A 121,896-nucleotide genomic window follows, 5' to 3' on the forward strand; every position below is an offset into this window, starting at 1 on the left:
TACCCCAGTCTTACAATCGCTTCATTGGCTTCCCATCAAGAAACGTGCAGCTTACAAGATCTTGCTCATGACATACAAGGCTCTCAATCAACTCGCCCCCCAATACATCTCCGATATCGTCACTTACTACAAACCAGTTCGCAATCTTCGCTCATCAAACAAGTTATCTCTGACTGTCACAAGTCGACCATCAACCAAATTCTATGGTGAGCGTGCATTTGTGTATGCAGCTCCTTCACTCTGGAACAATCTACCGCTTCAAGTTCGCTCTTCTATTACGGTGTCGTCCTTCAAGAGTCGTCTGAAGACACATCTTTTAATATTTAATTAATTTTGTTTTCAACCCTGCCTGTTTTCCATCTCACAGGAGCGAGATGCTGATCATCTCGCTGAGAGTGATGTGCTGGTAACCTCTCCTCTCCAGGGTTATCATTTCTGCGTGTTTCTTCTGCTTTGTTTTATGGCCTGCTGCATTTGATTGAGCGACTTGCTGATGAAGCCGCTGAGAGTGAAGTGCTGGCAACCTCTCCTCTCCAGCAGGGCCCCCGCCGGTCGGGTTTGTTATTTTCGCGTTTTGATTCTGCGGGCCAAATCCACGCTTTTAAATCAAATGTTTCTATTATATATATATGTATCGATGTAAATTTGTTAATGATATTTAATTTGTATATTGTGAAATTGCTGTTTTTGAATTATTATGTCTTCACATTGGGACCTGGATCACTATTTGAGTCTCTGCCACTGGCGTGTTTTGCTCGGGGACAAATTTTTTGGCTGGCTCGGGTGGACGATTGTTTGTCATGTGCTGGTCAACGGTTGTCTACCTTGGTCTGTCTGGGTGATTTCTGTAGGCTTCAAATTTTCAGGGGATTCGGGTAGTGATTTGGATTTTAGTGTGTTGTTTATAATTATCATGCTTTTGTTCATTATGTGATATGCTATTATGTTTCTCTTATCAAGTGTAATTGCTTTATAATGTTTCTAATGTGTTTTCTATAATTAATTTGTATTGGTTGTATTATGCCTTATAGAATATGTCTTTTGTAGTTTTTGCATAATGTATTAGTAAGTTTAGTTCTCTGTTCAGCGCATTGAGGCCTGGCATAATGCGCTTTATAAATTTCTTTATTTATTTATTTAATTTATTTATTTCAATGTAATTTTAACTATTTTAACTTGTGTCTTTTTTCAGGAGCCACCTAATTTCTTTATAGCCCAGAGTGGATCATACATTAGTCATGCCGTAGTATTGAATTCAGACACTGATGGAGGAAGGGAGAGCCCCACAGTAAGTATGCCCAGTATGGTGTTTATTTTCCCGCTTTGATTGATTCATTTCTGAACCACAAATTTAAATGCCAGCAAAATTTTTTTTGTTCCATCGGCTTAATAGCTGTTTTAAACCGTGAATAAAAAGAAACTGCAAGCTGTTCAAAATAGATTGATGAAAGTGTACAATGCAGCTTTTATCCACCCATTTGGACAGTCACCAGGGTCGGATCCAGGAATTTTTGATAGAGGGGGCGCCTTTCGGTCGACGACGAAAAAATGGTGTTAAGGGGGTTACCCCCTCGAAAACTCAACGGTTTTGGCCCATTGTTTGCTGTTCATGGCCGAGTTTGTTCATTTTTTTTTAATTTCTTTCATTTTTGTCTCGCCTGATAAGGCAGGAGACTATATAATCACTTTTCCGTATGTATGTATGTGTGTATGTGTGTATGTGTGTGTGTGTGTATGTGACAAATTTGGTTAAAGTTTTGGTTAAAGTTTGCCTTCCGCCTATTTTCTCGGAGACTATGAGTCGCACGCCTCAAACTTGGTGGGTGGGTGCATCTTGACCGAGACAGAACCGGTTTGTATTGGTTAGTGCGCCAAGGTCACTGAGGTCATGTAGGGGTCATCTGAGGTCAAATTAGTAAAAACTGTCGTATGGGCATGAAACTTGGTTGGTACAGTCAACATTTAAAGCCAAATTTTTGGAAGGTCATTTCAAGGTCACCAGGGGTCATCTGAGGTCAAATGAGTAAAACTGTCGATGGGCATGAAACTTGGTGGGTACAGTCAACATTTAAAGCCAAATTTTTGGAAGGTCATTTCAAGGTCACCAGGGTCATCTGAGGTCAAATTAGTAAAAACTGTTGTACGGGCATGAAACTTGGTGGGTACAGTCAACATTTAAAGCCACATTTTTGGAAGGTCATTTCAAGGTCACCAGGGGTCATCTGAGGTCAAATGAGTAAAAACTGTTGTACGGGCATGAAACTTGGTGGGTACAGTCAACATTTAAAGCCAAATTTTTGGCAGGTCATTTCAAGGTCACCAGGGTCATCTGAGGTCAAATTAAGTAAAAACTTGTACGGGCATGAAACTTGGTGGGTACAGTCAACATTTAAAGCCAAATTTTTGGAAGGTCATTTCGAGGTCACTAGGGGTCATCTGAGGTCAAATGAGTAAAAACTTGTCTGGGCATGAAACTTGGTGGGTACAGTCAACATTTAAAGCCAAATTTTTGGAAGGTCATTTTGAGGCCACCAGGGGTCATCTGAGGTCAAATTAGTAAAAACTTTCAGATAGGAATGAAATTCGGTGGGTACAGTCAACATTTAAAGCCACATTTTTGGAAGGTCATTTCAGGGTCACCAGGGTCATCTGAGGTCAAATTAGTAAAACCTGTTGCATGGCCATGAGACTTGATGGGTACGGTCACCATCAGCCAGATAATCGTGCCCAGCCGATAACCACCAAATTCATTTACCTCGACCAAAAGTAATCGCGAAAGCAGGCGAGACTCGTGGTTCGAGAACCGCCTTGTTTGTATTTCAAGTTAGGCCAGCGCCCGTTGCTAGTCAAAAAATAGAGGGGGCGCGCCCCCCCCCCCCCAAATCCGCCCCTGGTCACTGCACCAGTTTGGTGGCGATGGACCCTAGTATATGGCCGAATGAATTCTAACCATCACTTGGCTTGTTGGATTCATCTGTACAGTATCGTTTACCCATGCCACTATAACATTCAAGTCATTGTCACAATGCACATTTCTACTTGTAGTATCCAAACGGCTGCATCGATTTGACTCCAAATTTAGAATCAGAATGTTTTGGGTGATAGGCCATCATGTAAGGTGGAATACATCATGCGATAAGATTGGAACACCAACCTTTAATCTTTCAAATTTTGTGTTCTCAACCCTGCAGTGGAGTGAGCCCATAATGGACGAGCCGAGAGAAGAACCATTCAGCAACTCATCATTGTTGGTAGACTTGACGTCATCCCCACACACTAATGGCGCATTCTCAGCATTCACACCACCTCCACAGCCTCCGCAACCAGACGACAGGTGAGCGATTAAGATTATACCCTATACTTGGAATTACATACAGGTGCCAGTCCACCAATTAGCTAATATAGACCCTATCAAATAATACGTCACTCGTCCTCATTTAAATAAAATTCTGCCCTCCGTAAAGTACCATGGGGCAATTCGCATGATAATACAATAAAATGGTATAAATGGTTGTGGAATCAAACTGGAGATCTGTTCCTCTGTCACTTAGAACTTGGAACCTAGAACCAACATGTCTGCCATTTCAATTGTTCTGCCATTTCAATTGCTCCGGTTGAGTTGATTAGATTTTGTTGAGCCAGTAAATTTTAACGGTTCTTGGACTTGCTGCTTTCCCAGGCTAATAAGGCGCAACTAGTCAGGGGTTTTGTGAATCTGATCCACTTCCAAGTTCAATTGACTTTCTCGACAGCGGTAATTACAATTGAGCATCTGCCAAACTCATTAATTTTGCGTGCTCTGAAGAGGAAACTGCCTGTCCAAAATTCTGGGAGGATGTGTGGCTAGCTAAGATACTGATGCCCACTGCGGCTCTATGAGGAATCATACCTGGGCAGCAGCAGTGTCAGTCTTCCCCAGCAAAAGACCCAATTCAGTAAGCTAATGATGATGTTGGCACACAAATAGCACAGGGTCTGTGCTGCACCGACATCGCCTGGCTAATAATTACTTTCTGCAGAGATACTAAAATCAATACCCGGGATCGATACACGTGAATGTCCTATGCACGAGTTTGATATGAGACGAAAATCTTTGGATACCGGGGTAGAAAATGATGAATATCTCCCGTAAATGAGCGAGGTCAGTAACCGGGCTAATCGGGGCTATTGTCAGTAGCCTTAGTCAGATGTCCTTCGGCCCATTATGGGACTCAAAACTATTAAACAGGTCGATACAAAATGGCCACGCGTGGCGGTGGATTCAACCTACCATGGCGATTTCTGCCATGAAGATATCGGGGCGATGACACTGTGTGCTGTACTCTGATACCAATGATGATCCAAGACGCTCGGTGCTCACTTTGCTCGCTATTCGAGTGGCATAGCGGTTTGTGAATGGGGCTAGTTCTAATATATACATAAATGCTTGCTTTTGTTTTTTATCCATACCAGAGATCAACTTATAGACCAACTGAGACTGGATGTAGAACAGCTGAAATTTGAGTAAAAAAAAAAAAAAAAAGAGGACCAGAGGATCATCAATGACCTGAAGAAGAGGCTGATAGAGATGGAAACGGAGCTTAATGAACAAAGACAACTCATCGAAACAACTTACCAGGTATGTTTTGCAGATTTCCTTTTACAAACTACACGTACTGCTAACCGTCCGGCGCATATTATTTTTCACATGGTCCTATGCACGCGCTTGACTTTGCACTCTTATAAAAAAAATCTTTTAAAGCAGTGATTTATAGCACGCTATGCACAGGCACAACGCCTAGACGTTGATCCACAAGCCTCAGCACACTTTACAGGTTATCGCTGACCACTACGGCCCCACATCATTCCATAAACCATTTAACAACAAATCAGGGATTTTCCACAAATAACCACCGCAACCAAGATCAGCTCCCCGAGTTTCGTACGGGTTACAACGAGACAATTAGCAGTAAGTTCCTTGTCCAGGGGAATTTCAAGCTAACTCAATATTTCTATGAGAGTATACTAGGCACCGCCAGGGTTCAAACCCGCAACCTCTCTCACCATAGTCGAAGGCCTTAACGATTGAGCTAACTTGACTGCTTTATACGTGCGGGTTAACACTTAAAAAGGATCTTGCAACAAAAATTTAGGTGGGGCATGGTGGCGCAGCAGTCTGAGACTTCGACCCATAAATCACAAGGGAGCTTGAGGTTGCGAGTCCAAATTCCTGTTGCATCAACGTGTTGTGCACTTAGGCAAGGCTCTTCACCTCTATTGCCTCTCCCCACTCAGGTGTTCAAATGGATCCCGGCTTTATTCAATGACTTGGTGTAGCGATTTCCTCACAGCAACATTTAACATGGAGGAGTCTGGCTCAGTTGCTAAGAAAGAGGTGGATACTCTGGCTTTTGAACACAAGCTCATCCCTTTTATTTCATTTATGTCTTTGATATTTTTCAGGAAAATGAGGATTTGAAGGTTCAATTGGATGAGGTAATGAGGGTCTCAGCAGCAACCGCAGCCATGACAGCTTCCAGTGAACAAGTGGATGAGGCTGAGAGTAAGTCTGATATGTCAAATAATACTAAAAATGGAGGCAGTGATGCCAATGCCGCGCCTTAGACACACAATTGGGCTACTTGGTGCTACTCAAAAAAAAGCATGCCGCTACTTGCCTAAAACCGTGGCAGCAATTTCAGGCTGTCGCCTAGGTACTTGCCTGGTACTTTCAGTACCAGTGGAGTACCCATTTGGTACCAGTGCAGTACCACTGGTGGGTCCTGTGCAGTAGCAGCATTGGTATTGTGTAGGTACTCTATGTGTACCAGTCAGGTACCTTGGTGGTGGTGTACCTGTGCAGGTGGCCGAAATAGGAATCTTGAAGTGTATAAGATAGCTATCTTGATTACTGTAATTCTTTGATGTAATTTGTTATATGTATTTACTGATTGTATTATTTACTGTTTCTATTTGATTATTTTTTCTGATTGCAGAGAAAGCCAGAGTAAATGAAGAGAAATTTAAGAAAATGAAAGAGGTTTATGCCAAACTGAGGGAGGAACATGTAGCCCTTATCAGAACAGTAAGTTATCTCCCAGCATATCTAACAGCATACTTATGGGAGGAACATGCATCCCTTTTCAGTAAATCTCCCAGCCAAGGTGACACAGTGATGTAGTAACTTTTGTGGAAAATTCTGGATTTTCAAAAAGGAACCATAAATATATTTCAATTGGTGATACATTATTTTGAATAGCATTTAAAGACTCCAAATGAAGTACGTTGTAATCAAAAATGAACAATGTGGCTTAAAGTCCCATTGTTGGGGTCCTCTCCCCCTTGGATTCGACCAAAGAACTGCCCCTAGACCCTGCTGGGGGCACTAGGCCTCCAGGTTGAGATTTGAGGAGCAGGGATGTAGCTACAGTTGGCAGTGGTGGGCTGCAATTTTAGCACTGGAGCCCACCACTCAGATTTTATTGGATTAGTCAAGAATTTGGTCCCTTTTGGCAAAAAATTGCGAAATATGCAAGATTTTCATTAAATGTCATCCACCACTAAAACTATTCTAGCTACAACCCTGTTGAGGAGATACATAAATGTATATATCGTTATGAATTTGTGCAGACGGTTAAATCCGGATTCATCTTTTTGATAAATCCATGTTACGCATACATTATTTTGAATCAGAGAACAAGGGATCAATCGCTTATAACTCATGGTAGCATATCAATTTTCCAACAGTGTTCAGCATGATAAGTAAGATAGAGAGGCAGCATTCAGGGTTAGCTGATGGTGCAGTGCAGTACGTGACGATTATCACCGCTAAAAAATTGATATGCCACCCTCTTGAGCTAAAGCGTTAATCCCTTTTTTGCTAATTCAAAAATAATTCATGCGTAACATGAATTTACCAAAAGTCAAATACGGATTCAGCCGTCTGCCGAATTCATAACTACATGTACATTCACACAGTCATGTGCCCTAACAGGTCATTATTTACTTGTTGTTATTATTTAATATAGAATGCAGACGTTAGCAAACAATTATCAACAGTTTCCAAGGTAACGGAAGAACAACAAAAAGCAAGGCACGATGCCGAGAAGTTTGTCCAGGAACTGCAGCGCTCGGTAGATGAAAAGAAAAGCGCTGAAGAACAAATGAAGAAAAAACTGGAAGAAGAACAACGCAAATTACTAGGTAGGATAACGCTTTGTGCAGGCATGAGAATTTTCAGTTTAAAAACTGAATTCAGTTTTTTTTATAGTCAAAATTTCCGCAACTTTATTTAATTTCAGCCTGTTTTTGGTACTTTTTGCCCAATTTCACGCACATTTTCAGTTTTTTCAGGTTTTTTTAGGAAAGTGCAGTCTCATGCCTGTTTGTGTCTGTGAGTGACTGAATATGTTTTGATGGTCACATTTGTTCTATATATATTTCATTAAATCCATCCGGAAAAGGTCTATAAAGTCATTGTATCGTATATATTGCATTATTAGGAGCTTTATGATCATGAGCTTTCTCATTTCTCCTCTATCCCACTCATTGTGGCCCGAAACGTGCAGACACCACAGTGGATGCATGGTATGCTGTGGTTTAAAAGAGTCGCATAAAATGGTGGTCCTGTGTACCAAACGAGCAATATCTGGACATGTAAAAGTTGTGCTGCCCGTTGGGGCTTGACAGCATATCGACCCGTGGCTGGCACGCTTTAAGGAATGTGACCATCCAGAACAATAATAATTATTGTTGTTGTTGTTGTTGTTGTTGTTGTTGTTGTTGTTGTTGTTGTTGTTGTCGTCGTCGTCGTCGTCGTCGTCGTTGTTAAAATTGGTTGTTTGTCTAATTATATTTGTTTCTTTCTCTAATAGTTTCTGCTATTGAAGAAGCTGAGGAAAGTTTGAAACAAATTATACAACAAATGGAAGACCCACAGTTTGCAACATCAACATGTACTGCAGGTAGGTTAATATGCATAATGTACAGAGTCATATTCTGTATTTTGTTTTTATAGGTGTACTTGGTCATTTCAAGATCATTGTCACTGTACTCTTCTCTAGAGACATAATTTGAAGTACATTAACATGTTAACTCTCTTCACGCTGGTGTCGACTGCAGACGACAAGTTTTTAAAAAAAAATTTAGAATTGTAAATTTTCATGACCATATTTGGAATCAGCATGGAAATTGCATTAAAATGAGTACAAACAAGCCTTGTATTTGTTCAGTGGTTCTTAAAATAATTCTTGATATTTTGAGAAAATATTTCAAAACTTGACTTTTTATAATATGGCTAGCACAAAGAGCATTAACAAACTTTTTTTTTTTTTCAGAGTACCTGTTGACAAGATCAGATGGTATTAACAACTCATTACAAAAGTTATCCCAGTGCTTCAATGGTTACAAGCAAAATCCGGCTGGTAAGTGACATTCAGCGTGTTTCTACTGGGGAACGGTTGGCGGGTAATGTGGTTTAGTTTAGTGTGTTACCGGTTAATGTGCTCAGTGGAAACGGATCGGTTCAGGGTGATGCGGTGTGGACACTCGGCAACCGTGATCCATCTCATGAGGTAGACCATGTGGTGTGGCACCCGGTATTTATGTCAGTGGAAACACAACGGTTAACGGTTGCTGGGTTCTTTTATGTACATTTTATGTAAAAGCAGCTTGGGGGTCAGGAAAATACTTTCAGTACTTCCGGTACACACCACAACCCTTATTTTAAGCATCAGTAGAATACGTGCTGGTTGTTGCCTGAATCGGATTGTGGGTTACCAGGTAATACCGAGTAAAAATACAGAGTGCTCAGTGTAAACACGCAGATTGATATTCAGAGAATAAAGGTATTGTTTTTAGCCACTGGAGTGCATCTTACGTCTCATATAACACGGGCGACGTCATTATTTTAAGTAAAACAACAAGGCAAAGCCGAGTTGTTTTACGCCTCGGCACACTTTACAGGTTGTCGCTGACCACTATGGCCCCACATCATTCCATAAACCATTAAACAGCAATTCAGGGACTTTGCTGCTGCTTCAAGAGCGCACACCTTACACATTCCACAAATAACCATCGCAACCAGGATCAGCTCCCCGAGTTTCGTACGGGTTACAACGAGACAAATTAGCAGTGAGTTCCTTGTCCAGGGGAATTTCAAGCCAACTCAATTTTTCCAGATTTATCCCATTATGCCAGGATATCAAAGGTTGGACTGTAGTCATGGTAGTATGAATATGTAAAAAATGTGATCAAAGTATGTCACTTGATATTAATATTTTATGTGAAGTATTCCTTTCTTGTCCGATTAACCAAGAAATTTTGTTTTAGATTAATGAATAGGCATTAAAAAAGTGAACGAAGAAATAACTTTTGCTGCATTATATTTGATGCATTATCATAGATTCTATCACACAATAATTATGATTGCATTTTTTTTTATATCTTTACAGATTTAAGTAATTACATGAAAAGTATCTGTTCGTTTTCACATCAGCTTGGTGATTATATACTGCAGGGTAAAGCGACATCTAATATGGCGCCCATACATCTAAGCGATGGTGAGTCAAAACAGTGGCATTACATCCACCATTTTAGGAACTGACTGTGAGGCCTTTGTCATTTTACCACAGCATCATTCTGCGGATGTTCGTTGTTTTTCATTATTCGCCCTGGGTGGATTATTCAGTAATCAGATGCTTCATGGCCATGATGCTGATGCAGGGTGTATGAGCAATCACACGTTAACCTGAGTGGAACTGACTGTGAGGCCTTTGTCATTTTACCACAGCATCATTCTGTGGATGTTCGTTGTTTTTATTATTTGTCCTGGGTTGATTATTCAGTAATCAGATGCTACATGCTCATGGCCATGATGCTCATGCAGGGTGTATGAGCAATCAGACGTTAACCTGAGTGGAACTGACTGTGAGGCCTTTGTCATTTTACCACAGCATAATTCTGTTGATGTTTGTTGTTTTTCATTATTTGCCCTGGGTTGATCATTCAGTAATCAAATGCTACATGCTCATGGCCATGATGCTCATGCAGAGTGTATGCGCAATCGGACGTTAACCTGAGTGGAACTGACTGTGAGGCCTTTGTCATTTTACCACAGCATCATTCTGTGGATGTTCGTTGTTTTCATTATTTGCCCTGGGCGGATCATTCAGTGTTCAGACGCTGCTCTCCCATGATGCTCAGGCAGGGTGATGAACAGTCGGGCATTGACCTGAGTGGAACTGACTTTGAGGCCGTTGTCATCCTCTGCAAATGTGATGCGATCAAGTTAAATGAGTCTGATATCGATCAAAATCAAAATTCAGTTATTGCCATTCTCAGAGCTTTATTTTGCTCAAATCCCCATCATAATTAGACCAGAGGATGATTTAAGGAAGCCCCATCATGCACTGCAAACGTGTTATCACCAGAGTTTCAACTGCCACTTTACTTTTCAAATCCCATTGAACTCTGTGCAAAAGATGTTGTTTAAGAATTGTGCGTGTGTCATTATTAGTTCGTCGATTTCAGATCTAAAGTGATGTATGCATGAAGGATAATTCACACCTTCTGTAGGTAACATAAAATGTGAAATCGACCAGCATTGTGAATGCGTTTTTATTGTAAATATATCAGTCCAAATTCAAATTTAACCATGGCCGTCAATGCTATGTGCGAGCAGTCGTGTCATGTTCACTCACACAGCTGTGCTAACCGCAAGTCAACACAGTGGCGTGGTGGGAAGTGCTTAAATCATCCTCTGTAATTAGACTTACAGTTCCAGAGATATGGCCATTTTAGTGCTGCTCAGAAGAATAAAATACAAAGGAAGTCAATTATTATTATTGGCTCTATCTTAAAATCATTTTATGACATCAAACTCTTTTTATTTTGCTTGATCACATCACATATGTCCCACAATTCAAATGCCGTAATGGGGAGAGCGAATCATTTATAGCAATTTTTTGTACTGGGAATCAAACGGGCACCAGAGTCAAAAGACTTTCACCATTCTACTATGCTGCTCCTAACTGTATGTTTCAGATTTATATAGGCAGTTAATAATATCACAGTTTGCTTGTTGTAAAGTTACTGAGTGGAGGGCACTTATAGGGGCAGTTAATGGAACGAATACTATAATTCTGAACTTTATTTTGACTTTTTGGTCGGAGCTTTGTTAGAATCTTATCGAAATTGGTAAACTTCAACATATGTGATGCGATCAAGCAAAATCAGTCATAACTCGGAAATATAAGATTTTCAGTTTCATAAAAGCATTTACAAAGCTGCATTTTGCAGAAAACCCCATTGAAATTGAACAATCAGTTCCAAAGATATAATTAATTAAAGAGAGTTACCAAAACAACAGGAAACAAAAGGAAATATTTCCTTCGTTTGGCTATATCTCAAATCAATATTTCTGAGTTCCGACTGATTTTGCTTGATCGCAGCACATAAGACCAACATAGCCTATACGTAATACAATGATTTTGAATATTAATAATACATTGTTATGCATTTTACTTGTATATGTGTCAGGTTTATCATCAGCGTGCAAGTCATCGGGTGAGAAGACCTTAGCTCTCCTTGGATCTCTCAAGAACAAGAGTCAGACAGCTAGTGTACCAGGAAATGTGCAAGTGGTAGAGTCAACATTAAAAGACATCGAAAAAATTGCAAAGGTATGGATGTACTTGTTTGTATTATGTGTTTGTAAATAAACAAACTAGTCTGATCGGCTTATAATCGGCGAAAAATATTAAGATTCAAATCGGTGTGTGTTGATATAGAATAACGTGCATGTACGCAGGGCCTCAGTTTCGTTCCAATTTGCAAGAATCAAAAACATCTGAGTCACTTTACTCACTGCATGATTCAATTAAAGAAGTTGATTCTCGCAACAAATTTTCCGAGAATCGTTACGAGAGTTGATTCTGTGATTCTCATCGAATCTGAGGCCCTGCGTACGGTACTTAACCCATTGCGTTATGCGTGACTGGCACACGCTTATGTGAATTTACGCTGGAGTAAGTTTGGACTTAATTGACTTGTGCAGTAACAAAAACCAAATAAGTTTCGCTAATTGTAACCCGAGCCAACTTTTGTATTAGGGCTAGATGTATCATAGTGAATGAACTAGATAGCTTGATTACAAGCAAAAAGCTTTAGGGGTCCAGACTCAAAATGGCCCATAGGGTATCACTATTGTAAATCGGCCATATTGCCTGGTTGCCCACCCCTGTCCATTTAGTTGTACCAAAATACCCACATTTTAGGCATCTAACTCAAACACATCAAAGTGCTATAAGTCAAGGGGGTCGTCATGATTTTAAAAATGAAATTGTGAAAAACAAATGCATCAGTCTGTAAATCATAAATAAACAACAATTTAATACTACAATGTCTGCATTATTTTCACCCATTTGTATACTTCATAATAACATTGTTTTCCAATGTATCTCTCAGGAATTACTGCCACAACAAGCTGACATCAAAGAAGACCTAGGGGATATGGTGGAGCAAGAAATGCAGTCAACAGTAGAAACAATAGACAAAGCTGCCATCAGGATACAAGTAAGTTGTTGTTTTTTGTAAAGAGCTATGGTCATTTTTTTGGTAATTTAATCGCAAACACAAAGCATGCATTACGAGAGCTACGTCCATGCACCATGTGTTTGGCACCTACACAAAGTGCCGCAAATTCCACAGATAGTTGTATAGGCTGTAGTTACTGGTAATGGCACATGCCCGGAGGATTTAAACCATAACGAGATCTGGGTGACCAATCACAAGCCAGATCCATTTAAAGATGCATTACATCATGGTCAATGTTAGTAGGCCAGAAATTCAACAGTCTTTCCATAGACACCTGTGTTAATCATGTTAACCGCAATCCAAAGTAAATAGTCCACTTTGAGAGCTAACAAACAGAGGGAGTATGGTGACTGGAAAGATCAGATGTGAAAATCTATCAATTGTACACAAATTAATACAAGTTTTAGGCTTTAATAGCAAGAGTATGCACAATGGGCACCAGGGCAAGTGAAATACAGAGGACTAAAATATCATTTTTTTGTATCATATCACAAATTTAAAGGAGTATTTCGTGATCCTAGCATCCTCTTTTTATGACATTTTTCAGTAGATATCCACGAAAAAGGCTTATTTCCAAAATTTCAGTTGATTCCGATTTTTGCGTTTATGAGTTATGCATGATTATGTGTATTACACTGCTCCATAGACAATGTGTTGTAATTTCGTTCTGGTGCACCAGAACGAAATTCAAATTTGGCGATATTTTTGCTAAACTAATTAATCTGCAAGAGATATTTGGTACATAAACATTATGTAGCCAGAGGTAACCAGTGATGTAAAAATCTCAACTTTTTTTGGGAAAAGTGGGGGGATGAGGCTGTGGCTCACGAAATACCCCTTTAAAAAAGAAATCAAAATTATTTGATATCAGAAGGATATTCCTCATATTCATAATACAATTCGGTGTATCTGATGTGCTCTGAGGTCCCACAAAACATACTGTGCAAACATCGCTATCCCAGCCCTTAACATTGCACTTCTTTTTGTCAATGCAGGAAATGTTGAAACAATCTCGAGAAGCTGACTCAGGTGTCAAGCTGGAAGTCAACGAAAAGATTCTAGACTCTTGCACAGACTTGATGAAGAACATCAGAGTATTAATAGAGAAATCAAAATCATTACAACGTGAAATTGTAGCTGAAGGAAGTGTAAGTATCATGTATCTAATTTTTTTTTACCAGTTTTGATAGATTTTTTCTTAAATATTTTTTTCTAAACATTATTTTGAAAGTGACAGTGATAATATGTGACATGAGTCGGATGTCACTAATATTGTTTTTGAGATATTTCGTAAAAAGAGTATTCTAATTCTTTTGTTTTATGCTGTTTTCAACCATTGATAAATTGCTCATAACACAGTAACCAGATGTCCGGTTTGCATTAAAATGTAGCATTCGTAAATTGCCAGAAAATGATGCTAATTAGCTAACTTTGAGTATGCTTACATTTGAGGCAAAATTATTTCACAGAATTCCAAGTAGAAAACGGAAAATGCAACAGTTGCCGAGTTTGCCAGGTCAACATGGGAATCACCATGTTGGATTTAGTATTTCTAGATATTGTTGACTTTTTTTCAGTGTTTTTTAATATGAAAAAAATCAGATTTCTCTAGAGTGTGTACATTTTTATGGTTATTTTGATAAAATAGAAAATAATACAGAATTTACCCTTTACAAAATGGGGAATTTCGGTCTCTTACATGAGGATATACCATTTCTATTTTATATAGGAACAGCACCTCCCACAGAATTCTATAAGCGAAATCACAGATGGACTGAGGGTCTTATTTCTGCTGCCAAACTTGTCGGTGTAGGAGCAAATCATCTAGTGTAAGTTTATAACTTGACATCAGGGTTTACTTTATCGCACAAAACACACATATTTACGCGTTCACGCACTTTGCAGACTCCTTCAAATCCTGGAGTTAGTCCAACGCGTGCAAAATCTTGAAAACGTACGCGTTCAAATATTACAAGATTTGAATATAGAAACACCAAATATTGTTAAAAACGGTTTTCCAAAATAAAAAAATACCCCTTGGGCAATGTTTTGGACCCTTTCAGAGTAAAAATTCACAATTGAAAGGGTCCAACAAATTTGAAAATACCCCTTCAGCAAAATGCTTAAAGAAAACCATGCTTGAGCTGTATACATATATTAGATAGCTGGTTATTGCATGAAAGCTTATCATGCAAGACTGCCAGAGATCATTTTCGTATTCAGCACCCGAACTGTGGAATCAACTCCCAATTCATGTCAGCAATACCAAGTCACTAAATCAGTTCAAAAGGTCACCAAAACCTCATCTTATCAATATTTGACTATGTATTTTGTTTCTGTGCAAATATTATATAAGGTTAAGGTGTAGTTTAAGATTCTGTTCAGCGCATTGGGGCATTTCAGTTTCAGTTTATTTACCATTAGACAAAAAGCAAAAATAAAGAAGTATACAATGGTGGGTTGACCAAAAAAGAGCAATGCTCTCACAAAGTTTGGTCGCTCCTTCATGTAATTATTTCCTGTAAGCTAATCCTAACCCTAATCGTAACCCTAACCCTAGGAGTAACCCAATGTTTGGCCACCCTAAAATAAGTTTCATGGGACTAAATAAGATCTTAACGCTACGTGCAGGACAGGGACATATTTAACATGACGTAACTACATGGTGTAAAGACAAGACTGGACGGGACAAGTAAGACAGACGGCATGTTGGCTATGGCGTTTTAACTCAGGAACTTATAGAAGTCAGATAAGAAAACATAATATAATATAATAAACTTACTAATTATAGTGAGATATGATGGTAATTGTGTTTAAAACTTTCAACCGAAGTATAACTGAAGCATTTGACAGAATGCGCTTTTTAAGCATATTAAAGTAGTTTTGTTGGATGCGTGCCGTTAGACCAATAGGCCTATAAAATAAACGCTGTGTCAGACAAAAGTCTTTGAACATGGCAAAAGTTCGAAGTCGACAAAATTATCTAAATCCAGCGATGCTGAGGTCTTCATCAGTGCGCGGGCCCCAGTACTATAAAATAGAATACTCGGAGACTCGTTTCTGATTAGAAAACATTAGCACGAACTTGTTTTTCCGAGCAGACGCGCCACTTCTGCGGTTGATGATGTTGTTTACTGCAGAGCTGCCAGATGGTAGAGGCATTCCAAGTAGTAGCAAGGATTCTCGAGTACTAATATACTATTAGTAGACTTTTGTCTGACACGGCGTTTATTTTATAGGCCTATTGGTCTAACGGCACGCATCCAACACTTTACTTGGAAAACTACTTTAATCACCTACTATGCGTGCTGATGTAGCAACCTTGTCTTCTAACGCTTTATAAGCATGCCATTCATTCGTATCTTATTCACACATTCTATCGTATATTGCAGAGATGGCGCGGACAAGTTAATTCGTGGAGAAGGCAAATTTGAGGAACTGGTTGTTTGCTCCCATGAGATTGCGGCGTGTACGGCACAGTTAACAGTCGCTAGTAAAGTGAAAGCCAGCAAGGACAGCACTAATCTGAAAGGATTAAAGGATGCATCCAGGGGAGTTTCCACGGCAACAGCGGGTGTGGTAGCATCGGCTAAAGCTGGAGCAGAGATGATTGATGAAGGAGGTAATAATGATATGCGATTTAGTTTATTTATTTTAGACCATCACATTTTAATTTGGATATTTTTTACTCAAATTGCTGACATAATATTTGTGAAACCTGATTTAAGCATCGGAGGTTGACATCTTTCAAGAAAACTATCGATGCAATGCAAGATTTTGTCACCTTTTTAATTAATTCTGTTTCAAATTGAATATTAATCTGAAATTGCAGAAGCTATGGACTTTACCAATCTGAGTCTGACCCAGACCAAACGACTTGAGATGGACAGCCAAGTGCTGGTGTTGGAGCTGGAGAGCAAACTGGAGAAGGAACGAGTGAAACTTGCCGAGTTGAGAAAGAAGCATTACAGTCTGGCAGGAGCATCGGAAGGCTGGGAGGATGAGGTAATATAAAGTCCTGATCTGTGATCATGGCATCATAGGTGTAGATCCCGGTGGGGCCGGGATACATATTTTGATAGGGGGGATAGTCCATACAAGCACCCCCAATGTTGATGCCTGTATGGGGGTTTCTGGCCAAATAAACATAAATTTGGCCATTTTAGCTTTAAAAATGCCGATTTTTGTGCACTTTGCGCAAATTTATTCCACTTTTGCCTCCATTTTACCAGTTTAGCTTCAATATGCAAAAATTTTTCACACATTTCACGCGCATTTGTATTATAAACTATTCTGTCGCCAAAAGGTGCTGCATTCACTATACTTCGAGACATTTTTTCCAACCCCATCCAGTGTTGCTGACTCAATTATTGAAGAAAAAGATGAAGAGTAGTATAGGCTCAATGGGTATCCATCTCTACCAACAATGATTGTTTTTCAAAGAAATGTGGATTCCTAGAAATAATGATTAGGCTTAAAAGATCCTACTGAAGAAATATATTGTGGTGTAAACCCCTGGGGGATCTTTGTGGGAACGGGAGAATCAGGGTTGTGCAGATTCAAGTAGCATTTCTAGGCTGTACGGTTCAGATTTGAGTTGCAAATTTAAGAAAATGGGGTGCCTGTTCAAAATTCTCTCAAAAAGTCCAGAAAAAGTATCAATTGGTCTTTTCTTTTTTTTTTGGCAACATTTGCTAAAAAATTCCCAAATTTGTCAGTTTGAACAGAAATAGTTTCAAACTTCAAAGTCCAGAAAGTTCATATACATTGGGTCTATATTTTTTTTTTTTTAATTTATTTACGGATACATTGGGTCTATTTATTTACGGATACATTGGGTCTGTTTGTCGTCAAATCTGGTATATTGCTGGGATAAGTTTTTGGCGCACATGCCCACTCTATATCCAAAATCACAACCCCCTCTTTTTCCCCCAAATTGGGGTCATATTTCCGTAATACATACTGTTTACATGCTTATATACTCTAATTTACAGGACCGGTGGTGAAGTGTTGTAATAGTAGTCCCAATGTGTGTGTGTACGTATATAACATGCATGCATGAAAAGATATTAACAGGAATAACAACATATGACATACTGATCAAGGATTTTGAGCATGATGTCCGCATTTTGAACAAGTCATATTTAACATATATTTTGATGCAGAATTTTCATATGAGACATGTACATAAATCATATTTATGTGCAATGATCAAATTGGAATGTCCAAAGATTGTTGACCTCAGTGTTATGCATACAATTAATTAATATGAATGATTTTTAACTTTATGTTTATGAAACGATATTAACTAATATGTTTCAACATGCAATCAGTGATTTTCTAAACCCAATGATACAAGTTTGTAGGATTTTAGGCATCTGACCATGTTTCAAGCAATTTCCTGCAATTGGGTCACTACATGGGTTGTGATGATTTCAAGCAATGGGCTATTCCATTTAAAATCCACACTACCCCTGTGGAAGATTTAGCTAAAGCCCTTCACAGAGGGAGTATGAGTTTCAAATAGAATAGACAATTGGGTAACTTCCATTTGAAATACTCACTCCAGTTGTGGCAGATATAGGTAAAATCATAATACAGGGGGAGTATGGGTTCCAAAATGATTAACCCTGACCAATTACATTTAAAAAACATACTCCCCCTGTGGAAGATATTTCCAAAATCTTCCACAGGGGTAGTGTGGATTTCAACTGGAATAGCCCAATTTACTCAAAAGCCACTTGTAATACATCCTTAACCCTAACCGTACCAAACATCAGAAAACCTCAATTCCAAAAGTATATGCACGGGCAGGTATGACACGTGATGCGATTGCATCATCATGCGAACAGTCATATGGTGACGGAAAGCTTGGCCGGCCAAGCTACACCCCCGTGGTAAGGTAGGCCTGTGCACGTTTCTGGCACTGGAGGGGTTGGTGGTTCAAAACCGCACCCGAGAAAAGTCTTTCTTCCTTCCTTCTTTCCTTCCCCTTCACCAAAAAGCAACTTGGGCGATAGGGTTAATACAGCCTAAAATTCTTGATTTTTTTTTTTTTTTTCATTCTTTCTTTTTTTTTTTCATTCTTGGCTGGAAGTAAGCATTATATGCGGAAATAACTGCGCAAGTGGTAAAATGAAAGCAATATCATGTATACAAAAGCTTACATTTAATGCAACGGTGGAGTGAAAATAATGTGCATCATCCATCTTCTTACAGTGAGGCTGCTGATTCAGAAACTATTTTATTTCGTAAAACATGATAACATTTTCTGAATTCCAAAAACTTTAAGTGCTGTATTTTTCTCGAATATTGAGTAGGACTAGCATACAAATGCAAGTATGTCAAGCAATCAACACTGGGACAGCCTTTAACACTTATTTGTTATTTGTAGCATTTATGGTATTATGATCAAAATTTTGTTGAGAAATTAATGGCTAAGGTGACAAAAAAACAAATATTCTGTTCTACGGGCGGACGGACCTTTGAAGTAGGATTGGGTGGGAATTTTTTTTTTGGTTTTGGTTTTTTGTTTTTCTGTAGGCTAAAATTACCTTAAAAAATTATGGAGGCTAAAATTACCCAAAAATTGCACCAGAGTCTGATTTTTTCCTGTCCCATAGAAACCAGTTGTTCATTTTTGCTCATTTGGAAACCATTTTATTTAGAGAATCACTGATTGGTGCTTTCAGTTCATGTAAAAGAATGTTCAGCGTAGTTGTTAATGAACTAAGTGTTAACCATTTGCATGCTGTTTGCTCCCTTTTTATTTGTTCATGCCTCCAGCAAACTGTTTGATGTAATGAGATATGCCAGGTATGTTGTTGCTATTATCATGGTGTAATGTACAGTGTACATTTTACTTGTGTCTTGCGGGATATTTGTGTGTTTTTGTGCTTTGTGTAGCCAGAACAGCCTGTGGTATATAGCAAGTATAGACATTGTCAGTATTGAAATATTCTCAAGTATATAGGGATTATCATCACAGTTCATTTCATAAAATGCAACCAAAAGCGAGTGCTACGTATGTGTTGTGTAGATAAAGTTACAACAAGACGCAGCATGAAGTTCAACAAGTCTTAGGTACTTTCTGAATTTTGTTCCAGAAGTTACAGAGTAATCATACTTAGGTAGATTTATATGCTTGTTTTCCAACTGCATACATAAAATGGGTTGTTCCATTTGAAATCTAGACACCCCTTGTGGAACACATGACCTTAATCTTCTACACATTTGGAATTCAGACTCCCTGTGTGAAAGATTAGGGTCATGTCTTCCATAGGGGTGTATGGATTTCAACTGGAATAGCACAGTCCTACATCTGCGTACATATGTGTTGTTGACAACTTTATCTGTCATAGCAGCCATTAGGCCCTAAAAAAAAACAAGTTTGTTTCCTGTAGCGCGCGCATTTCGTTTTTGACGGCTTTTTTGCGCAATACAAAACACTACTGGAGTAAACATTTACACATCACACAACAAACGAGCTTAGTGAAAAACATCACACATTTTTTAATACTTTTTTAATCTGCAGGTTGAAAGGGGATCATAAATATTCTTGAATATGAAGAAATATGATTTTTGTTTTTGTGTCGGAGAGACCCACTGTAAATTTTCATTCCAATTTGCAGCAAAAAAGGTTTTGTTTTTTTTTCATTTGAAGACATGGATTATAAAAAAAAATAAAAATAAAAAAACGCATTTCGCATTTGACTTTTTTGACCTGCTACAGGAAACAAACATGTTTTTTTTTTTTTTTTTTTTGCCTTAGGATTACCGGAAAATACCTCCTAAAGCTGAATTTATACTCAATCATCTTTTGCAGAAAAGATTCTCACACATGCTCAGTGTTTACTTCCATTTTTAGAGCATCAAGCCGATCAATCGATACAAATCTATGAGGCAAAAAAGGATGTTGCTTTTTTCAACTTCCGAGCAATGTTGCTTGACACATGAATGCATCAACCAATCATTTCCAACCAACTGGCTCTATTATTTGACATTCTTGATTATTCAAATCAATAATTACTTACATTAATGGATGTTCTAAAAATGTATTTTGTGGCATTTAGAACATTTTGATTGTCATCTGCAATTGCTAGCGCTGTGATAAGTATAATTGCAAAAGTGACAAGCGATGCATCGCAAAATTCTGCAATTGCCCATTGTTTTCCAAAAGCGGTGCAACGCAATAGCTCGGCAATCAAGTATAAATTCAGCTTTAAGCTGACAGTTTCAACAAAGTTAAGGTTGACTGGTTAATCTAAAGAATTATTTAATGGAATACATGTATCAGCTCATGGTATCTTGTTCATTACTTTTTCATTTGTCCTCTCTATTTCTTGACACATGCACTTTGCTTTGGCTTCTAGATAAAACATATTACATTTGGAATTGATGTACAGATGCTTTGTTGGTATTTTTAAGGCCAGATATCACTTATATTGATGTATTTGTGCGGACTGTTGAAAACACTGTCAATTTCTCACACTTGAGAAATCACAGTGTAACAGTTTTGACTAGAAAATAGCGTGCGTAAATAAAGGATACGGTATCACGTGCTTCGTTTTTTGTGAACAAACAAACAAGAAATAAAAATACAAATTGCCAACAAAACACCACCACAGCAATTCCAAATAGCTTTGCTCTATGAGATATCTTACACTTCCCACAATGCATTTCTTCCCTGTACTGATTTGCTATTTAGTGCAACATTTTGAAGAATTTCTTCTCGCCCCCATACACTGCTTAGCACGTGCAGATATAGGCAGTGTATGTGCTTCGTCCGTGATTCGGAAGTCACGTAAAGCCGTTGGTCCCGTGTACAGGAAGAGTCAAACCCTGTGCAAGTTTATAAATGTCAGAGCTAAATGTATTCGAAAAGAGAAGGGGGACCATCCCCGGTTCTGATATCTGCAATCAATCCTAGGTTCCAGGATCATGCATAGGGAAAAAACTGTGCACGTTAAGCCCATGCGACAATACTCAATTTGAGGTATGCACGTATATAGGAAGGAAGGAAGGAACATGGGTCACTAGTGACAAAAATACCTCAATTATCAGAACTCATCCAGATTTTGCAATTGAGGTATTTCTTGTCACTATTGTCATGTCACACTGAATAGCATATTGATTGGTACAGGGAAGAAATGCATTGTGGGAAGTGTTAGATATCTGCTGGCTTTGCTCTATCTCATATCAGTTGTCTTAAATTTTAGTATACAGTGCGAGTCAGAAAGAACTGCACTCATTAAAAATATGAGAACTAAGAGTTTTTTCTGCAGTACAATTCTTTCAGACTCGCCCTGTACCTGCTCAAAGTGCAGTGTAATACACATTTTCACTATGCAGATAATAACCTATAGCAGGAATTCAGGAATGATCTTATCTCCTGCAGTACTATTACAACTATACCATGTATCCCTCATGTGCTTTGTAACTCAAGTTTGTTTTGTTTATAATTGGCAAAAAATGAGACTCATAACACATTGATATAGAATGGAGTGCATGCAGTTGGGCGTAGCACTTAAAGCTAGTTGAGTGCTACGTAATGTGTAGCTGGCATGCGCTTATGTGAATTTGCACAAGCATAAGGTCGGACTTTATTGACACGCGCAGTAACTAAAATAATCCAAATCATTTTCGCCAATTATAACCCGATCAGACTCTATCAATCATCTGACTTTCAAATACATATTGCCTTTTCTTCAGTTACTTGTAAACATCTCAAAAAAAGTAACTAACCCCCCTTAAATAATGGCTATTACTCAAAAATGGGTTATTGTATTACAAATCTGTAAAATGAGTTGGAAACAGAATTTATAGCTGCGCATATTGACACCTCATTTGATACGATAGCCCAGAAAACAATAAAACACTGGTCAGATTTGAAAGTTGCACTTACATACAAATTTTTACAATATAAAAATACTCAGATATCATTACACAGATTTCCTTCCATTACACTGAGTACAAAATCAATACAATTTACTGCAACTTTCAAATCTTGGGTTACGTTGATTTAAATGTACGCTGTAACGTCAATATTTAGTCAATTGCTGCAAATGAGGTGTCAAAATGTGCAGAAATAAATTCTGCTTCCAACACATTTTACAGATTTGTAATACAATAACCCGTTTTTGAATAATGGCCATTATTTAAGGGGGGTTAGTTACTTTTTTTGAGATGTTTATAATAAAACGAAAGCAGCAGATTGAATGAATACAGTAACAGTTGGTCTCATGCGTCATCACAAGGATCATTTCATCCATTTCATTTCATTACCGTAAAAACTTGATAGTTAGCATATGTGCTTACTACCGAGCGCTTTTGAAAACATGCATGAAATTGTACCAAAGTCTTGCACTTTACCAACTGAGCTAATGGGGTTGAGACACAAATTTGCATGTTTACTTGTTCATTTATAACTATGTGTATCAATAATTTCCTCAAAACCTGTTCACTTTTGTGGATGGGGCACTTCATGTTTGCATGTTTTAAAAGCGTTTGATAGTAAGCACATATGAGTTTTTACGGTATATTCCTGATCGCAATTGTTACGAATACTGTGTTGACTTAGTGGAATTAATATGTGACATGATTTGGTCCATGGAGGCCAAAGGTGGCAAATTTGAAATGGTAATAAATGCAACAATATGGAGTAAAAAAAAGTGATAAAATACATAAGAAAAAAGACATCACAAAACTTCATAACTTTAGAACCAAGTATATGGTAGACCTTTGGTGTTTTCAGTTTATGATAGCCTAATGTTTGTGGTAATAATCATAGTAACTCAATTTTCAAAAATGCCTCCATTGGCTAGTCCGTAGAATAGGACCTGTTTTTTTCTCAGTTACCAACTATAGTACTCATGCAGACTCTGATCGAAGAAAAATTGACCCGCCCGGGCGGCGCAGTCATCGGACTTTCGCGATTCGTCTTTCTTGCGCCATATGAGCTGAACACAATCTTGTAAATAAGAAAAAACAGGTCCTATTCGTCAGACTACCTTTGGCCTCCATGGACCAGATTGTGCCACATATACATGTAGTAAAGAAGGTCACATAAAACCATGCCGAACCACACCATGCCATGATACACAATGCAAAAATCTGTTGTACCATGCTTGCTTCAGGGTTCACAATAGTGTTGTTGCTTGAACGTATGTTGCAAAAATGCACTACTCTACATTACTATTCAAGTTGCGGGAGAACGTCATTGGGCTATTCTTGAATACTTTTTGTATCATTAGGACATAATTATCTGGTAACTGGATCTCGCACCTTGCATGCGGTAGACTTAAGCATGATCCAGTCAACATAGTGATAATTGGATTACATGTAACACTTCAATGGTGAATAACAACTTTTGATATGTATGAGATGTGCTCAACATGGAAGGGGATATATGATAAATTGAAGATAGATTATTCTAGATGTTGTCACATAAAGGTAGTTTAATAATTCCCATCTGTCTTTTTTTCTGCTGTATCTGGCATCCACAGGATGAAGAGGAGAATGCAGGAGAATATGAAGGAGAATATGCAGGACAAATGGGAGATACAGGAGAATATAAAGGAGAATATGCAGGACAAATGGGAGATACGGGAGACTATAAAGGAGAATATGCAGGACAAATGGGATATACAGGTGAAGAAGACGAGAAAGCAGGGGGAGACGACACAGTCTCTCATGTGTAACATACTGGCTCCGTTTGTCCACCAGGATCCAGACGTCATTGTGTGTACGAAAATAACTTGGGACCAGCAAAATATGTGTGTTGCCAACATTTGTCTGTCAAAATGGTGACATTTTGTAGTTAACTTTGTGTATCATATATATTACTGTAAAAAAGTGGAAATTTTCACGCTACTTTTATTTTTCCCGCTTTCCGCGTTCCAAGCTATTTACCAGGAATATTACAACATACAAATATATTCCTCTTTGTGTATAGGTCAGTGTCAGGAGGCTTAGAATCACACATTTATGGCAAAAGCATGAAAAATTAATTGCATGAAAATTCCCACTTTACAGACCGTAAAAATGAAATGCATATATACCGATATAAGTAGCTGATGACGTGAAAATCTGTAGCAAAAAAAGTTGACCAGGTTTTTGAAATGCCATTGTAAAGTTCAATGTTTATGGCATTATAATCGACTGTTTTGTGCATGTAGCCAAAATTGGAATTCAAAATTTCATTCGTGTATAAATATTCAGTCATACAGGGTAATATTGATTCGATTCGTGTCCACAAACTTTTTAGAATCAGAACATATTTATTCTGTACACATTTTCCCCACATGGCCTCTTCTTCTTTCTGTCCAAAACTCTTGTAAAAATCTTTCCCAAGCTCTTGTACAAAAATCTCTCACCAATGCTACCGATATAAAGAGTCACTGCATTGTTTTGAACAAACCCTACTTTTACATGGATGTCGCTACAGTGGCTATATATTAGGAACAAGGTATGCAAGCAATAATATCCTTGTAAACATATTCAAAGCATTGGAAATAATATGAATAAATTTAGTCTTCTTGATCAATTATAGCGATTATGGTAATTATAATAGATAAGATATATTTTTATCAAAAACGAGCCATCTGTGTCGGTTTTTTTGTGTTGTGCCGTTTTCTGTACAGGTTTAATTATGCCACACTTAACTACAGCTTATAATAGGGTCAAAGTTGAACTTAAAGTGTGTGCATGAATATGATATTGTAAAAGGAATGTTTTCGTGTCATTGCTGAAGAATATAAATTTTGTAAATGTAAAGTGACAATCCATGGTTTTTAGTAATGTATTAAATATTGCAAATTATACAGTTCAAGCACTGCCACAAAAGTGGCTGAAAATTAAGTTGTACATGTACCTACATACAGGCTTGTTAGAAAGTAAGTCAACGCTAAGTGTCGTGAAGAACAGTAATTATCAGTAGCATAAGGAGCAGTCCAAAACAAAACTTGTTTAGTTCATTTTGATATACACACCCATTCCAGGATTAAGTTAAAAGTTTGAGTATGCACTAAATTGACTACCAGTTGAGAAGGGTTAAAATTGGTATTAAAAATGGAGAATTCATCTCAAAATGATTATACTATTTATCAACCTATTGTGGCTGTGACGTCAAATGCATTTAGGTAGCTTTTTGGTGTGGCATATAATATGCAGCGTTTTTAAGCGTGTGTGTAGGGCAGCATTTTAAGCGATTGCTAGTGATTTGATAGCTGCGCCCAAAGAAATGCGCACTGACGTCACTGCCACATCGGGGTAAATATGAAATTGGCGTTCAATGCCTAATTTTTGCATCTTTTTAAGATAGAAAGTTGGCAACGGTTGCTATATTGATCATATTGGTGGTCAAGTACATGTAAATGTCAAAATAATATGGAATTTGCCACTTGATGTGCGCATATTATTTCTGGGACACCTTGTAGCTTGCTAGTTCCCTAGTACAACAGAAAGTATTAGTTTATGAATAGCGTACTGCCCGTTTGAAAGTGATAGGAATTGATAGGCTTGCAATGTGATTTTGATATTTTATAGAGGGAAGTCACAATAATTATTATGACTGCTGAAATGGAAATTATTTCTGGTGCTTTCGATGTAGTTAGCAATTCTTTTGTTTGTTTATTTTTGCTTTTGTTTTTATGGAAATTTACTCTTAGCTGAAACTGAACCTCGGTAGACTGGTTGAAAATCCTGAGTGTAATTATAATTTGTACCAAAGTTGTAAATTTGTGTTTTTGTTGAGCAGCCTGATCTTCCATTTAAAAACCCACCAGTTTTTAGTGCTTTAAGTCGGGAGGACGGCTTAGTGTAGTGGTCTTCTCACTCGCTTCTCACCACTGCGGCCCAGGTTCAATTCCACACGTTGCCATTTGTGAGTTTGGTTGCCGATCCATGCTCATCCGCCAGGTGCTCCAGTTTTCCACCTGCTTCTAGAATTGGACCTCTTCCCATATTGCTGTCCTGTTATATTCGGTTAGCATCCCTTTAATTTAGAAGTCATTCCTTTAACCCCCTGAGCACTACCTGTCGATCTAACATTGCCTCTGATTGGTCAATTACATGATATATTCATTTTAATCACCAATCGGAATGGAGCTGTGCAAATAATTCACCCCAATTTTTTTGCGTGGTGAAATTGTTCTAACAATGTTGCTGATTGGTCCAATTGATAATGAAAACTTCTTTTTAGCCAATCGGCAGGTAGTTCTCATTGGGTCAATTTAAAGTCATAATTCGCTCATATTTTAATCTTGCTGTTCCAACACTGAAATAATATTAGTAACAACTCTCGGCAAGGTTTTCTGATGATTTTAAGGCAAAAAAATGATGTAAAATGAAAGAAACCCCACTTAATATCTTGGTCACTTAAAGGCATAATGTGTGATTTGCTTCACAGCGACGCCCTCGATTTTACCCGGATTTCTACTTTTTGCATAATTATAACGCCCAGTGGTGTACTAAAATACCACGTAAAAGACTAAGCCTGAAGTGCTTTAATAACAGTAAAATTTAACTTTTATATATTAAAACCGGGTCGACCCGGTTTTATTCAGAGTTCATCAATCGACTCCTTGCTAACATCTCCCATGGATGTCAACTTAAGTGTACACACGTTGAGCGCGATGCTCCATGCAGTATTACATGTTACGATCGGCGAGCGTAGTACACGCATTGTAGGCGCTGGAATGAAATCGCAATTTTCTTCGTTTGTTTGGCTCAAAATTAAAGGAGATAATGTGATCAGTGAAAACAAACATTTAAATAGCAATCTATTCTTTTGCAAATCACACATTATTGCTTTAACTGTGGTGTTCTATTGGGGATTTAATATCTTAATAAAAAAGACATTCAAAATTGCTCTGCTGTCCTACAAACATAACAAATTTGGCTGATTCCAATTAAATGAAGGTTGGACATGTAACATGTAAACATTACAAATGTTACAAATAAAAAAAAGTAACACAATTTGTTTAAAAAGATCGTATATTATGGCTTTAAGTGACGTAGAGGTTTTACACCTATTGGTATTGCTCAATATCATCTTGATAATTTCACAGGAAATATTGCGCAGTTAATAGATAAGCCTATATAATATATTATATACTTCATTAATATATTCTTGTTCATTGATTGGTTAAAAGTGGATCACATGACCAAAAATAGTTCTACCATCAGTGCTCCTATCCGTAAATAGTACCTCTAAGCCGTAAATAGTATTTTCAATGTCCCGGATGAGCCGTAAATAGTACCTCCAAGCCGTAAATAGTGCTTTTGACCATGCCTTCCGCGTGCGCGCATTTGATGCGGCGGAACAGTTCACGCACGCAAAACTGCCATAGCGTGATTTCTCGCTGCTGTAATTGGTTAGCCCGATTTTAGCCTATTCGATTTTTTTTGAAGGGCAAAATATAGGTTGTGCTTAAATTGGTTGTGCTGTTCACTCAGGATAGAAGCTGAGTCAAAACGTCAAATAATTTTCTTTTAACCAATCAATGAACAAAGAACATATTAATGAAGTATATAAAACAAATATATACTGCCTTTATTCGAAGTTCTGGTTAAAACTATGGTCCCTCGTTGAGATCAATTAATACTATTATATAAAATAGTATTATTGATCTCACCTCGGGGCCCATAGATTTAACCAGAACCTCTCATGGCAGTATATATTTGTATACTAGTGCAGGATCAGATTAAGTGGTGGCCCGCACCAGTTAATTTTGGGTTGGACTAGTAAATATTCAACAATGTTGGCCTGGCGGGCCAGTGGATTTTTAAGATGATACGAGACAAGACTATTCGCTACTTGCACGGTTCCGCCATTATGCACTATGTGCGGGGAGAGCCTCGAACTGGCAGCATACATGAAAGGAAGAATTATGTAACCTTACACAGAACGTTATGACTAGTTCAATTCCCATTCATGTATGCTGCCAGTTCGAGGCTCTCCCACACATAGTGCATAATGGCGGAACTGCAAGTAGCTTAATAATGAAACTAAGTGAAGGACAATTGGGACAGTTTCTAGGGGTGTGTCGATTTCAACTGGAAGAGCCCAAATTATGTACACAGAAAACATGTAACAGGGATATAGTTTTTGGTTTTTTTACGGATTTCCAGTTTTTTTTCCCCTTCCATTTTACTTTTATGGAATTGGATGATGATATTTGATCATAAAAAGAGCATAAAGGAGCACTGTTTCAGGTTTGTTTTTCCAATAACTACTTGCATCCCTGATGTAAGATTTGCTAAAAGACACACAACTTCTAGTTCCGTCAGAGGCAGATTGGGGGGGGCTAATTTTTGCAGAGCGGCGCTTGACTTTGTGTATTTTTGCAGAGCGGTGCCTGACTTTGTGTGGGCGGCAGCTTGGCACCCCCCCTATTGAAAATTCCTGGATCCACCCCTGGTTTTATACCTATAAAAGCAAATTTGATCAATATTTTCAGGTAAATATGTTTTATTTCTTTATGGCCAGTAAAAGGATATTTTCCCCTTTCCTTTAGGATTACATTGTAACTTAGTATTTATATCTTATGGTTAGGTGAACTCCGTTTGAGAATGTGAAGATTTGTTTTGATACATTGTCTACGATAACTGTCATTTTTTGTAATTTTGAGAACAAAGTACAAAATATGGTTCAAGCATGCATTTAAACATTTATTCACCAATCTTTGCACAAAAAACAAATGAGACAGATTAAATGGAATAATCCGTAATAATTAGGGTGATTCCGTAACTAATGCATGCTTGAACTACATTTTGTACTTTGTTCTCAAAATTACAAAAAATGACTTTGTCAATTATCGTAGCAGACTGGTGATATGTATGAGTCATTTGGTTCGATTGATTTTGAGATAGAGCTAATAATGGTCTTCAACTTATTTTATTGTTCTAAGCAACACTACTCTAACCATATATCTGAAACTGTAAGGCCAAAAAAAAAAAAAAAACTCTGAAAATGGTACATATAATGAAATTAAAAACTGAATTTTGATTTTGATCGACAGACAACTCATTGCGCTTGATCACATCGCACATTTAAATTAAATTAATTTCTATATAATGATACAATACCAAATTTGAGATATTCCTTTGTAGGATTAGGAGAATTAGATATAGCAACCATATTATCGGGTTAAAACATTTTGGCTGAAGTTGATTTGCAATGAGCACTGTTATGTATATGAATTCTTTTGCTCTATTAAAATATCTTGTTTAAAAAAATTTATCATGGGTAATCCTATTTTATTTTTATAAACCCTACTAAGGCAATAGAAACAAATCAGTTTGATCTTTCGATCGACCATCGATGCTTGGTCGATCCTTATTATTTATGAAATCAATTAATTTTCTATTGTTAATTGTGATAAAATAGTAATTTGTACCTGTAGTGATATTGACCAATATAAATTTAGCGTTAATTCTGATAAATTAGTTGATCATTCATTAATAACAAGCATCTAAGCAGCATCGACGGTCGATCCAAATATCAAACAAATTTGTGTCTGGTGCCTAATGTATACAGCCAAATTGGGGCTTCAGTAACTTTGACACTGTCTATGTTTATTGGCATGACTGTTATGTTATATGGGGCTGTGCCATTTGAAATCCATACACCCCCTATGGAAGACATGACCTTAATCTTCCACACAGGGAGTGTGAATTTCAAATGGGGTCACCTGAATGGATGACTCCATTTGAAATCTATACCTCCTGCATGGAAGATTAAGATCATGTCTTCCATAGGGTGTATGGATTTCAACTGGAATGCTCCATTGGAGATTATGATGATTTACATCCCATTTTTTGTTGTCATTGAAATTAATGATTTATCTTTAAATTTGTACAGATATTTAAAAAGGAACGAAACTAGATGAAATCGTGTATAGTGAATGTTTATAATTATTTATATATATTATATTATTCTCATTGCCTGCTGGGTTCCCATATTGGGAAATTGTCAAGTCTAAAAAATGCATGGAAGTAAAAGCTGCATCTTTCCACACACAACATATTTTCGAAAACAAAAGAGTCAAGCAATCAAAATTTTGCCATATTTTGTTGTTTTTGTTATCTGGAGATGCCATTCTAGGGACATTTAAAAACAGAATTTGTATTAATAAGACAAAAAACATGACTTCTTGATTGAAAAAGTCATTTTTAGTCTGTTCAGTGCTAGAAGTGGGATGTAGAATAGCTGCCCTGTGAACATTTGGCAATTTACACACAGTATATTGTAGCTTATCTACACATGGCAGCTATTGCACTTACTCACTTCTGGCACTGAGCAGTCGTAAGTGACATTATTTGATCATAAATTTCTAATTTTGTTACACTTTGTTCCAAGAAAAAAAACACCATGTTTTTGTGATTTCTCCCAACTGCTTTTTTTTTCACCATCTCCTGTGTTTACGGTATATGTATACTTTTTTACTTCGTACATGAATAATTAAGAAGTTACAGCACATTTTACTTCATACATTTTTGAGACTTGGCGGTCGCTCTAAGTGATATTGGGAAGCCCATACCGAGGTGTACCATGTGACTATGTATATAAGCCAGTAGGGGAGCAGTTCCTCCCTATTATTAAATGGATATACAGTAGAATCTCATTGTACATAAGTTCTGCCATTTTTGCCTAAAAAGTGGGATATTTTATGGGAATCTTTTTTATATTTGAGTTGTTAAATTACTGGAATTGTATTGTTTGGCGGTTCTAGAGCAAGTATCAGATTATTATAAATTTCTTGTTTTATTTTATTTTTCGTATATCAAAAACTTTTAGATAAATATTAGTTTACCAATTTTGAAGGAAAAATAAAGAAAAAATTATTGCAAATTATGTATTAAACAAACTTTTAGTTTTGCTGAAATGACAAAAATAATTATTGTTGATATTAATCGTGATCATGTGGGAACAAATTATGATTTGCTGACACCATTAGATTGATGTCGGATTATTTGGTAGTGTTGATCTTGAAGACCTATTTTAATTAATGCCTGGGTCATAGCTATTTCATAAACCTAATACCTGATAGTCGGTGACCTTTGAAATGTGGTGCATCATTGTTAGAATTGTAGATTTATTATGGCTTCCATATATATGTCAAGTCCTGCCGATTTTGTAGGGATTATTTCATCAGTTGTAGACCGGGGGAGGTGGGGGAAAAAAAGAAGATTTTGACCTTGTGAAAATCAAGGCTTTGTGATTTGTGCCATTTTTTATGCACTAATTTCAATCTATACTGTATAGTGGGGGATTTTGGGAGGTTTTTATTTTTCCGCTGTTTGGAATGGTGAATGAAGGAAACAAATTATACAGAACAAATAATCAGAAAAATGATCATCCGGCTAAAATAACCTGGTATACATTTATGTACCGTATTCATTCCATTAATCGCCAGTGTCCCTAAGCGCCCACCCTGTAACTTGACAACAAACAAACTGATATTATTAACTGCCCATGCAAATCTGAATCATGGTCCGAAACATATGCCACACTGAAGATGGGTGAATATTTTAGTCCATTTTTTGTGTATGTAGTTACGTACATGTATATAACGTAAAAAAATAAGCGCCCACCCAAAAAATGACTTTGATAAGCACCTGGGCAGACAGGGCAGTTAATGGAACGAATACGGTTATTGGGTACCTTATTAATTTTACCATTTTGCCCTCCTAGTCTGGATCTATGGAGATTCTCCCACCCTATTGTGATCTTTATGTAGGTAATGTGTACAGATTTGAAATACTAAAATGAATATACTAAAATAGATGCTGTTATTTGAAGCATAACTTTTATTGAATGAAATATGTATCAGGCATACCTGCATGAATGCTGCAGGTAATAAAGCTAGTCGTATATACCAGGGGCCACATTCTCTTAATAATATTTTAAGTTATATGTTAAATGGGCTGTATCAACTCCCCTCCTGCATGGCTGCTTGGCCTTTGTATAATACCATTAAAGCTATGACCACAACCACCTAGAGATGTGGTTTGTTTGGCTTATATAAGGTGGAAATTATTCGGCTTTTGTTACTGTGCGCATCAAAAACAGTGGCGTAACTAGGGTTGGTAGCGCCCGGGGCAAGAAACAAAATTGGCGCCTCTACCCCCCTCACCCGAGAATATCTTGGATGCGGGCAGTGGTGTAGCTAGGGGTTGTGGCGCTCCATGGCTAAGGATACATAATGCCCCACCCCAATTCTTGGCGCAAAATTTGGACAAATAAGGCCTGCCACTAATTAATTTTGGTTACTAGAAGTTGAATATCGGTCTTAAAATGTTCTTTCAATTGATTTTGTGCTGAAATGACTTTCATCACTTGGAAGGGCGCAGAATCGATGCTGAATTGGTCAATTTGGCGCCTCTCAAAGGGTGGTGCCCGGGGCACTTTGCCCCCTCTAGTTACGCCACTGATAAAAAAAGTCCCTACTCACCAGTCACGCATAATGCAACTCACAACTAGCGCAAGCATTGCGCCCAACAGCATGCACGCCATTCTATATCAATACAGGGTGTTATGAGTCTTATTTTTTAGTTTTGAGATATTTCTCAAAATATCAAAAGCTATCTCAAAAACCACTGAATCAATACAACGCTTGTTTGTACTTGGTTTGATGCATTTTTCATGCTGATTCCAAATATGGGCATGAAAATGTTTTGAAATTTTTGAATTTTTAAGAAAATTTGGGACTTATCGTCTGCAGTCGACACCTGCGTAAATCCGAGACACCTCTGTAGCTGTCTTAATTCTTTTTGAGTATTCATGGTCATAGCTAACCCCATAGGGTATACAGTTTAGTTCCATTTAATGGCCACACGGTACAGAGCTATACACGCCCTGTAAGATGTAGGATACTGTTACCAGAATTTGGCCCCTGGATTACAATCTTGCATAACCATGTTAAATGCATTTTTTTCTGTAACTATACATTATGAATTTGCAAGTATACAATATGAATTGCAAAATAAAATGTGCTAAAATGCCACTGTATAAATTTTGTAGTTTTGTGTTTGTGATTTTGTTAAGCTTGTTTGTCAAATGGTTGCTCGTAACTCAAGTTTGTCCTCACAATCAGGCCTGCCACATAGAAATCCATTTGCCCGACTTGATAGTTTACCTGCCCTGCTCTTACCCAAGTTTACACACATAAACCTTACAGATTTGTGATAGTCGATGCAATGATCAGTAGACAAGGCAGTCATAATAATTTTAGTGTCTGTAAGATTTTACTTTTGTTTCAAGTGTTGGGATACTTTCTGTGCGCAGTATACAATTGATGATTGACTTTTACCCTGCCCTGATGAGTTCATGTAGTATTTCTTATTACAGATAGATTTATAATAACAAAAATAAAAATTCAGAAAGCATTGTTGGTATTTTGTGTTACATACAATGTACCACACTAGTTTATTATATGCTCATCATTTACATTTAAAGCACATATTTACATTATAATGCTGAATATTAAATGTACAATGTGTTATTGCTTCATGTGCATTGGCATTGTACATGAAGCGATCATTTACATTTTTTTTTTCAAATTTGAAGTTTGGCTATAATAGAAAAAAAAAAAGTTTGTCTCAGAAACATTTGGTCAGAAAGTTGTTTTTTTATAATTTATTTATTATTTATTTGGGAAAAAAAGCTGTGTGCAACACAAAATTTCCTCTTTTTATTGCATTTTCAGCCCACTTTTTATTCTTGCAAATTCTTGATTTTTTTTTTGAATTGTGTTTTTTTCACGCCTACAATGTATGCACATGAGTCTCCCGAGACAAACCTTTTTTGGGGCTGTGTGCTCAATTGTGATCAATATCAGAGATCAATGAAGATTTAAATATCTTAAAATATTCAGTGGAAATGTCTGATAATTATAATAATTCATTACAAAATCACAAATTGTATTCACTTGGAATCCTACAAATGTGACATAATTTGATCCATGTTTATGCCAAAGCCTGGGGGTCACTCCCATTGTGGCCTGTACACCATCCGCGATAATGAAAACGCAAAAAGGGTAGTTTTTAGGTGGGTAGGCACGATATTTGAGCGTAACGTGTTTAGGGTGTCAAAAACATGAAATATTGGAAAAAGGGGTACCAAAAGTGCAATTGCTAATACGCGGAAATGAAATTTAGGGTATGAAATTTGATGCAAGGAAGAAAATCCGTGTTTAGGGTATCGTTTTAGCCAAGGGTTAAATCCTTGTTTAGGGTGCTTTTCAAAAGTTGATTATCGCGGATGGTGTACAGGCCACAATGGGAGTGACTTCGGTGCCAAAGCCATGTACAATAGAGCCGTAACAAGCGAGGTACCACAGCCACCCAAAAATGTGAGTAATTTGTTATGTATTTCGTTATAATATACTATCGCTTTGGATACAAAACCTGATTTTGGCCACCTCAATTCTTAATAGCGGCCCCAATTTGATCTTACTACGGCCCTGATATACACTGGCGTGTGCAGGTTTTCAAAAGTGGGGGGGGGGGGCACAGGTTTTGATCCCCCAGACTACTCAGAACTTTTTGGCTCACTTTCCTTGCACCAATTGGTTGCCACATAATTCCCCCCAACCAGGTGCATGGTCCCCGATTGATTGACAAAACTGGGGTTTGACATCACCCCCTCCCCCTCCCACCTGGCCCACGCCACTGGATACGTATGGTGATTTTGACAATCATATCAAACTAGCATTGGCCAAAATGTATAAACTTTACTTTGATCAAAGTGACCAAATCATGTCACATGATAAATCACATTCACTATTCAATATCATTAGCCTTCGAAGTATGGCGTATACACAAAAGGAGGGCAGTCTTCAATCTGGATAAAACCCGGCAAATTCAAAAGACTTTACCCATTTCGTGCAGCGCCATCCTATTGTGTCCGCTATATCTCGAAAAGGCTAATTGAATATGTAACAAACATTGAAAGGTTTCAGTCAATTCAGAATTGCACTTGTTTATTATTTCTATAGTATTTGATCCAACTATTACAAACATTTCATTACTTTGGGATTCATTCATAACTCTATATTCAGCATTTGTTGTCCATCTTTAAAATAATTACATACTATATCAAATTTATTTCTTCAACATATGTGATGCGATCAAGCAAAATCAGTCGGAACTCAGAAATAATAAATTTTCAGTTTCTTATAGGATAGTAACAAACATTTGCAAAGTTGCATTTTGCAGAAAACTCCATTGCAATTGAACAATCAGTTCCAAAGATATGAGCAATTAAAGAGTTTCCAAAACAATAGAAAACAAACTTTGTTTGGCTATATCTCAAAATCAATATTTCCGAGTTCCGACTGATTTTGCTTGATCGCATCACATATGTCAGAGATATGTTTCCATTACTTTCTATTGCAAATTAGTAGGCATGTTATAATACAATCAGGCCACAGCTAACAAACCAGGCCTTTAGATTTAAAAAAATCGGAGAACAGATGACCTGTGCTGCTTACTATAGTATTCAACAAATTCCTTCAGCGGTGTCCGTCTGCTCTTTCCAGGGCACAAACATACACAGTGCCAAATCGGCAGACTGCTGAAGAACCTTGCTGACAACTATAACCACATGAAAGCACCATTTTAAATACTGCGCATGTTAAACTCTTACACATTAATTTGTACAGAGCATACACAGCTGTCCAAAACACACTTCAGCTGTTAAAAACAGTTTAGTGCATTTACTTTTGGGCAGTGCAGTCACTGACAGACATGAATGATATTGATTTGAAATTACTTGGTACTCTAGGTCAGTAAACATGAGTAAGATTTAATCTTTCCCTAGAGAAGTCCTTTTCAGAGAGCTGAGCTTTCGGAACTCTAGCGAGTGCCATCTTCAGAGCCCTGAGAGTTCTGAAAGCGGATGGCACTCGCTGGAGTTCCGAAAGTTCAGCCCTCTGAAAAGGACTTCTCTAGGGAAAGATTAAATCTTACTTATGAATGACATTGTATACTTTTTATGCACTATAAACATTTGCCTTAAACATGGTGATGCAACACACTGCAGTAGCCTAAAAGCTCTACACCAATTGTAAACAAAAACATTACTTAAATGCAATAAACTATCCACTAACAAGCAATAACAAATATTTTTTTCAATTAAAATACAAAAACTCGGAAATAAAAACTAAATTTGCTTTACATCCTTCTCTGAGAGCTAGGATAACAAGATGCCAGCATGGGCTAAATGAGTCCAAATTTTGCTTGTAGCTTAACTGTAAGGACTTCTGTCAGTGCTCATCACTACTATACTTAACTTAAAGAGGAAGCCCTGCCAGAGCAGTTCTTCTGGGGTGAACCAAACCTGCCTGGTTATCAAATTAATCGGTTATTACATCAATTAGCACCTGTCAAATTCAAAAATAACCTTGTCACTGATTAATTTGATAACCAGGCAGGTTTGGTTTACCCCAGAAGAACTGCTCTGGTGGGGCTTCCTCTAACCAGTAAAGATATGTAAGTAATGCATTGTATGGTTCAACTAACCTGTCAACTTTTAAACATAAATTACTACATCTGCCCTCCTAAGATTAAAAACCCCAATTGATATCCATACATGTACACCCCGTGGAAGACATGACCTTAATCTCCCACACAGGGAGTGTAGATTTCAAAGAGTGACATGGAGTTCAACTGGAATAAATATTTAGGATAAGGCTCAAACTGGCTAAGATACTATGTTTTGCTTTGATTTGTAATGCATGTTTCATACTATTACTTCTGCCACTTGCTGCTGAGCGGGCGTGATGCTTCATCATGCCACTTGCACTTTTCAGCAAGCGGGGCGGCACGCCACCGAGCAGCATGACTAAGAAAGCCAATGTTGCCGCTCAGCCCCACCAAAAATTGTTTCCTGTTCTCATACGTCAGAGCGGCACCGCTCCTGAGTTGCCTTGAATTCAACTCCTAGCGATCTGCCGCTTTGGGCAAAGCAGTACATATGTAGTGATTGATATATCGGCTTGCTTCTGGTAGCTGCAAGAGTTTCTGGTGCAACTGCGCAGTGAAGCACAATCATTGTCCGAGTGGCAAAGTAGCAAGCGGCAGAAAAGTATGAAACCAGCATAACAAGCACAAAATTTCCCAGCAGCTTTCTCTGACTGCAATGTTGGGAATTGGAAAACCAGCAAAACAATATTGAAATACTTTGCTACAGAAATGTAATAATAATTTGTCAAGAAGTAACTAAAATATACAAGACAATAAAAATCAATACTGAAAATATTTTAGGAAACAACTTAGTGCTGTTTAACAGTACACAAATTATCAAGTGATGTGAAAGAACATAATGTGATGCGATCAAGATAAATACATTTGATGTCAATCAAAATCAAAATTCAGTTTCATTACATGAGCCATTCTCAAGAGCTTTATTTTGATGAAAACCCCATTATAATTTGGATTACAGTGCCAGAGATATGGCCATTTAGTGTTGTTCAAAACAATAAAATAGAAAGAAAGTTAAATTATATTATTGGCTATATATCTTAAAATCAAAATTTCCGACATCCGACTCAACTGATCACATCACACATTGAGTCCAATGTCAGCAAATTCAATTTCTTTTTTGTATTTTCATGGAACCATAAGCCCAATTTTGATAAAGTGGTATTTTCGCCAGTCTATGTTAACTGTAGAGTAGACCCTAATATCAAAAGAAAAACTGAAAATGAGTTATTTCAAATATGAGCAGTGCTTGAAATAAGGTGAGCCTAAGCAAAATTTTGTCACCAAAATACGGTCAAGACATGCTCAATGCTTACTTCAATTAACATTCAACAACTATTCCTATACCTTTGTACAGGAGCCAAGCATTGTTAATCGGTGGTGAATCCACAGTCCAGTAGCGTATACGCGAACGCAAGGTTATGCGTACGCGTAAAATTCGTCATCCCTGGAACGTATGCGTAAACACTGTCTTATATTGGAAGTAGCAGCTAATAAACATTACCGCTTTATTCTTTAGTTTTATTGCTGATATCTACAGAGAAAATTTGCCACTCTAAATTAGACGATCTTTAGCTTGTTTCTGTCATTGAAAGGGATTCAATCATGTTTCACCATTGTCCATCACCGAATAACAACTCGCGTCCGGAACGTCTGCATGGTTTACTTCGCTTGGGCAGCTAAACTGCCCATATGAAGTAAACCATGCAGATGATGCGGACGCATTGATGTTATTCGGTGATGAACAACGGAGAAACATGACTGAATCCCTGATTAATCTACGGCATTACCTGTTTGAGTCTGCAGACTTACAAAAGTGTCGCAAAATGTGGACCAGTGTAACATGAGATTATATGTTAACACATTTGAGTTTAGGCTTGGGAAAAGGGCTGTAGAATTCAAAACCAAGACCCCAAGAAGCCCTTCTGTGGCTCATTTGGATCACTGCTGACGACTTACTCCTTTTCTTGATCACAACACGTAAGTTATAAACGACAGGTTTCAGTTAAGAGAAAGAGTGGATGTACTACAGACTGTTATGTTCACCCCTGTATATCCTAAACAAAGACAGATATGTCACAATTAAAACAAGGAGCAAGTACATACACTCTATAGCGCTGATTTACATGTAAGACCTCATTTGTTGAAATTGGTTGAGAATTAAAGAAACAGTGATCTCAAACCTATGGAAGGAACATAATTAACCCCCTGAGCACTACCTGCTGATCTAGCATTGCCTCTGATTGGTCAATTACATGATATCTTCAATTTAATCACCAATCAGAATGAAGCTTTGCAAATAATTCACCCCAATTTTTGTGTGTGGTGAAATTATTCTGACAATGTTGCTGATTGGGCCAATGGATAATGAAAACTTCATTTTGACCAATCGGCAGGTAGTTCTCATGGGGTTAAGAGTTGCACTTTTATGTTCTAATCAATGAAAGCATGGCACTACAAGCTGTATCAAAATGATTGGTACCCATCAGTTTTGATGGTTATTGAAAAGCTTGCGTTTAGTGCACAAATCAATAAGGCATGCAATGTGGCAAACTGCAATTTTTGATTGTGCATCTTCCTTAGGTTTTTGGATCATTGTGTCTTGAACAATTTTAATGAATGAGGTCTTAAATCCGAGCTATAAGATACAGCGATTGGCTGCTGGTTCTAAATTATGACATATGTGTCCTTGTTTAGGATAGACAGTGGTAAAAATAACTGGTACCTGAATTGTTTTGTGGTATGTATGTGGATGACATCACAAGGAATTATCCCATAGATTAAAGTCATAATGTACGATCTTTTTTCAGAATTTACCTTTATTTTTTTCAAAACAGATTTTTTGGCATATTTGTAATACTTACACATGTTCTAACTTAAATCTATGAGCAAACTGTCAAATTCGTCCTATTTGTAGTAAAGCGAGCGATTTTCTGTTGGTCCGACATAAAGTCATAATTTTTAAGATTATGACTTTATGTCGGCCACGATCGCAAACCGTAGTCTCGTACAAAACTAGCTTGATTACGCTCCTCCACATGTGGAGGGCGTAACAAACTGGCAGCGTGAGGAGACTAACTCTGAGGCCGCACTCGCTGTCCTAATCCAAATAGTGCGAGATGTTTCGAGTGATAGAGGTGAAGTTTATGATGTTGTTTCTTTGCAAATTCCCAATGTTTTTCAAGGCGTCCAAATGTATTGGGAACTTTCATAATGATTGCATATTATCATTTTAGAAGAAAAAAGAAAAAATCTAAAAATTTAAAAAGATCGTACATTAAGACTTTAAGTGTACTTTGCCCGGGGCACTCATGTATAAAAGTTGTAAGCATCCACAGGAATTGATTTTCAAAAATAACCCTAAACTAGGATGTTGAAATGTTGTCAAACTAACCCTAAACTAGGATTTGACTCAAATAAAAACATCCGAAGCGAAGAATTGGCTTGAAATTTGCCCCTAAACAAGGATAGACATTAAGTGTGTCGGTATGAGTGTCATTCAGTGATGATGATCGGCTATTCCTGGCAATATTTAAGTCGACTCCAAATTTTTTAATCTGGTTTATAAAATCGCTCGAAACAACTCTTTTGTGCTGAATAACTTGATAAATATGTCACCACTAATGGTCGTTAATTGGGTAATTTAAAAAAAACTATTCTAAGCGAGGATCATTGTTAAAAAAAACACCCCTTCTTCCAGTAAAATGAGTGTTTTGAGACCCTAATCACGGATCCCTGCGGATCCTCATTTTGCTTTTCAAAACCACCCTAAATCCTTGTTTTCTTTCATGCGGATGCTTACAAATATAATGCTGAGTGGCCCCCTGGGGTACTTTGGACACACATACTGAATAGGGCAAGGCATTCATCAACATACTTCACCCACATCATCTCTCAACTGATATTAGTGATTATCATAAAGGCAATATATCTTCAATGTTCTACCATCTTTTGAAATACATTTTGCATAACGGCTTTGTCCTCTTTGTCTTTCTGCTTTTCCAAGTCGTCGATGATCTTGAGTTCTTTCTTGAGGGCGCCTCATGAGACTTGGGTCTAACTCTTGGCTTTCTTGAAATCTTTCCTCGCCTCATCCAGATTCCAACAAGCGACATGTGCTTTGCCCCTCCTAAAGTAGGCTTTCACTAAAGCTGTAAATAACAATTCAAATAACATGATACCAATTAATATCTCACAACAGATAATAAATACAATTGAATTAATGTTGGCCGATACCGATCTGTGAATCGGAGATTGGTGCCGATATGGACTGCATCGGCCTTGAATCTGAATCTGAACCATTACTTTCTTATGTAACTTTAATGCCAATATATTTCCAAAAAACGTTGTTACCACCGCAAGAATCATGTCCCGAATGTACAGTGCGTCCCTGGGAAAAATTTGTAAACACTTTAACACTCGACACGTGAAGTCCCTGCGCCCTTCAATGGCGGGTTTCTCAAGGTGAATTTGAGGGCATGTTATTTTTAGAATCGCGCACATTCTCGCAATTCCTCCTCACACGGACGATTTCATCTCTTAATCTCCGAACATGTGAATTCTTTCTGTAAACAACTCTGCACAACCAATCAGGATGGGAATTCCGCGGTATTCCCCAATACGTCATATGCATAAATTATTATAATATCGATGGAGCTGATTTAGCTGCAGGGTCATCGAATCAATTCGCGCAGTGATTCGCCTAACTTGGTACACCGCATAAATCAAAGTTGATTCAGCGGAGAAGAAAGAAGAATAAAACAATCAAGAGAAATGGATTAATGATTAAACTTCCGACAATCGGAGGCACTGAGTGAGTAACGCTGGGACTTGGGGTGTAAAATGGTATTTTATTTGGGTTGATATTGACATGAAAAACCTCTAAAAACGGTCATCATATTACATAGTTACAGGTTTGGGGAATTAAGCTTTGACCGTTAACATTACTGAGGCCCGACTTGAATGAACTTGTACTGGTTGTAGAATAACATTTAAGGAATCGGATCGGCCCGATCTGCTAATTTTCAGATCGGAGATCGGCAGATCCGATCTTGGGTTGGATCGGCCAACACTAAATTGAATATATGAATACAAAACCCACCCAAGTCCATACTTTGGCCAAATTGAGTTAAGCATGGGAAATTGTTGCTATACATATGCCTGTCAGTGTTCAGCTATTTATCTGATGATCGCCGTTTTAGGCGTGAAACTCCGAGTAATAAATCATGCTGTTATAACATAATTACGTTGTTTTATGTATTTTATTACACGCTCTACTATCTAATAGTATCGAGCACTATCTTCAGCTGTTTTGATTAACTATATATTATATGCCTGTCATATGTATGAAAGAACAACTCAAATTCATCCTCTGTGTCTATTGAGCATGTGAAAAATAGCATGTATGAAAGAACCACACAATTCCATGATTTGAGTCTTGTAACACATTGATTGAAATCCAGTAAGTATAAAAGTCCACTTGTAACACATTCATTGCTAGTGAGTGAGTTTTGAAAAAAAAGTGGGTTTAATAAAGGAAAGTGTGTGGTTTATATTACATGGCAGAATGCTAATCAACATGATACATACCTGTGTGCTTTATTTTGCATTATCTTACTAGTGGTAATCTCATTCTAACATTGTTGTCTTTGTATATGATTCAAAAAACCACCCAAGTCCAAAATTTAAAATGAACCCCACGAAGTCCCTGAAATGCTAATCGTCATATCTAATACAGGTTAATCCACTCATTTGCAGGTATATCTAACTGAAGGAATTAAAATGATACCCAGGTTTTTCTCTCAAAATCACTTCCCATGGACTTGGGTGGGTTTTGTATTCATGTATTCAATTATAAGTACATACTTTTACTTCCTCCTTGCTGTTGACCCCATAGGTACACTGCTGTCCAGCAACTTTGTGGCTACTCTGGAGTTCCAGTGCAGTACCAATCCAGTACCAGTGTGTGTACTGTACGTGTGACAACTCACACAGGTACAATGTACTCTGGCAGTTAATTGTTCAAGTTATGCACACAATAATTAGCAATCTAAAAACCATACAAAGAAGTTAATTTCTAAATTCAATCTACTAGAATGTCTATTGTACTATTGTTGGTCAAATTCAAATGCACAAACATGTTTCTACATGAATTCTCGCTATTCACAATAAGGGCGCCGCCAGCGGTTTGCGATGTAATCGTGATGTACATGTATCATGGGAAAAGGTCGACATCCAAGTCCAGCAATACTGAATATTACCATGCTATTACATAGGAACACGTGACAATATTTTTAGTTTGTCAAAATAAAGGTGTTACACGCGAATCGATATGCAATAATACTAAATAATGTGATTTGAAATGTGCACAATTAATTTTTTCTCTATCGATTTGCGTGTAATACCGTTATATTGACAAATTAAAAAATATTGTCACATGTTCCTATGTAATAGCATGGTAATATTCGTATTTCGCGGACTTGGATGTCGACCTTTTCCCATGATACATCACGATTACATCGCAAACCGCTGGCGGCGCTCTTATTGTGAATAGCTTAGAATTACTAAATTGCCACAAAATAATAATAATACTCACAATCGTCCTTCTCTATTACTGAAGAGCAGTGTTCAATCGCTTGGTAATATTCTCCCAAAAGCAGTTTACACTGAGCATAGTTCAACAAAAACGGGATCCTCAAATTGTCTAATTCAATATACTCGGACGAGTTTGGTTTTTCATGCAGCACCAAGTTTTCTAAGCACCCAAGTGCTTCAGCGTACTTCTCCGCAGCTTTCTCGTACTCTTTTTCTTGATACAGTTTATTTCCTTCCTCTTTTAATATGGGTAGTATAGCTCGCTTCTCCTCGTCGTTCATGGCCCATGCATCTTTTTTATACTGTCCGGGACTGTTGATGGATAGAATCTGAAAGGTAAACCGGAGTGGCTCCGGGTTTTTCATGAATTCGTCAAGGTCCGGGTAGCCTAGCCCGGCTTCAGACATCTGGGCCATGCCACAGCAATGCGATCCTTGGCTCTGTCCGGATTTGTCCAGCGCAAAGTCTCGTAATTTTTGTGCAACAGGTGCATATGAGACCAGATGCTGCAAATGAAAAGATCAATGTACATGTATGCACATATTAATTTTTTGACAAAGGTTGTCTCAAAGCTCACGTGCGCATTTGTAAATTCGTGAGATTTGGAAAAAAGAGAAATGCAGAATTTTTTTTTATTTCAAAATTTTTTTTTTTAGTTTTTCCGGAAAAATTCGGTGAAAATCAGATTTTTTCTCCAAATACCAGCAAAAAAGTCGGGAATAAAAAATTTAAAAAAATCGCATTTGTTTTGAGACAAACCATTATTTTTTTTTTGCCTTATATATATATCAAAAAATATAGCATTTCCCCTTCCCAAGAAAAGTCATTCACATGCAAAGGAAATGACACTGTTACATGTATTTTATAGCCTTTGGATCCCCTTAGAAAACCCATACAATTTCTCTTGTGCACCAGCTTTATTTGTCTCAAAATCTGTGTACAAACACCACTTTATCATTCTCCCCTCTTGACAAACCTTTCAATGATCATATTTTTTTTATTCAACACAACTTTTGGACAATATCATTACTCACCATTTTATCCACCGTAAATTCTGCTACTTCGTCTCTTCTCATGGTTTTCAAGCAGTCTTCCCAGACTTCCAATTTGAACTGTTTCCCTATTAAGAGTTCCATGGATTTCTTCTTCCCCAGTGTCCTTGAATCCTCCAACACTGTTTCTGCTTCATCAAGTTTACTTGTCTTGTAATGAAAGATGACCTGTATTAATATGAACATGTTTGACCAAATGAAAATAATAGACATTAAGGGTGTGATTTTTGGGTAATTTTGTGCCCGGAATGTTAATTATCAACTGATATTTTTTTATATAAGGGGGTATAAAATTATAATACCATCATTTTCATCAGTACCCTTCTTCTTGTTTTTGTTGCAAATTTATGAAGTACATAAATATGTTCATCACCTCATGTCCTGAACTTATAAATGTATACAAAGTGTTTTGTATTGCATGCATGAGCCACACATACCTCAGACCTTTGTTACGGAGAAGGCCAGTGGAAATCGTAGTGACGGAGGTGTGAGTACCTCGGGCTCAATAGAGTTCTTGAAAGTCAAAAGAATAAATAGCAATTTTCTTCGTTTTCATTTGTTTGGCTCGAAATTATTAAAGGGGTCAATGTGATCAGTGAAATCTAACATTTGAATAGAAATCTATTCTTTATGCAAATCACACATGCTCAACTTATACACATGCCTCTGTAGCCTAGTGCACCGTGTAGCTGATGATTGCATGAACGAATCATCACCTTTATGTCGCTTGTTCAAACTTTGTATACATGTTTATTATGAACTCACACTTGTGATTACTTAGCAATCTTGTACACATTGTCTCTTGTATCTGATTGCTTTACATTACGTTTTTTTTGTGTAGAATTTAGCTAATTGTAATGTATGTATCTTGCACTGAAGTACCAGTATTTATTTGTATTTTGATATGATATTTTAATATCTAATGGGTGCACCCTGCCATGTCCTTCCCTACATAAGCATGTTCTATAATAATGAACTAATACTTGTTACGCATCTTGTTTACTGCGAACTATTTTCTGCGAACTATATGGGCTATTTCATTATAAATGACAACATTGAGTCCCAAAAGGGGTCAAAATTCAAACTCATTTATTTCATGCAAATTCATTATCATTTCAAAGTTCAGATGGTGTGTCAATAATTCTCAAAATATTAGAGCGTCAAACCGTCAGGAACCATTAAAAAAATTAAATTGAATTTTTGCTGTGTAAAACATAGCTGCCGTCTGGAGGGGACATTTTTTTAAACAATTTAATACACAACTTTGAAAGAGTATATGTAACCAACATTGGGTTCATACATATTCATATTTAGTCTGTAATAATTGTTGTATGTTCCTTTACACTTCAGTGTCTTAAATATGCCAGTTTCAATATAAAACAATTAGTAAATTGATACTAATCCAGATAAATGGTGCAAAATTACTACATATTTTTAAGGATAAACTTTATCTTCACATGAAAAATTCATGAAATAGTCATTTTGTCCTGCCCAATAGCTACACTGATGCATAAGTGAGTATTCTGCGTCAATCTGTTGTACTAGTCATGGAAAACCTAAAATAAAAGACCCTCCTGTGTCATTTGTTCTGGATAGGACACATTTTTTAACACATAATAAAGCATACTTTAACTTTAGAAATAGCTGCATCAATAAATATTATTGCATAAAAGATCCCCAGCATTTAAAATCCACTACAAACAGGGTTAATATTCTGGTTAAATTAGGAATATTGCAATTTTTAGCTAACCGAGTTCAATGCAGAATAATATCATATGTGTTCTCAACAACTGGACAATAATTTGAACACTAAAGTGGTTTGTAAGCATAATTTGCAATAAAATGCAAAAATTTCTTGTAGGTTTGGCTCTTTGAAATTTTTATTTTTTAGTTTGTTTACCAATTCATGGAAATGACATAATTGTGCTGGAGAGGACATTTGTTAAATTGCAAACAGAATCGTGGATACAGGCTTGCAAAAATGCAACAAATACCAAATCATGTGCCACCTTGGTAGAAGGAAGACCACTCTTCCTCTACAAATTTCACATTCTATGATATAACCCTTCTTATTTCAACAATTAGTAATTAACTTCAGTTCTGGAGAGAGGACAAATTTTTAACGCGGAACTGTGGTATCAAGAACAAGTGGTCTACTGTATGTAAAATAAATGAATTCCTCAATCAGTGCCCTGTCCCATCAATTGGTAATATAACACAGATTATACAGGTAGGGTAAGGGTTTATATTTCCTCTTTAATGTTAACAAAAATCGAGGCATGAATTGGAGAGGACACTCATTTTTTATTTAACATAAAATGCCAATTTTGCAAGAATCTCTGAATTTTAACATTTTTGCACCAATTTTCACCATTCAACTTGCATGATGTTCCACACATATCATATTTTCATTGCAACAAGCACATTGCCATAGAATGTACCTAATTTTTCAAAGAATTAATTCAGAATACATGGGCAAAATGAAATGGGACTCCAAAATTGGGTTAAAATGTACCTTTTGGCAATTTTTTATACAAAAAATAGACAGAATTCTGTAAAAATGCTCATGTAGCTTGTAGTTTGTGGCATACTTAGAATTAAGTTAATAACACTGCATTATCACCCTAATTATATCAACCAGATATGATAAAAGCCATTTTTGTGAACGTGTCATTTATAATGAAATAGCCCATATGATGATTATTTTTTGGTATGGACCCTTCAACAGAGCATCTGTCATCGAAGGGGTGCGCCTGAAACAAGAGGCGGGAAGTCCAACCTACTACTACTACTACTATGGCAAAAAACAAGACAACTCATCGGCATGTCATCATCATGATCATTCATGGACGTGGATGGACATGCCTTTCAGCTTTTTTTTTCAGTAAGCTTACCTTGGTGCCATCTTCAAATAGTGGAAGTTCTCCTTTCCCGGGATATATAACTCGTTTGACTATCCCACGTCCAAGGCTAGTACCAAGGCCGCTTTCTGGTTCACCTTCAGGGAAATCCATCCTTTATTAACAAGTCGAAAAAGAAACAACAAAATGCGATCGAGATATGGTTGCCGAATTTGGATGTTTGGGTCTTTAAAACTTGTTTGTATGCGTTGAAGGCCTTTCCTTGTCTGAAAAATATATATATTTATTCCTATAACATGCAATATAGAAACTTTGAAGACTGAATAAAACATTATTTGTGCGATATCTGATTTAAAATACGTTGTAAAATCTAACATTTGGTGGAAAATGATAGTCTGGATCATTTGATCTGTTTTGAATGCAAAGTAGCAATCACAGAGGCTGACAAGCATGGCCACCATGATCACTGCGAGGTTGTGTAACGTGAACTTAGGTAAGTATTTTAAATATCATCCTTTAAAGCTGGGGCAAATCTATTGAGTAAGTTAGATGTAATATTTGAGTAGGTATAATTGAAATTGGAAAAAACTTAGGTTTAACAACTTCGATTATTGTAAAACGCCCTTCAGATTTTAAGCTTACTGATCATGTCTCATGATCTAGACTAGGTATGACAGGGAAACCTTGAAAGCTCTTGAAGGGGGTACTACACCCCTCGTCGATAAATTTGTGTCTATTTTTGCATTTTTCTCAAAAACTAATAACACAGTGGTAACAAAAGTTATGTATATTATAGGGGCAAGGAATGCAATTACTACACTGGAATTTCAGTGACCCAAGACAAGTGGTTTGTTATTTATGATAAGAAATAAGGTACCGCTAGCATGTACCTCGTTTCCTATCATATATACTGAACCGCTTGTCTCGAGTCACTGAAATTTCAGTGTAGTAATTGGATTCCTTGTCCCAATAATATACAATTTTTATTACCAGTGTGTTATTATTTTTTGAGAAAAATTCAAAAATAGTCACAAATTTACCACAGGGGTGTAGTACCCCCTTAACACATTTGCTAGTCAGTCAAAATTTTCTCAAATCGGACCTCAATTACAAAAATGACTGTAAAATTTTTATTTTACGCAAGAATGTCATCAGATTTGGAGGATATGTTCTCAATACATTAATGCTTCAAATGAACTATTTCAAATAATTGTACGTATGTTAATTACATTGTAAAGGTCAATGACCTTTTTACGAGTAATTAGCGCGATGGGTACTCTATTATTGAGGAAATGAATATCAAGAAGAGAAATGTACATTAGCATGTTGCTAAAAATACTGAAATTCAACTAGGATTTCATTTTTGACTATTTTTGCATTTTTCTCAAAAAATAATAACACATTGGTAACAAAAGTTATGTATATTATAGGGGCAAGGAATCCAGTTACTACACTCGATTTCAGTGACTTGAGCGGTACTTTATTTATGATAAGAAAAGAGGTACCGCTAGAATGTAACTCATTTCTTATATATAATGAACCCCTTGTCTTGAATCACTGAAATTTCGGTGAAGTATATTGGATTCCTTGCCCCAAAAATTATACATATAACCTTTCTTACCAGTGTGTACACAAAATGTAGTTACTTTTTGAGAAAAATGCAAAATTAGTTACAAAATTTATTAGGGGGTGTAGTACCACCTTAAGTAGTCAGTAATTGTTTTAGTTGTACAAATTCAACATTCAAAGCTGTCAATACATGGTCAATTCCAAGCAACCTCGCCCAAATTGTCAAAATTTAAAAATCAAGTCAATTATGTGATTTTGGTCTCATATTGTAGCTAAAAAGCGATATTTTCTGAAAACGTACTTTTTAGGAGGAAATGGTGTCCATTGTTAGAAAAACATCCTAATTCGCATAAATTTGCATATTCTTGACTGGTAAAAGCAGCAAAACTAAAAACACAGCAACTGCTCTGTACTGTAAAATTTTGGAAACAAATTATGCATGTGAATATAAAGTTTATAACTAGCTCAAAATATAAACACCAGAAATTTTCAAATTTTATAACATGTAGCTTCGTCAGCATTGTTTGAGTACCAATTTTACGATTAAAAGCATCATTCCATAGCATAAAAGTATCATTTATTACCACTGCAATTTTAAAATAAGGTTGATTTTCATTGAAACTAGAATGCAAAGCAAATTTATTCATCCCTATCCAATGAAACAAAAATAATTTTTAAAAAAGACTAATTTGCGGCGGTAACGACCAATTAAAGTTCATAATTCGCAACGTTGCGGAATGATGCATAATTCATAATGTGCCCGTTTGAAAAAAATATTCACAATTTTGGGTTAAAACTTTCTGAAATGCATTGCACAGAACTATCTTTACAGTAATTGATGTTTCAGCATTGCCTGAACCATTGTCAGTGACATTTCTCCACAAAACCCCTGCATCATTCCATAGCGCCATAAGGATTCATGGATTGCAAGGATTTTTTCTTTGAATTTACGATAAAATAAAAACAGTGATGATTATTTCTTGATAGATGGTGATAGTCGTTATGTTACATTCTATGGCTAACATCCAGTGCTAAATTTCACTTCCAAGAATTTTAGACTAGCAGAATGTTGACATAATTTTAGTTTCAAAATGTGACCATGCAACACAAGTTATCGGATTTAAAAAAAATTGGTGATAAATATTTTTGGATAAATATTGATATTTGTCAGCTAACATAAGTAGCTAAGTATATAAAACACAATTTACTCAAATTTATTGATATATTTATTTTATTTTCAAACATGGACTGCTTTTCATTTTCTATGGGATTTTACACACAGCATCATTCCATAGCAACGCTCCTTGCATCATTCATAGCGTGACCTAGTGTCGGCAAATTTTCGCATAAAGAGCGATGCCCAATTTTTTTTAAATCGATACTGACAATTGTCAGTTTACATCCTAAGCTTTACATTAAGTGGCAAATTTAATATCTCAGATTACTAAACTCACAGAGTTTGTTAAAAATGTTTTAGTGCAAAAAAGACTGCTACCGTGCGCATCATTCCATAGCGCTTGAACTTTGCATATGCAAATTAGGAAATTAGGGTGGTTTGGAAAAGTTTCTCCTACCTTAATCATTCACTTATCAAAAATACTTTAACATTATGCTATTCACCTTATACTGTTAATACATATTTGGCTGCTGCATCAAAAAGAAATTCGTACGAAGGCAGTTTGCATCATTCCGCAACGCTTGGAATTGCCCACATCATACCCTCGCTAGATTTGAAAAAGTAACCAAAAGTTTTGACTTGCTGACATGTGAATTTTCACATAGGCCCTATTGCACACTCCGCATCCGCCTGCTCCACATCCGCCTGCTCCTCCACCCCTGGCATTTTTCATTTCAACTGATGTGATTTTTTTACTGAATAATGTATAATTATATGCTTCAGAATATTGAAAGAGTATAAAATTAGGCTTAAAATGAGGTATGAACCACTGCTGTAGGATATGGGGTTACGGAAAGCCAATCAAATTTGTATCACAATTTTCAGAAAAGTGTAATCCCTCCACCCTTTTTGCTTACCCAACTTATGACATGCGACCATATATGATTTTTTTTGGTGATGAGAGACTCGCACATGGAATTTCAGAGAGATTTTGATAGCAGTTCCATTAAAAAAAGGTGCTATCGTCATGAGACTAAGATCTAGAAACACCCCCGTAATGCTGTTTTGGGGAATTTTGCTAGCAGAATCTTTTTGATGAAAGTCAATCTTTGACAAGATGTAACTTTGCTACAGAAAGTGCTATGACAAAAAGGTTTTCAGTGTTGGCTTTCTTTACTCGAGGGCTTTAATTTGATATATAAAATGATGCAGTTTGATGGCAAATTTGAATTCACCTGGCATACCTACATGATCATCACTCATGCACTGCACTGATCATTCATTCATTCACAATAGCATGATAGGCAAAATGATACATATGAGAGGCAAACCTTAGTTAAGGGTTCATACCACTAAATCCGCCTGTGAAGCGGTTTCCGGTTCAAGTTTATCATGCCTATAGTCCCAACTTTGCATAAAAATTGAAGAAAATCGGTACAATATTAACAATTTTAGTGTTAAAAATCATGTTTTACTAGATTTTGTGAATGTGATCTCTGCAAATTTGAAAAGAAAATGCGAACATTTGAGTGATGTTTACAATTAGTCAATTTGGGGAATTACTGAGCCAAAATTTGGGAAGAAAATGTCTGATTTGGCGCACCCAATTTCCATAGTTCGCAACACAAACTTAAAAAACGGGCAAAACAGACGCATCATTTATAGGTACATGTAAACATGTAGGAAAATGTAAACAATCCAAAAAATCTTTGGAGTATTTTGAAAGGCATGGGGGCTAGTGATAAAGGTTCCACAAAATCAGGCAGTATCGGCCTTGAGATAGAGGGAGAGGTCTGCTTTGACAAAGCAACTGTGGCTGAGAAGTTTAATGATTTCTTTGTTACAGTGGCCTCCACACTGGTCAGCAAACTCCCCACTGGCTCTGGCAGATATGGCCTGGATTCTGTTTTTGAATTTTACAAAAAGAGAAATGTCAAACAAAATAATTTTGATCTTTCCCAGGTAAATGAGGATAGTGTTTTAAAATTACTGATGAAAATAAATACTGGACTCATATGAAATGTCTGAAAAATGATTCCATGGGAATCCCCACACTGAAAAAGAATGGAAGGCTAGAAGCTGACAACATCACCAAAGCCAACATTCTCAATCATCAATTCAGTTCAGTATTCACACAGGAGAATGACAACATACCACATTTACCCCCAAGTTCAACCCCCACAGTCCCCGACTTTAAGATTTCTGTTAACGGCGTTTCCAAACTTCTTTCTGACCTCAAACCGAACAAAGCCTCAGGACCTGATGGTGTCTCGGCCAGAATTCTCAAGGTTGCTGCTGAGGAGATAGCCCGGCCCTGTCTGTTATTTTTCAGAAATCCTTAGAGACGGGCGAGATACCATCATCCTGGCTGCGTGCAAACATATCCCCCATTTTTAAAAAAGGTGACCGCTCAGACGCTTCCAACTACCGTCCCGTGTCCCTTACCTCCATCTGTAGCAAAACTTTAGAACACATCATTCATTCCCAAATTATGCAACATTTTGACAATCATTCCATACTAACAGACAGACAGCACGGCTTTAGACCAAATCACTCATGCGAGTCCCAACTTTTACTCACCGTTAATGACCTGGCTTCATCTTTAGATTCCAAATCCCAAACAGATATGGTTATCATGGATTTCAGTAAAGCCTTTGATACCGCCCCCACAACCGGCTTCTTTTAAAACTCCACAATTATGGCATCCGTAATAATTTACTCGCATGGATTTCAAATTTCCTCAAGCACCGTGAACAGAGGGTCGTTGTCGGTGGAGAACACTCGACTTGGACAGAGGTTGTTTCTGGCGTCCCTCAGGGCACGGTGCTTGGCCCATTATTATTTTTGGTTTATATAAACGATTTACCCAACAATCTCAACTCTGAAGTCAGGCTCTTCGCAGACGACTGCGTCGTCTACCGCCAAATTGTTAATGACTTTGATCACACACTTCTTCAAGATGACTTGAATACCCTTGAGAAGTGGCAAAACGATTGGCAAATGGCGTTCAATGTCAAAAAGTGTTTTATCATGAGAGTAACGCATGTTAGAAACCCCAAAATGTTCAACTACAAACTTGGAGAAGCGATACTGGAGAGACTAAGCAACATCCTTATCTTGGTGTAACAATATCAAATAATCTCTCATGGTCTACACATATCAACAAAGCAACATCCGCAGCGAATAGATCGCTCGGCTTCATCAGACATAACCTGTACTCATGCCCCAAACCATTGAAGCAGACAGCTTATATGTCGCTCGTTAGACCCTTATTGGAGTACTCAAACTCAGTATGGGATCCCCATCAAAAAGAATACATAAATAAACTAGAAAAGATCCAAAAAAGGGCAGCAAGATTCACAACCAACACGTATGACAAAACAACAAGCATCACAAAACTCATAAAAAGAACTGGAATGGGATACTCTCCAAAACAGGAGAACAGCGAACAGACTGGTCATCCTTCACAAAGCTAGGCAGGGCCTCCTAGCTCTGCCGGTGGTAAACTCACTTAAGCCAAACCTGCGTCAATCATGCATACCCACCCTGAAGCTTATCAAATTATAACCAGCAACAAGAACTGTCATAAATTCTCATATCTACCAAGAACTGTAACAGATTGGAACAAACTACCATACCCAATCACTCAAATCCAAGATTCAGCTAGCTTTAAAGCAGCAGTACTCCAACACCCACGGGAAGACTAAGAAGCAAACCGCATGCGCACATACCCTATACGTTTGGCTCCAACTTGGGAGTGTTGTGTAGTATCTCTACAGAAACAGAAACAGAAACTAGCAAATCAACTGGTCTTGACAATCTACCTGCAAAATTCATCAAGGATGCTGCACCGGTGATATGCGAGCCTCTTACTCACATTATTAACTTGTCAATAAAATCTGGTGTAATTCCCAATGACATGAAAAATGCTAGAGTGGTGCCTATACATAAGAAAAGCAGTAAGACAGAAACTGGCAATTACCGACCAGTTTCCATCCTTAGTGTTATTTCAAAATTTTTTGAAAGGGTTGTTTATGACCAGTTAGAAAAATATTTGAAGGACTATTCTTTTCTTTATGAATTTCAGTCAGGCTTTTCGGCCGTCATTTTCTCTGAGATACTTGCTTGATTCACCTGTCGGACTACATAAGAAAGGAATGGGATAAAGGTAATCTTACTGGTATGGTGGTTCTTGATTTACAAAAGGCGCTCGACACGGTGAATCATGCAATTCTTCTTGGAAAATTGGGGGCCCTTGGCGTGGCTGAAAGTTCAATTAAATGGTTTGACTCGTACCTTACAGGTCGGAAACAGGTCGTTGACATAGGCGGAGTGAAATCACAGCCCAAGGATATTACGTGCGGAGTTCCCCAGGGCTCAATATTGGGGCCTCTTTTGTTCTTAGTCTATGTCAACGACATGGCTTCTGCAGTGGGGTGTAAATTACTTTTGTATGCAGATGACTCAGCTCTGATGGTCTCGCATAGTGACGTCAATGTCATTCAGGAACAGCTCAGTTTGGAGCTCAAGGCTGTGAACAGTGGTTGATTGATAATAAATTATCCCTTCACTTAGGGAAGACTGAGTCGGTCCTGTTTGGCACTGCACGTAAACTTCATGAGACAATCAGAGCTCAGCATCAAATGTGGTAACACACTAATTACTCCCAAATCTGAAGTAAAGTATTTAGGCCTCAATATTCATCAAACTCTAAGTGGGCAAAATACAGCAGATAAAGTTCTAAAAAGGCTAATTCCAGACTCAAATTTATTCAAAGAAAAGGAAGGTTTTTGAATGTATACACAAAAAACTTCTTGTTTCGCTCTCATCCAGTGTCATTATGACTATGCTTGTAGTTCCTGGTATCCTGCTTTAACCAAACAAACAAAACAAAAACTCCAAATTGCCCAAAATAAAATCATCAGAAATGTGCTAAATCTGTCCCTAGGTCTCACATTGGTGCTAGTGAATTCAGGAGGTAAACTGGCTCCCGACCCAGTACAGGGTTTTCCAGATTATGACAAATCACATGTTTAGGATCCTGAATGGCAAAAGTCCTACTTATTTTTCTTGAAGGTATTTCTAAGTCTAAAACGCACACAAACATTCAACCAGGTCAGGAACATATGCTTTATTCAAGCCTCGTATGGGCACCCATGGGCAAAAAACCTTTGTTTATAATGCAATAAATGTGTGGAACTCGCTTCCAAAATCTGTGCAATCCCAGCTATGTCAAGACATTTTCAGGAAAGAGGTCAAACATCACTTTTTTTTAAGGAAATTTCAAAAAAATGAAGCGTGCAATTTATCTTTTAACTAAGGCTGGACCTGATGCATGTTTTTTCAACATTAATATATTGTGTGTGTTTAATATTATTTTTTTTTTGTTTTCAAAATTTGTAGGTAATGATAACAGTATTTGTAATATTTTATGTCTTATGCTTGCTGAACAGTTTAAATTTAGGGTGGTACTACACCCTTGATGGGTGTGTGACTATTTTGTAGTTTTCTCGGGGATAGTCGTGCATGGGTGGGAGGAGTTGTGTGTGTTGTGGGGGCGGGAGTCCGTTGCTGCGCTGGAATTTTCGGTGGCTCAGGAGGGGCGGTGCATTTGTTTTGTTTTAGGAAGGAGGTACCACTAGAATGTACCTCTTTTTCTTGACATATGAAATGGGCCGCTGGTCTTGAGTCGCTGGGTTTTCAGTGGGGAGATTGGGCTCCTTGCCCTTGTAGTGTGCATGGCTTTTTGTTGCCGTGTGTGGTTGTTTCTTGGGAGGAGTGAGAAACTGGTCACGGGAGTTGTCAGGGTGTGTGGTACCACCTTGATGTGTGTAATATCATATGTAAAGTGCAATCCAAATATTTCTTTACTTTTGTACCTTTAAGTCTTAGGCTCATCAAGGACCACAGTGGAAATAAGTGTGCTTTTAAATGTATTCTTTTCTGTGTTTTTTATCCTTGGTTTGAATCCTAAATAAAATGAAATGAAATGAAATGACATTTTCGTATTGGTGCTGCACTGAAGTTTGCACTGAAGTGGCATCTCAGTTTTGGTGCGCCGATGTGGATCATGTGTTAATGAATTTTTATTTATTCTGGATAAATAATGGAGTATTAATTACAATTTCAAGCATAGGAGTTTAGGCAAGAAGTACAAGAAGCTTCGTAATTAATATTATGACAAACATGCAACTATTTAAGCTATAGGAGCCTTGTATTTTTTAGTGCAACGTTGCACTAGCTTTTTGTATACACTTCATCCCATACCGTTGTGCAGAGCTACATGTACTACGGTATGGATTCCTCGTTGTGCAGAGCTACATGTACTACGGTATGGGTTCCTCGTACTACAATTTCCAGAGAGAGTAAACACTGAGTCCCACCCGTTTTTTAGGTGGAAATTTTTCAAAATTGGGGGTGGGATTATGCTCAAATTAAAAAAAAAAAATAAAGTTATTTATTTTTTCGGGTTTGGAGTGTTCTAGGTCACTCCAAAACCGAAAAAATAAATAACTTAAAAAAATAAATCAATAAATAATTTACAATTCCTGGAATTTTTCGAAAAATATGGGGGTGGGACTATACTTGGACGAATACGGTAATAGGAAAGAAAGAACAGTTTACCAACCCAAAGTGTTACAACTGTAGACAACAAATAAATACAAATCCTGACTGGCACACAACCCATCTTAGAAAAAGCAGGTAAGGGAATGTGCCGATACGAGATTCGAACTGAAATCACAAGACAGACGCCCTCACCATTGGGCCACCAGCTCTCATTTGATGACATTTAGCAATGATACTATTAATAGGGATGCCCACTGTCAATAAAGTTTACACTAGAACGATTCTTCATTTACTGTGTGCGTGCACTCACACACGTATTGTCTATGGAGAAACTGATCGATACAAGAAATCCCAGGCCTGTTAAACGGCGTACATACTTGTTTTGATCCAAATGTAGGCCAATATCAGGGTGTTTCAAGAAATTCCTGATTCCACCAGAAAACATTAACCAAACTTTTTCCTGTTTGGTCAGTAAATAGAGAGGACCTTCCTTCATGAAGAGATCAACTTTTTTAATGAAAAATTTAATGAGATGAGAACTACAACAGGTTGAAGTGACACCATTCCGTGCATCAGGTGTTCAAACGCAATTATCTCCGAATTTGGAGTGAATCAGACAAGCAAACTTACATACTCATAAAATTTAACTATTTTTGAAGACAAAATGTGTAGGATGTTAAGAAATTTAAGAATGTTTAAGCCTACCATGCCCATCTCAAATCATGCACTTCCCGTGCACTTCTCACTACCATGTCCATTTCATATGCTATCCACCGGGGCTATCCATCATGGCTTCCATGCACACACAGTGTATTGCTCATTGTAGTAAAGATAACCTTTGAGTTGGAGCAAATTTCTCAAAATTGGTAGTGATTAATGTTACCAAACTTATGCCATGATGAAATATAATAATTTTTGAAGATAAAATGTGCTGACCTTAAAAGATTGAACAATGTTTAAGACTACCGCTTTTCATTTGAAATAATGCACTTATTGTACTTGTACATCTCCTCTATGGAGATATTTTCCATGGCGGCCATTTATGATCATGCTTGAGGTTTCACCAAACAAACCATGGGTTTTGAGGTCTTATATTTTTTGTTGTATGTCAACAAAATCGATTACATTTTCAGGATGATCTTATTTTCATGTTTTTATAAGCAAATATAATGTTCCAGATAAGCTAGTTAATAAATACATTAAGAAAAAGTACCTTAAAGTTGCACTTTCTGTTAGTATTCCTTTTTGGACTTTAACTTTTTAGAATGTTCTAGCAGCCCTATATAAAACCGTGACACTCGAAAGGCCATATCTCTGGAATGAAACGTCCGATTAAGATTATTTAAACGCCAAAATGTTTCTTTCATTAATTCCCAGCCAATAAGTTAGGTCTGAATCAATTTAAAAGTACTTCAATTTTTAGTGGACATGCCTACTATTAAGTATCTTTGGTCTCACTCTGTCAAATACTTTACTGATATCAAGACAGACAATAATTCTCAATTCATCTTTGTATCATGAATGAAATTATTTAAAACAAATTTTTGAAAAAAATTTTACGTCATCCAAAAAATTTAGTGTAGTTGGTTAAGCTAATATCAAGCAAAATAAAACTAATTGATGTAACTATTAATAGCAGAGGTTGGAGCTGTCCAGTTTTGTCTTATTCAAGGGATCAAGCTTTGCATTTTCATGGATATGAAGGTTGCTGACTTGTCACCGGGACTTGTCAGATGTTGTGAAAACAGATTAATGATAATAGGTGTTATTTCACACTGAAATTCATTTCCATATCTTTTCAATAGGTCATCTATCAATGTATAACAGAATCATATTACAGCTTTGCCATCCCACATGAATAGGCCTTGGTTTTTGGATCAACAGTCCGGTTTTTTTATTTGTTTATTTGTTTCCTATATAATATAACTGCTGTTTAAATGTGTACGGTATATTGTATAACTTTCAAAATCGACAGTGTCTCAGTGAGTTTGAGGGAGTGAGACAAAGTCAAACTTATTTTTATAAGCGGGTTAATTATTTTTCTAATTTACTCACTAGGTGTTCGCAGCTGTCTGTCAAAAGTTTTAAGCGAAACATCAAGACAAAGGGTAAGTACTACTCATGTGTAACTTTAAGAATGTGATCATTATATGCCTACACAATACGACTGGTCAGTGCAAGAAGTAAGTGCAATAGCTGCCATGTGCAGATGTTTGATGAAAAACAATCACTGATTGTTTGGAAATGTATGAACGGGGTTCATTCATAGAGTTGAGGGCATGATCGTTGTTTATGCTCTCAATTCTATGAATGAACCCCTAATTCATTCACATATTTTCATGAACAAAAAATTACAAGTAATATTATTTAAAAATATGATACTCCAACAGTTTACCCTACACTGAAGAACTCTCAGACTGTTAATCATTTTAAAATGTCACTTATGCTTACTGATGTATTGACCAGCGAATGAGGTGACGATGCGATAATGATGTGATTCAATTAGCCAATCAGAACCCCACTTCTGTATACATGTATGCCATAAACTGTGCCAAATTTGCAGACTGCTGAAGTTCTCTGCTGAAAACTATAAAGGGACCATTATGATCATGGTCTTTTTCCAGCAAGAGCTCAAATTATCAGTACTGTCAACTCAACAGGCCTGTGATGCGACCAAATAGAATGAATCGCTTAATGTTTTCAATTTCATTGTATCAGGGTCAGAAATTCGCAACCAAGTGCGAGAATCCTTTTGGATTCTCCCAGTGGAATTTTGCATGAATCCATGGATTCTCGAGAATCCATTTTGATTCTTGCAATTTTGTTGACGCGAATCTTTGCGAGAATGGATTCTCGCCAAATTTCTAACCCTGTGTCATTTCCATAGCTTTGTATTGATGAAAATTCCATTCACAATTTGACTTGTGGTTCCAAAGATGGTCGTTTACTTTAAGTGTTGATGTGTTCAGAAAAAATTGTAAGATTGATCCAGGGTCAGGGATTCATTTTAAGAATCATACATGCTGAACTGAAGAAAATTGTTCTGATGGAGTGTTATTTATGTTTTGTCACCAACAGCGATGCTTTCCACATCAGCAGAGGTTACTAAGAACCGCTGCACCACTTAGCGCAGCAGACCCGACCAAAAAGGCAGTGTACGCAAGAACTAAACCCCATGTGAATGTTGGGACCATTGGCCATGTTGACCATGGCAAAACTACACTGACAGCAGCTATCACAAAAAGTAAGCATTTGACTCATCTTTCGTAAGTAACCGCCCCATATCCCTAAAAGCTCCCACCTGGCAACTTTACTGCACATAATCCTCTATCATTATGTGCAGGATCCAACTATATAATGATCCTCCATCATTGTGGGCAAGATCCAACTACACATTAGGGTGCATCAAACGCCCCTATGTCGACCAATTTTCTTCTTATTTGGTCAAAGTGTGCCATTTGCTAAAATATTAATCTACACCAAATTTAAATTCAATCGGATGCCATCTTCTGGGTCCACCGGGAGCTCAAAGTTTGGACGGAATCTTTGCAGCAAATATCACAATTACAGATGAGGCAGCTTTTTATTTCTCCATTTAATATGCACATAATTACATTTAAAGAGTGGAAATGGAATGTTTAAATGGCTTCACATCATTTTTTAGTGATTGACAAGTGTTGTACAATAACTATTCCTAAAAGATATTAATAGCTGCCATATACCAACATGTTATGTTATTAATACATTTGCGGTTATTTGCACATAGTCATGGCTCCCATATGCATTTTGTACCTTATTGCATGAATGGAATGTTATATGGTTTCACATCATGTTTTAGTGATTGACAAGTGTTGTACAATAACTAGCCTATTCCTTTAAAAGAAAAATTAATAGCTGCCATGTACCAACATGTTATTTTAATATATTTTCTGTTAATTCCATGCAATTTACCTGTTTAGTTTTACAAGTCTATAAAAGCTACATCAATGTTCATTAAAAAGCTTTTTTGGAAACATGAACATGACTGTCTTCATAAATGACGCAAGTCACCTTGTCATTGTTAATGAAAATCCAGTCTTATGGCAACCAGGTGACAGGTCCTACAAAATCAAGTTGCCAGTTCCATAAAAGTTGCAGTTCGCGCATTCGCAGATTTAGCTTCTTTCTTCTGTCTTCATGGTCTTGTTCCACAAGACCATGAGACATATAAATAAATAAATAAACCTGTAACTTGAGAATCATCCTAAGATCAATTGGGCTCCTGAAGTCTGAGCTGAGCTTGGCACCACACTCTGCAGCATCTTTTACCACATTGATGGCACAAACACTGACTACCGAGGTCTGGAAAGCTTGAGATTGAGACCAAGTGTCAATGTTGTCTGCAAGAAAATCCATGGTCAAGCTGCAGAATGTGCATGGTGAACCACAGGTCCTTACCTGCTACAAATGTAAGTCAGCTAGTGTTGTTGCTTCAGTTATGTTACCTGGAAACATGAGTTTTTCAAAACCTGTGCCATAGCGATATACTCGGTGTGTTCATTTCCACATCTGGTTTGACTGCTAGGAGCTTAGTAGCCAGGGCTTGTTTCTCTGTTATTGGTACTTTTCTAATGAAGAGCGCAAGTCTAGCAACACTAGCTGACTTAGCAGGCAAGGAATGTTCATTCATGTTCCCAAAAAACCTTTTTAATGAACATCAGAGTACTAGAAACGTAAAATTTTAAAGTAACATGTTGGTATATGGCAGCTATTAATTTCTTAAGCAATAGTTATTGTACAACACTTGCCAATCACAAAAAATATGTGAAACCATATATAACATTCTATTTCCACTCTTTTAAAGTGTTTTTAGATACAAAATGCATATGGGAGCCATGACTTTTATGTGCAAATAACCGCAAATGTATTAAAATAACATGTTGGTATATGGCAGCTATTAATATCTTAAGGAAAAGTTATTGTACAACATTTGTCAATGACTAAAAAATTATGTGAAGCCAAAAAACATTCCATTTCCACTCTTTAAGTGTAATTAGATACAAAATGCATATGGGAGCCATTGTTTTTATGTGCATAATAATGGAAATATAAAAAGCTGCCTTATGTGTAACTGTGATACTTGTTGCAAAGATCCCATCCAAACTTTGAGCTCCCGGTGGACCCAGAAGATGGCATCCGATTGAATTTAAATTTGGTGTAGATCAATATTTTATCAAGTGGTACACTTTGACCAAATAAGAAGAAAATTGGTTGACATAGGGGGCGTTTGATGCACCCTACTACATGTATCAAACACAGAAACATTATACACATAGAATCCATATTTTGGGCCATTTTGTACGTATGCAATTAGGTAAACAATATCAAACAATAAGCGCCCACCCAGAATGGCTGGGCGATTAATGGAACAATTTATGGTAATTACGATCAACTCCTGAGACACGAGACATGAAACTGACAGGGGCGGATGCGATTCCTTTCTCTTACACGGTCAGCATCCATTCATCACAGATTTAAACATGAACTTTCTTGTTCAGAGACGTTTACTGGATACTACATGTATGATGTACACCTGCTTGAAGAGTGCAGAGTTACTGTTATAAAATGTGGCCTTTTCTCACATAATGAGCATAGTTAACAAAATAACTTTCTGAGATTCCAGATTTGAAATCCTTATTTTATACTCATTAAAATCATACCAAACATTTTAGGATGGCTCCTTGCTTTGGTTGTCAAAAATCAATATATCCTCCAGAATGTCTTTGTTTTTCTATTGAATCTTGTTTAACCCTAACACTCGAAATTATCACAGAATACCACGAGGATAACCACTGCGCTTGCATGAATCCCAAGTGATGCGATGACGCAATCACCCTATAAGTGCTATATGCTCAGGGAATCACTGGCCGGGGCAGCAAAACCCCTGTGGCTTCCGGTCCATGATCTTGTGCTTGGCCTGTAAGTGCGCCACGCACACGATCACCGACCTCATGCCACGGGGAGTCGCTTGCCCGGCCAGCTGGTTTTTGCTCCCGTGTACGAGACTGGCTGGGCGGGACTTGAATTCCCATCCCTCGCTCACATCCTTAGTCCTGTATTAGGGTTAATGGACTCTATCATCTATAGTGCAGGGATTGAGTTTTAAGGCGCGTAAGTGCTATCGCATCGCCTACAGGTCCGAGTGCGATTTATAGCACACCTTAATTCCTAAACTTTTATTTATCTGTGTAGTTTTGGCGGCAGCAGGAGCAGCCAAATTCTGCAGATATGATGAAATAGACAATGCACCGCAGGAGAAGGCCAGGGGGATTACTATCAATTCAGCACATATAGAATATGAAACAGAGAGTAGACATTATGGCCATACAGATTGTCCTGGGCACGCTGATTACATTAAGGTAACATTTAGGCCTATATTGCAGCAAGATTTTTGCCGATTTGAACATTAATAATTTTGGACAGCAAAAATATTTTTAGTTTTTGGGTAGAGGCAGGCCCCCAGAGTATGGTTCAAATGAAATTTTCCCCCATTTTGGGGGCCCTATAACTTTGTTTGGAAGCAAGGTATGGATTTGAAAAAAAAACCAGAGTAGAGCATTTGAATGGTCTAGGGGGTGTAGTTTGGGAGAAATGGCCTCTTAAAGTTAGACTTTCGCACGATGGCACACTTTTCATGCCGAGTCCCCCTACATTTCAAATTGACACTCTGCGAAAACAAAATAGAGTTAGAGGCTCAAATTTTCAGGTTTTTCATTTCTCATTGATATCTATCAGTACCCAAACTTAAAAATATATTCATGAGGTATGGTGTACAACCCTTGTTGAGTTGGCATGGAATGATCCATATGTCTATGGGTATAAATAAAATGTCTGAGGACTTGTATCAAGTCAACAACTATAATACGGTACTAGCATGTTTTATTTTAATATTATACATATAGAAACAAGTTTATTGTTTTGACATTCTCTATAATTTGTTGCATTTTATCAGAACATGATTACAGGTGCCGCACAGATGGAGGGCGCTATACTTGTTGTAGCAGCTACTGACGGTCAGATGCCTCAAACAAGGGAACATCTTATACTTGCAAGACAGGTAGGGAGAATATGTGATACGATCGTATCCATTCCCACAAAAATAATAGTTTATTTTGAAATTGCTACATTACTACTTACACCGTGTCTAAGCTTACTGATGTTGAATCCTAAGTCCCTGGCATACTTGGTTACGAAGTTCCAAACTTTTTTAAAATGTCAATTTTCAGACGCTTTTTTGTTGTGTTTTGTTTCTTATTCAGTGGCGTAACTAGGGTTAGTAGAGCCTGGGGCAAGAAACAAATTTGGTGCCCCTACCCTCCTCCTTCCCCGAGAATATCTTAGACGCAGTGGTGTAGCTAGGGGTTGTGGCGCCCAGGGCTAAGGATAATGCCCCCCCCCCCCCCCATTTTCAACAAATAAGGCCTACCATTAATTATTTTTGTTTACTAGAAGTTGAATATCGGTCTTAAAATGTTCTTTCAATTGATTTTGTGCTGAAATGCGAGCGAAGCGCTCGAAAATTTTGACTTTCATCGCTTGGAGGGCCGCAGAATCGATTGGTCAATTTGGCGCCGTAGTTACGGCACTGTTCTTATTTTTGCCTATAACCCAATTTCATTTCTGACTTTGGGTGTGAATGGATGAGATTGTATCACATATGTCTAGGTGCATGTGAGTGTTGTTGTACTACTGTTGTGTTGTAGCTTGTGGGTGTGTGTGGGCATTCAGAATCTTGATCTACAAAAAAACATTTAATCATCCTATTAACCCAGAGAACTAAGTATGATATTTTCATATTTTTTATTTGTTTATTTGAACAGATTGGAATGAAGAAGATAGTTGTGTTTATCAACAAGGCCGATTTGGTTGACGATGAGGTGTTAGAGCTGGTCGAGATGGAGATGCGGGAGATTCTGTACGAGTATGGATTTGACGGAGACAACACACCGGTTATCATTGGGTCTGCGCTCCATGCTCTGGAGGTAAAGTCAGGGAATAACAAAATGGGAAATGACAGCGGGCTTCTGCAGTACTACAGTTATGCAGGCCGCCATTACAGCACCATTGCGCATCCTAGAATAACCTGTAGCATATGTTGCACGAGAACGCGTACTGCACGGTCTGCTGATAACAGAGGCGCTGTTAGCACCCCATTATCACCCGATGGCAGCTACCATATATGTGTGTCAAATTTTGTGATTCGCAGCCATTTTTTTTTTGGGCTCTGTAGCGTGCAACTTGGCTGGTCCACTTTTCACAGACAATGCAAATTCTTAAAGACCTCTGGTCAGTGCAATGTCTTAAATAGTTCATGGCTATGAGTAAATTTAGATGTTTATATTCCATTGTTGACACACAGATAAATGCAAGGAATCCCTCCTCGTTTTCCACTGAGTATGTGCTGAATGGAAGATAGCTGTCTTTGTCCAGTGTCAGGATTTACACTAAGAGCCCTATATCAATGCAATGTATTGTTTTTCCCCATACAGGATACCAAACCCGAAATAGGTGAAGCCAAGGTGCGAGAACTCCTCACAGCGGTTGATACATGGATCCCTCAGCCAGTTAGAGAGTTGGAAAGACCCTTTATGCTACCAATAGAACATGTCTATCAAATTCCAGGTAAATTAAATTGATCGTGGTGAGAAAAATGTTTGGAATCAAAAGATGTGAAACAAAATCTTGAGTCAAGTACTGCAACATGTGACCTATCTCGGCACGACCAAGCAAAAGCTGAGACGAATATAACTAATGGCAATTCAAATATTTTACAGATAAATTTTGCTAAAATGCTTAAAGGGGAATATTGGAATACCATCTTTCCCTGTTAAAGATCTTACAGCAGGCCAGACCATGGCCAGAGGGAAACATGAGTAAGTTTCTTTCACCTTGAAGGCAAGGATAGTCTTGCAAATATGTGATGCAATCAAGAAAAATCAGCCGGAACTCGGAAATATTGACTTTGAGATATAGCCAAACAAAGGAAATATTTCCTTTTGTTTTCTCTTGTTTTGGAAACTCTTTAATTGCTCATATCTTTTGAACTGGTTGTTCAATTTCAATGGGGTTTTCTGCAATATACAGCTTTGTAAATGCTTTTTATTATCATATAAGAAACTGAAAATTTAATTTTTCTGAGTTCCGACTGATGCTTGATCGCATCACATATGTGTACATCCATATCAAAACGATGCGCTTGTCGGCTGCTACATGTGCCTCATTTAAAAAAATAGCTAGGAACAAATACCAGATTCATCCCAAGTGGAGGTCACTTCAAATCATCCCAAGTCACATGGTTTAGGAATACAGAGATACACTCCTTAACCATGTGGCTTAGGGGTTATTTGAAGTGACCTCCACTTGAGATGAGTGTGGTATTTGTTCCTAGCTATTATGTGAAATGAGACACATGTAGCAGCCGACAAGTGCATCGTTTTGATATGGGATGTACACATATGGGCCAACTTTCCCATAGGCCATCCAATATGCTATGAATTAGTAGGACTACAACTGGTATCTGTTGGTCAGTTTATACTCCCAATTTCCACATCTGTTATTTTTATGTGGGCCTTAAATGTATAAGGTTTAAGTTGATGTATCACATGCCATGTTTTATTTTAGTGTGTTGTTTTCCCTTGAAAATGTGTATTTTTCATCGCAGCATGTAGACTACGCAACAACCAATCAACTTCTAACTTGGTACGGTGATGGGATTTGCTGGCCTGATGCTGGGGGCCTGATGTGCTGTATAGTTTTGTATCATGTCATTTAACAAACCTTTGTTATTTACACACCTTTGTGTGGGGGCCACCTTAATTATGAGCCACGTAATTCTAGTTTTAAATTTTGAAAAACTGGGCTGTCTCATTCCATTATATGCAGGTCGCGGTGTGGTCTGCACAGGAAGAGTGGAGCGTGGACAAATCAAGAAAGGCGACAATATAGATATCTTGGGATACGGTGCAAAGTTTGGGAAAACAGTGGTAACAGGTAAGGGAAATACAGAAAGTAATATTGAGATATCTTACCCTTCCCAGAATCCTTTGCATTATGATGTATCATCTCATTTCATCAAATGACACTCCCTTTGCTTTTATGTTGAGAATAGACTGGTTAAACATGGGTCGATAGTGAAGAAATAAACATAATTTGGTAAGATGTGCTCATTGCGGTACATTTTGTGACTATCGAGTCATGTTGCACTAGATAGCAAATCAGTAGAGGAATTAAAATGGGAGAAATGCATTATGGGAGATATGTACGATAAATTCTAGACATCTCATTGGTTAGTTGGTTTCTTTAAACAGTCACCCTGCATTAAGTCCAAACCCCATCACAACACATCAAATAATTTATATGTCTACCTGCCCTCTAATTTGCATTTTTGCATAAATGATAAGCTAATTTGCATATATATTCATTAGAAATATAAGACAATATAAAACATTAGAACACATTAGAAACACTTTGACCAAGTTTGAGGGGAAACTTCTGCTAAATAAAAGTACCCTAAACATTTTTGCATTGATTTTGGCAAAATTGAAAATATTGGCAACAATTCATGAGCCTTGTAAAAGTCATATTATCTACATTGATTATTGTTAGTGTAAACAACAGTGTTGTGAGTCGGTAAATTACCGGTTAATTTACATGGTAAATTACCGGTAATTTACCACCATCTTAATTTACCGTGGTAAAATATGGTAAAATAAGTAAATTAAGTAAATTATGAAAAAAAAAGGATTTTTTTATTAAAAATTCTAATGATATTGTTTTTGTTTGTTTGTTTTATAGTAGATGCCATTTTTGTTTGCAATATTTGCACTACTTACTTGAAATAATGATTTTGTAGACCCCTGCTACCTATATAACTGCCCATATAGTGTACAATATACTGTGCATTCAGCTGATCAGCATGTTCTTGTGACTTGCATATATACTTGTATATTTATTGCATTAGCACTCATGATCATAAGAAAGAAATGAAACAATAACACCTCAAAACTTTCACATATTAAATCTTATAATTTAAACCTGGCTAATGAAATTATGAAAGCACTGAAAGCAGCACCATCCCATGCCCCCTCAATGGTGCTCCCAAATTGTGAGGGGTTGATCATGGCTTGACAATCTCACAAGCTTTCTATGTTTTAAAAACATTTAAAACTGTACAACTCAAGGTAAAATGTCCCATATTTTTTTGTCACAAATATGAGTGAGCTTTTGACTGAAGATTTTGATTTCACATCATTCAGAATATAAATGCTCTGTCTCTGTTTTACCAAAGTGTTCCCTGTGTACATGTATTTTGGGCAAAACATCATCATTCTACATAAGTTGAAGTTAGCATCCTGGAAGTATACATTTGACAAGTTTACTTTTAACTAGATCCAAATACGTGTAGGCCCCTATGAATAGGATCATTATTACCATCAGTCATGAGTGCAAATTTCAATTGAATGAACACAGCCTGACACAAGCGTGACAATTTGTTTGCGTATACAGTGTACACTACATGATGTATGCCAGCGTATGCAACTGTGTGTCTGTAAGTTAACTCGGTATTGGTTTAGTATTGTATCCAAGGTTGTGGGTTCGTGTTGCTGTTTGAAATATGCGAAATAAGATAACGGCCGTTGGATCAAATACAAGCTTTGTGTTCATTCAATTGAAATTCCTAGTATTATAACTATTCTACCACAAAAATTATGAAAACATGCAATGTGATTGTATAATACTGAATGTAGTTGTCTCAGATGGTATAGTCCAGTGCCGAGTGGCTAGACAGGCTCTGTATCCATGTATTGTTATGAGAGAAAACATTGAAACACTTGCTAGAAATGTACGTTAATACTACACAACTTTTGTTTCACTTCTTACAACTTCAGCTTTATTCATGAAGCTAATTTTCATCTGGAAAGGTATATTCAACTAAACAGGACTGTGTTCAAGTATCTATGTAGCTCTTAATATGAAAAGAGTTGAATTTTTATCGTCCATTTTAACTCTTTTTTATAATTTACTTAATTTACTTATTTTACCATTTTTTACCGGTAATTTACCGTAATTTACCGGTAATTTACCGCCATTTTTAATTTACCGGTAAATTAACAACACTGGTAAACAATCACTCCATGTAGAGACACACTTGGGTCCTGATGGGTCCAGGCTCAAACAAAATGCTCAAGCCAAGATAATGTCTCATAACCCACCTTAATTAATACATTTTCCCTCCATAAACTTTTACAGGTGTTGAAATGTTTCATAAAACCCTGGAGAGCGGGGAAGCTGGGGATCAACTGGGGGCGCTACTTAGAGGCTTGAAGCGTGAAGAATTGCGGCGTGGCATGGTCTTAGCTGCACCGGGGTCATACTCTGCTAATAATCATTGTAAAGCACAGGTAAGGTGACATCTATGATTGTTTGGCTTATGAAAGGCAAAATTGAAAACTTCTCCTGTTATATATAATATGTGACACGATCTGGACCATGGAGGAAGGGTCAGAAATTCGGTGAGAATCCGAGAATCCATTCTCGCAAAGATTCTCGTCAACAAAATTGCAAGAATCTAAATAGATTCTCGTAAATATTTTAATTTATCATACAAAGTTATATGGCGAGAATCCATGGATTCTTGCAAAATTCCACTGGGAGAATCCAAAAGGATTCTCGCACTTGGTTGCGGATTTCTGACCCTGGGAGGCCAAAGGAGGCATTTTTGAAAATTAAGTTATTATAATTATTACCTTATGCAAACATTAGGCTATCATATACTGCAAACACGAAAGGTCTAGTATACTTGGTTCTAAAGTTATAAAGTTTGGTGATGTCTATTTTCTTAAGTATTTTATATTTTTTACTCCATATTTTTGCCTTTATCTCAATTTCAAATTTGCTGCCTTTGGCCTCAACTTTATGGACCAGATTGTGTCACATATTGAAATTGATTAAATGTCTCACACTAATTTGATTTGATTTGTTCGGGTTTTGACAACCCTGGATAACCCAAGAAAGCCTCTATTGAAGCTTATTTCCATTGGGGTCCATTTGAACACCCGGACGGGTTAGGAACAGTCAGGGGTTAACACCCTATTCTTTTCGAAACTGGCTGCGAAATACATGTACAGGTATGACTCTCTGCACACGGGACCGACGGCTTAACGTCCCCTCCGAAGGGCGGAGTACTTTCATGATTCATTTACCCGATTCTAAATGAACCATGGGGAGAGCGGAAGTCTTAATTTAATCTACAGAAGTTGCCAATTAATTTCACGATTGTGTAATGGCACAATCGTGAACAATTTCAGTTTAGCAAAATCGCATTATGCTTTCATAAAAATTTGCGCTCGGAGCTGTATAGTCCTGCCAACAAGGAATGTACAGTGTGTCTTTCTGCACACTCTTAAGTATTTTATATTTTTTACTCCATATTTCTGCCTTTATCTCAATTTCAAATTTGCTGCCTTTGGCCTCAACTTTATGGACCAGATTGTGTCAAATATTGAAATTGATTAAATGTCTCACACAAATTTGATTTGATTTCTTCGGGTTTTGACAACCCTGGATAACCCAAGAAAGCCTCTATTGAAGCTTATTTCCATTGGGGTCCATTTGAACACCCGGATGGGTTGGGAACAGTCAGGGGTTAACACCCTACTCTTTTCGAAACTGGCTGCGAAATACATGTTCAGGTATGACTCTCTGCACACGGGACCGACGGCTTAACGTCCCCTCTGAAGGGCGGAGTACTTTCATGATTCATTTACCCAATTCTAAAATGAACCATGGGGAGAGCGGAAGTCTTAATTTAATCTACAGAAGTTTGAGACAAAGCCGTGTGTAATGGCACAATCGTGAACAATTTCAGTTTAGCAAAATTGCATTATGCTTTCATAAAAATTTGCGTTCGGAGCTGTATAGTCCTGCCAACAAGGAATGTACAGTGTGTCTTTCTGCACACTCTTAAGTATTTTATATTTTTTACTCCATATTTTTGCCTTTATCTCAATTTCAAATTTGCTGCCTTTGGCCTCAACTTTAGGCCTGAAAAAAAAAAAAAAAATTGTTTGTTTGTCCACGTCCGACCGACCGTGTACCCTGGTCCCGACCGTGTCTTTTTTTGGATTTTTTTTTTTTTTTTTGATTTTGGATTTTTTTTTTTTTTTTTTGGGATTTTGGATTTTTTTTTTTGGCATCGATGGGACATCGTATAAAACAGTGGTTAGTATAATTTAAAGAAAGAAAATGTAAAGAAAATGAACAATATAACATGCAGAATGGATAATGAATGTGCTGTTCTCTTTATTGATTTTCAAAAAGCTTTCGATTCGTTAGAAATTAACTTCTTGTTAACATGTCTTAAAAAGTTTGGTTTTGGGGTACAATTTTTAAATTGGGTTAAAACCATATATGCCAATATAAATAGTTGCATTTCTATGAATGGGTGGCTATCAAAGTCGTTTAAACTACACAGAGGTATTCGTCAAGGATGTCCTCTTTCAGCCTTGTTATTTATTATGGCTGCTGAATACATGTCAACATGTATTAGAAATAACGATAATATAAAAGGTGTCACGTTTAATAATGATCAAGAATTGCAAATTAAAATTGTCCAATTAGCTGACGACACTACGGTTTTTGTTAATGACATGGTTTCTGCAAACAATGTCATGAAAGAAATAGACAGATTTAGTTCTGTATCTGGTGTTATAATGAACAAGAAAAAAACAGAAGCTATATGGCTGGGCAAAAACAAACCATCTGGTTTAAATAAAGAGATCAAATGGACGGAAGATCCAGTAAAATGCCTTGGAATATATTTTGGTAAAAAATTAAAAAAAAGTCGAGGAACTCAATTGGGAACCAAAATTGAAAAAATTAGAAAAATTACTAAATTGTTGGAAAGCCAGAAAGTTGACATATTACGGTAAAGTCAATATTATTAAATCAGTAGGTATTTCACAAATATTGTACAATGCTAGTTGTTTACATGTCCCTGATTACGTTTTTAAAACTGTTAATAAACACATATTTACCTTCCTTTGGGGTTCAGGTACAGAAAAAGTAAAGAGAAAAACTATTACTGGTTGCATGGAGCAAGGAGGGTTGAAAATGATCAATCTTGAACATCAAGTATATGCACTTAAAATAAAATGGGTATCTAGAATGTTAGATGAAAATGACAATGCGATTTGGAAAAGAATATCAAAATATTGGTTTGAACCACTTGGTGGGCTATCTCTAGTACTTGAATTTAATTGTAAGATTGCTGATGTAAAAAACATGGTGTACAAGGATTTTCCACCTTTCTACAAAGATGTATTGGAAGCTTGGTATTAATGTTAATACAAGCACAATTTTGTGGGGAAATAGCTATGTGAAATGTAAAGGTAAAATATTACTATACAAAGAGTGGATCAATGCCGGTATTATTTATTTGAAAGATATTATAGTAGAAGACAGACTTATAGATTTAAAAGAGTTATCACGAATGGTAGTAAGCCCTATGAATATATTTAACCTTCACAAAATAATTGAGGCAATCCCAAGAACTTGGAAGTCACAAATTAAGGAAAAAAGATTACATTCTTGTGAGAGAAATCCCAGTACATTAGTTGAGTTAAAAAACAAGAAAGTTAAACATATTTCCTTAGTCAAAACAAAGGAAATATATAATATTTTAAGTACATGTGTCGAGAAACCAGTTTGCATCCAATACTGGGATAAACAATTAAATGTTGCAGATAAGCCATGGAATAAAATCTTTTATTTAAAATCCGAAATAGATTGATTTAATAAATTAGGGCATTTTCAATTCAATGTTCTTTATAATCTCATTCCATGTAGAAGAAATCTCCACAAATGGAAACTTAGTGACATTGATACTTGTGACTTTTGTAATTGTACTGACAACTATGAACATTTCTTTATTACATGTTCAAAAAATAAATCTTTTTGGAAGCAATTTTCCACCTTTATATGCCACATTCAAAATATTAGAGTGTTTAATATATGTTTAGAAAAAGTTATTTGTGGATGGCATATTGACAAATCTGAATACAATTTATCAAATATTTTGATTATTTTAGGCTCTTATTCAATTTATAAATCAAAAATCATATATAATGATACGAAAAAAATTATTCCAATTTCGAGTTTATTTATTCAAGAAATTAACAAAATTGACCAAATAATTTCAATCACGAAAAGAAAGTTAAGAATCGACATGGATTCAAATGGTTGGCAGTACGGTAAAGTGTACTGGAATGTTATGTAATCTTGTCTTAAATTATGAGGTTCTAATACAATGTATGTATAGGCCTGTAAAATGATAACATGATGTATTGAACACGAAATCCCAATCAAAAAATATTGTATGATAATAATACATGTAGGCCTATGTATGATACTATAATAAGATGTATGATATGACATATGAATTAATATGAGTAATGTCAAATCAAGTGAAACATGATATGTAATAATTATGAGAAAATAATGATATGGAAGAGAGATAACAAAAAAGAAATAAAGGCATTTTGCCTCACCTCTTTGAGGTTAAAGATAAAAAACAAAACATGCAGAACCATCTCAAGACCCACCGACCCAACTGTTTCATAAGCCTCTATGGACAAACAAACAAACAATTTTTTTTTGGCCTTATGGACCAGATTGTGTCACATATTGAAATTGATTAAATGTCTCACACAAAGCAGTGTGTGATGGCACAATCGTGAACAATTTCAGTTTAGCAAAATCGCATTATGCTTTCATAAAAATTTGCGCTCTGAGCTCTGTAGTCCTGCCAACAAGGAATGTACAGTGTCTTTCTGCACACTCTCTTGAAACTTAAGTGAAGCATGGCACACTTGCAATTTTCAGATGCCAAACAGCTAATTAAGTAAACAAATTTTGAAGGGATCAATTTTGAGTCGAGGAAGCCAAGTCAATCATTGAATTTATATTTCCATAGGTCTTGCGGTTCTTGAGTTAGGCCAATAATATATCACGCCGGAAATTTTGCGCTTTTTCTCCATCCCAAGATAAATCGTGCATGTGGAGCGGAAATTATATCAAGCCATAGGATCTTGGGACCATTTCTCTTGTGTGTCAGCTTTTTAGTGCAAAAACCGCAAGGTCGTGCTCCCCTCTGACCGACCTTGATGACTCAAATACCGTATTTCGTCGAATAAACGCCCCCGGGGGCGTTACATTTTCCCAAGGGGGGGCGTTTATTAGAGGTCATTTGTAGCACGACAATTCCCGTTAAAATCATTAGGTAAGCTTAAAAGTCACGCTAAAATGACAAACTATGAACTTTTGACACCGACTTTTGGTTCACTTCCGGTGTTACGATGCAGATTTTCGCCAATTATTGACGCTATTATTGACCATGTGGGGAACTTCGTAAGCTTACTACACAAGATAGCATGGAAATATCGGAATTTTTGAAACATCTTGATTGAAAAAAGTGGTGGGGGCGTTTATTTGAGGGGGGGGCGACTATTTGACGAAATACGGTAGATACTGTTTGGTTTACAGGCACAGCAGTACACTATTGTGGTTTTCATGCATGGCAATATATATGGTACACCATAAACAACAAAAAAGATTGTATGCAAAGACATTGATATAATGCTTCATTCTTACAGGTTTATATGTTGAAAAAGGAGGAAGGCGGAAGACAGAAGCCATGCACCAACAGATTCTGTCCCGTCATGTTTACGTACACAGCGGATACATCAGTCAAGGTCGAATTACCAGAAGGAAAGGAATTTATTTTGCCAGGTATGATTATTACTTACCGTAAATTTAATAAAGCCCTGGGGAGCCACTCGAGTATGGTAGTGTACACTTGCGTGACCAAATTTTATCACAGCACCCCGTAAACGAGTTGCACCCTACAAGGAAAAAAATCCCAATCAAGAAAAGCTTCCCAAAATTTGTTCATGTAGCAAGTTTTTGGCCAAAGGTGTCCTTTTTAGATACAATTTACAATGTTTTTGAAAAGCTATCTTGAATAAGTTCACCACGTTCAGAAAAACCAATTTTGCAGTTTATATCGATTTTACATTGACGGTTTTTCGGTTTTTACAACACCGATTATGCCTGAATTGAAAGACAAATTGACTTGGGAGTTGAGCTGATAGCGATTTGACCCTGGGCATGCTGCTCTTTGGTTCACCTCAAGTCTGGTCATAACATCAATGCTTTTTTTGCGCTTGCTATGGTTGAGGGAGCCAGAAAAAGAGCCCATGTAAGTGTGAGATTTGATACTGCGACCAACAAAATATGCACCTATGACATACCTGATCAGTATTTTGGCTAGTTAATTTCCAATAAAGCAACCGGATGTGGATGCAAAATAAATACCGTAAAGATACAACAAGTTACTGTAATTTTAGGCAAGAACTTAAAGTGCCCTCCCGTAAAAAAACACCAGCATTAAGGGCATGGACCCTTAATTCTTACTGGTATTTTTGGAGGAGAGAGCACTCTATTTGTATGTGAAATTTGCTGTAAGGCAAAGGAGCCCATGTGCGCCATTAGGCGAATCTTTATGGCATGTCACCAAATGTGATGCTTGTTTCGATTGTTTAGTATGATATCATTATTAGCACGGTAAACCCTGATTAGGCCAAAAAAAAAGATTTTTTGCTTGTCCCCCACCGACCGACCCTAATCTGGAAAAAAGGGTGTTTTTTTTCTTTTCTGTGCAAATGAATACCGACCCTAATTTTGGAATTTCCAGAAAAACTTTTTTTATTTCAACATTTTTAACATCCTGAAAAGTTTTTTTTTACAGTTTCAACACACTTCTAAACTATTTTAAAGACATAAATGAAGTGGTATACAGTAGAGAAATATCCAAATACACAACTATTTAGCCTATTTATTAAACTAATTAAAGGCATACAGTCTTGTTTTGACTATGACCTTTAAAAAAAATTCTGCCCGACCGACCGACCCAATTCTGAAAAAGTTGTGGAGGACAAGCAAACAATCTTTTTTTGGGGGCCTTATTATAGATGACCTATCATAGACCCCCCCCCCCCTCTCCTTTAGGTAATCCGAAAGGGGAGGGTTTCGATTATGGGCCTAGTGCATGCCTCTTGTAATGTACATGTAATACAGTCATGCTGATTCTTTTCTTTTGTCTTAACCTTACAGGCGAGGATGCCACAATTACATTGAAATCACTCAAATCAGTCATCATGGAGAAAGGTCAAAGGTTTACGCTGCGTGAAGGACGTGCCACTATCGGCACAGGGGTGATAACAGAAATACTGCCTGATTATGCTGGTGATTGGGACAAAGATTAAGACTGCCATTAGGGAGGGATATCAATTCCCTCTTGGACTATTTTTGAACTAGACAGGAGACTTGTGGATGTATGGATGTGTGATATATTACTGCTGTAAGGGCTCATATTGAAATACCCTACCACGCTTTCACACAGAAAGAAGGCAGGATTCCCCTCGCTAAGCGCGCGCCTCAGGAAAGCTCGGTCATAAAACAGGATGGATTATATGCATCAGTGATACACCCTGCCTTTTGAAGTGGTCTGGTGACAAGGATTATAATAAAAGTTTATCAAAGACTGGCAATTTTATTGATTGTTGAACTAAATTGAACTAATCGGCTCATCGCACAACCCAGGAAAGCGCGCTCCTAATGTAAGTGGCTAATTGCAGTGTTATAATCACACAGGATTTTAACAAAAGAAGGCTAGCACAGGAAAGCTGCAGGATGGCGCACACCTTCCTGTGTAAGGGAATTTCAATATGAGCCCTAAGATGAAGCATGGTTTTTCAACCAGCCTGCGTAGATCTCGAAGAGAAACTTGTCAACTTGGCACTACTTGATCAAAAACAGTTTCAAATAATAACAAAAACATGAAAAATTATAATTATAATTATCCTCTAAAGAACTATTGTGTCTTTTATTATTGTTGATATAGTCATATACATTCAAGTCAGCAAGTGTAATTTCGTGGGTGAAAGAGCACTATGTAGTTAGTCGATCATTTGATCAGATAGCTGATCAATTTGATTTGATACTGTATGCTTTCTGCTTTTTCATTCAGATTTGGTAGGCAATAGAAACAAATTAGTTTGATCTTTCGATCGACCACCGATGCTTGGTCGATCCTTATTATTTATGACATCAATTAAATGACTATTGTTAATTGTGTTTTTGACGGGTTATTTTGCGCATTTGACTTTTTTTTTCATTTACAAAAAACCCCGGAAAATCACAAAAAAATAATGTAACACACTACTGGAGTAAACATTTACACATTACACAACAAACGAGCATAGTGAAAAACTACTGTAGGTTGAAAGGGGGTCATAAATATTCTTGAATATGAAGAAATATGATTTTGTGTGTGTGTCAGAGAGACCCACTGTAACTTCCCATTCCAATTTGCTGCAAAAAAGGTATTTTTTTTAAATTTGAAGACATGGATGATAAAAAAAAACAACTAAAAAACCGCATTTCGCATTTGACCTGCTACAGGAAACAAACATGGTTTTTTTTGGCCTAACATATGAATCTTTGCCTGGATTGACAATGATCAATATAAATTTTAATAGTGTTAATTCCGACTAATTAGTTGTTAGCTCGTTAATAACATGCATCGAAGCAGCATCGACCGTCGATCCAAAGATCAAACACATTTGTTTCTAGTGCCTTATGATTTCATTTCATTTTGATAAGAGAAAGTTTGATGGTATGAAAAAAGTGATTTCCTTGGACAGATTAGGATCATGGTTCATCTTTCGCAGCAGGTTAACAGCTTCATCTTACGTCAGGGAAGTTTTTGTAAACTCAATTTGTATTTGTGAATTGTTTAGAAGAGAAGATGATTTTGCATGATGTGGACTGACCAAAATAATGGGTTATTCCAGTTGAAATCCACATATGCCCTTATAGAAGACATGACCATAATATCTCGTACAGTGTGTGTAGACTTCAAAATGGAGTCACCCATTCAGGTAACCTCACTTGAAATTCACACTCCCTGTGTGGAAGATTAAGGGGGTACTACACCCCTTGCCAATTCTGTGCCTATTTTTGCATTTTTCTCAGAAATTATAGCACATTGGGGACAAGTAAGATGTATATATTATAGGGGCAAGTACTACTGTACTGAAAATTCAGCAACTCACAGCAAGTAGTTATTGATTTATTGATCAAATATTGGTTTTCCTCATTTTTGACTGTAACTCCACAACTGTTGTCTGTGTTGAAATAAAATTTCCAGTGCAGTAGTTGTAGTCCTTGCCCCTATAATATACATATCTTACTTGTCCCTAATGCGCTATAATTTTTGAGAAAAATGCAAAAATAGGCACAAAATTGGGCAGGGCTGTAATACCCCCTAAGGTCATGTCTTCCATGGATTTCAACTAGTATAGCCCAAATAGTGGAAAACCTGGGTACTTTACTGCAGTACAAACCATCATAATTTGTACTTCAAAATGGTGTGACATAGTAGGTTATTCTCAATTGTAAAAGTATTAGAAAATAAATTAATCCTTTGTGCTCCCTAACAACTGAGGTGTACCATATAACACCAGGATCAAAATAACTATTTAATGTCTATAAAAAAATTGTATTTGGATGCGAGTGCAGAAATTGTGGCAAACAGGGTTTCTTTCTTCAGTTGGATAGCATCTGAGCTGAGTAAAGAAGTTGCTTGAGTACTACAACAATATTAGTTAAAAGTTTAGCCAAGTTTCAGATCCCCCTCCCTCAAATTCACATGATCTCCCATGTCTCCCCCACCACTGACAACAGTTTAAAGGTCTCATATGGAGGGTTTTTTCACCGACGGAAAATTAAAGAATTTGCTTCCGAAATTAATGATGAACAGACTGGAGTATGATTTATAATCTTATGATTTATAATCATTTTTACTGTTTAAAATATCATTTTTTGCAATAAAATACATGCCCTTCTGAGGCCGACTTTTGAACGATCGAAGTCTGCTGGCAAGAGAGCCAACATGACCCGTGGACGTCATAATGGGTACTCGTCAGATCAGGGTCAGATCAACAATAAACAACAACACCGATCGCACGCAGCTTTTTGACAACAGAATGGGATAGCGCAAAATGTTAGCCCATGTCACAAAATGTATAATAAATTAGTATAATTATTTAGTAGTTTATTTGGGCATTTAAAAAAATGGTCGGGGACTTTGTGTGTGCTTTATTTATGGAAATCTTTTCTGGTTTGTCAGACCGCCAGGTCCGTCATTCAGCCGGCGAGCGGGTCACACAGCTGACAGCGGGGCTGACAGTGACAGGTTTTTTTTATTTCATCTATTCTCTGAAATGCCTGGTTCTTTCAAACACACCATAGAAAACTTAAAATGGCTTGCTTTTATATAAATAAAGTATAAAGAATAAACTGTAGTCATTTCTGGTTAATTCAATTGTGCATTTGGAGAAGGCAGACTTTTCAAAAACACCAAAAAAAGAAAAAAATGGACAGAGAACAATCATTTTTATATAACCTGTATTATCACCATTAGAACCAAATAATAGTTACTGCAGAAGTAAAATATTGTGCTGGTTCATCCATACATTACTTGAACTCATCACATAAGCAAAAGAAAATGCCCAGTTCAATTCCTGGTAGACCTTGAGATTGTCTCGGTCTTGAACAGAATATAAATGTATATTATCTCAAGGAGTGGCCCTGCATGATATAGCCTTCCAGGGTTCTTATCTTTGTCAAGAAATATTTTCTCTAGTTTTTGGTTTTTTATGGGGATGAATTTCAGGTATTTGTCACTGTATTTCCTTCAAGTTAGCATTTCATATGCCATCACATAAAAAAAACATCAACTGATAAAAAAATTATTACAATTTATATTTAAAAAGGTGGAACCACTGAACCAGGTGGGCAGACAAACAAAAACATACCAACCAGTGACAACAATGAGCACCCTGGCAGGGACAGGCCAAATAGTGAAAAACACTCACTTAAAGGAGTATTTCATGATCCTAGCATCCTCTTTTTATGACATTTGTCAGTGAGCTCAAGGTCATATCTTTAAATCATGTCCATCAAAATCAACCAAAATTACACACATGCTTACTTCAATACTCATGTCAGTAACCAAGCAGTTATCCAACTGACACAACAGCAAAATGCACTGACATGGAACAGCTTCCTGGACCACATTCACAGTCCAATAATTGGCACCCAGCAAAAGAAATCTGTGGGCATGAGTATAAAATCCTTGCACTTGTAATAATTCCCAAAGAGTAAGTGGAATAGTGTGGAACAAGACCTGTTTCTTGAAGAAAGTGTGTGAAAAGAAAAAAGAAGCTGTTCTGTATCAGTGCTTTTTGCTGTTGCGTCGGTTGGACAACTGCTTAGTTACGGACATAAGTATTGAAGTAATCCTGGGTGTAATTTTGGTTCATTTTGATTGACATGATTTTGAGATATGACCTTGTGTTTCACAAGTTGTGAAAAATTTTCTCAGTTTATATTTGAATCAAATGAAACAAAGTAACAAATAATCCCAGCACTGTTGAAGAAACCGTTCTATATGTTCGTTTTGCATTTACAAAAATGTGTACATGAAGGGATAATACCGGGGGATAATACTAGTATTTAAAAAAGAACAAAAAACAAAAACAGAATTTGTATTCTTTTCTGATTTTTTTTTGTCCTGGGTGGGGGGTGCAACCACTGGTCCTTGTAACCATATACTATACTTATTGTGGGGTTAGGATATAAAATGCCTTGTCAGGAAAATGCCCCCAAATTCTCTACACTAATAATTATCTACATATTTTCTATTATTTCAAATTTATTGTCTTGTCAAGCTGGAATGTAAAATAAATGCAGTATGTGCTAATAATGTAACAATCGAGTAATAGTCATTCTTCTTTTCAAATCTATCAGGCTGAATCGTCCAGCATTGTCCTGTTAATCTACTATTTATCCCAGTAAATACCTTCATTTTAGGCTAAATAGTGTCAAATTGACCCATTTTGCATGCTTAGTGCTTTTGTCCTAATAATATCAGACCAAAATGATGCCAAGTGCTAATTTTGTTATGCGATTCATTTCCTTTCCTTTTTTTTCCTGAAATTATAAAATTTTTGTAAACACTGGTATAGCATGCACTTCTGCTCATAAACTCATCTAAATTAATCTCCTCTGTTGACAAGGGGTAGTCTTTAGTGAACAGCTCTTTTCAGAGGCACCAAACAAGTTTTTAGTAGATATGCAATGCCAGCTTGTTCTTTGTTGACGAAGGACAGTCTTCGGTGAACGGCTTTTTTTTTTCAGAGCCATTAGTAGGCACCAACATGTCTCGTTCTTAGGTACTTTGTCATGAAGAAGTTGGATTTATTAAAGCTTGACGGTTCCAAACTTGTGTGACGGCAAACCTAAAACTAGCAATGGATATGTAACGTATGTTTCATGATTTTTAAAATTTGAAAGCCATACTTTACGATCTTATGAGAAATGGGGTTTTTTTTTCGAACCTGATTTTTTGGCATATAATTAGGCCTAGGGGGCCTACATGTATGTCTTTTTGTATTACAATGTTTACACAAGTAGGTCCCATGCCACATGGGGGAAAATGGTAAATCACACATATTTAGCAGAATTCAGCATTCAAATCTTGTCGTTATTTTAGGAAATCTGGCTGTATTTGTGTGATCTCCCATTTCCCCCCATGTGACATAGGGCCTATTATCCTACTGAATCTTACTATTTTTATGGAGTTGACCTACGGCGCGGTAGAGAGACTGACAATGAGAGCGGGTGCTTAAAATCTCAGGCATTTTCAAGTAGCAATTCCTCCTTTATCACAAAATAGAGTAATAAGACACATTTCTTTTGGTAAAATAAAGGCGTAAAAAGGTGACACAGTAAAATCTCAGTGTCTTCACAACTCTTGCTAGAAGCTGAACAGAACAAGTGCAGTAATTTAAAAACACGTATCATCAAACTGCTATCTGCGACTGTTTTGATTGTTGTTAGGTGACAATATTGTCAATGAAACGCGTATCACGTGTGTAATGCGTACGCGTAAACTTAAACCATTTTTTCACGCGCATACCGCGCCCTGACATCGACGCGCTTGATGTTGGTTCACTACAGCATTGCTATCCCTATGATTGCTATTCAGGTGCAAACAAAAAACCGTAGATCGCATGTTGACATTTGTGTTATCTGTGCTTCTGCAAAATGTAAAATGACGATTTTGTTTGTTTGTTTATTTGTTTGTTTGAGTGTATGCCCTATATCAAGGGGGTGTTGGTTTTATGAGTTGTTTAGATGGTAGATGTTTCCCGGCTTTTTCGTCTTTTGGTATATTAAATTTGATGTTACATTCCAATTTCCAATTGTCCAGTAGGCCTAGAACCTGATCAGAACGCGCTAATAGATACGATTATTTTCTTTTTTCGGCATGTCCATCATATACGAATGCTTTTGTCAAAATGAACATTATCAACATTTATTTATTTTATTTTATTTTATTTTATTTTATGTTATTTTATTTTATTTTATTTTATTTTACTTATACATGTATATATCGATTTATTTGATTATATATCATTCATTCATCCATTCATTCATTCATTCATTCATTCATTTATGTATCAGTAATTAATTGTTACTTAATTATTTGCCTTCCACACAAGAGAAACTTGAAACTATTGGTTAACCCACTTTTGGTAAGTAGCCATCCCCCCTGACGAGTTGCACATTTTTGGCCCTGTGGGCTCCACTCTTTTCATAAAGGGTACATTGTTGACATTAAAATATTCACATCAATTGAGGCTTTGTTACTTGCCCATCTTCCAGTACACTTCAGATGGATTAATATAATGAAAGTAGAACACTAGAATAGATTATCCTTGTAGAAGTTGAACAGTATAAAGCATGTTGACAACACCTGTCTGCATTAAAGACATTTCGTGTGTGCACTGAGTTAGCAGAGGTATATGTATGAGCTCTCCTGACAAGAAACACACAACTTACCAGGGGAACAGCTACAAATGTTACGGTGGGACATTCTATATAATATGTTGTCTACTGCATTTTATTCCCGTTTTTATTATTAGTAGTAAATGGTTAATTAACAAGTTTATTTTAAATATCAAATAACATATTATTTCACACATAGACCTACAAGAGCACTCTAGCTACTTCATCAATGATCAATACACATCTACAGTAGACGCGTGCAAGTAATATACCACTAGGCCTACACGTATGCCTACACGTCATGCGGGTAGCTAAGCCGTTGGATGAACGTAACTTGAATTAAAATTAGATTGCACCTGTATTTCAATGGTATGGCCGTTCATATAATAACCAATACTTGAGGTGTGTGAGACCAACCGGCTGATTTTTGATGTAATCTGATGTTAATTTGTGCTATCTACTGAAGATAGCTCGAGACAAATGGTACGGAACCGAGGTGCCGTAATAAGCCTATATACATCTAGTATCAGCGAGTTGAATTGCTAGTGAGTGCACACCAGTAAATAGGAATCTCCTATAATCCTTCTTTGAAAAGTCACAGTGATTCAAACGAGAAAACGTGCAAAACGACAGAATATAATACATTAGGAAAGGCTTAAAAACAAATAATTAGGCCCTGATTCATATTTAATCCTCATTTATGCCTGGGAAATAAGATTGTCTGTAACAAAATGAGCAGGATCCGACTTTTTATGAAGATTTGGCTAAGCTTTCAAAATGTGTTACATTTCAGAAACACCAAGCTATTTGTGAGCCGGCGTAAGCTGTATATTATATAGGGTGAACTAGTCAGCAATTTTCTGAAAAACAACGCTGGACTCCGTAAGATTTCTCTGGACTGGATGTCTTCAGCTGACCTTCAACATGCAGAAAGTGAAAGTTTTGAAGAGCTGAGTCGCTCTGAAGTCAAGAAAATTACGTTTACCGTACCTTATTTGTACAGAAAGTCAATGGCGGCTATTTAGGCCTACTGGTGTGCACCCTAGTGGTACTAGTATTATATGAATCGGTTACCTGTATTAAATCGGTTGCATCTTGCCAAAGACGACCAGTTTACCTTGTAAAAGTGGCACTGAATTTGTAAACTTGCGCTAACCGGACGTGCAACCCGTGATTTATTATAGTTCCTAAAATGAAAAAACTGGGATGTTACAGGAACAATTTGATTAGAGTTTACTAAGTTGTAAGTTTCATGAGGAGCAATAAATTATTGCACAATTAATATAGAAATGATTGGGGGAAAAGGGTGAGCAACTAAGCTAAAATCGCAGCCTCAGATGTCTACGGCCAAGTCACACGTTGAATACATCGGTTCTCGTCCGATCACCGAAGTATAAGCATGCAACCTACTAACCGGGCCCGACGACGCGTCGTCGGGCCCGGTTAGTAGGCCAACTTGGATGGGAGACCGCCTTTGAATACCGGGTGCTGTAGACCTTTGCATTCTAATCCTTCATTTTTATTTTTACTCGTGTTGACGTTTGTTTCCTCTATCTCCTGTGATGTAATTTTTCTATCTACAAAGCAGCTTTGTTCAATGATATGATTTTGTTCTCACTATTTAAGTTTCTGGAGCACACCGGTATAACAACTCGAAATTAATTGCTACCAGGGGGCCACCACATAGCACCAACATCAGTGACGTAGCCAAGGGGGACTTCTGTGAGAAATCTTGCCCCCTCTTCCCCCCCCCCCACCCCCGCGTGGGATGATGGCTGCCCTGATATTTACGATTTTTAGGCTTTTTGTACATTTTAGCCCATTTTCGTTCAAGTTTTCCCACTTTAAAACTGGCCTCCCCCTTTCGCCCACCCTCTGAAAAAGTGCTGGCTACGCCACTGACCAACATTGAGCATGTTGAGTCGATCGTGCATGGTCAGCTGCTGGATGGATGTGCAACCAACAACTTTTTGTATATTAAATAAATGATCTCACGGAGCAAAAATACGACAGGGACTGTTCCTATTGTTTTTCAAAATAAAAATATCGATGTGAATTGCTCAATTCAACACACCTAGCATATTCACATCTGAATTTCTGTGTTAATTTGCAATTTTATCAATAAAAACAAATCAACAAATTATCAGGCCCCATGGCACAATGGGGAAAATGGTAAATCACACATATTTAGCATTATTTCTCCTCATTTATCACAATATTTTGCAGAATTCAGCAGCCTGTTTTAAACAGATTTTGTCGTTATTTTAGGAAATCTGGCTGTTTTTGTGTGATCTCCCATTTCCCCCCATGTGACATGTGGCCTATTATCCTACTGAAACTTACTATTTTTATGGAGTTGACCTACGGCGCGGTAGAGAGACTGACAATGAGAGCGGGTGCTTAAAATCTCAGGCATTTTCAAGTAGCAATTCCTCCTTTATCACAAAATAGAGTAATAAGACACATTTCTTTTGGTAAAATAAAGGCGTAAATAGCTGACACGGTAAAATCTCAGTGTCTTCACAACTGTTGCTAGAAGCTGAACAGAACAAGTGCAGTAATTTAAAAACACGTACGTATCATCAAACTGCTATCTGCGACTGTTTTGATTGTTGTTATGCGACAATATTGTCAATGAAACGCGTATCACGTGTGTAATGCGTACGCGTAAACTTTAACCATTTTTTCACGCGCATACCGCGCCCTGACATCGACGCGCTTGATGTTGGTTCACTACAGCATTGCTATCCCTATGATTGCTATTCAGGTGCAAACAAAAAACTGTATTCGCATGTTGACATTTGTGTTATCTGTGCTTCTGCAAAATGTAAAATGAGAATTTTGTTTGTTTGTTTATTTGTTTGTTTGAGTGTATGCCCTATATCAAGGGGGTGTTGGTTTTATGAGTTGTTTAAATGGTAGATGTTTCCCGGCTTTTTCGTCTTTTGGTATATTAAATTTGATGTTACATTCCAATTGTCCATAGGCCTAGAACCTGATCAGAACACGCTGTTAGATACGATTATTTCCTTTTTCGGCATGTCCATCATATACGAATGCTTTTGTCAAAATGAACATTATCAACATTTATTTATTTTATTTCATTTTACTTTATTTTATTTATATAGATCGATTTATTTCATTCATCCATTCATTCATTCATTCATTCATTCATTCATTCATTCATTCATTTATGTATCAGAAATTAATTGTTACTTAATTATTTGCCTTCCACACAAGAGAAACTTGAAACTATTGGTTAACCCACTTTTGGTAAGTAGCCATCCCCCCTGACAAGTTGCACCTTTTTGGCCCTGTGGGCTCCACTCTTTTAATAAAGGGTACATTGTTGACATTAAAATATTCACATCAATTGAGGCTTTGTTACTTGTTCATCTTCCAGTACACTTCAGATGGATTAATATAATTAAAGTAGAACACTAGAATAGATTATCCTTGTAGAAGTTGAACAGTATAAAGCATGTTGACAACACCTGTCTGCATTAAAGACATTTCGTGTGTGCACTGAGTTAGCAGAGGTATATGTATGAGCTCTCCCTGACAAGAAACACACAACTTACCAGGGGGAACAGCTACAAATGTTACGGTGGGACATTCTATATAATATGTTGTCTACTGCATTTTATTCCCGTTTTTATTATTAGTAGTAAATGGTTAATTAACAAGTTTATTTTAAATATCAAATAACATATTATTTCACACATAGACCTACAAGAGCACACTACTTCATCAATGATCAATACACATCTACAGTAGACGCGTGCAAGTATAATATACCACTAGGCCTACACGTACACGTCATGCGCGTAGCTAAGCCGTTGGATGAACGTAAATTAAAATTAGATTGCACCTGTATTTCAATGGTATGGCCGTTCATATAATAACCAATACTTGAGGTGTGTGAGACCAACCGGTTGATTTTTGATGTAATCTGATGTTAATTTGTGCTATCTACTGAAGATAGCTCGAGACAAATGGTACGGAACCGAGGTGCCGTATAAGCCTATATACATCTCGGCGAGTTGAATTGCTAGTGAGTGCACACCAGTAAATAGGAATCTCCTATAATCCTTCTTTGAAAAGTCACAGTGATTCAAACGAGAAAACCTGCAAAACGACTGAATATAATACATTAGGAAAGGCTTAAAAACAAATAATTAGGCCCTGATTCATATTTAATCCTCATTTAGGCCTGGGAAATAAGATTGTCTGTAACAAAATGAGCAGGATCCGACTTTTTATGAAGATTTGGCTAAGCTTTCAAAATGTGTTACATTTCAGAAACACCAAGCTATTTGTGAGCCGGCGTAAGCTGTATATTATATAGGGTGATCTAGTCATCAATTTTCTGGAAAAAAACGCTGGACTCCGTAAGATTTCTCTGGACTGGATGTCTTCAGCTGACCTTCAACATGCAGAAAGTGAAAGTTTTGAAGAGCTGAGAAAGACAGAAATATATATTAAGGACTAAGCACAGCAAGCACACGCGCACACCATATTTCCTGCTCGCGTAGTTCCATAAGGGACGTTGTGCAGTACTACAAAGAAAGAAAGAAAGAAAGCAGTAGATAGCGCATTGATGAACTGCTTGCTATCAGCAGTAGATAGCGCATTGATGAACTGCTTGCTATAGGGCATTGATGAACCACTTGCTATCAGCAGTAGATAGCACATTGATGAACTGCTTGCTATCAGCAGCAGACAGCGCATTGATGAACTGCTTGCTATCAGCAGTAGATAGCGCATATGATGAACTGCTTGCTATCAGCAGTAGATAGCGCATTGATGAACTACTTGCTATCAGCAGTAGATAGCGCATTGATGAACTGCTTGCTATAGGGCATTGATGAACCACTTGCTATCAGCAGTAGATAGCACATTGATGAACTGCTTGCTATCAGCAGTAGATAGCGCATATGATGAACTGCTTGCTATCAGCAGTAGATAGCGCATTGATGAACTGCTTGCTATCAGCACAGTAGATAGCAGTAGATAGCGCATTGATGAACCGCTTGCTATCAGCAGTAGATAGCGCATTGATGAACTGCTTGCTATCAGCAGTGGATAGCGCATTGATGAACTGCTTGCTATCAGCATTAGATAGCGCATTGATGAACCACTTGCTATCAGCAGTAGATAGCGCATTAATAAACTGCTTGCTATCAGCAGTAGATAGGGCATTGATAAACTACTTGCTATCAGCAGTAGATAGAGCATTGGTGAACTGCTTGCTATCAGCAATAGATAGAGCATTGGCAAACCACTTACTATCAGCAGTAGCTGTAGATAGCGCATTGATGAACTGCTTGCTATCAGCAGTAGATAGCACATTGATGAACTGCTTGCTATCAGCAGTAGATAGCGTATTGATGAACTACTTTATATCAGCAGTAGATAGCGCATTGATGAACTGCGTGCTATCAGCAGTAGATATAAACTACTTGCTATCAGCAGTAGATAGCTTATTGATGACCTGCTTGCTATCAGCAGTAGATAGGGCATTGATAAACTACTTGCTATCAGCAGTAGATAGGGCATTGATGAACTGCTTGCTGTCAGCAATAGATAGGGCATTGATAAACCACTTGCTATCAGCAGTAGATAGCGCATTGATGAACCACTTGCTATCAGCAGTAGATAGCGCATTGATAAACTGCTTGCTATCAGCAGCAGACAGCGCATTGATGAACGTCTTGCTATCAGCAGTAGATAGCGCATATTTGATGAACTGCTTGTTATCAGCAGTAGATAGCGCATTGATGAACTGCTTGCTATCAGCAGTAGATAGCGCATTGATGAACTGCTTGCTATCAGCAGTAGATAGCGCATTGATGAACTACTTGCTATCAGCAGTAGATAGCGCATTGATGAACTGCTTGCTATCAGCAGTAGATAGGGCATTGATAAACTACTTACTATCAGCAGTAGATAAGGCATTAATGAACTGCTTGCTATCAGCAGTAGATAGCGCATTGATGAACCACTTGCTATCAGCAGTAGATAGCGCATTGATGAACTGCGTGCTATCAGCAGTAGATAGGGCATTGATAAACTACTTGCTATCAGCAGTAGATAGAGCATTGGCACACCACTTACAGCAGTAGATAGCGCATTGATGAACTGCGTGCTATCAGCAGTAGATAGGGCACTGATAAACCACTTGCTATCAGCAGTAGATAGCGCATTGATGAACTGCTTGCTGTCAGCAATAGATAGGGCATTGATAAACCACTTGCTATCAGCAGTAGATAGCGCATTGATGAACTGCTTGCTATCAGCAGTAGATAGCGCATTAATGAACTGCTTGCTATCAGCAGTAGATAGGGCATTGATAAACTACTTGCTATCAGCAGTAGATAGCGCATTGAGGAACATGCTTGCTATCAGGAGTAGATAGCGCATTGATGAACTGCTTGCTATCAGCAGTAGATAGCGTATTGATGAACTACTTTCTATCAGCAGTAGATAAGGCATTGATGAACTACTTGCTATCAGCAATAGATAGGGCATTGATGACCTATTTGCTATCAGCAGTAGATACCGCATTGATGAACTACTTGATATCAGCAGTAGGTAGGGCATTGATGAACAACTTGTTATCAGAAGCAGATAGCGCATTGATGATCTACTTGCTATCAACTGTAGATACTAGATAGGGCATTGATGAACTACATGCTACCAGTAGTAGATGTCACAGTGAATAGGCTGTATACCGGTATCTATTATCAACAGTAGATAGTGCATTGATGAACTGCGTGCTATGTAAGCAGTAGATGGCGTAGTGAAATCTACTTGCTATAAGCAGTATAGATAGCTTATTCACGAACTACTTGCTACCAACAGTAGATGGCGATTGGTGAAGTACTTGCTATCAGGACATTGATGAAGTAGGCCTATTTGCTCTCAGCATCATAAAGCTTCATAACGCATTGATGAATTATTTGCTGTTAGCAGTTAGCGCATTGGCAACTTTCTTGCTACCACCATTAGATAGCGAATTGATGAACTATACTTGCTATCACTATCAGCCTAGATAGGACATTGATGAACTACGTGTACTTGCTATCAGCAGATATCGCATTGATGATAAACTAAAGTACTTGCAATCAGTAGTGTAGGATATAGGCCTAGATGGCGTAGTGAAATCTACTTGCCATCAGCAGTAGATATTTATTGGAAACAGTTATTGGAAACATTCATGCAGGAATTAAATTAGGCCTAGGCCCCCCCCCCCAAACAGGCCCGTAACCAGGTGATTTTGAAAAAGTGGACTTTTTTTTAGTCCAAAATTTGGACCTTTTTGACCAAAAAGGGCTAACAAACCCCAATATTTTCGCTCGCTACGCTCGCGAATGGGACTTTTTGGGCATTTTGGGATGGGGGGGGGGGGGTCGCCTCAGCCCCCCTGGTTACGGGCCTGGGGGAAAATCTAAGCTAAAAAGACATAGACCTATCTTAAATAACAGGGCAGCCAGCATCTCACGGGAAAGAGGGGGTGGGGGACTGAGGGGACCGACCGGGGAAGGGGGATAAGCCACTGAATCAATCATCCAATCACGAGCGTCAATCCCGGAAGGGGCAGGGGGACTTGTCCCCACCACATTTTGGGATGGAGGAAGGGTGCAATATCAAATTAATATTATTTAGGCCTATTTATTAATTATTATTATTAGGCCTATTATTAATTATCATTTAAAGGAGTATTTCGTGATCCTAGCATCCTCTTTTTATGACCGTTTCAGTAAATATCCACGAAAAAAGCATATTCCCAAAATTTCAGTTGATTCCGATTTTGCGTTTGCGAGTTATGCATGATTATGTGTATTACACTGCTCCATAGACAATACGTTGTAATTTCGTTCTGGTGCACCAGAACGAAATCCAAATTTCGCGATATCTTTGCTAAACGAAATCTGCAAGAAATATTTTGTACATAAACATTATGTAGCCAGAGTATTCCAGTGATATAAAAATCTCAACTTTTTTTGAGAAAAGTGGGGGGATGAGGCTGTGGATCACGAAGTGCCCTTTAACATTATTATTATCAATAAATTATTATTATTATTATTATTATTATTATTATTATTATTATTATTATTATTATTATTATTATTATTATTATTATTATTATTATTATTTATTTATTTATTATTTATTACCATTAACTAGGGCTAGGCCTATTATATTTTCATGGGTCATCGAAATAACATCCTTAATAGTTGGTAAATACGTCACCTGCTTATTATTCATAGGTACCTTGAACGGGTGGAATACATCGATTGCCCATCCGGAAGCCGCTGCATACTGAGTCTGGCACTGGTCGAATGTGAGAAAAATCTCATTTCATTGCATTTACAACTACGATTTAACTATGGTACGTATGTATAGTATTAGTAACCGTCATCGTCATCGCGGTTGTTCGAAAATTTCTAACTTTCGTATGAACAACCGATAGCTTGTAGCATCACAAGCTATCGGTTGTTCATACGAAAGTTAGAAATTTTCGAACAACATCGCGGCTGTGCACGTACGTAGTTTTAATAATTCCATTATGTCAGCTTTGTTTATAAATTGCTGGGTGTGACTATTTAATTATGCCTGCCACTTCCACATACTTTAGGTATCCTAGGTGAATTCAAATTTGCCATCAAACTGCATCATTTTATATTATACAAATATTAACTGTCTATGAGTATGATGGTTGAAATATAATCACGAGGTGAAAGATGGATTGTTCCATTCCACGAGCCGAACGGCGAGTGGAATGGAACAATACATCTTTCACCGAGTGATTATATTTCACCATTACACTAATTTAAGACAGTTAATATTTGTTTTATATCACTCATGCATAAATTCTATTACTAAAATACTATTTAAGGTAGGAAATACATTTTTTCATCAACATAACACCATGTTTTGCCGTGATATATTTCACATTTTGGGGTCCACCCCATAACTAAATCGGCGAGTCCAAGAGTCAGCAAGACGGCTTTGCGCAGGCGCACTCACGCCAGAGCACATGATGGTAAAGACTATCACACGGAGAGGGTGATAGTAAAAATGGCAAATGGTAATCAACCAATGAAATGTCTAGAATTTATGTATGAGTGATATAAATCAAATTAAAGCCCTTGAGTAAACAAAGCCAAAACTGAAAACCTTTTTTTCATAGCACTTTCCGTAGCAAAGTTACATCTTGTCAAAGCCTGACTTTCATCAAAAAGATTCATCTAGCAAAATTCCCCAAAACGGCATTTCGGGGTGTTTCTAGATCTTAGTCTCATGGCGATAGCAGCTTTTTTTAATGGAACTGCTATCAAAAACCCTCTGAAATTCCATGTGCGGGTGACTTATCACCATAAAAAATTATATATTTGGGTCAAGTGAAGTATAGAAAACATATTTATGTAGGTTTCTTTCTTCGGGCACAAGTTTTAAATTTCTATGTAAAATGCATTGACATTGTCGGCGAATTTGGCTGACCAGCAAATGTGTTAACTAAGGTTTGCCTGGGACGGTTACCTACATACTTGTGCATAATACGGAAGGTCGATTTGTGCCCATAAATGTTTAGGCCTATGTTAAACTGTATGTTATACAAATTGTACAGCTATCATTTCTACCCTATGACGAACCGACATACCTGTAAATCAAATAGCCCACAAAAACTGGTCATCGCTGGTATTTTTCATGAAGAAAAACGACACTTTTTACGCCGAACATGTCCAAAACACGCCAGCTGACGACAAGCCTCCCCACGCATGTACATAAACAAGCCGTGTTCATTGTTTAATTGTCACCTGCAGCTGTTCGCAAGAAAACTTTCTGCATAAAATTACCTGGGGTCGTTATCAGGCCCAGGGGTAGCGCTAGGTCGCTTTTTGGGGTCCCGGACCCACCAAAATAGAGTTCGGACCCCCTGTTTTTAAATTTTCTGCAAGTTCGGGGTCCCTGCAGACCCCAGTTTTTCAATCTAGCGCTATTGCAGACATGCTATTTATGCTGCATTTGTGCAACTCGGACTCACTAAACTCTACTCCGGACCCCCACTTTTTAATTTTCTGCAAGTTCGGGGGTCCCTGCGGACACAGGAGTGTTTAGTTCTAGCGCTACCCCTGATCAGGCCTGATACACACTGGCGCTAGTTTGAGGACAGTCACTATGAGTTACTAATGTCGGCACATGCAGAAAATGTGTGATGGGTCGCCATTTTGTGACTCGTGCAAGCTAACACAAACAAATTATTGGACTTAATAATCTTTTCAAGTTTTAATAAAACGTGCATCTATCATGATAATATTACATTTTATTATTTTATTATTTGAATTACATATAAGCTATGTCAATTTTGTGTCCATGTTAATTTTTATATGGATTTACCTGTGTTGATTTTAAACTGTTGTGAACGTGGAGCTACGCAAACTGGCAGGCGATTACCCACCATGCAATGCGAATACACGGAAACGATCCAGTTTAGGATGCATCACAGTTCCTATTGTGTAAACCAGGCGTAAACCGCCCATCCAACCTGATCGTGTGCACAGGATTTGTGCTGGAGGCTAGTTAATGCGCACAACCAATGCGCAGAAGAAGACCTTGATACTAGGCGGAGCTTACGTTTCACAAGAATGATTGACAGCTGGCTCATTCTTGTATTATGGGGTCCAATGGTGTGACATACAGTCAAATTTTCAAAATTGAATATTAATGTCAAAAGTTAGCTTAAGGGGGTACTACACCCCTGCCCAATTTTGTGCCTATATTTGCATTTTTCTCAAAAATTATAGCACAGTGGTGACAAGTTAGATGTATATTATAGGGGCAAGGACTACAACTACTGTACTGAAAATTCAGCAACTCAAAGCAATTAGTTATTGATTTATTGATCAAATATTGGTTTTCCCTCATTTTTTACTGTAACTCCAGAACTGTTGTCTGTGCTGAAATAAAATTTCCAGTGCAGTAGTTGTAGTCCTTGCCCCTATAATATACATACCTTACTTGTCCTCAATGCCCTATAATTTTTGAGAAAAATGCAAAAATAGGCACAAAATTGGGCAGGGGTGTAGTACCCCCTTAAAGTGAGTGGAATTATATACTCTTTCAAAATCTGCAAAATATTTTCAGCGATGATTGCCCAGAAATCTGTACGAAGCACATAACTGTGGAGAAATCACTCTAAAATGTCGCGCATAACCGGACACCAAACATGTTTTAACCCCTGCTAAACAAAAAATATAAATGCCAAAATGGCTAAAAAGTTGCAAGTTAAATGTGGTTTAGGAGCTTTTATAATGTAAAAATAAAATAACATTATAAGAAGTTGCTGTAACCTTCAAAACAGCATATTTGCATTTTGGTCAAAATACATGGTCAAAAATTGACCCAAAAGTTAATTATTGGGCCTGTTTTGTACAATTTCTGTCAGTTTAGATTAAAAGTTGCCATTTTTATGTGGGGCCAGCACAAGTGTGGCATAATAGATAAGTGGATGACTTTCTATAACATCAATTTTGTGCACATGAGAGAATTTAAGGTGCCCAGTGGTGTCAGCAGCATAACTGGACACCAAAATATTTAGTGTCCAGTTATGACTGACAATAACAAGCTATCTGTAATTATGTCATACTTTGAAAAGTGTATTTGACCTGCAAATTTATCTAAACATATCACACTGTTGTTTTAAGTATTCATTGTTTATCAGATACCCAATTTTTAAAAATTATGACATATTATTCATTTTCATGTGTCGGTCATAACTCGTGTCCAGTTTGTCGTACAATATCCAGCTTTAACTTTAATTCAACTTATTTTGCAATTTCCATTTGTCAGTCATATATGGTCATTTTCACGGTAAAGGGTGTAACTTTTGATTTTTAGGGTCAAAATTTCAAACCACTTAAATATGTTTCTGTTTACTGAAATCATGCATAGAAGCAACTTAAATTCCAGTAAAATAATGTTTCAAGGCTTAAACCTTTTGATTTCTAATAAAAAATTTGACATTTGCATAACATTTTGGTTAAAATCTAAGAAAAATGTATTTTACATAACCTCAGAAAATTTTGACATGAAAGCTGGAATACATGTGAAATTCCATTCCAAAGTAAGTCAACAGATATAAGTTAAATTTTATACCATGTTTTGCTATGTTTGTAATTGCAGTTTTGAAAATTTTTAACATCAAGTGTCATTTACAATGGAAATTTCCAAACCTTAAACATATTTTTTAAGTTTTAATTGGGTTCCTAAAATAATTTGAATGTCTAACTTCATGTACAAATACTACTTGATGAAAGGAACCTCCCAGCCAAGTTTCACAGAAATTGGAGTTATTTTTTAGAATTGGCAATTCAAGCGATTTGTGTTTCGGAGGCTTCAGTTAACAACACAGGTGATCATAAAAGTAAAATATTTAGCTAACTACTACAAGTTGACATAAAAAATAGGTAAAAAATATCAAAATTACCAATTTTCATGCTTTGCTTCTAAGTATTGAATTTCAGTTGTGACAAAAAATTAAATTATCACAGCAAGTCATTTTTTTTGTTTCGGAGGCTTCATGTTAACAATTGTTAAACATTGCAGAAGTAGTTTTTTTGAAAACAACAGTGTTAGGATCATCTAAGCTGTTATTTTCTTGTGTGTATTGAATCAATGATTCTATGCGGCAGATATTGTAGATTTATCACACATTAATTTTTTTCACCCATTTGTTAAGTATGGTGTTTTTTGCATGTGAAGCCTCCGAAACAGGCTTTTTAAGGTATCAGTATATTTTTCAAACATTAACCATAATGTCAATTTTTTTAAATTTATGACATTCTGCACATATCAAGTAATAATTACAATGCAGATATCAGTATGAAACACACCAATTTAGATATGCATAGATGATAATTAAGTTTATTGTTGTTTCGGAGGCTTCATTTGTTTCGGAGGCTTCAATTGTTAACGGAAAGTTTGTATTGGGTCCCATTTTCAAACGGTGATATATATCTCCACGATTTAAAAACATGTGACTTGAGGATCTACTTTGCTACATTTTGATAAATAGATTGGATGAGCTCTTTTATTTATATTTGCACAAGCTTGCTGAACAGTTTGTTTCGGAGGCTTCAAAAAGTTAACGGACAAACGGCTATTTGAAGTCAAGATTTTATAAAATTTTTAAAAGCTTGCAAATCGGCTAATTTTTGTTACCCATTTCAAGTTAAGATAACAACTGTTATGAATCAAGAAGAAGTGAAGAAATAACCAAGAATTATGAACCAAAGCTACACCCACAAAGTTTGTTAACAATTGTTAACGGAAAATGAAGCCTCCAAACGACAAATATCGAAGTCCGGTTCTCAAAAATACAGGGCCGTTCACAATTAAATCTAATGTGGCAGTGTTTACTGAACATATGACTGTACTTTCAGGATAAGAAAAATAATCCATGAACTAACTGAAGAAAACACAGGGTTTTACAAAAATGTTACTGTTTTTTATAGTTTTTCAAAATGGCAATATTAAGTACATTTAAGCCTGCTAAAACTGAACGCAGTAACTCCTAAAGCTGATTATGCTACCCAAGGTAGCTGCTAACTAGATGACTTATGTGGCCAAAAATCATGGAATTCTGTGGCTTTATTAGAACACTACGGATTAAAATGTTAAAAATCCAAAGTTACACCCTTTACCGTGAAAATGACCATATATAAACATGTCATAATATATCATTTGAAGTATTTGTTGTTTACAAATTACCCCATTTTCAAAAAATATAGCACATTTTGCATTTTTACATGTCGGTCATAACGTCGCGCATAACGCGGATACCAAAATATGTACTTTGCGTTTGCGCTGTCTTTGTTAACAGATGTTTTGTCGCTAACATTTCTTTCATAATACAATTTTAGTATACATCCTATTCACTCAATAAGACCAAAAAAATAAGCAATGGTCATATATAAATGAAACTAACAGGCAACCAGATGTAGATGATCTTTTTTTTCACAATTGGTGTCCATGATTTTCGAGACCTTACATGTAATAAAAATTAAAAATAGCTGTTAACAATTTCTTTTTTGAAAGTTTTAGTAATAACCCACTTGTTTTGTATAAAAATTACAAATAGGCCAAATACCTGTTACAGTTTTCAAAATTCAGGGCAAATTATGTGTCGGTCATAACCGGACACCATTGGACCCCATAATACAAGAATGAGCCAGCTGTGAGTAAGTGAAATTCTGTTCTGTGATTGGTACAAAAATATGGTTCTCGTATAAATGAATATATTATCCATGGCTTCAAAATTAGGAACCGTTTCTCCACAGAGCCCTATATAGGGCTCTATGGTCTCTACTCATCATACCCGACCGTAGAAGATCTGGCTAGCGACGACGCTTGCCAATCAGGCTAGCTATTTGTACGGCGTGGCCTCTCATCCTTTTTATTATCTCTGGTCTTGTCACGCTGGTAGATTCGCCCACCTGTGATTACTGACCTGGATCTGACAGAAGATTGTGGAATTTACGATTTTCAGCAGCAGGATTTTATGAAACTGCCAATATTTGCAAGTATTCTGAAAGATCGGTAATAATTAAAATATTTTTCATGGTGTCGGTAGTGCAAGTTGAAGTTAGTGAATTTGTGGTTTTGTATGTTATGTGCAAGAGTGTTTTCAGGAAGCGTAAATAGGCAGGCTGTTATGCTAAGCTCTCCATCTTATATGTAAGTTCGGCGATGACTGGACACATCACACGGTAGTGTGATGTGTCCAGCCTGGATATAGTCCTAGGGTAGCTATTTCATGCTTTTTTGGGAAAAAGGGTATACATTTCAACACAGGTCAGCGTTTAGGGTATGGATTTCATGAACATGAGGTCAGCGATTGAAGGTATGGATTTGGAGGACATGAAGGGCCGGTTTATTGACCACCTTTTCAGGCAGTGAAAAGGGTACCTTTTTATGGTGGTCGGTGAAAAGAGTGCCTAAATATTAGTGGTCAGTGAAAAGCCTTCCTTTTTTACCAAGAAGGTCAGTGATTAGGGTAGGTATTTTCACATGCTCGAGATCCGTGTTTAGGGTGTGAAATTTGAGGGCCTGCTTGATGATGACAACACATAAAAGCATATAAGTGGCCCCCCTGGGGGATGAGGTCACCCCGAAGTCTTCTATAAGCCAGTGACGGTAGATCCAAAAGCATCAGTCTTGTAGCATATGGCATATCTCGTAGTGATGGTACAATTTTCGTTGCCCTCCGCTGTACTTTCTCAAGTTTATCAATATCTCTCTTCAAGTAGGGGCTCCATACACTATTCGCATACTCCAAATGCGGACGAACCATGGACTTGTATAGTGTCTTGAATACATGCTCATCCATGTGGTCAAAAGTTCTCTTAAGGATGCACACAGGATCACTGAAGTGTTACAGCCAAAATTGAGTTTTCATCACTAATGTCATCTTCAAACCGTATTTTATCTTGTCATTAATAGATTTTAAAGAAATCTTAAAATTTGAACCATAAGAAAAGCTATTTTAAAGACCCTTTTTCATTAAAAATTCGCCAAAATGCAAAAGGAAATAAATTATTGTTTTCCGCAATAGATCACGCTCGTAACGCTGCATTCTGCGCGTACAGCTAGCAAAGACACGCACACATGGTAAACTGGATGGGCGAGGTGATTACTGATTGAGGCGCTGAGTCGCCAATCGCGATCACTACCGTATTTTATCGTATTGATCTCTTCCAAGGTAGGTAAAGCTTGCACCATTGCATTGCGAAACTGCGGGCCGACAGACAACCACCGTCCCGTCCCCGTCCCAGAATCAGTAGGCCTACTCGATAAATTTCGCCAAAAAAGTGCTGATATAGTGGTATAAATTATAGGTTTTTTTTATATGAACATAGGCCTAATAGTGAATTTTTTTGTTTTGTTTTTCAAGTTTCATTCTGAACTTGAAAAGATGAAATTTATCTGTAAGAAGTAGTTACCCGTAAGAAGCCCTGTAATGATGATTTAATCTGGTAGGTACGATAGAAAACGAGGCCCTAAATATTTTGCTAGTAGGCTAGACTTAGCCCGTATTATAGTACATCATTAGGCTTATTATTTTATGTTTAAAAATTTGTTTATTTCATTCATTCATTCATTCATTCATTTCATTGTTGTTATTTGATTTACCAAGTTGGTATAGTTGGACAAGAATATAGGCCTATTATATTAGCTTATATTTTATGCAGTCCCAGCCTTGGTTCGGGAGCCTCTCTATGGTCGTTCAGTCTAAATCTTCATTTTGAAGACCATAAAAAATAGGCAAGCAGTTAGGCCTACTACCGGTAGGCCTATATTAGATACCTAAGGCCCTGAATAATGTTTCAAAGTGTTATTAAAACACGGATTTAAGATTCGTTTTCAAACGTTCTCTACTCCTGATTGACCATTAACGCAATGTCAAAAACGTTGACATTTCAATACATCATATCGACCATCTAGGCATAGGCCTACTGTGGCATAGGCCTACAACTCTATATAAAAAATGTCGATATTTGAAATCGGCATAGCGAAAGCACGCGCTTATGAAAGCATTATTTCAAACGAGAAATATAATCGAAAACGCAAATTGTGAACCAATTTTAACTACATTTCCATTAGTAGGCCTATACCATGATTGCGTAACACTTTTTATGTAATGTTTTGGCCGAATGCCTTTTTATTTGCAATGTTTGTCTGGCTTTCAACTTTCACGTTTATAATGTTTTCTGCATACTTTAAAAGGTAAACTGCTTTAAAGCATTTTTCGTGAATGTTTTCATGCAGTGTTTTAAAACGCTATAGCATGCATGATGCTTATATACGGTACTGCATAAACCACAATCTAATTTAAAGCCATAAGTGTTCCGTTTTCTACTTTTGAAATTCGGTTTTGTTAGGCTATGTAAATTTCCGTGTTTTTCAGTTTTCTTGTGACCTCTCCGTGTTTTGCCCGTTTAACATATATATAGCCTAGGCCTACTTTTTGTCCGTTTTACAAGAAGTTTATTGAAGACATATTACAACTTTTACCCCACTTTTTGCACGTTTATTTGATTGAAAACAACAACAGACACACTTTTTTTAAAATTTTGTTGTATTTTATTCACTTTTTATGCGGTACAAAATATTTTACAACTTTATTAGGCTTTAGGCCTATAATAGGCCTATGACTTTTGTACGTGTTTGATATTCCGTAAAAGTTAAAAATAAAATATGATAACAACAAACAATTACAATAACAAAACGGAATATTGAATATCGGAATAAGAAAAAAGAAGAAAATCACCAAAACGATCAATTAAAAACATCGCAATTATCATGATTATGTGTTATGTCTCAATTTATTCTTCATTTCATAAAACTTCCTGATTATCTGCTAAATACAGAGCATGATCTTTTTTTTTTATACGGAACAGGACAAAATTGTGCTTAAATAATCATGGTTTCGATTCAGCGGCAACACGACCATGCACTGTGCAACTTATTCAGCAGAACCTGTCTGTATGTCCGCGCCGCCTCTGTCGCCTCCTCAAACGCCGACGCGACGCAGCGGCCTTGCCGGAAGCTCTGCTGCACCATGGAAACAAGACTGCAGTAAATAAAATGGCTACACCATGTGGATAACCATCTGCCGAATGTGCACGGATAATTTTGTTATCTTGTATATTTTACCTTCTAAATCACCAAAAAAATGCCAATCTGCTGCAGTAGGACGCCCTTCTCATTTTCTAACTTGACCAAACGTCACAAATCACCGGATTATATATTTATGGAATAATCTTCAAAAATGGACCTAAAATCCGCTGTATTTTTCTAAATCACGATTTTCGGCAAGTTCACTTTTGACCACTTTTAACCATTTTTGGACCGCCATAGCGCCTAAATGAAGCATCACTGAGGTAAGTTTTTAAGTCAAACGCTTAGATATGGCCAAAATCTAGATAGTGTTTTTTCATTTTTTAAATTAGGGCCTAGAACTTTTTTATCACCCATGATTCAAAAATTTGAACACGGGTCACACGCTTTTTACTGATTTTTTGCCTATATTTTAAAAACTAAGCAAAATTTCAAAAAATAAAAAACACTTTCTAGATTTATTTGTCTAAATTAATAAAATTCATGTTTTACAGTTTTTGATTTTCAAATAATTTTTTATGGCGGACCAAAAATTTTTGGTCAAAAAAGCCGTTTTTTTGGATTTTTCGAAAATTGTACTTTTTGACCTAAAACTGACATTTTAAATGGATTTATGAGCTCATTTCCGTTCAAAAAATGTATACTTTTATATACTTTACATGAATAGTTTTCGAGTTATGAGGTGAATAATAATGGATAATTAGTGATCCTGTGTGCCTCCTTAATCACACCAACAACTCTGATTGCCTTATTTGCTATTGTTCCTACATGTATGTGCTTACCGAAGGTCAGTGTCTTATCAAACTGGACTCCAAGATCTTTTTCCTCATCAATTATCTTCAGGTCTCTCTTATCACTGCCATCATTCATAGTGTAGGTGTAGTTTTCAGCATCTTTCCCATAGTGCAGTATGCCACACTTACTAACATTAAACTGTAACTGCCATCTAGCAGACCAATCACAAAGATGATCCAAATCTTCTTGCAGTCTATGACGATCAGCATCATTATTGACCGATGTGAACACCTTGGTATCGGGCCAGCAAACATCATTACTAAACTGCTCACCACATTTGGCAGGTCATTGATGTAAAGTATGAAAAGTATTGGCCCAAGGACACTGCCTTGTGGAATACCGCTTTTCACTGAGGCCCATGTTGACTTCTCTCCATTTACCGATACTCGTTGTTCAAGGCCCAACCAGGAAACTTTCAATCCAGTGAATCAACTTGCCGCTTATCCCATGTGCTTTGGCTTTCTTCAAAAGGCGCTGATGGGGAACTGAGTCAAAAGCCTTGCGGAAATCTAAATACACTACATCAATGTTAGCACCTTCTTCTAGTAGTTTTGTCCAAATCTCCATAATCTCTAGAAGTTGAGTTACGCACTAACGGCCTTGCCTAAACCCATGTTGCTCGCCTTTGATGACATTATGCTCCTTCATGAATGCCATGAGCTGGTTTCTTATCATTGATTCCATTATCTTGCACACGATTGAGGTTAGACTGACTGGTCTATAATTTCCTGCATCAGCTGCACTACCTTTCTTAAAAATAGCTGTGACCTCTGCTTCTTTCCAAGCTTTAGGAACTTCTCCTGCATCCATCGACTTCCTGAAGATTACACTCAGTGGATAGGCAATCTCATTGCTTACTTCCTTCAACACTCTAGGGCGTAGGCCATCAGGCCCCGGCGATTTTGCAGGCTTAAGTTTCTGTAACTGCTTCAAAACTTCTTCGGCTTTAAAATCTACATCCTGGATTTTCTCTTCGCTAAACATGATATCAGGTTCTGGCATGTCATTTAAATCTTCATCAGTAAATACACTTGCAAAAAATGAGTTCAATATCTCTGCCTTTTCACTGTCTGCATGAGCGTACGAACCATCGTCCTTTTTCAGGTCTTTTACACCAGACTTCACTTTACATTTTGACCTCACATATTTCCAAAATGCTTTGGGTTATCCTTGGTTTCCTTTGCAAGCTTGCTTTCGTACAATCTCTTGGCTTTCCTTACAACTTTGGTCGCCTCATTTCTTGCATGAGTGTAATCCACATAGTGCTGGTAGTCCTTTGTTCTGGTATAGCGCTTCCAGGCATTGTATTTTTTCTTAACCTTCTGCATAGTATCTTTGCACATCCATAGTGGCTTGAACTTCTTCTGCTCTTTCTCACATCTGTTAGGTTTGGTCTTAGGAATGTGATTATCCATTGAATTTATACTCAATCGTGCCGTGCCGATCGATTGTGATGTACAGCTTTCGGAAAGTCAAGTTAGCTCAATCGATAAGGCGTTCGACTATGGTGCGAGAGGTTGCGGGTTTGAACCCTGACTGTGCCTAGTACGCCTCGTGGAAAAATTGAGTTAGCTTGAAATTCCCTGGACAAGGAACTCACTGCTAATTTGTCTCGTTGTAACCCGCACGAAACTCGGGAGCTGATCCTGGTTGCGATGGTTATTTGTGGAATGTCTAGGGTGTGCGCTCTTGAAGCAGCAAAGTCCCTGAAATGCTGTTAAATGGTTTATGGAATGATGTGGGCCGTAGTGGTCAGCGACAACCTGTAAAGTGTGCTGAGGCTTGTGGATCAACGTCTAGGCGTTGTGCCTGTGCGTAGCGATGGGCAATCATTTTGTGATGCATCATGTGCATCGCTCCTCACTTTTAACGTAAACGTTTATGCTAAAACATTTATTCATATTCTAGGTATCCCAGGCAAACCTTAGTTAACACATTTGCTAGTCAGCCAAATTCGCTGACAATGTCAATGCATATTTACATAGAAATTTAAAACAACTGGTCAAGAAGGAAACCTACATAAATATGTTTTCTATACTTCACTTGACCCAAATATATGATTTTTATGGTGATAAGACAATCGCACATGGAATTTTAGAGGATTTTGATAGCAGTTCCATTAAAAAAGCTGCTATCATAATGAGACTAAGATCTAGAAACACCCCGAAATGCTGTTTTGGGGAATTTTGCTAGCTGAATCTTTTTGATGAAAGTCAATCTTTGACAAGATGTAACTTTGCTACGGAAAGTGCTATGAAAAAAAGGTTTTCAGTTTTGGCTTTGTTTACTCAAGGGCTTTAATTTGATATATAAAATGATGCAGTTTGATGGCAAATTTGAATTCACCTAGCATACTTACATATTCATAACTTAGCGAAACCTGTGATCCAATCAAAAGAAATTGATTGCCTGACCGCGCACTAACATTGCCAATTGCAGGGTCATTAAGAACTCACAAATCCACAATGACTCCTAGTGCCGTACTATTACGCTGACTTTCGTATTCGGCGAGGAGGACGATTTCGACCTCCTGGTTTGTTTACAAACAGAGAGGTAGACAAAAGACCGTTCCGCTTTCTTTTCTTTCTTTCTTTCTTTGTAGTACTGCACAACATCCCTTATGGAACTAAGCGAGCAGGAAATATGGTGTGTGTGTGTGCTTGCTGTGCTTAGTCCTTAATGTTTCTGTCTTGTGCTTTGTCTTTGATGAGGTTACTTGCTGCTGATTTGAACTGGATGGGGTGTGTGATGCTTGTTATGTTCGGCGGAAGATTGTTCCAATCTTTAACTGTCCTTGGTACGAATGAGAATTTAAATGAGTCTATGCGCGTATGGTACTCTATGTATGATGATTGGCTAGATCTTCTTGTGATCCTCTGGGCGGTTGCAGGTAGTTTTGGACTGGCAGCTTAGGTGACCCCCCCATGGCTTTTTGCAGGATGCATAGGCGAGTTATTATCCTCCTCCTTGTTGATAACATATCCCAATCTAGCTCCCGTATGAGTTCATTTACACTAGTCTTCCAATCGTAGTTATTATGCACCATTCGTGCAGCCCTCCTTTGTATTTTGCCTTCTTTCTGTATTTGTTCTTTTGTGTATGGGTCCCAAATGGCGGAACAATACTCCAATGAAGGTCTTACTAAGGCAGTATATGCAGCCATTTTGGTTTCCTTGGTACATGAGCCCAGATTTCTTCTCACGAAACCAAGGGTTTTGCTTGCCTTTGCTGTAATTCTGTTTTAAGGTGTGTGTTCCATTTTAGATCTTGTTGAATGTCTACCCCCCAGGTAGTTGTGTGATGTTGTTTCTTCGAGCACAGAATTACCCATCAGTATTTGTCCAAACACTCAAGTATCAGAAGGATGGTCCACAATAGCGTGATTCACGTAACATGAATAGGGATTAAAAAGCTGTCACATAGAACCATGTGCTTCTATTGTCCAATTTGCCATCAAGATTTCATATGGAAACAGTTCAGACCCAGAACAGGATCATGTCGGAAATTAATATTTTGTTCTGGGTCTGATTATTCGGACTAAATGACTCCTGACGCACAACAATGATTACTGCGCGGGCATGTATGTATAAGCTAAAGCGTTATGGCAATGTTATATTCGCCTGGTCGATTTTTTTGTTGGGTAGGGTGCAACAATAATTAAAACTGATTATATATAACAGCCTTTTATGGCATAAAATAACTATAAAACATTTGTTCAAAATATTAGTACCGTATTCGTTCCAATAAGCGCCCAGGGCGCTTAACAATGTCATTTTGGGTGGGTGCTTATTTTTTACATTGTTTGCCTAATTTTTTCCCAGAGGAGGCTTAAAGGCATTCCTACAATGCACTATGATTGGGAAATTTGATCAATATAACCTCATTTTAAAGTCCCCATTGCCACACACACAAAATGGTAATTTTAAAACTGCAGCCAACAAGCTAATAGTTGAGACTTATGACTGATATTTGATTTTCTTACAGGAAACATTCATATTGTCCCACTGCATTAATTTTATTCATAAGTCTCGATGTTTTGAATGTTAAATAATAGGATGAAAACACCAGATATTTGCACACAATCCCAATGCAAGGATCAACTGTAGTCTGTACCACATGTGTACAAAAAATTAAAAGCCAGACATACCAAGGTCAGAAACCCCATTGGGTTGTGGGAATGTCTTTAAAAACATCCTCTGATTTTTTCCTAACAGGCATTTATATACATGTAGAGAAAAATTTACACTATAAAAGGGTCCTGAGACGTTCTAGTAGCTTTTCTGATGCAGAAAATGTATTACAAGTTTACACAGGACTTCTAATCCCCCAGCTATTTCACTGTATCGACGTCTATCCATCACTTCAACATTAATGGTACCCTTTAGCAAATTGAAAATACCCCAGATGGGCGCTTATTGGGGCATGGGCGCTTACGTACAAATGGGGATGATTTTTCTTATTTCTAAATTCAAGTACTAGCCCCTCCCCGGTTATAAGCCCACCCCCATTTTTGAAGTGAAATCTACCATCTAGGGGGATGGCCTTATAGTATACCCGAGTGGTTACGGTATATATTTGGGTCAAGTTTTAACTATGCCATAGTTGAATTTTGATAAAAATATGTTATTATTAATCATGATGAACGCATTCCGTTGAACTCAATTATACTGTTTATTAAAATTAAAGTGTTCAATAGTAAAATGGTCATAAAGAGTTTAAAATTTTTTAATAGTGACAATCAAGAAAAAAGGTTATTGAAATTGAATGCAACATATCTTGCATAATTATAATGGCTCACTTCAATACTGAACAATTCTGATTTTGGAATCTACCAGTTTATTGATCACGAAAGCCCGAGTAAAAAATCCGACTATGTACCTTGGCTTTTCAGCAGAACTTTACCCAGGGACTTTGGTCTCTAAAACACACTGTCAATCATACTTGTTTATCAATCCAATTTAACCACAAGTACTAAGCATGGTAGTACACGATGCGCTAAATGTATGTCCATGCACCACTGAGAGTTTAACTTTCGCGCCAGCACAAACGTGCCGCAAATTCCATAGATTGTTGTGTACGATGCAGTTACTGGTAATCATTAAATGGCACATGCCTGGAGGATTTAAACCATAGCGAGATCTGGGCGACCAATCATAAGCCAGATCCATTTAAAGATCATTACATCATGGCCAATTTTAGTGAGGCCAGAAATTGGCCTTAGAACTCTCCATAGAGTCCCATCAGGGTTGTAGCCACGGGGGTCGGTGCTGGTCGGCAGTAACCAGTACTCAGCCTGACCGACCGGCACTCAAGGGAATTATGGGTTTTGCCGACCAGCACTGAAATGACAAAGTGTCCTCAAAACAGCTGTCAAATGCCATTACTGTCAAGTAATTGGCATTCTGATTGAATTTTCTCTTAATTTTAGCCGGTACTAAAATTTGGCTAGCTACAACCCTGAGTCCCATGTTAAGAATCTTAACTGCAACCCAAAGTAAGTAGTCCAGTTGGGATTTGGGAAGCTAACAAACAGAGGGAGTACAGTGACTGAAAAGATCGGATGTGAAAATCTATCAATTGCACACAAATTTATACAAATCAGCGTTTTATGCTTTTAAAATGTAATACCAAGAGTATGCAAAATGGGCAAGTGGACTACGGAGAAGTCTAGGGTCAAGTGAAATATAGACATATTTTATTTTATTATCAAAATGGAAAATCATGTTGATTTTCAATTTGAGACCTTCATTCAAAAGCACAGGTGAAAAACTATTAGTTATTCTCTGAGATGTTCTTGACCTCTGACACAGGGTCGTAGAAAGCGGGCGGCCGGGATGCCATGGCCGCCCACTTTTTGAGAAATTTGTTATGTTTTTCTTTGTATCTTTATTTCAATATGGGCATAGATTTGTAATTTGGCTGCCCCATATTTGTGATGGCCGCCCCACATTTTTCGACCTTGCTACGGCCCTGCTCTGACATCATAAAATTCCATGGCAACATCATACTCAGCCCCATGCACTTGAAATGCTCATATGTTTGACTAATTAACTTTCATTTGTTTTCTTTCAGACATGACTGTAGTTTAATAAGTGTGCTATCCTTTTGTAACCATGGAAACTTGGATTAAAGCTGTGTTATTTCTGTCTGGAGTAACTATTTTTCTCATCGTTATATTGGTTCCGCTAGGTTTCCATGGAGTTGAGTATTATGAGGTGAGTTTAATGCCATTTATTGATCAAAAACTGGTTTTCCCTCATTTTTGACTGTAACTCCACAACTATTGTCTGTGCTGAAATAAAATTTCCATAGCAGTAGTTGTAGTACTTGCCCCTATAATATACATATCTTACTTGTCACCAATACGCTATGATTTTTGAGAAAAATGCAAAATAGGCACAAAATTGGACAGGGGTGTAGTACCCCCTTAAATGCCAGTTAGCAATTAGCAATTAGCATCATGATATTGTTTTAATCACTGGCACTGCATAACGCCAAATAGCATCCTACTAGTAAACCATCCCCATATAAACCTTTGGATATATAGGTTTGCTAAGAATATGTGATTTTGGAGGCCAAAAACCACAAAAAAATTCCTACATTTGCAAGTTTTAATTTCCTTTTTTTGCTGAATGATTGCAACACTTGGCTCTAGGTCAAGGGACTCCCCATATCGTAAAAAAATAAAAATCGCACAAAAATTTTTTAGAGAGATTTTCCACAAATGACAAAAAAACGCATTTTGAGCCAAAATATGCAATTTCCACCCCAAATAACTTGATTGCGTATTCTTAGCAACCCTACCTTTGTAGAATTTTGTCTTCAGAAGGCGATATTAGTGATTCTCTTTTATAGTTAAGTCGCTACTCGCTAGCAGCAAACCGTGTAAAGCACTTATAAGTGCATAGGGATGGTTTATAATTTGACATTTTGCCAAAATTGCAATAAATTGTGGTGTAATTTTGGTCATTTTTTATAGATTGTATAAATTTAGATTTAATTTAGCCTCATGGATAAGATCAGGCCAATTAATAATAAAAAGTAACTGCATTTTGTGTTTGAAAAATTGTCAACTACATACCATACTCATCTTGAGCTAAATGAGCAGAAATCCCAGTGGGCAATTCCATTTAACAATCACATACCCCCCTTAAGGGCTGGGGTATGAACGTTTGGACAGTATTTATTTTGGGACATTAGAGCACATCAGACATATCGAATTGCATTCTGAATACGAAGAATGTCATTCTGATATCAAATAATTTTGATTTTTTGAAATTGCAATTTAATACACATTTTATGGCAAATGATTAAAAATTGATATTTTTGATATTTAACAGTACTTGAAGTAAACTTTATAAATCTGATGATTTATACTTTAAAAAGTGTATGTAGGTAGGATGAAAAGCCGACGATCAATTGAAAATTTTGACCTTTCAGTATTGAAGATATGGATTTTTTCCCCAAAACACCAAAAAAAATTAGGTCTTTTGGGAAAAAATCCATATCTTCAATATGAAAGGTCACAATTTTCAATTGACCGTCGACTTTTCCTCCCTGCTACATACACTTTAAGAATATATCATTAGATTTATATAATTTACTTCGAGGACTGTTATATATCAAAAATTTGAAAAATATCAAATTTTTATAATTTGTCATAAAATTTGTATTATATTGTCATTTTCAAAAATGAAAATTATTTGATATCAGAAAGACATGCTTCAGTATTCAGAATGCAATTCGATAGGTCCGAGGTGCTCTCATGTCCCACAAAAATACTGTCTAAAACGCTAATAAACGCTTTTTTAGATCCCTTAAGGAATATTTAGAATTCCAGCCAAATTCAACTTTTTAAATTATTCCAATTCCAAGCATTTTCATCCATCAATTAAAAGTGGGAACGGTGTGAAAGATTATGGAATTGTTCCAAACAAAAAGTGACTTACTTGTAGGCCAATTTGCACAAATTTTGACTGGAGTTTACAATTTCAACAACTTTCAACTGAAATTTAACATATAAACTTGCACAACTTTCCAGCAGACTTGAACATAAGGTACAGCTGGAATTGACAACAATATGAAATGTGATAATGTAACCAATGTTTAAATGAATTGTTGCTATACCCCAGTATGGTTTTGTTAAGAGTACTACAACCCGGAAAGTGGATACATCTAAAGTGTACGGTATGGGTCACCACAGCATTGGCATAACAAAGGGATTTAAGACATTCCAAGCTGATGCCCATTTGATAGCGTTAAAACGTGTGGAGGTGTTCACCAGCAACAGACTAGCGGTATGTATCATACAATCCGAACATGCATTCACCATATCATATTTGGTTTCTTTGCTTGTTTTTTTTTCCATATGCATCATCATCTTCATGCATCATCATGGTCATAGTACGGGTTTCCACGAAGTAAAACCACACGCACAGTAGATACATCCAAGGTATACACCAGCGGACATCATTACGTGGGTTTGACGAGAGAGTTTAAAGTGTTCCCTTCGGACGCGCATTTGATCGATTTGCGTGACGTAGCAGTTTTTACTAGTAATAGGCTAGAGGTATGTTGGTAAATTGTTGACACTAGATTTAAAGCCAGTCTAATGCTGGTTTCATACTTTCCTGCCGCTCTGACGACGATTTTGCTTCACTGCGCAGTCACACCAGAAATGCTAGCAATGACCAGCAGTAAGCCGATATATGGATCACTCCACCGGTTTGCCCAAAGCCACAGGTCAGTAGGAGTTGAAGTCAACTCGGGAGTGGTGTCGCTCTGACCTACGTGAACAGGGTTTGAAGAGCACAGAGCGGTACTGAGTGGCAACATTGGCTTTCAGAGTCATGCTGCTGCCACTCAGCGTCGTGCTGCTCTGCAGCCTCTGCTGCACAAGTGACATGATAAAGCATCACGCTGCTCAGCATCAAGCGGCAGAAAGTATGAAACCAGCATAATACTCTCACTTTTATCAACATTATATTCTTCATGTATAAGCACATTTATTTTAACTACCGTATTGGTCCAGTATAGTCCCACCCCCAATTGTGAAAAAAAAATTTTTACTTTTTTTTTTTAAGTTTTTTTTTTTTTGGTTTTGAGTGTCCCTAGACCTAGATGCTAGGATCATTCATGGTTGACCTAAAAAAAAATGTCATACTCTATTAATGATATCAAAATGCATTGAATTTAAATGCATTTTGATATCCTTAATAGAGTATGACATGAATACAAATTATCAATTTTCATATTAAAAATACAAAACATCTTGGAATTTTTTTTTTTTTAGGTCAACCATGAATGATCCTAGGTCTAGGTCCAGGGACACTCCACTTTTTTTTTTTATTCTTTTTTTTTACAATTTCTGTAATTTTTCAAAAATGGGGACTATACTCGAACGTGGGACTATACTCGGACGAATACGGTAATACGCTAGCTCTGGTATCAGCAAGCATTTTCATTGTCGACAATCGATGAAAATTAAAAAGCCGACGTCGACAATCTGCCCGTCCCAAAAATTCGCCGCATGGCAAATTGCGACGATCAAGGTTCAAAATTCGGCAAGCTACAGATCGATAAAAATTAAAAAGCCGACGTCGACAATCTGCCCGTCCCAAAAATTCGCCGCATGGCAAATTGCGACGATCAAGGTTCAAAATTAGGCAAGCTACAGAGTGCATATTTATACAGTCAACACGCTGCATGGACTATGAAAACGATACATACTGGCCACGCTATATAGTCATGGTATAGTTGCTTAAATATTATTTGCATGTGGGGTGAGAGGAACTAAGAAAATAAAGCATATTTTTCACGTAAAAAACATATAAATAAACAAATACTCAACCAAGTAAACACACAAAATAAATTTCGTCATCCCAAGTGTGCACACGGCACGCTAAGAACGACCTTGACATTTGGCCAATCAACGATCGTTATTCGGCCAAGCCCCCCTGACGTCACATGGTGGCCGTTCTAAAAATAAACCAAGATGGCTGCAGCCAAATCAACATCGACGAAAATGGGAAAGCATGGAAAGGGGTCACAATTTTGCTGGATTTGACCATTTTGGATGCTATATTATGAACTATCCTTTGATATTTAGATAAAAAAAGATTCATAACTTTCTTGTCACATGAGATCTTTTGGGTTGCTAGTAAAAAAGAAGGAAATTAGCAAAGTTTCTGCCAATCAATTTTTCAATTTCGATCATAAAATTTCTGATATTTTTTTGTCGATACATGCAAAGCTCTTGTCGCCAATTGGCAAAAGTGCTCTTGTCGACAATTTTGTCGACAACGCCTTGTCGATACCAACACTATAATACGCTTTCATACTCTTTTAACAGCTCCCTCATTGCCAACTGAGATTTTCATGTGTACAGCACATGTCAATCAGGGCCACGCAAATTTTGTTGACTTGAACCCCCCCTCCCCGAAGTTCACTTTGCCCCTCAATGTCCCCCGGGAAAAATTCCTGGCCTTGTCACCTTCCTCAACAAACTTTTATTTTTCTCTTTCTCGCCTACATTTATTCTCTTTTCATGGTCTGGGTCTCTTGTTATTTTGATTGTTACTTTTGCCAGTAAAACAGCGTGTTATATGGTCAACTTTGCACCTTCAAATTTACAAACCATCTCAAAAATCTTAACAATAGGACACTTATTTCTGAAGGCACCATGTCAACAATGCCTAGAAACGTTGCTGTTTTGCCTTGTAAAAATACCATAATTTTTTGCCATTTGCTGCGATTACTTTTCTCCAATCGGCACACGATGAATCAACCTTCCTTTTACACACTACCAACCAATTAGGGGTCGTGGGGAGTTAGATTGACAGTGACGTCAGGCGCAAACTAGTCTTTTTAATTCAGTCATTGATATAGATTGTTTTTCCGTATTGTCTTGTACTCTACTAGTTCATGTTGTTTTGTTTTTGTGTTGCTATAAATTTTATGGTTTGTACATTATTTCCTTTATTCATATTAATAATATAAAATATAATGTTATTTAATTTGTGCTGAATAAATTCATATAACTCTTATCAGCATGTAGTGTGATATTAACCTTTAACCTGCTTCCTGTGTATGTTATCTATGACATCCTACAAACATGTATATCCTTGTAGTCATCCATTGTTTCTGTTTCATACACTCTTTGATAGCGAGAACCAATCAGAGCAAGCGTTAGAAAAATCCAAAACATGCATTGATTGTGATGTGCACTCTGCGTACTATGCGCAGTGCTTTTGCAGGTATACACGTCACGTAGGGTTGATTCATTTTCGGGCGGGTTGATGAATTTATATTTGGTTCTATTTTCTAACATTTTTAGTGATAATTTTGTTATAAAAATAGCAAAAAGCATGTGTTTTTTTCTTCTCCTGTATGAAATAGGTTAATTCACTAAACGTAATGATGATATTACAGCTTCAACCTTATCTTTTCATTCTTGTTCATCGTTCGAAAATTGTAATGCAAAGGCAAAAAAAAGTCACCTAATACTTGATGTTGGATTTAAGTAAGAGAACAAACCAAAAGATCGATGATGTCCTATAAATGTAACTGGTTTCGTTTGAGGGAGGGGGTAAAAATATTCGATTACGTTTGTACAAAAACATCGGTCTGAAAAAATGTGTCATTATTATTATTATGTCAAAATTTGCAACATTTTATTATTACGTTTCTGGCAGCGAGGGAGGGGGTCGGCTGAGAAACGAAACCAGTTTGTTCCCTAATTAACACAAGATTATATATATGTGACACGATCTGGACCATGGGGGCATTTTTGAAAATTGAGTTACTGTAATAACTACATTATAGTTTATACATACATGTACAATAGGCTATCATTTACTGAAAACACCAAAGGTCTAGCATACTTGGTTCTAAAGATGTCTATTTTCTTATTTATTTTATTGTTTTTTACTCCATATTTTTACCTTTACCGCCTTTGGCCCCCATGGACCATATCGTGTCACATATAGGCCTATAAATCATTATATAATGTGTATATTAAAATTTCCCCCATCCAGGTCAATATAGACTGTAGTTTCCAGTATTTTCTTCGCCGTGATGATCTCAAGCTACTTCATGACACCTATGATCTCCAATACGAGGAGATATTGCAGAACAATGCCATTGACGCCTTGAAGGGTGCCACCAAAGATTTTGCTACAGAAGATTTTGGCAGGAACAGGTCGGACATCGAGTCTGCCATGTTCAAAGCAGTTAGGTTAAGGCTCGGTGGAATATGCTGCAAAAGAAACTGTGAAGACAGCAGCGAAGGTATATAGTTGTTATCTTATTTGACCTAATTAGCATCCCTTCCCTAATTAGCACCCCTACATGTACATATTGAGATTTTCAAGTGACAACTCAGGGATCCATGCCAATTTGCCCATTAAAAAAAACGGAAATGTCAAAAAAAAACATATATTTTTTCTTTACATTTCCAGAATTGGATGATTATATTTTGTCATAAAGCATTCACAAAAAGTACCCCTATAGTTTGAAAGCTAATAATCATATTCACAATAATTTAACATAAAAAGAATGACTGTTTATTTACGTGCATTTTAATACCTCATACATGTACATCTAATTTTGTTCTATATTAGCAACACAGACTACACAGTAGTGTTTTTTTGAAAATATCGGAATTTGAAAGTTGCAGTGGGTTTTACATGCCACAATGCTTGTATAGATAAACATTGATCGCTGTAAAATGCAACTTTTAAATTCAGAGTATTTTTCTTTAAAAATACTACTCTGTTGCATTAGCATTGAACCTCATTGGACAAATGGGTATCAAAATGCATGTTAATAAACCATCTATGTTAAATTATTGTGAATACAAGGAATAGTTCTGAAGCTGTGTTACAAAGAGCCAACATAGTTTATAAGGGATATATCCACCAGCATATTCCCTAGACAAGCTCCCATAAATGTTTGATGCCTTGCACAAGTGCTCAGCAATCTGGCCAAGGACCAGTTTGATTTTAGGAAATATAGCAATTACCCACTTGTATCCTGGACAAGCCCAAAAGGTTTATTTAGCTGAATTGGACTGATTTTTACTGAAATGTTTTCAGAATATATTTGCAAAAATTCTTCAGATTTTTCAAAGTTTCATTGAGATTGTAGGGTCATTTAGCCTTTTCTAGAAAAAAAAATCATTAAAAAACCAAAAAAAGTCCTGACCAACCGTTCCTACTTCATCACAAGAAGTAGCAGAAATTGCACTAATTCTTTGTCGTGTATGCATTTGGCCCGGGGGCACTTCAATATCAAATGGGTGTAGGTATAGGGCTGGCACTTTCACAGTAAGGGGCATTTGGTGAGAGCAAAATATAAAAAATATTGGGTCATTGGATGAGAGCATGAATGTTGGCATTCGGTGAGAGCAAAATGTACAAAATATGGGGTCATTTGGTGACAGACAGACCGTTTGGGTCAAAATTAGGGGGGCATGGGTAAGAATATTAACTTTTTTTTCAATGTGGTCTTTGGGTGAGAGCCTTGAAAATTGAATTTCTAGTTCTAAATGGTTTTGTTATTTCAAAAGAAGCAACAAAATCAGTGATTGATGACTTGTTGCTGTTCAAATGGATATATAAGGGTCTTTGGGTGACAGATCGAAAGGAAAAATAAGAGGTCTTTGGGAGACAGCAATGCTGAAAAGGGGGTCTTAACAGCCCTACATACACATCACCTCATTTTCTTCTCCTTCACACTACTACAGGCTGTGAAATTGGTTGTCTTGACTACAGCCAGTGCACCATAGAAGACAAAGGTCTATTTGCAGATGTGAAATACTTCCAGATGGGGTACGTCGACATTCCTGAGAATGTTAGAGAACGCAATCTTAAGACATTGACACAGCGGGAAGACGGCGATAGAGAGGTGCACCTGCAGACAGCTCAGCTTGCACGGGTAGAAACCGATAGAATAGTAAGTGTTGAAATCTGTGGTATCCCTTCTTTGTGTCGGTGCATTTGCATTACAAATACTTCCCAGGACTCTGACATAACAACACACCAACACCAGAGTCTTAGCTAGAAATTGAGAGTTGCCCGTCATTTGAATAAAATTGCCTTGTCCTAATTTGACCTTTAAAATATTTACCAGACGTCTAAAGCCTGTTGGGGGTTCAAAGAGTTAAAATATGTGCTGATATGGCCTTGTTCTACTAATTGGGTTTACTAAAAAGGACAATTAGCTTCTTAAAACATACAATTTATAATATAGCATCTGTCAAAGGCATTAATTTTGCCCGTCCCAGGAGCAAACTGGCCGTCTAAGATGACCGTCTAAGATGACGGCCAGACGGGTGGCTAGCTAAGACCCTGACCGACACACCGAGGAAATTTTTTTTACCGAGGACCTAAACACGCATCCTCGCTACGCAAACCTTGTTAAACTGTGAAAAATGAGGTATTATACCCTACTACCCCCTCTATAGCTTAATGTCCTTGTAGTGTTAACCGGAATCGAATTTATTCGGTATTACCGACCTCTTGAGCGCTTGACATAATAACCCACCAACACACCGAGGACACACACACATTTGGACTTGTAAAAATTTCATCATTTTTTTTTCAGGTCCTCGGAAGTATATGTAATGCACGAGTATGTGTGTGGGGGTGTTTTTGTCAGTTTGTGTGACTGACTTATGAAATGTACATGTTGTATGGGAAGTCATTTGGCAGTGTTTAAATGTCAATCATCACTTTGTGCATCATTGGGCTGTTCCATTTAAAATACACACTACCCCTGTGGAAGATTTTGGAAATATCTGCCACAGTGGGAGTATGAATATCAAATGGAATGAGCACATTAGCAACTCCATTTGCAACTCACCCTCCTGCTGTGGAAGATTCATGTTGAAACTTTCTCAGAGGGTGTATGAAATTCAAATGGAGCTGCCTAATGAGCTATAATTCCATCTGAAATTCATACTCCCCCTGTAGCAGATATTTTCAAAATCTTCCACAGGGGGAGTGTGTTTATTTAATCAAATAGCCCATTTCATCTGTCAAGTGAAATTCTTCAATCTGGCTCCCTACTTTGAAATGAAGCATTTTCTTGTCTGTTCATGTTGTTCTCTGTCACCTTTTGTTAGTAGTCATACTTAACCCCCTGAGCACTACCTGCCGATCTAACATTGCCTCTGATTGGTCAATTACATGATGTCTTCATTTAAAGCACCAATGAGAATGGAGCTTTGCAGACAATTCAGCCCAATTTTTTTGTGTGGTGAAATTATTCTAACAATGTTGCTGATTGGTCCAATTGATAATGAAAACTTCTTTTTGACCAATTGGCAGGTAGTTCTCATGGGGGGGGGGGGTAAATAATTTTATTGAATGCCAATTAGCAGTGTTTTTCTCTGCTCCATTTTCCCTTGCTCATACTTTGCTTACAAAACACTGCTGGCTGGCTTCAATTTTATATTTTGCTCTTCTTTGCCAATTAAAAATAAATATGTTGTGCTGTTTTATGAAGAATAAAGGTGGCTACCTGACAGCCGGGAAAAAAAAGAAGATGTGCAAGGTGTCAGGAACTTTTGTCTTCCCTTCTCGTCCAAGTTTATGAGCATGTTTTCTTGGAACTGGTAGAGCGTATATTTGTGGGACTTGGTTGAGGGTTGGCAATTGGTGGTCTTCCAGTAGATATTTTTCCTGAAATATGCTAATTAGTTAGCTCATTTGCATAATTCAAAACTTGTGAGCTTGATTTCGACTTGAACATAGGGTGCTCCCTTCCGGCTGGGAGACCATTGTGATCCCAACCCTTTTTTTTTTTTTTTTGATTTGTGAAATCTTTATTGAGGGATTTAAACTACTTCAGTGGCAGGTTCAGTTGGGAGGTTTATTGTCTTTATACTTTCAGGGGAGTTTGGTAATAAACATAGGATGCATGTAGGTTGTAGCATATGAATATTATAATGAGCTAATTTGCATAATTAACCAAAATAAAAAGATCAAAAAATCCAAGACCATATCATCTAGGGACGGGCAGCTTCAAGTGAAATTGCTCAGGGTAAATTGATGTTTCAAGGTGGAAGCATTGCAGCATTTTTTTTAGACTTCAACTGGAACAGCCCCATGTTCAAATTATAAATGTCTTATAAGTCATAGCACATATATCGCTCATTCTACAAAATCCGGTGCCAATCCACTAAAAAAATTGAAAAAATAAAAGTTGTTCAAAAAGACCTGCTTTTTGTGTTTTTTAAAAGTAAATGTATCACTACTTTCAGATGTAAAAATTGCCAACACCACTTGCATATTTTTCTTTCAGGAAGTCATGATGTTTTTTAACACTATAACTCAATGTAATGTGAGCTACGTTACCGACTATAAAATGGGCTGTTTTTACTCAATCCAAGGTCATAAAAAGCAAATTAAAGATCACTTGAGTGAAATGTAAAACAGATTTCACCATTTCATAGAAGTTTTGAAGATGCGTAAATGAGTGTGTAACGTAGCTCACACAGTGTTCGATTTACCTGGATTCGTGATCGCATAAAATGCGAGTCATTTTTACAAACTGCTACTCAACTACACAGACCAGTAGCAAAAAATGCGATCCCAAAAAATTGGGGGAAAATGCCTACTTGCGATCGTGAACCACGCTGATATACCATCATTTGCAAGTTGCCATTTGTCGAAGTCAAAAATGTTTCCATAAATTCTATTTCCAAGAAAATAATCCACAAAAATATGACTCAAAAGTCCCTAAATCGTGATGTTTACGCCATTAAACTACGGTAAATACAGTATCCTCCCTTGTATGCAAATTTATTTCCATGACGTGTTGTGTTACAAACTTCCATGTATTACCAGATAACTAAAAACGTGCATATTAATTTTATGACGTCATAGAAGTAGCACTGTTTATATGGTGTATAGTCCAGTGGTGAGATGGAAATATCGTGTGTCCTTGGTGACAATCTTCCAAAATTATACAAGATTTTTAGGATTTCATAGATTCCTCACATTATTTTAATGCTTCAGCTAATAAATTAGTGAGTTTCCTCTACTCAAAAATGTAGGACTTCTCTTGATTACTGAAGGAAAATTTGCGTTTAGAAAGGGCACACGATAATCAGCTTAGGAAGTTTAGGTGCCTAATTTTGAACACATTAGGTCTGCAACACTGCAGTTGCATAACATTTTTTAAGCATTGAGTACTGGGATTGAGTAATCTGTGAGAAGATAAGAAAATACAAAAAATCGATAAAATATGGTGAAAACAAACTGCTACTCAAAATTTTGGAATTGCTACTCAAATCTGAAAGTGAGTAGCAATTTTTGCTACACAAAAAAATAGATGAAAATCGAACACTGAGCTCACAGTAACGTAGTTCACTGGTTTTTAATGTTTTTAATGTGATTTGCGAACGTTAGAACGTTATGTCGGTTAATTCTAATATAAATGGGGTTCGACCACTGGTAGCTTTCACATATTATTAGGAAGTACATGTAATACAAGTGCATACTATAGAATCCTGGTAACGTAGCTCACCAATCTTAACATGGTCGGTCGAAATTTCAATGTTTACAACATTTCTAAAAAAAAATGCTACAGCATCACAATTTTTACTGTGATTTTTAAAACCTATGAGTGTTTCCTTTCAAAAACCATAAATTACATTGATACCTCTGTTTTACTTCTTTCCAATAACGTGTGTTAAAAAGGGTAACGTAGCTCACAGCGTTTTGGTGGAAAGTGCAATTTATTTTAGAATTACACAAAGACATTTTAATCACTAAAAAATAATGTTGATAAACAATACGATGGTGCGTTATCTAATTAAAAAACAACAAATATGTAAAGAAATCGCATATATTCAAAGAAAATATTTAGGGTTAGATGTGACACTTGAGCTGTGGAAACACATTTTTAGCGATTTTTGAGCCTTTGCAAGGGTTAATCAGGCTGAAGAAAGCATTTAAAGTATGGAAAACTATATATGTCCGTGTAGATCTCGTTGAGTTCTACCAGAAAAAAACATATTTGATGCTCTAAATGCTCGACAAAGTTTTTGTGGACCAAAGAATGGAAAAAAGGCTATTGGCACCGGATTTTGTAGAATGAGCGATATATGACCCATCACATCGAAACACGGCAGTTGTCGTCAAAAATGAACTTGTATATTTCTTTACCAAGCTAGAGGACTGCTTCTAAGCTTTAAAATGACACCTCTTTCATTAATGTCGCATGTAGAATGGCAATTTTATGTGATAAATAAAGTTCAAATTCCTTATTATTTTCTTTATTTATCAAGGCCCTTTTTCTTTATTATTTTTAAATGTGGTTTTCCGACAACTGCCGTGTTTCGATGTGATGGGTCACATATATCACCTTGGTCTGGTGCGGACATTTTATAAATGAATTTAGAAGAGCAGCCACGACACCAATTGCATTACATTCCAGATGTTAAATCTACATCATATTCAAAATTTGAGGAAAAATGGACGAGTCCGTTTTATTTTAGAGCCATTTGTCTATAACTGGTCTTTACATGTAGCCCTATGGAGAAAGTGTCCAAAAACGGACTCGTGCGAATTTTCTAAAATTTGCAGAGTATGTAGTATGAACATGTAGAAATAATAATCAAGTCGTTACCCTACCTAAAAAAAAAAAAAAAAATAAAAAGTCCTATACCTCAATGATAATGAAACCTTTTTAAGATTATATAGTAGGCATGCAGTATTGAAGAGCCCATGTACCTCTTCTATCTTAACTATAGGTTGCAGAGATCGAGAACCAAGCTGAAGAAATAGCTCAGAATGCGACGGCACAGTCGGCACTCATCCTGTCACGAGCGGAAGCCGATTCAAGAGCGATCCTTGAACAATCTCATAACGAAGGACTCTCTAAACTCTTCAACGACCTGAACATGACCAGCCAGGACCAAAAAGCTTCGTTGAATTACATCCGCACATTACGGGATCATCGAAACGTCTACCTGGGCGTCAATTTTGATTCGTTAGCGATCAGGGTATATGGCAATACAGGTGGGGTACCGGGTGGATAAGCAAGTACGGTGATCGTCTTATGTTAAAAATTGAATTGTTTCTGTTTGAATTTAACTGATTGGGGACTTCTATTTGATATCTGCCATAGATTAAAGGAAAGTCTTTCACAGAGGGAGTATGTTTTTTAAATGGAATTGCTAGTGTTAATTGTATTGAAACCCGTACTCCTCCTGTATATGGCTATCATAATCACCTGGAGTATTTCAAATGGAAGTTACCCAATTGTCTATTCTATTTGAAACTCATACTCCCTCAGTGGAAGACTTTAGTTAAATCTTCCACAGGGGTAGTGTGGATTTCAAATGGAATGGCCAATTTAAAGGAGGATGGTTGGATATCATTAAAGGAGGATAGTCAGATTTTGTCATTTATTTGTTGTTTTCAAATGTGATTCAATGAATGTGACCTCTAACCTGTACTCCCTCCCCACCTGCAGAGTGTTGGGGGATGTGCAACAGAGAATGTTTGCATTGTCATGCTTTGCGGTATACCTTGAGTCACATTTTTCCGAAAAACCTGGAAAAGGGGCAGATTCATCATTTTTTTCCAAATTGATAATGGGAAAATTTGGAAGAAGAGGCTACCAAATAGACCATCCTCCTTTAGTTCAATTTATTGCCCTTTTATACCTTGTTTTGTCACAGCTACGGTTCATTAAAGGGCCCAGTCAGTTTAATTAATGTATCGTTTGACAAGTGTTTGACATGTGCTATGTATACCGTAACCACTCGGGTATAAGCCCATCTTCGGCTATAAGCCCACCCCATATTTTTCAAACCATTCTGGGAACAAGGGTGCACTCGGGTATAAGCCCAGTAGTAATTTTGGCTAAGTTGTTAAATCATATTCATGCTTTTCTTTCACATTTAAGAACAAATATAAAAAAAATTGACATAAGATGATAGAAATTACTGGTACATCAGGCATATACACATGGGCAAGATTGTTTCTATTTTTAAATTCAACTACTAGCCCCTCCCCAGTTATAAGCCCACCCCCATTTTTGAAGTGAAATTGCCCATCGGGGGCTTATATACCAGTGGTTACGGTATTTATGAAAAATAAGCCTTCTTCACCTTGCATCTTAGAGACTGGAATCAGTCATATTTGTTTGCTCTCAAATATTGAGACAAGTAAAGGTGACACACAAGAGGAATGATATGGGGTTCTAAAATCAAATATTGAGACAAGTAAAGGTGACACACAAGAGAAATGATATGGGTTCTATAAAGGAGATCCCAAGGCTTATAAGGGGTGTCATTTCCATCCCAAGTGCATGACTTTTCTCAGGAGGGGCAGGGGTTTTGATATATTAATGAATGTTTTATCTGCAAAGTACCACACAGCAAACCCAACGTTTTATAGAAAATATTCTAATATTTAAAAATGTCGGGTCATATGATGGATATATAGAATAGAGTATAAAACGTTTAACATTCAACTTGGTGCATAACATTCTAATATATACATTGTGATGTTACTGAAGTGTTGACAAAAATATTTTATAATAACATTTTTAAAACATTTGAAAAATG

General features: G+C 37.1%; 4 protein-coding genes across 6 annotated transcripts in view; 3 read left to right on the forward strand and 1 right to left on the reverse strand.

The window, feature by feature from the left end:
- The window catches only part of LOC140155510 (huntingtin-interacting protein 1-like), a 73,108-nt gene extending 48,057 nt beyond the window's left edge, over nucleotides 1-25,051 (forward strand). Inside the window, 16 exon segments of the mRNA XM_072178378.1 lie at nucleotides 1,193-1,288; nucleotides 3,192-3,334; nucleotides 4,453-4,618; nucleotides 5,443-5,542; nucleotides 5,976-6,064; nucleotides 7,008-7,182; nucleotides 7,854-7,943; nucleotides 8,316-8,402; nucleotides 9,432-9,539; nucleotides 11,518-11,660; nucleotides 12,445-12,552; nucleotides 13,569-13,719; nucleotides 14,303-14,402; nucleotides 15,966-16,195; nucleotides 16,406-16,578; nucleotides 24,078-25,051. Of these exon segments, the coding sequence (XP_072034479.1) occupies nucleotides 1,193-1,288; nucleotides 3,192-3,334; nucleotides 4,453-4,618; nucleotides 5,443-5,542; nucleotides 5,976-6,064; nucleotides 7,008-7,182; nucleotides 7,854-7,943; nucleotides 8,316-8,402; nucleotides 9,432-9,539; nucleotides 11,518-11,660; nucleotides 12,445-12,552; nucleotides 13,569-13,719; nucleotides 14,303-14,402; nucleotides 15,966-16,195; nucleotides 16,406-16,578; nucleotides 24,078-24,272 (2,154 nt within the window). The 3' untranslated portion in view covers nucleotides 24,273-25,051.
- A 15,303-nt stretch (nucleotides 25,052-40,354) lies between these two features.
- On the reverse strand, nucleotides 40,355-47,785 carry LOC140155511 (AH receptor-interacting protein-like). The gene is made up of 4 exons (XM_072178379.1): nucleotides 47,600-47,785; nucleotides 44,688-44,873; nucleotides 43,655-44,159; nucleotides 40,355-41,210 (listed from the first exon to the last, which is right to left on the reverse strand). The coding sequence occupies exons 1-4, from the start codon at nucleotides 47,717-47,719 to the stop codon at nucleotides 41,116-41,118; spliced, it is 906 nt and encodes a 301-aa protein (XP_072034480.1). The 5' UTR covers nucleotides 47,720-47,785; the 3' UTR covers nucleotides 40,355-41,115.
- Nucleotides 47,786-47,942: 157 nt separating this feature from the next.
- Nucleotides 47,943-77,973, forward strand: LOC140155512 (elongation factor Tu-like). Its single transcript, XM_072178381.1, has 11 exons — nucleotides 47,943-48,059; nucleotides 58,878-58,927; nucleotides 59,898-60,063; nucleotides 63,051-63,217; nucleotides 63,811-63,915; nucleotides 64,679-64,840; nucleotides 65,348-65,480; nucleotides 66,741-66,848; nucleotides 69,108-69,259; nucleotides 74,510-74,645; nucleotides 76,029-77,973. The coding sequence occupies exons 1-11, from the start codon at nucleotides 48,017-48,019 to the stop codon at nucleotides 76,178-76,180; spliced, it is 1,374 nt and encodes a 457-aa protein (XP_072034482.1). The 5' UTR covers nucleotides 47,943-48,016; the 3' UTR covers nucleotides 76,181-77,973.
- Nucleotides 77,974-91,151: 13,178 nt separating this feature from the next.
- Nucleotides 91,152-121,383, forward strand: LOC140155513 (uncharacterized). Of its 3 annotated transcripts, none has more exons than XM_072178382.1 (6): nucleotides 91,152-91,227; nucleotides 107,385-107,527; nucleotides 109,445-109,609; nucleotides 113,348-113,600; nucleotides 115,057-115,265; nucleotides 120,073-121,383. In XM_072178382.1, the coding sequence occupies exons 2-6, from the start codon at nucleotides 107,426-107,428 to the stop codon at nucleotides 120,358-120,360; spliced, it is 1,017 nt and encodes a 338-aa protein (XP_072034483.1). In that variant the 5' UTR covers nucleotides 91,152-91,227; nucleotides 107,385-107,425; the 3' UTR covers nucleotides 120,361-121,383. The 3 variants fall into 3 exon arrangements, with proteins under 3 accessions (XP_072034483.1, XP_072034485.1, XP_072034484.1); XM_072178384.1 differs by lacking the exon at nucleotides 109,445-109,609 and adding an exon at nucleotides 109,717-109,881; XM_072178383.1 differs by lacking the exon at nucleotides 91,152-91,227 and adding an exon at nucleotides 91,365-91,380.
- The last annotated feature ends 513 nt before the right edge of the window (nucleotides 121,384-121,896 follow it).

Source organism: Amphiura filiformis, chromosome 6 (genome assembly GCF_039555335.1).
Source record: "Amphiura filiformis chromosome 6, Afil_fr2py, whole genome shotgun sequence".
Taxonomy (NCBI): Eukaryota; Metazoa; Echinodermata; class Ophiuroidea; order Amphilepidida; family Amphiuridae; genus Amphiura; species Amphiura filiformis.

Bases quoted from the DNA above. Each gene is read 5' to 3' on its own strand.
- LOC140155511 (XM_072178379.1), bottom strand. From the start codon at position 47,719: ATGGATTTCCCTGAAGGTGAACCAGAAAGCGGCCTTGGTACTAGCCTT. The intron at 44,874-47,599 runs GTAAGCTTACTG...ATATTAATACAG, and splicing joins TATTTGAAGATGGCACCAAG to GTCATCTTTCATTACAAGAC. The intron at 41,211-43,654 runs GTGAGTATTATT...TGTTATTTACAG, and splicing joins AGTAATAGAGAAGGACGATT to CTTTAGTGAAAGCCTACTTT.
- LOC140155512 (XM_072178381.1), top strand. From the start codon at position 48,017: ATGGCCACCATGATCACTGCGAGGTTGTGTAACGTGAACTTAG. The intron at 63,218-63,810 runs GTAACATTTAGG...GCATTTTATCAG, and splicing joins GGCACGCTGATTACATTAAG to AACATGATTACAGGTGCCGC. The intron at 65,481-66,740 runs GTAAATTAAATT...CATTATATGCAG, and splicing joins ACATGTCTATCAAATTCCAG to GTCGCGGTGTGGTCTGCACA.
- LOC140155513 (XM_072178382.1), top strand. From the start codon at position 107,426: ATGGAAACTTGGATTAAAGCTGTGTTATTTCTGTCTGGAGTAACTATT. The intron at 109,610-113,347 runs GTATGTATCATA...TCCCCCATCCAG, and splicing joins TCACCAGCAACAGACTAGCG to GTCAATATAGACTGTAGTTT. The intron at 115,266-120,072 runs GTAAGTGTTGAA...TCTTAACTATAG, and splicing joins GGGTAGAAACCGATAGAATA to GTTGCAGAGATCGAGAACCA.